Here is a 144,179-nt window from a genome sequence, read left to right as displayed (position 1 = left end):
AGCTGGGTAGGACATTTGAGGCTGGCAAAAAATATTTATAAAGTTTCTTTTTAGGGTGGGATGGGGTTGATGACCACTAGGGGAGTAAGGAGAGGTCACCCCCAATTCCCTCTGGTGGTCATCTGGTCAGTTCGGGCACCTGGCTTTGTCGTAACAAAAAATGGACCAAGTAAAGTTGCCCAAGTGCTTGTCAGGGACGCCCTTCTTTTTTCCATTATCGGACGAGGATGCCCATGTGTTAGGCAAGCCCCAGTCCCGCCTTCGCTATGTTTCCGACATGCCCCGTGAACTTTGGTCGTCCCCCGACGGAAAGCAGATAAGGAAGCCCAAAATCGGCTTTTGATTATGCCAATTTGGGCGACCCTGGGAGAAGGACGCCCATCTCCCGATTTGTGTCGAAAGATGGGCACCCTTCTCTTTCAAAAATAAGCCTGTTAGTGGTTCAAGCCTGCTATAAATATGGCAACTGATCTTTATACAAGGAAATTAAACAAAAATGAGAGAAACAGGAAGCCTATATGGTTCCCAAAAGAAGTGGCTGAAAGAAAAAGGGCAAAAGAGGCAGCATTCAAGAAATACAGAAGAAAACAACGAGAAGATTACCGGATTAAACTCAAAGAAGGAAAGAGGAAAATGCAGCTAGCAAAAGCACAGGCATAAGAAAAAATGGTTAAAGATGTCAAAAGAGGTGACAATGTTTTTCAGATATAATGGGGAAAGGAGAAAGGCTAGGAATGGAATTGTAAGACTGAAAGATTCTGAGAATGGCTATGTGGAGAGTGATGAGGATAAAACAAATGTGCTACAGAAATACTTCTCTTTGCTGTTCATGGAAGAAAATTCTGAAGAAGGACTGCGGTCGGTCAGCTGCTGAGGGTATATCTGGGAATGGAGTGGATACTGCCTCGTTCATGGAAGAAAATCTGAAAGTGGACAAATCTTATTCCAGGACACTAAGCTTAGAGAAGTCCTGACAAGACCTTTAGAGATGGGAAAGTTTTGTGGGATTGGAGACAAGCTGCTGTGGTCCCTCTTCACAAAAGCGGGGATGGGGAAGAAGTGGGAAATTACAGGAAGATAAGCCTCATGTTTGCACAAAAATAATGGAGTCGATGCTGAAGAAAAATATAGTTAACTTTCTAGAAGCCAATGGGTTATACAATCCGAGGCAACATGGCTTTACGAAAGGAAAATCCTGCAAATGAATCTGATTGACTTATTTGACTGGGTGATCAAAAAACAAGATAAAGGACATGCACTATATGTAATCTACTTGGACTTCAACAAAGCCTTTGATACTGCCCCTCACAGAAGACTTATGAATAAGCTGGGAGAGCTGAACATAGGACCCAAAGTGGTGTACTGGTTTGGAAACTGGTTGACTGACATGGTGACAGAGAATGGTGAAAATGGATTCCGCTAGGAGTAAAGGAAGAAGAACAGTGGAGTGCCTCAAGTGTCGGTGCTGGGGCAGATTCTGTTTGATATATTTGTGAGAGACATCGCTGATAAGTTAGAAGGAAAAAGTTTGCCTTTTTGCAGATGACACGAAGGTAGCCAATAGAGTGTATATCCCTGAGGGAGTAGAAACCATGAGAAGAGATCTCCTAAAATTAGAATAATGGCCAAGGGTCTGGCAGTAAAAAATTAATGCAAAAAACTGTAGAGTAATGTACATGGGGTGCAGAAATCCAAAGGATATGTACCAGATAGGACAAGAGAGATTGATAAGCTCAGCTCAGAAAAGGGACCTTGGAGTGATGGTGTCTGAGGATCTCAAAATGATAAAACAATATGACAAGGTGATGGCCATGGATTGAAGGATGATAGGCTGCATAGTGAGGGGTATAACCAGCAGAAGAAAGGAGGTGTTGATGCCCTTGTACAAGTCATTGGTGAGGCCCCAATTGGAGTAGTGGAATTAGAAAGGATACAGAGAAAGACAACAAAAATGATAAAGGGGGATGAGACAACTTCTCTTTGAGGAAAGGCTAAAGCGCTAGGGCTTTTCAGCTTGGAGAAAAGACAGCTGACGGGAGATATGATAGAGATCTATAAAATAATGAGTGGAGATGAAAAAGCTAATGAAATTTAAAAATGCATGGGATAAACACAAAGGAATGCTGTTTAGAAGGAATGGATCCAAAGAAGCTTAATAGTGATTAGGTGGCAACACCAGTAATTGGAAAGCAGAGCCTGTGCTGGGCAAACTTCTATGGTCTGTGCCGTGATCAGTGGTGTGCTGGAGCCGGCTCGCACCGGCTCACAAGAGCCGGTTGTTAACTTTTCTCGGCTCTTGCGAGCCGGTTGTTGAAACGTGCAAGCCGGCTCTCCACCCTCCCTCCCTCCGGATCCGGTCCCTCACGTCACCGACCTGACTCTTCGAATTCTTCAGAGCAGGCAGTCTTGCCTGCCCGCTGCCAGCTGACTCTCCCCCGCTGCCGATTCGCGCTTTAAAAATGGCCGCCGAGACTTCTGCTGAAGTCTCGGCGGCCATTTTGAAGCGCGAACTGGCAGCGCCAGCGGGAGAGAGTCAGTGCTGGCAGCGAGCAGGCAAGACTGCCTGCCCCGAAGAATTCGAAAAGTCAGGTCAGTTCAGTGATATGAGGGACCGGATCCGGAGGGAGGGAGAGAGGGAGGAGAATTCGCTGAACACGGGAGGGGGTGGCAGAGGTGAGATGGGAGTCGCTCGGCAATTGTGGATGGAGGGGAGAGAAGGGTCGCTGGGTATGGGTGCATGCAGGGCAGGGGAGAGGAGGGTCACTGCTGGACATGGGTGGATGGAGGGCAGGGGAAAGGAGGGTCACTGGGTATGGGTGCATGGAGGGCAGGGGAGAGAGAAGAAATGCTGGATATGGATGGAGGGGAGGAAAGAGTGAGGAAGGAGATGAGATGAGGGAAAAGAAAGAGAGGAGAAAAACTGCACATGGATGAAGAAAATAGGCAGAAGCTGAGGACCAGAAATGAAGAAGAAAGGAGAAAAGGAAAGAAATAAATTGAAAGGAAGCCCCGGAAACCGAGTTAAGAGGACAGATAGCAGCAGAATCGGATACTGGGCCAGCATGATCAGAAAAACAGTCACCAGACAACAAAGGTAGAAAAATAATCATTTTATTTTCATTATAGTGTTTGGAATATGTTCACTTTGAGAATCATGTGCTCAACATTAAAAGTTTATATTTATTTACTTATTTATGGCAATTTTATCGCACATTAAACATGAATTAGATTGGAACCTGGGATCATTTAATTTTTTTTCCTGCAGTAATGCATTGCCACCCCCCCCCCCCCCCAGGCTCTCTCCCCGGCTATAGCCAGCTCTGCAGTTTGGGGGGGGGGGCAGAGGGGGGCCGGGGAGAGAGCCTGTTGTTAAACATTTACCAGCACACCACTGGCCGTGATTATGGCTGAACAGATTCAGCAGGGCCGTGCCAAGGGTCTCTGGTGCCCCCCTGCAGACTATCAGTTGCCCCCCCCCCCCCTGTGTGGCACAAGATGCAAAGGAAATAGGAGCTGAAAGATGGAGTGCATCTTTGTGGGATTGCTGAACAAATAAAGGGTTTACAACCACTTGGCTTTTCATGCTTTCATGTTCATGAAATTGGTAATTAAATCTTTGATATCTAACTGGGCACATAAATCATTCTCAATAGCAATCATGGCAAGGCTTACAAGCCTTTCTTGCAAAATACTTGATCGCAAATAATTTTTTATGATTTTTAACCGTGAAAATGATCACTAGCACTGACTCTAAAGTTTAGCAATTTCATTAAAGCAAAATGTATTTTCACATATCACAAACTCTTTACTCTTCCTATCCAAGGAGAATGTTTTATATAAAAACAAACACAAAAAAAGCAATCAGATTTTCACTTACCAGCTCTTCAAACACTAAACAGTCAGCTAAACTTCTTTGAAACTACTGTTGGAACCGCTTTTAGCTCTAGCTATCTCAGGTTACCTGGTAATTATGCACACATCATTGTAGTCATCATGCCCTCCTCTCGGTGTACATGCTCAGAAAAACTTTGAACCACTTACAGATTTTAACAATTACACTATTTATTTTTTATTTCTCCCCAGTCTCACTTGCACAACTCCCTCCAAACCTGTTCTCTTTAATTTGAATGTTGTTCAAGCTCACCCTGACTAAGGAGTTCTTCCCACACCAAAAACATATATAGCACTAGTTGTATTTTTTCAAACAACTTCAGCAGAGCCTGCCTGCCTCAGTGAGCACTGCTGCATGAAGAGGGGTTGGGCAGGGGAGAGAGGAGAATATCTTGTTGAGCAGACTGGATAGATCGTAGAGGTCTTTATCTGCTGTCATCTACTATGTTACTATTTTAATATGTTACTATCCAGCTCATTTTCGAAAGAGAAGGGCGCCCATCTTCTGACACAAATCAGGAGATGGGTGCTCTTCTCTCAGGTGCGGCCAAATCGGTATATTCAAAAGCCGATTTTGGGTGCCCTCAACTGCAGTCCATCACAAGAGTGGCCAAAGTGTAAGGGGGCTTGTCGGAGGTGTAGCGAAGGCGGGACTGTGGCATGGGGAAGAGATGGGCGCCCTAGGCCGATAATGGAAAAAAGAAGGGCAGCCCTGACGAGCATTTCACCGATTTTACTTGGTCCATTTATTTTTAGGACCAAGCCTCAAAAAAGTGCCCAAACTGACCAGATGACCACTGAAGAGAATCGGGGATCACCTCCCCTGACTCCCCCAGTGGTCACTAACCCCCTCCCACCCTAAAAAAACAAACTTTAAAAACTTGTTTTGCCAACCTCTTATGCCAGTCTCAAATGTCATACTCAGGTCCATCGCAGCAGTATGCAGGTCCCTGGAGCAGTTTCAGTGGGTGCAGTGCACCTCAGGCAGGCGGACCCAGGCCCATCCCCCCTACCTCTTACACTTGTGGTGGTAAATGTTGAGCCCTCCAAACCCCCCCCAAAACCCATTGTACCCACATGTAGGTGCCCCCCTTCATCCCTAAGGGCTATGGTAGTGGTGTACAATTGTGGGGAGTGGGTTTTGGGGGGGATTTAGGGGGCTCATCACCCAAGATAAGGAAGCTATGTACCTGGGAGCAATTAATGAAGTCCATTGCAGTGCCCCCTAGGGTGCCCGGTTGGTGTCCTAGCATGTGAGGGGGGCCAGTGCACTACGAATGCTGGCCACTCCCACGACCAAATGCCTTGGATTTGGGATTTTTTGAGATGGGCGCTCTTGGTTTCCATTATTGCCAAAAACAAAGGGCGCCCATCTCTAATGTTGACCTAAATGGGGGTGCCCATGTTCAATTATGCCCTTCTATATGTAAAAGCCCATAAACCATTAATAAGGTAGTCATTGGAAAAGTCACTGGTTATCTCTGGAAATAACGGGCATGGAGTTTATTTACTTTTTGGGATTCTGCTATGTACTTGTGACTTGGATTACAACCGTTAGAAAGAGGATACCAAGTTAAATGGATCTTTAGTCTAACTCAGAATGACAAATCTTATGTTATTATGTTTGCAAATTTGGATAAAAATCTTTGTTTACTCATCAGAACATTTGGGGGCTTTCCATATGGCTATTTAGCATCACTACCAGGATATCATGTGTCAATTATTTTTCCCCAAACGACCACCAGTTGCATATGTGCTGTGATATTCAATGTCAGCCCCCACCCCCTCCAGATACTGGCCCTGAATATCCAGTTATGGGCTGCTGAAAACACTGGTAGAATTCAGTCAACACTATTTAATCTTATAGGAACCCCTTGTACCCAGTTAATTAGTGCTGAATATTGGGCCGACAGTTTATATAATACTATCCAGCTCATTTTTGAAAGAGAAAGACGCCCATATTTCGAACCAAATCAGGAGATAGGCGTCTTTCTCCCGTGGGTGCCCAAATCGGTATAATCGAAAGCTGATTTTGGGCGGCTTCAACTACAATCTGTCGCGGAAATGACCAAAGTTGACGGGGGCGTGTTGGAGGCGTGGTGAATGCGGGACTGGGGCGTGGTTATTGGCCGAGGAGAGATGGGCGTCCTCGGCTGATAATCGAAAAAAGAAAGGCGTTTTTAGCGTGAATTTGGGTCACTTTTTTTGGACCCTGTTTTTTCACAAACAAGTCCCGAAAAAGTGGCCCAACTGCCCAGATGACCACCGGAGGGAATCGGGGATGACCTCCCCGGACTCCCCCAGTGGTCACTAACCCCCTCCCACCAAAAAGAACCCACTTGAAAACCTTTTTTGCCAGCCTCTATGCCAGCCTCAAATGCCGTACCCACCTCCATGATAGCAGAATATGTTGTATCTTGTGACAGCCTTTCCCTGGTTCTGATGTGGCTCTCAGGTGAGTGTGACACCTTTTCTGTTATGTGCACTGCAGAGTCACATCAGCAATGCATTGTGGTGGGTGTAGGGTATTGGGCTCCGTGATTCCACTAGCTTGTGTTAAATGCTCACGATGTTGGTAGATGGTAGGCTCTACTCCCATGGTGCATTTCCCTCTGCCTACTGGGTCATAGTGTGCCCTGTTTTGTTTCCGGTATCCATGAGGTAGTGGCCATTTTTGTAAGCCAGTTTTATGTGTTAGCCACGTTACAGAACCTAGTTCTTACCTTGAATGTTGCTGAAAGAGGGCATTGTACAGCATTCTGCCAGCTCTGACCTACAGCTAATTTCAGTACCAGGGAGACTCGTTGCCAGTGGGGCACAACCTCTGATCTGCAGTTAACTGTGAGTAAACGTGCTTATTCAAATAAAGGACATTTTCAGCGAGATTAGTCTTCAGGTGTGAACTGCTGTGCCAAGGTTATACACCAGCAACAAGTCCTGTCCCTGGAGCAGTTTTAGTGGGTACTGCAGTGCACTTCAGGCAGGCGGACCCAGGCCCATCCCCCTCCCACCTGTAACACTTGTGCTGGCAAATGGGAGCCCTCCAAAACCCACTGTACCCACATGTAGGTGCCCCCTTCACCTCTAAGAGCTATGGTAGTGTTGTACATTTGTGGGTAGTGTGTTTTGGGGGAGGGGGTTGGGGGCTCTGCACCCGTGGTAAGGGAGCTATGCATGTGGGAGCAGTTTCTGAAGTCCACCGCACTGACCTCTAGGGTGCCCAGTTGGTGTCCTGGCATGTCAGGGGGGCCAGTGTACTACGAATCCTGGCCCCTCCCACAACCAAATGGCTTGGATTAGGACGTTTGTGAGCTGGGTGTTTTTAGTTTTGATTATCGCTAAAAAAAAACAAACACCCAGCTCACAAAAGACTAAATCCATGGCACATTTGGTCCGTACAAACCGTATTTTCGAACCGAAAGATGGACACCCATTTTTTTCGAAAATACGGTCTGGTCCGCCCCTTCACGTACCCATTTTTAGAAATAGTCGCCCATGGAGATGGGCGTTCACATTTGATTATGCCCCTCCATGTGAGTGCTAAATTTGCCTGGATATTGGTCATCAATACCTTGATTTTGTTTTATAGCTATGGCCATCAGTATAATTAAACAATGGTGAATGTTTCATTATAATGTTATCACTCACCAGTTTGGTTAGAGATCTCGCCTTCTGAGCAGCGAATACAGTCATAACAGCAGATGGACTTTCCTTCCATGGTTAATTTCCTGAACCCAGGAAGGCAACTCGGGCTGCATCCAGACTTTAGAGGTGCCTGAGGATTGAGAAAATAATCTAAGAAAGTTGAAACAACACTGGATTATGACTTTTCAGATGCAGTTTTACTTTTCTTTGTAAACATGAGCTAGTTCTAAATTTTTAAGTTTTTTTGTCTCATTACTAAACTATTCAGTAGAATATAGGGGAGAGATATGAGCACTATTTTGATTGGAAATATAGTTAATGATAAATTATGAAACAAGTTTGACCTGGAATCAGTCATTCAGATTCATTAGGGAATATGTTGAGGAATGTTCTTGTGCTGGTCATAGTTCTGCAGTCTTGCTTGAGTTTCAGCAAAGTCTTCCCTACTAGAAGTATGGGAGGATATGCATACAGAAGGCCTGTTCCCCAATGTAGGAGAAAGGCATCTGATGCTAGTCTGTCATGGGCCTGAAGCCTGGAACAGAACTGAGGGGCCTTGTGATTGGTTTGAGTGGCAAAATGATCCACCACTTGGAAGATCTTGTGGGCGATGCCCATTTTGAGAGACCACTCGTGCGGTTGCATTACCATGCTCAGCCTATCAGCCAGACTGTTGTTTATGCCTGCCAGATAAGTAGTTTGAAGAAACAAGCCATGACGTTGTGCCCAAAGCCACATCTGGACTGCTTCCTGACACAGGGGGGCGAGATCCAGTGCCCCCCTGCTTGTTGGTGTAGTACGTCGCAACCTGATTGTCTGTTTGAATCAATATAATTTGGTTGGGCAGCCGATCTCTGAAAGCCCTTAGAGCGTTCCAGATCGCTCATAATTCCAGGAGGTTGATCTGTAGATTCGTTTCCCGGAAGGACCAGGCTCCTTGAGTGTGAAGCCCATCTACATGTGCTCCCCACCCCAGGAGGGATGCATCCGTGGTCAGAACGTTTTGTGGCTGAAGAATTTGGAATGGTCTTCCCAAAGTCCAATTGGACTGAATTGTCCACCAATTAAGAGAACCAATGGAGTGGAGGAGTGGCCTAGTGATTAGGGTGGTGGACTTTGGTCCTGGGGAACTGAGGAACTGAGTTCGATTCCCACTTCAGGCACAGGCAGCTCCTTGTGACTCTGGGCAAGTCACTTAACACTCCATTGCCCCATGTAAGCCAAATTGAGCCTGCCATGAGTGGGAAAGCGCGGGGTACAAATGTAACAAAATGAAAAAAAAGAACTTTGAAAATCAGTGGAGTCACTCGGCATTTGTGAATGGAGGGGAGAGAAGGGTCGCTGGGTATGGGTGCATGCAGGGCAGGGGAGAGGAGGGTCACTGCTGGACATGGGTGGATGGAGGGCAGGGGAAAGGAGGGTCACTGGGTATGGGTGCATGAGAAGAAGGGTGCCCAGGGAAAGTATCCTGAACTTTTCTCAGACTAGGAATTTGTTCAGGGCCCTTAGGTCTAGGATGGATGCATCCCTCCTGTTTTCTTTTGCACAAGGAAGTACCTGGAATAGAATCCCAGCCCATCTTCCCCTGGTGGAATGGCTTGAGGACATGCACACAGATAAGTGTCTGATATCTCCACTACAGTAAATGAGAAAACTCCTACTGAGAGTACATTGGTCACATTATTGAATAAGGTGAAATTTAAAGATTGATACAAAAGAAGTAAAAAAGACACTATAAGCAATTAAAAATATACAAAAATAGGTATGAACAGCAGGGGGCCGTCTATGATTATAATTGTCACGTTGATCAGGCATATCAGATTGGTGATAACCTACTTGCCTTGGTGACTGTATGAGATTCCCCCTTATCACATTAATTTGGTGACCAGTTGACTTTATTTCTACCATTTGGTTAGTTGTATATGTACATATTTGTGGTACAGTACCGTCACTAGTATTTTGGCAGTATTTCTGGGATAAGCATCATAAAATGTATTGAGCTTTTCTGGGATCTTGCCAGGTATTTGTGACCTGGATTGGCCACTGTTGGAAACAGGATACTGGGCTTGATGGACCTTTGCTCAGTCCCAGTGTGGCAATACTTATGTGCTTATGAGCCCCCCCCCCCCAAACCCACCCAAAACCCACTACCCTCAACTGTGCACCACTACCATAGCCCTTACAGGTGAAGGGGGCACCTATATGTGGGTACAGTGGGTTTCTGGTGAGTTTTGGAGGGCTTACAGTTTCCTCCACAAGTGTAACAGGTAGGGGGAGGTAGGAGCCTGGGTCCACCTGTCTGCAGTGCACTGCACCCAATACTAGACTACTCCAGGGACCTGCATACTGTTTTAATGGACCTGAGTATAACATCTGAGGCTGGCATAGAGACTGGCAGTAATGTTTTTCATCACATTTTTAAGGGGTGGGAGGGGGTTAGTGACCACTGGGGGAATTAGGGGAGTTCATCCCTGATTCCCTCCAGTGGTCATCTGGGTATTTAGGGCAACTGTTTGTGACTTATTCATTATAAAACAGGTCTAGCTCAAAACTAGATTTTAGTCCTGGACGTTTTTGTTTTGTTCCATTATAGATGAAAAACGCCTAAGTCTTAGGAATGCCCAAGTGCCGGCCTGAGCACACCCCTGGCATGCCCCCTTGAGATTTGGATACTCTTGTGACGGACTTCATAGAAAAACGTCTAAAAATATGTTTCAAAATGCTGATTTGGACGTTTTTGTGAGAAAAACATCCAAATGCCTCTTTATGCCACTTTTTAGACGTTTTTCTGTTTTGAAAATGAGCCCAATAGTCTTTTAACCTTTCTATTTAGCTTTTATGGTTGTGTAATGGCCAAAAGATTTTTAGTTGCATATATATATATCTTTTTGTATAATTAAATAAAATTTGTATCATTGTTCTTTTAAATTTTACTAATTTTTGAATAAAGTTTTGTCGACATAAAGGGTTTCCTATATGGATGCAGTACGAAGATATTCAGCTAAAATATCATTTATGCAGTCATTAAGAACATAAGAATTGCCCAAACCCAATAGTTGTTTTTAACAGTGGACAATCCGGGCCAAAAGTACATGGCAAGATCCCAAAACTTAGCAAGATTCCAATTCACAGGATAAACAATGGACACCCTATTTGTAGGATTGTGAGAACCAAAATAGTTTGACCCTGAGGTCTGAGGCTTTTCCTCCAACTCTTTGGAATTTGTTAATAATGGACAAAACCTTTTTGAAAAGCCACCAACCCTAAACTTCTTTTACAGCATTCTCCAGCATTGAGTTCCAGAACTTAAGTTACACAAAGGGGCCCCTTTACTAAGGCACATAAAAAGAGCAGTACCACAAGATTTTTTTTTTTTTTTTGGTGCGGGAGGCATGTCTGGGGGCGGAAAGTAAGCATGTCCATGCTAATCTGTTAGCATTGGCACATTACTGCATGCTACCCAATTAGCATATGACCAGTGTGAGATCCCCTATTGCCTCCTAAATAGGTAATGTTAAGGGATCTCGGCAGAAATGGCCATGCGGGCCACTTTTTAGCGTGCCTTAGAAAAATGACTACTACCCTGTTTCCACGAAAATAAGACATCCCCTGAAAATAAGACCTAGAAGAGGTTTTGCTGAATTGATAAATATAAGGCTTCCCCTGAAAGTAAGACCTAGCAAAGTTTTTGTTTGGCCCCGATGGGACATGGACACAGAAACCTTAATTTTTTTCGCTGCAACCCAAAGACGAAATAACATAAAAGAAATGCAAGAAACACGACTGAGGTGGAAAATCTATCGTCCAGCGGACTCCTACCATCCTCCTTCACGCTTTTGTGAAGATCAACTACCGGTAAGTGAGCCCGGAAAGAAAAGAAACATCCCCCTTGCAGAAATAATAAAAGAAAAGAAAATGAGTAACCGAGCCCTTTCGGCGCTGCTCCATCACCCAAGGGCTAAGTCAGACTAGAAGGATGGAAAGTGTTGCAAATGTACAGGAGGAGCACATAAAGCGCCATCAATGGGGAACGGAGCTACCATAGAATTTTTTTTTAACGTTTGTAATACGGTGGGGATGATCCTGCACCCTAAGCCCTCTCACAACCTCCCAAGACCCCCAGCCAGAGCAGCCCGGCCCCACATTCCATTACCTTCCCTAGTTCATACCCCTCCTCCATTCCCAGCCCAGCCAGGGCGGCTCTGCTCCGCTCGAGTCCTGCGGTCACTGTGGGCAGATAGGCGAGCCATGGCCTACTCCTGCAGATTACCGCCCCCCACTTCAATACTGTTCCCGACCACCACAGTCCCCCTACTACTCCCGAATAAGACATCCCCTGAAAATAAGACCTAGCGCATCTTTGGGAGCAAAAATTAATATAAGACACTGTCTTATTTTCGGGGAAACACGGTAGGTGAAAATATATTTCCCCTATTTATTTTAAATATAATGCTTAGTAATTTTATGGCATATCCTCTAGTCTTTGTACTTCCTGAAAAAAATAAGCAGTCAATTTGGATTTACTGTTCCACTCCACTCTGGGTTTTAGAAACCTATATCATATATTTCATCAGCTGTTTATTTCCAAGCTGAAGAGCCCCAACCTCCTTAGCCTTTCCTCTACTAAGAGTCATTCAATCCCCTTAATCATTTTAGTTGCCTTGTTCTGAACCTCTTCTACTGTATCTTTGTTGAGAATTGCACACGTTGGACTACTGAATAACAGCTCCATGGGTAGAAATTGAAAGGCTAAGCTCCAGAGGGTTTAGGGACTATATTTCTAGAATCAGGATCCTAAACTGACCCATTGATAAACTGACAATTCTATTTATTTATTTAGTCATTTGATAAACTGGCCTTCAGGGGTTATATAAGACATGTGGACAAATTAGACTGCACGAAGTATCCAACTTGAGGGCAAAAATCAAGGCAAATTAATAGAGGTCAACGTTTAGGATCCTATGAGATAACACGAAATGGACATAACACAAAACCTTCCGTTGCACGACCCACTAGTGTGAGTGAACCACGCTAGCTCCATTTAACCATACTATCACCTTGTATTTGTTAACACCGGAGGTTGTAATCACCACTCCGGAACCATGTAAGCCACACTGAGCCTACAAATAGGTGGGAAAATGTGGGATATAAATGTAACAAATAAATAAATATTAAGATAATGTATTCAGCTGATTTTGGTTTCTTGCCCTGGCCAGTACATTTCACTGAACTCAAAACATCAACAAAAGATCTGAAATGTTATTTTTCCTGTCTCATCTGTAGAGGGGACTATTAGTACTTTGGGATCACTTTAGACTACTCTCACAAAAATACTTCTCAAAGTTGACAATGAAACTAAAGTCATGTATCAACCTGATCTCAAAATAGGCAGCAATAAACTGAGGTGCATCGGTGAAGACCTTGAGACCTCTGTCTGGTGGGCCACTAATGATCCGCATAGTAGAATTCAGCCAAATCTGCACATGTGCATTTGGAAGATATGATGCTGAATTCTACCATGACCCACTGAAACTCACCATTATTTAGGCCACGTTTTCCTTGGTGTAAATGGATACATGTAATTCTAGGCACTGGGATATCAAATAAGCGTATTATATATGCTGCGCCTAAATCTAGGTGTCACTTATAGAATACACAAAGGCAGAAATTTGTTCTGCGTGGATTTTTCAAGCGCCATATTTAGAATCTGGCCCTATATGTCACAGCTGACAAAAATGAACATAAAATTTGTGTTCATATACACCGTGCTTTTGCAAGTTCATTGTACAGGGACCAATGACAATTGCACCTCTGAGCGAAAAGCATAGGAAATATTATCATGTAGGCAGTCGGTTGGACATAGACTGACGATTGTAGAGAAAGATGCAGGGACAAATGGAGAATGAGCAAGTCTGTAGTCTGGCCACAGATTGGAGAAGTCATAATATACTCCTGCCAAAATTCTGCACCAAAAAAAAATCTAAATTCTGTGCAAAACAATTCAAAATTCTGTGCATAAAGCTAACATACTTTGCAAGTTTATTTATCAAAATTTAACCAATATTACAGCCCCCTCACTGTACACAGATAACATCCATATTTTTCCAACCCTATAGCATCCACCATTTTTTACAGCCCCATTCCCGTTCCCTCCCCCCCCCCATTCCCTTCCTCCAACCCTCCACACACCCAAAAGCATCTACCTCTTTTTACAGCCCCATCCCTCCCTCCATCCACAGCATCCACCTTTTTCTGACGGCTTTACAGCTCCCTCCATTCCTCTACTCACATCATCTGTTTTTTTTTTTTTTTTTTTTTTTTTTTTAAATTTATTTATTAATATATTTGCAATACATCACAAGAATTTCTTGCTATAGAAACATGAGAGTAACATCCGTAATATAAAGAAAATACTTTTACAACAAATTAGTCTTCTCTTCTTAGACCACTAAAAAGAAAAATGAGGGGGGATTCTAAAAGTTAAGAAGAACATTAAAGTAATATGTTTCGTAGGCAAAACAGGCCTGAACGCTAAATCCACGGTTAATTACATTTCTCAAAACTTTCTCTAGGGGTCACTTGACAATTTTCTTTAATTCAACAAAACTTTTCAGCTGGTCCGGGTCATAAAATATGTATTTGTTACCTTTATATTTTACCAAACATTTACAAGGATATGATAATAAGAAACTGGCTCCTAGCAATTTAGTCTCTTCTCTCAGTGCAAGAAACTTTTTGCGTTTTTCTTGAGCTGTTCTTGTCACATCCGGGTATATCCATACTCGAGCTCCAAGAAATTCTTTAGGGGCATTTTTGAAATATAGTTTCATAACTGAATTAACATCTTGCTCAAAGACAAAAGATACTAAAACAGTAGTACGAGATTGAACTTCATTCATAGACTGTTCCAAAAAAGCTGTCAAATCTTGTAGTCCAAGAGATTGTATAGGTTGATTTTCTGATTTTCTCTTCTGCTCCTCTTTTTGCGGAATTGGGAGATAATATATTTTATTAATCGGAGGTATCATATCAGAGGAGTAATTGAGATTCTCAGAAAGGTATTTTTTAAATAATTCAAGTACACTTATCTCTGGCATTCTTGGAAAATTAATTATTCTCAAATTAAGACGCCTGTTAAAGTTTTCAAGTTGGTCTAGTTTATTGTGTAATATAATTTTATCTTTAATCAGGCTATCTGTAGAGATCTTTAAAGAGTCAATTTCTTGTTGAAAAACAGTTCTCTGAGAGCTAACTTCCTGCCGTATCTTTTCTACTGAATCATTCAAGAAGTCAACTTTAGTTACTAAAGATGTTGTTTCCGAAGCAGCTTTCATAGTAATAGCTGTTAAATGTTTTAACATTGTCGAGATACTTCCCAGAGTTACCTCTGCTGGGGCAAAAAGCTCCCGTTGTAGATCTTCTGCAGTTTTCCCGGGCAAGGCTCCATCCGCTGAGTCTTCCTCGGCGCCATCTTCAGACGCCGCCGAAAACTCCACCTTATCCCTAAGATCTGCAGGGCACAGAGGAGGATTGAGATCCGGGGAGGAAAGTGTGGTATCGTGCTCGAGAGGAATCGTCGCTTCTCCAAACGTTCCCTCAGCCAAGCTCCCTTTCACCCTCTGCCGTGGAGTACTCGTAGCAAAATCGTCGAGGGTTGTCTGGATTAATTGGGCAGTCGTGGTCGCGGATGGTAGGCTTTTGACTACCCCTTTTCGTTTTGTATGCGGCATTTCTCAATAGAATTTTCAAGCAAAAGGTAAGTCCAGAGAGCCTCCACGATCGCTATCGAGTTGCGTCCGCCATCTTGGAACGCCCCCCTCTCAATCTCATCACATCATCTGTTTTTGACAGCACCCTCCCTCCCTCCCATAGCATCCACCTTTTCAGTACAGCCCTCTTCCTCCATTTTTAGCATCTACTTTTCATAGCTCCTCCCTCTACAGCATCCACCATTTTTACAAAGATGTGTAATATTAAACCACCAGCCATTTGTCATTGAAGCACCACAGCTAATTTACATACTCATCTATATAAATAATTCTCACCTCCAACGTTCTGAAGCTCACTGTGTGGCAGGGAAACACTAAAGCCCTGTAGTATTCTAGGTTGTCAGCACCACTCTCTCTCACTCTCACTCATAGACCCGCCCTCAGCCACGCCCCATCCACACATAATTCACAACCCCAACATTCTAAATGTAAATTTGTAGTTGCAAGATCCCATGAGTGTATGTCCCGCCCTCGCGTCACAACGTGATAATGTTGAGGGCAGGGCTATGACACTCAGCGAATCGGCAGTTCCGACGCCCTCTGACGCTCCCCCCCCCCCCACACACACAGAGACAAACAGTGACTTACGCAGGGCCTCCACCCCCCCCCAACGCACAGCGAGAAACACCGACCTATGCAGGGGGAGGAGTGCCGTCTGAACACCTGATCCGCCGGGACCCTGAAGCTGCCGCCCTCCAAAAAGAACCTACTCACCTGCACCCTCACGACACTGCGTCCTGCACCCTCCCGACCCTGCCGTCCAAACACCTCACGACACTGCCGCGATTCCGAAGCTGCCACCCTCCAAAAAACTACCAACTGCCTGGAGGAAAAGATGCGTGTGTAGCAGGCAGGGGGAGGAGTTATGCGGGTCGATGATCCACACACAGGAAGGGCCGGAGGAGGAGAAGCTGGGTGTGTAGCAGGCAGGGGAAGCAATAACGATGATCGCACATCAAGAGGCACGGAAGGCCGGAGGACCAGGAGGTAAAACCTGTCACTGCTAGCAGGCAGGGGGAGCAGTTCCGAATAACGCCAATCAAGTGGCAGGCAGGGGTGCAGGAGGAGTATGAGGTGGCAAGAGAGGCAGAGGGCGGGGAGGCCCCTTCACAGGCAGGCAAGCAGGAAAACATGTCACTGCTAGCAGACAGGGGGAGGACTACCGAATAATGCCGAGGAACTGCCAGGGAAGGCTGCAGGAAAACTACGAGATAGGGAGAGAGGCAGAGGGATGGAAGCCCCTTGGCAGGCAGCCAGGCAGGCACGCAGGCACTGGCACACACTCTCATTCTCACACACACACACTCTCTCTCTCACACAAACAAACACACTGTCTCTCACGAACACACTCGCAGACACTAACTCTCTCTGTCTGTCACAAATACACACTTGCATCTGGCAGCCAGGGAAGAGGCAGGGAAGGGGGCCACCTTGGGGGAGGGGGGCACCCTGGCACACACTCTTTCCCACACACACACTCTCTCTCTGTCACAAACACACACCTTTTAAGCTTCCCCTACTCCTTCTAGCCCCCAACCCCAGCCACTACTACTCCTTCCTCTATATCCCCCATCCCCTCCCCATCCTTTTCCATTCACTGTCCCCAAGCTCACATTTCATTCATTACATCCCCTTACCTGTTTGTTGTCTGTGTTTTTCTTTGTCTTGTGTGCTGCTGCTGCTGCTGCTGCTGTGTGTGTGTTTGTGAAGACTGTCGATGCTGCTTGGAGAGTGAGTGACTAGAGGGTGTGGCAGGAGAGTGTGCAGTGGATGAGAGAGTGATTGCAGTTTGGCTGTGCAGTGTGTGACTGCATTGTTTGTTGGTGGTGGGAGAGTGAGTGTCAGCTTGTGTTTTTTTGGTGATGGGTTTCACCAGGTTGGTAGGGAGAGGTGAGCACTGGTGTCATTGTGTTGCACCTGTAGTGTGGGGAAATGGATGCACTGAATGCACAGGTGACTCACATGTTGGAGGCGCCACAGGAGATGCTCACATCCCAGAGTTTTCAGACCCCGTAGCAATTTCCTAGACTTTAATGACCCGCAGTGTCTCAATAGGTACCGCTTTGACAGGGCTGCCATTCAGCACCTTTGTGACCAGCTCCAACCCCTCCTGCAGGCCAGGACCTGTAGGAACAATCCCATCCCTGTGTACCTCACTGCTTCTCTCTCTTTTTTGGCCACTGAGAGCTTCCAGTCTGTGCTAGCTCTCAACACGGGCATCACCCAGCCTGCCATTTCTAACTGCCTCACCCAGTTCCTTGATGGATTTCTTACCCACGCCTCAGAGTACATCACCTTGCCCACCCCCCCACCCCCCCAGGCCCTGCAGAACAACATGGCTTACTTCTATGTCGTAGTTTGCTTCTCTCGGTCATAGGCATCATTGACTGCACACATGTCGCACTCAGACCTCGCCCCCCCCCCCCCCCCCCCCCGGGCACAAGAGGCCATCTATAGGAACAGGAAAGCATTCCACTCTATGAATATGCAAGTTGTGTGTGACACCCAGGTGGAGATTGTAGACGTGTGTGCCTGATACCCAGGTTCAGCCCATGACGCCTACATATTACAGCACTCAGGAATCTTCTGCAGGTTTGACCGAGGGGAGATCACCAGTGGATGGCTCCTAGGTAAGTGCAACATGGATCAGCCAAAACTATACCTCCTCCACTGGGCAACCCTCAGCACTGTCTTCCTCCAGGTCACTCCACAACCCACTATTCCCAGCCCACCTCCACAAGGTACCCACTCCAAACAATACACACTCATGCTTCTCATCCTGTTTCTCCCCAAAGGTGACAGAGGCTACCCACAGCGGAGTTGACTCATGACCCCCATAGTGCACCCACAAACAGGGCCGGAGAAGAACTACAACAGCAGACATTGGACCACACGTGGCATCACAGAGCATATCTTTGGACAACTGAAAAACAGATTCCGCTGTCTAGATCATTCTGGAGGGGAGCTCCTGTACAGCCCCAAAAAAGGTCGCTAAGATCTTTATGGCCTGCTGCATGCTACATAATTTGGACCTGCACAGAGGACAGGCCCTCCCAGAGGATCCACAGCAACCAAAGCAACAGGCCCCAGATCAAGATGATGAGGAACCCCTCCACCTCCCGGCCACAGAGCAGAGCAGAGTGCCCACCAGCTGGGGGTCCAAGTCAGGCAAAGACTCATCGAGACAAATTTTTTGTGACAGTAAGTGAACATTTATTGCAATCACATACCAGTTACACACAACCACCCCCCTCTCTGTCCATATTCCCCTCCCTCCAACCCTCACAGTCCTTCTCTCACCTCCCAGCACACCCCCACCCCTACCACATCCACACTCCCCCACCCCCCCAGCATGTCCCATCAAATACACTCTTGCCTCCTACCCCTCTCACCATGTTCCTGAGCATTTGGTGGAAGTACAGCTGTTGGTGCTTCTGGGGAACTCTGTTGAGAGTCCTCTCCTGAAGAGCTCCCCCTATCCTCAGTGTCAGCAAGGCAGCCTGCTACCTCAGCTGCCCTCCGGAAGTCCGGCCACCTTGTGGTCTGTGTTTTGCCCTGCAGCCTGGGTACAGGACCCAGGATGGAAGCTGGTGTGGTGGCTGCTGGTCTCTTGTGTGCTGATGGACCAGTGACTGAGGAGGCTGAGGATCTCAACCTCCTCTGCTTTGCAGGTAGTTACTGTGCACTGGTCGGAGACGGCACATGTTGCTGCATCAGGGCTCTACTGTGCACTTGTAGGTCATGATGTAGGCCCTCGATGCTCTGCTCCAGCCATTGGAGCTGCTGGACTGCTTCTCATTGGGCCTGTACCCCTTCCCTTTGCAGCTGCAATTTCTGGCACCGGTAATCCTCAAGCTGCATATTGTGGCCTAGAAATTGGGTTGCAAGGTGCAGCAGCTGCCTCCTCTGGCTGGATGATCTCTGCTCATGCTGTGTTTCCCCTTCTGCTTCTTCTTCCTCTGTGGCAATATCAGCAAAGGCTGTGGGTGGGGGAGGGAGATGCTCTATTGCTGCGTCCTGTGGTTCCACCCCATGTGACTGTCCCTGCATGCTTTCCTGTGCAGTCACACCTCCAGGCCCACTGGTTTGCTGCTCAATCTTCCCTTCAGTGTGCTGGGGCTGGTGGCCACTAGGGTCAGCTTCTGCGTTGGAATCACTGTCATCACCTGCATAGCAAAAGGGGAGGAAGTGTCTTTGTAAAAATAACCTACCTTTGTTTTGCAGCATTCATATACATAGCCCCACATGTAAAGATCCAGCAAACAGATGGTGAGGAAAGGCATTGGCAGGCAAGCCACAGATGTCATTGTACATGGTACAGAGCTGGAGACGAGGAGCACTGTGTACTTCAGAGAATGATGTGCAAGAGAACCACACAGGCAAGTGGGTAGACATAGAACTGTGGAAGGAGTGCAGAGGACACAGTGGCTACAGCATGGAGGTGTGGAAAGCAGATATGCAGTGTTTGGTGATGGTAAAAGAGGAGATAGTGGGGAAGGCACCCAAAGCTGTCAAACAGTGGTAACCTATACACACATAGTGGGAAACCCTCCCCCCTTCCACCTGCCTACTCCCTGTGTCATGGTCTCTAATAAATAGTCTATTTGTATTACATGCGGTGTTCTCACTCCCTTCCCTACGTACGAGCACCACACTGTCCCCCAATTGTGGAAAACAGAGTGCAGCACAACAGATACAACAGCTTCCTAATCCTAAACATACCTGAGCCTTCAAGGCTGTGCTGAGGTGTCCTGTGTCCCAATGCTGTGGATCCTGGGGCAGGAGCCCATGAACAATGTGCTCTAGGGGGGTCAGGTTAGCAGTGTCGTCTGCTGGGGGGTTGGCACCAGACTTATGCCTCACATCGCGTTTCAGTGTCCGTCACTTGCGCTTGCAGTCTTCAACATCCCTGCCACAGTGGAAGACTGCGTTGACATGGTCCCTCACTGCCTCCCATTCTCTCCCCTTTGTAGAAGCAGCCAGCCTCTGCTCCCTGGGAGTAAACAGATTATTGTTGCGTTTTGCTATTTCTTGCACCATAAGTTCGATTTCAGCCTCACTGAAATTGCCCTTGTGGGTAGGTGCTTGCTTTGGTGCCATTATGACAATGGTATCCAAAAATTCAAAAAATACAAAGAATGTTTAAATACTGCCCGAAAGACATCCAAGGGAGGGTGCACTAGGCGTCTCCCAGATGGTCATATTTAATTTCAGGTGGCGTTGAGACATCCAGGCAGCAATGTCAGACAAGCACGCTGAAACTTTGGTTTGGATGCAAGGTGAGATATCAGGGGTAGAAAGGTAGATTTGGGAGTCATCAGCATAGAGATGGTAGGAAAAGCCATGGGATGAGATTAATGAACCAAGGGAAGAAGTGTAGATAGAAAAGAGGAGGGGACCAAGAACAGAACCCTGAGGTATGCCGACAGGCAGAGGGATAGAAGTAGAAGAGGATCCACCAGAGTGAACACTAAAGGTGCGAAGGGAGAGGTAGGAAGAGAACCAGGAAAGGACAGAGCCCTGGAATCCAAGTGAGGACAGGGTATTGAGAAGTATGCTGTGATCGACAGTGTCAAAAGCAGCGGAAAGATCAAGAAGAATGAGGATGGAATATTGACCTCTGGATTTAGCCAGTAATAGGTCATTGGAGACTTTAGTAAGCGTAGTTTCGGTTGAGTGGAGAGGGCGAAAACCAGATTGTAGTGGGTCAAGAATAGCATGTGAGGAGAGAAAATCAAGGCAGCGGCGGTGAACAGCACACTCAAGTAATTTGGAGAGAAAAGGAAGGAGGGAGATGGGTCGGTAATTAGAGGGACAAGTAGGGTCGAGTGAAGGCTTCTTAAGGAGAGGTGTGACCATAGCATGTTTAAAGGCAGCAGAGACCGTCGCAGTGGAAAGTGAGAGGTTGAGAATGTGACAGATAAAAGGAATAAGAGCAGTAGAGATGGCATTAAGAAGATGGGTAGGAATGGGATCAGAGGAACAGGTGGTACATTTTGAGGAAGAAAGGAGAAGTGTAGTTTCCTCAATAGTAACTTCAGGAAGCGAGGAAAGGGAATGAGGGGAAGGAGAGAGAGGGGAACGGACTAGTGGAGGGAGAGGTGGCGAGGTAGAGAATGTATGGTTTATCTTTTGAACCTTGTCATAAAAGAATTCAGTAAGGGTCTGAGGAGATAATGAAGGGGGAGTTGGGGGAGGGGGCACCTTGAGGAGAAAGTTCAATGTGGTGAAGAGAAGTCGAGGGTTAGAGCATAAATGTAGTGTTTTGGGATCTTACCAGGCATAGGTGCCGACTCCGTAGGTGCTGTGGGTGCTCTAGCACCACTAATATTTCACCCGCTAGAAATGGAAGTTCCATTCGCCAGCATGACCTGCCCGCCCTCTTCTCCCTCAACAGTCCTCCGCCGGTCCGCCCTCGCCTTCCTGCATGCCGCCCAGAATTTTAAAAGTCATCTTATCTCAGGATCTCGGGGGCGGCAGTGAAAGACGAGCAGGCTCGTGGCTTCAGCCTTCCCTTTTCTCTCTCTCAGCTCTGGTCCCGCCCATGGACGTAGACTGGGGGGGGCGAGGGGGGCAATGCCCCCCCCCAAACGACGACGACGTGAGACTTGCGCCGCCGCGCCAGTAGTTTAAAAAAAAAACAAGCAGGCACGCACTCGTCTCTGTCCGCTTCGCTTCCCTGCCCTCTCTGTCTGCGTCCCGCCTTCATCTGATGTCATTTCCTTTCGGGCGAGACGCAGACAGAGAGGGCAGGGAAGCGAAGCGGACGGAGACGAGCATGTCCGTCTACCACCTCTCTTCCTCCCTCCCTCCGGCGCAGGCAGCAAGCATGCTTCTTCATTTTTTCTGTGTTCCTGGCAGCGGTAGCGACCTACACGCTGCCTTTGGCTCTGCCCCAAAGCCTCCTCTTCAAGTTCCTGTTCCCGCATAGGTGGGAACAGGAACTTGAAGAGAAGGCTTCCGGGGCAGCCCGAAGGCAGCGTGTACGTCGCTACCGCTGCCAGGAGCACAGAAAGGTTGAAGAAGACTGCTGCCTGCGCCAGAGGGAGGGAGGAAGAGAGGGGGTAAACGGAGGCCACGATCCTGGACCTCACGGGGTGAGGGGCAGCAGAGGGAAGATGGATGGGACTGGGAGGGGTGGGGAGCAGAGGGAAGGAGCAGGAGATGGATGGGACTGGGAGGGGTGGGGAGCAGAGGGAAGGAGCAGGAGATGGATGGGACTGGGAGGGGTGGGGAGCAGAGGGAAGGAGCAGGAGATGGATGGGACTGGGAGGGGTGGGGAGCAGAGGGAAGGAGCAAGAGATGGATGGGACTGGGAGGGGTGGGGAGCAGAGGGAAGTTGGATGGGACTGGAAGGGGTGGGGAGCAGAGGGATGGACCAGGAGATGGATGGGATTAGGAGAGGTCAGGCACAGCAGAGGGAAGGAACAGAAGATGGATGGGACTGGGAGGGGTGGGGAGCAGAGGGAAGGAGCAAGAGATGGATGGGACTGGGAGGGTGAGGAGCAGAGGGAAGGAGCAGGAGATGGATGGGACTGGGAGAGGAGGTGAGCAGAGGGAAGGAGCAGGAGATGGATGGGACTGGGAGGGTTGGGGAGCAGAGGGAAGGAGCAGGAGATGGATGGGACTGGGAGGGGTGGGGAGCAGAGGGAAGGAGCAGGAGATGGATGGGATTGGGAGAGGTCAGGCACAGCAGAGGGAAGGAGCAGAAGATGGCTGGGATGGAGGGGTGGGGAGCAGAGGGAAGGAGCAGGAGATGGATGGGACTGGGAGGGGTGGGGAGCAGAGGGATGGACCAGGAGATGGATGGGATTGGGAGAGGTCAGGCACAGCAGAGGGAAGGAGCAGAAGATGGATGGGATGGAGGGGTGGGGAGCAGAGGGAAGGAGCAAGAGATGGATGGGACTGGGAGGGTGGGGAGCAGAGGGAAGGAGCAGGAGATGGATGGGACTGGGAGAGGAGGTGAGCAGAGGGAAGGAGCAGGAGATGGATGGGACTGGGAGAGGAGGTGAGCAAAGGGAAGGAGCAGGAGATGGATGGGACTGGGAGGGGTGGGGAGCAGAGGGAAGGAGCAGGAGATGGATGGGACTGGGAGGGGTGGGGAGCAGAGGGAAGTTGGATGGGACTGGGAGGGGTGGGGAGCAGAGGGATGGACCAGGAGATGGATGGGATTGGGAGAGGTCAGGCACAGCAGAGGGAAGGAACAGAAGATGGATGGGACTGGGAGGGGTGGGGAGCAGAAGGAAGGAGCAAGAGATGGATGGGACTGGGAGGGTGGGGAGCAGAGGATTTAGTGAAGGGAAGTCTTGCCTCACCAATCTAATGCATTTTTTTGAGGGGGTAAGCAAACATGTGGACAATGGGGAGCCGGTTGATATTGTATATCTGGATTTTCAGAAGGCGTTTGACAAAGTGCCGCACGAAAGACTCCTGAAGAAATTGCAGAGTCATGGAATCGGAGGTAGGGTATTATTATGGATTAAGAACTGGTTGAAAGATAGGAAGCAGAGAGTAGGATTGCGTGGCCAGTATTCTCAGTGGAGGAGGGTAGTTAGTGGGGTCCCGCAGGGGTCTGTGCTGGGTCCGTTGCTTTTTAATGTATTTATAAATGACCTAGAGATGGGAATAACTAGTGAGGTAATTAAATTCGCCGATGACACAAAATTATTCAGGGTCGTCAAGTCGCAGGAGGAATGTGAACGATTACAGGAGGACCTTGCGAGACTGGGAGAATGGGCGTGCAAGTGGCAGATGAAGTTCAATGTTGACAAGTGCAAAGTGATGCATGTGGGTAAGAGGAACCCGAATTATAGCTACGTCTTGCAAGGTTCCGCGTTAGGAGTTACGGATCAAGAAAGGGATCTGGGTGTCGTCGTCGATGATACGCTGAAACCTTCTGCTCAGTGTGCTGCTGCGGCTAGGAAAGCGAATAGAATGTTGGGTGTTATTAGGAAGGGTATGGAGTCCAGGTGTGCGGATGTTATAATGCCGTTGTATCGCTCCATGGTGCGACCGCACCTGGAGTATTGTGTTCAGTACTGGTCTCCGTATCTCAAAAAAGATATAGTAGAATTGGAAAAGGTACAGCGAAGGGCGACGAAAATGATAGTGGGGATGGGACGACTTTCCTATGAAGAGAGGCTGAGAAGGCTAGGGCTTTTCAGCTTGGAGAAGAGACGGCTGAGGGGAGATATGATAGAAGTGTATAAAATAATGAGTGGAATGGATCGGGTGGATGTGAAGCGACTGTTCACGCTATCCAAAAATACTAGGACTAGAGGGCATGAGTTGAAGCTACAGTGTGGTAAATTTAAAACGAATCGGAGAAAATTTTTCTTCACCCAACGTGTAATTAGACTCTGGAATTCGTTGCCGGAGAACGTGGTACGGGCGGTTAGCTTGACGGAGTTTAAAAAGGGGTTAGATAGATTCCTAAAGGACAAGTCCATAGACCGCTATTAAATGGACTTGGAAAAATTCCGCATTTTTAGGTATAACTTGTCTGGAATGTTTTTACGTTTGGGGAGCGTGCCAGGTGCCCTTGACCTGGATTGGCCACTGTCGGTGACAGGATGCTGGGCTAGATGGACCTTTGGTCTTTCCCAGTATGGCACTACTTATGTACTTATGTACTTATGTACTAGAAAGAAGACACTGCATAAAACAGAAGACACTGGGACCAAAGCGAATAGAAAAACTAAATGATCAGACAACAAAGGTAGATAAAAGTATTTTATTCAGAATTTATTAATTGAAATATGTCAGCTTTTTGAAATGTGCATCTGTGATATTTTGCCTGTAAATTTCAATTCCTTCCTCCAAATTAGCATATTCATTTGCATATGTATATATGCAAATGAATATGCTAATATGCTCTGCCCATCCTTTGCCCCCCCCCCCCCAAATGAAACAGTCAAACTACGCCTATGGTCCCGCCCTCATTTCCTGTTTCTGCAAGGGCGGGACCAGAGCTGAGAGAGAGAAGGGAAGGCTGAAGCGCCGAGCCTGCACACCTTTTACTGCTGCCGCCAGGACCCCGAGGTAAGATGACTTTTAAAATTCGGATCTCAGAGGAAGAGAGGGAGGGGGGCAGCCTGGAACTCGGAGGGAGAGAGGGAGGGCCTGGAACTCGGAGGGAGGGAGGGAGGAAGGGAGGGAGCCTGGAACTCGGAGGTGAGGGGGGGCCTGGAACTCGGAGGAGGGGGAGGGGGAGGGAGAGGGAAGGGGACGGGGGAGAGGGGGGAGGAGGAGGAGAGGGGAAAATGCACCAACTGTAAAAAAAAAAAATTTCAGCACCCCCCCCCCCCCCCAATCATTTTGAAAAGTTGGCTTCTATGTTGCCAGGTAGGTACTTGTGACCTGAATTGACTATTGTTGGAAACAGGATACTGGGCTTGATTGATCTTTGGTCTGCCCCAGTATGGCACCGTTTATGTTGGGGGGGGGGGAGATCGCTTTACTGAAGCTCTGTGAACATTTATATGTTCTGATCTCCCCAGGTACTACTTAGTAAACAAATGTGTAGTTAGTGTTATAATTGATCCATATTTCAGTAACTTGTTACTGTTTGCTGATTGCACCTTCTAATGATCATTGTTCTAATTTTTCAGACAATAAACATTCTTTTTAGTTTATTGCCTCTGCCTGTCTGGACAGACTAAGAATCATGGTGGCCTGTTTGTTGGGTCTGTGAGTGCTCTCTATGGGACCACTGGGAGTGTGGCCTCCACTAACCTAGAAATCGCTGGGGATAATTTGAGAATGGGAGACTCGACCAGTGGTGGTAGTTACCCAGTAGATGGGAGTAGGGTGCTAGTATAGAGCACAAGCGGCAGGTGCAAGCAGACCTGAGATGTGGTGAAAGTAGACATGGGGTAGACGCAGGCAGGTGACTAGATGTTTTGTGACAAAAAGTATTTGAAAATGTCATCTTACGGTCTCATCACCTGACTCCTGTCCTTTACTGAATTTTTATACCTTACATAAGTAATCACAATTCAGAGCGAACTCTATACTATTTACATAAAATGGGCCATTTTTAATATGTAGTGAGGTAATCCACTTACTATAGAGTATTATGAAAATTGATGTACACAGTAGCTGTTAAAGTACCTCATTAAGGTATCCTTTTACTAAGGCGTGCTACTTTTTGTGTGTTTATCACTAATTTCTACAATAGCGAGTGGCTATTACTGCTAGGAGTCCTTACCATATGCTAGCTAATCAATTTGTATGAGTACACCTATTCTTCTCCCCAGACATACCTCCCATGCCAAAAAATATTTATTATTTGGCATGGGATTAGCATGTGCAATTTAATAATTACCATGGGATGTAAAATTGAGATATAATAGGCACACTGGGCATTTTCTACAACTACATGAATAAATTTCAGAATGCCCATGAAATGCCCATTTCCCCTCCCATAACCATGTCCCTTTTTGCCTGTATGCATTAAAAGTTAGGCACACTGTGTTAAAGAATACGGTTAGTGGCTTCTGTGCGTAAATAGTAATTATTGCCAATTAGTGCTCATTACTGGTTTTTAAGAGCTGTTATCAGCACTGATTAGCTTTGTTAATGAAACCGGTTGGTTAAAAATATATTTATTTAAAAGGTACCATGATGCTCCTGTAGCTCTGGGCATGCCCTGGAGGAATTCTGGTGGAAGTGCTACATTGGTGGCGATACACATTTAGCATGTGTCTTGGCTGTTCCAGGCTTTTTTTTTTAGTTCAACCAGCCTGAGAAAGTGAGGCAGGAGAGGTCCTGGCTTGGGTGGAGGCCTTGTCGGATGCAGATGTCATATGAGAGTATGTGCAATGATGCGGAGCAAGTGAAATCAGCGGCTGCATCATTCACACATGCGCAGGAGATATGGAAGGCCTGAAAGCTCAAAGATGTTCCTGGAGCTCTGTAAAACCCTGAACAACCAATTTTTATGTTAAAATTATAAAAGTAAAGTGCCTGGAGGATTCTTTGATTGAGGGGATAATTTTTGATGCGATCCGCATTTTAGGTGTGACTGTGCATTGTGGGAAAGCCAGTGTTTTAGAGCACCGATAGTTGAGAATTAAGGGGGGAGGGGGGTTAAGTGCAATAAACCCGAAAATCCGATTTGGTGCTATTTTTTACGCATACATTTTTAATGCAGAGATACCGGCACGGAAACCTGTACTTTTAATGAAATACAAAAAAATATAATTTGATAATTTTAAAAGATATAAGGTGGCCAGAGAAGGTGCTGAGAGGTCTCTTATATGTACTGTGTGGTTGGTAGGTAAGAGCAAGACAGCAGATGCTTGCATTTAATAGAATTAGTATAGATCTAAAAAGTAAATTCCCAAATGTGCCAAAGTTGAAATTTTTTGATAAAAGCAAAGTTTAATAGTTGCTAACCTGAATTAGTGAGGTTTAATACAAAAACGAAGCTTATAAATATAGCGCCTCATTTAACAAGCTGTGGAACAAGGGGGCCCGTGCTGGCATTGGCACGTGTTTTTCATGTACGCCGAGGCCCCCTTTTACCACAGCGGGTAAAAAGTAAGACTTCCTTTCCTGCAGTAAAGCACTTGCTGCACAGCAATTTTGGGGGGAGCCCTTATTGCCACCCACTGAGGTGGCGGTAAGGGCTCCCACGCAAACCCGGTGGTAACCGGGTTTCGCATGGCACTGCCCGATTACCACAGGTATACCCCGGCTCTACAAAAATAAATATATTACGGCACACTAGAGGTGGGAAGTACTGCCAGGTAGTCCAGCGGTACTTCCTGTATAGCAAGTGGTAAGCCCGCCACTTAGTAAAAGGGGCCCATAATTTTTACATAAAATATAAAATTGGCATCTATCATTCTGTTTACAAGCAATGTAAGCTGACTCAGAATTGTTTTTAACAAATTGTAACCTCACTGTTGAAAAAGAAGCTGAGAGTAACTGAAAGAGGCAGGAGGCTCTGAGAGTTCTAACTAGCTAAGTACATAAGTATTGCCATACTGGGTAAGACCAAAGGTCCATCAAGCCCAGCATCCTGTTTCCAACAGTGGCCAATCCAGGTCACAAATACCTGGCAAGATCCCAAAAAAGTACAAAACATTCTATACTGCTTATCCCAGAAATAGTGGATTTTCCCCAAGTCCATTTAATAATGGTCTATGGACTTTTCCTTTAGAAAGCCGTCCAAACCATTTTAAAACTCTGCTAAGCTAACCGCCTTTACTACATTCTCTGGCAACGAATTACAGAGTTTAATTACACGTTGAGTGAAGAAATATTTTCTCTGATTCATTTTAAATTTACTACATTGTAGCTTCATCGCATGCCCCCTAGTCCTAGTATTTTTGGAAAGCGTAAACAGACGTTTCACATCTACCCATTCAACTCCACTCATTATTTTATACACCTCTATCATATCTCCCCTCAGCCGCCTTTTCTCCAAGCTGAAGAGCCCTAGCTGCTTTAGCTTTTCCTCATAGGGAAGTCGTCCCATCCCCTTTATCATTTTTGTCGCCCTTCTCTGTACTTTTTCTAATTCCACTATATCATTTTTTGAAATGCAGCGACCAGAATTGAACACAATATTCAAGGTGCGGTCACACCATAGAGCGATATAAAGGCATTATAACATCTTCATTTTTCTTTTCCATACCTTTCCTAATAATAACTAACTTCTATTTGCTTTCTTAGCCGCAGCAGCACACTGAGCAGAAGGTTTCAACGTATCATCGACAACACCTAGATCCCTTTCTTGGTCTGTGACTCCTAATGTGCAACCTTGCATGACGTAGCTATAATTCGGGTTCCTCTTTCCCACATGCATCACTTTGCACTTGCTCATATTAAACGTCATCTGCCATTTAGACGCCCAGTCTCCCAGTCTCGTAAGGTCCTCTTGTAATTTTTCACATTCCTCCTGCAATTTAATGACTTTGAATAACAGCTAAGGAGTAGAGTATATACAGGTTTTGTTTTAAAAAGTAATTTTGGTGAAGGACCTGTATTTTCATATGTTGAGAGGAAAAGAAAGAAAGTGAGGTAATTGTTTGTATGATAATCTGAAATAGATCTAATCAAATGATAGATCCTTGAATATCTGTGAAGTTATAGAAATTTAATTAAACTGCATAGGCGCCTATGCATTTCCAATGTACTCCAAATAGGAGTTACCGCCCGGCTACCACAAGGCTCTTGTGGTAATTTCAATTTTGGCTTGCAAGCGCTACACGTGTCTGAATTTTTTTTCTGGCGCACATAGCGGACATGTGTCAACTGACATCTGACATGCGTAGGTCATTACCGCAGAAATTCTTTACCGCTAGATCTATGGCTTGCGGTAAGGTCTCAGGCCCAAAATGGACATGTGGCAATTTTGATTTTGCTTCACATCTATTTTCAGGAAAAAAAAGACCTTTTATACAGGTGCGCTGAAAATTGATTCTGCGTGCACCCAAAACCCGCAGGCCATTTTTCAGCACACCTTTGTAAAATGTCCCCATTTTTCTTAGAAAATTATTTATGGTTAGCCATATTTTCTGAGTTAGAAAATTTTGAAGCAAAGTATAGCTATATAGTGAGAGATTTATCAAATTTACCTAAAATTACTTCAGATTGGAGTTAGCCCATCTGAACGAGGTCCGTTTATTCTTTTTTTAATTTAAAGAAGTATTTATTAAGTATTCAGAGAGAACACAAAAACAGATGACCAAAGAAATACATCCTCATGCACTCGCATTACAGAACATCAGTAAAAAAAAAAAATCTCTGATTAGCATCCAAGAACACCTTAAAAACAACTTCTACACTTTGTAATTTAATTTTATTAAAACACTACCTAACCCATCCCCCCCCCCCCCCCCCCCCCCCCACCGGTGGAAAGGAAAAAAAACACTCCTCTCCCTCTCATCCCATTCAACGTTCAAGAAACTCAAAACGAACAGTGTGTTATAAATGGCATCCAAGTAGCCTCCCACTTTATCAAAGTGTGATGTCTTATCAGGGCCGTGCTTAGGGTCTCTGGTGCCCCCCTGCAGACTATCAGTTGGCGCCCCCACCCCCTCCGTCTAGCAGAGCAGGAACAGAAGGGAGCAGGCAAGTAAGCTGGACCTCAGGAAAAAAATAGCACTGTATGTATCCCTCATTGATAAATCTCTGACTCTAAAGTTTAGCAATTTCATTAAAGCAAAATGTATTTTCATAACACTTCAAAGATTTCCAACTCAAAATAGGAATGCTAATTCAAAATGTGAGCAAAGTCCTCTTAGTTTCCAAAGATTCTTTTTCTAATCTCCTTTGCACCAAAGGATATAATTCAGATCAAACATTTGTCTCTGATCAACTATCTCAGATCAAATATTTATTTCAGATTAAATATTAAGGTTTCCTTGCTTACAGTCACTTAAATCTACCTAGCCTTTATATAGCTTATAGGATTTAAACACTCTTAAACTGAAATTCACCCTTTTCTATTCTTCATAAACTTCAAGTAATCCTGAAATATTCAGATCCTTTTTCACTAGAGAAATCTCAAACTTCAATCTCCACCAACCTCTTTTCATTCATATTTTCTCATTTACCACATAATCTGGCAGTCTTTTATAATTTCAGTCAACACACACAGGAACTCACAGCTGCATGTCTCTCTTGGCCAAACCGACAGTCAGTTGCTGTCTCACTCTGTTCCCTTCCAGGCAGATTTCTAACAAAAGCTGATCATCCAATCAGAGAGCTCTATTTGAATGCATATTAACATACAGACACTGTAATCGGAATTTTTAGTGAAAAACACTAGATAAACCCTTCGTTTTTGGACCAAACTTCACACTTTTGATCAGAGCCATGCCCTAACATTAAGGCTGTAAACACTTCCATCATTTTTTATTCATAAATATGCAAATGAGAACCTCCCAAAAACGGACTAATTTGCATACGATTTAAACAAATCTGAGCATATGACAACCAAGTACAGACTCCCAGCACCTGAATTCTGCAATTAGATTTAATACAAATACTTTAAAAACTTATTTTTAACACTTTTAAAATTTCAGGTTGTCTTTAATTTGAATGCGGTTCAAGCTCTGAAGCTCACCCTGAGTGAGGAATTAGCCCCAAACCACAGCATATATAGCAATTTGGTTGCATTCTTTAAAATAACTTGAAGAGCCTGCCTGCCTCAGTGAATACTGCTGTTGCTTTCACTTCCGGTTTGCCATGAAAAGGAGAGCAGGGGCGATCGCTAGTGAGTGGAAGGCAGGGACCGCAGCGCCCCTCGAAGGCAGGCGCCCCCCTGCATTGCTTACCTGGCTTACCGCATTGGCATGGCCCTGTGTCTTATAGCCCACAACCTCTCCATTTCACAAATATACCACAGCTTATTCAACCAGGAAATCAAGGAAGGAACCTGTCCGAGGTCCGTCTATTTAATGTATTCCCCTCACTCCTGAGAAACATGATTTGGTGTGAGGTATATCAGTCTTTGTATTAATTGAATTTTAGGTAACAGTAAAGACAAACTTGATTCCAGAAAGGCAGAGTAACATTATGCCAATTAAGTTATGCTCGTTCTGGAATATGCTTGATTTTGGCATGGATCTCTAGGCATACGTTCATTTTTGTGTTAATAGCTAGTGAAGCTTCATAAATAGCCCCCAAACATTACTAATCCCATTAATTTGATGGATCATTGAAGACCCTGAAAAGCTACTCAGATGTAAGGTTTAATCCAGTAATAAGGTATCACAGACAAACATGTTATTGACCATTATATTCAATTTTATGTTCAAATTGTGCATAACATCATATTTTAGCAATAATAAAAAGAAAAATAGGTGAAATGTTGATGGCCTCGATCAATATTGCAGTTTCTAGCAAAAACACAGATCAGTTTGGACTTGCCCAACAAATGTTAACGACAATAAATTAACCCATCATTTGCATAAATTTTAATCATGCAAATTCATAGTTAGGTATTTTCTTCTGTTTCTTTCAGGCCTCAGCAGAATAATATAGCACTTAGGGAGAAAGATACAGCCCAGAAGTCCAGCACTAGAGGCCAGTATAGCAAATATCTCCACTGCCACCATGTACTTGCCCTTGGTGCTTAGATATGTTGGGATGAAGGAGATCCAGACACTGCAGAACACCAGCATGCTGAAGGTGATGTACTTGGCCTCATTGAAACTGTCAGGTAGATTTCTTGCTAGGAAAGCTATGATGAAGCTGATACCAGCCAAAAATCCTAGGTATCCCAGAACAAAGTAAAATGCAACTAATGACCCTTCCTTACATTCAATTAGTATTGTTCCAGTTTCTGATCTCATATTAAGATATGGGAAGGGGGGAGCAGTACACAACCAGATGAGACAGAGAAGAGCCTGAAGAAGGGAACAAGAAAGGACGATAGAGTTTGAGATCCTGGAACCTATCCATTTCCGGAGCTTGTTGCCAGGTTTGATGGCATGGAAGGCCATGACCACAGTGATGGTTTTTCCCAATACAGAGGAGAGTGAAATGGAAAACGTGATCCCGAAGACAATCTGTCTGAGAATACAAGTCACATTTTCAGGATGGCCAATAAAAATCAAAGAACAGAGGAAGCAGAGCATGAGTGAGATGAGGAGAATATAACTAAGGTCTCGGTTGTTGGCTTTCACTATGGGGGTTTCTCGGTAGTAAATAAAGATTCCCAGTATAACAGCAGTGATGAGAAAGAAGAAAATTATGATAAAAGTCAAAGTTATTCCCAAAGGCTCTTCATAGGAAAGGAAGGTTATTACTTTTGGGATTCAAGCATCTTTCTTCTGATTAGGCCATTGGTCCTCTGGGCATGTTGTACAGGAATTCATGTCTGAAAATGAAAAATATTGTCTTATTATCTCGCAAATAATATCTGTTGCAGGACATATATGAATATCTATGTTCTTTTATAGAAAAGTCCCCCATATAGCCCAAACCCTTTTCAACCGCACTTCAAGCATTGTATAGTATTCTTTTTGCTGCGTAGCATTATTAGAAAAGGTACAGAGAAGGGTGACTAATATGATTTAGAGGACAGGTTGAATCCCATATGAGGAAGGGCTACAAAGGTTAGGGCTCTTCAGCATAGAGAAGTAAATGCAGAGAGGAGATCTGACAGAGGTCTGTAAAATCATGAGTGGAGAGGAACAGGTAAATATAAAATGGTCTTTTACTCTTTCAAAATTTACAAAGAGTAGGGGAAATGTCATAAAATTAGTAAGTAGTTCATTTGAATCAAATTAGAAAAATTATATTTTTTCACTCCATATATGTTTAGGTTCTGAAACTTGTTGTTTATTGTCTTATTATCTCACAAATAACATCTATTGCAGGACATACATGAATGCTTACTACTACTACAAATCATTTCTACAGCGCTACCAGTCGTACGAAGTGCTTCACAATTGAACATGAAGAAAGACAGTCTCTGCCCAAAGAGCTTACAATCTAAATCAGGACAGACAGACAGGACAAATAAGGGATAAGGGTAGGACAGTCAGAAGGACACATAGGGAAAGGGGATTATTGAAGAGAGGAAGGGTAGGACAGTCAGATATGACATGTGGAGGGACATAATCGAACGCGAACGCCCATCTCCATGGGCGTCTGTCTCCGAGGACGGGTACGTGAAGGGGCGGGCCAGACCGTATTTTGGAAAAAAATGGGCGTCCATCTTTTTTTTATATAATACAGTTTGTGCCAGGCAAATGCATCGGATTTGGGCGGATTTGAGATGGGCGGTTTCGTTTTTCAGCGATAATGGAAACCGAAGGCACCCAGCTCAAAAACGAACAAATTCAAGGCAGTGCACTGGTCCCCCTCACATGCCAGGACACCAACCGGGTACCCTAGGGGGCACTTGTAACAATTACCAAAAAAAATTAAAATACCTCCCAAGTCTATAGCTCCCTTCCCTTGGGTGTTGAGCCCCCCAAAACCCACTGCCCACAACTCTACACCATTACCATAGCACTTATGGCTGAAGAGGGGCACCTAGATGTGGGTGCAGTGGGTTTTGGGGGCGGTTTGGAGCACTCCCATTTACCAGCACAAGTGTAACAGGTAGAGGGGGATGGGCCTGGGTCCACCTGCCTGAAGTCCACTGCACCAACTAACAACTGCTCCAGGGACCTGCATACTGCTGTGATGACATTGAGGCTGGCATTCAGGCTGGAAAAAAAGTTTTTAAAGTTCTTTTTTTGGATGGGAGGGGGTTTGTGACCACTGGGGGAGTCAGGGGAGGTCATCCCCGATTCCCTCCGGTGGTCATCTGGGCAGTTGGGGCACTTTTTGAGGACTTGTTATGAGAAAAAAGGGTCCAAAAAAGTGACCCAAATTCTCGCTTGTGGCGCCCTTCTTTTTTCGATTATCGGCCGAGGGCGCCCTTCTCTCCTCGGCCGATAAACACGCCCCAGTCCCGCCTTCACCACACCCCCAACACACCCCCATCAACTTTGTCCGTTCCCGCGACAGATTGCAGTTGGAGACGCCCAAAATCGGCTTTCAATTATACCGATTTGGGCGCCCACGGGAGAAAGATGCCCATCTCCCGATTTGGGTCGAAATATGGGCATCTTTCTCTTTCGAAAATAAGCTAGATAGGGAAAGGGGATTATTGAAGAGAGGAAGACAAGATACAGGTACGAGCAAGTGACAAGTTAGGAATCAAAAGCATCATCAAACAGGTAGGCCTTTAGCCCGGATTTGAAGGCGGCCAGGGATGGAGCTTGACGTAATGGCTCAGGAAGTCTATTCCAGGCATAAGGTGCGGCGAGATAAAAGGAACGGAGTCTGGAGTATGCCTATGTTATTTTATTGAAAATCACCCCCTATGAGCCACCACACTTCAAGAGTTGTATAGCATTCTTATGACTGCATAACGTTATTAGAATAAGGGTGACTAAATGATTGTATCTCATTTGAGGAAAGGCTAAAGAGTTTAGGGTTTTCAGCTTGGAGAAGAAACTGACAGAGGTCTGTAAAACCATGAGTGAACTGTTGTTCAGGCCTCTAAGACTTGTAGCTTCTAAGTCTTATATCCTGACTTATAACCTTGGTACACCAGTTCACACCTGAAGACTCTATCTCTCTGAAAGTCCATTATTTGAATAACACAATGTTTACTCAGTCAGCTGTAGATCAGAGGTTCTGCCGCAATGGCAAAGAGTCTCCGTGGTACTGAGAACAACATTAACTCAGAACTGGTTGAATGGTGTACAATATCTTTTTCAGCAAGATATATTCAAGGTAAAAACTAAGTAGTTTAACAGAGGGTAACGCAGAAAAGGGTTCTGTACTGTCTCACAAAATGGAGCCTACCTCAGACTAGAGGGAACAAAAAAGGGCACACTCTGACCCAGTAATGAGCAGTGGGGAAACCCACCAATGGGAACAGAGCCTGCCAACTAGCAACAGCATAACCAATCATATAACAGTTCTATACAGACAGGCTAGTGAAGTCACATTGCCTGATAACTACACCCCCCACAATGCAACGCTCATGTGACCCTGCAATGAGAATGACAGAAAAAGTGTCGCACTCACCCCAGAGCCACATTACAATCAGGGAAAGGCTGTCAGAGGACAGAACAATTGTTTATCATTTATTGATTTGATATACCACCTCTATCAAGCATCAGTCAGGGCAGTTTATATACAATGGTACAGGTTTTTGAGCTGTCCCTAATGGGCTCACAATTTAACTGGTATATTGTACCTGGGGCAATGGCGGGCTAAGTGACTTTCACAAAGTACAAAGACTAGGGGATATGGCATAAAATTATTAATAGGATCAAAGTCGCTATGCTCACATTAGCCCTCTCCTTACATCACTTGACTGGCTCCCTATCCATTTCCACATTCAACTCAAACTTCTCTTATTGACCTATATGTGCATTCATCTCCCCCCTTTCTCTATTTCTGTGGATGGCACTCTCATTCTCCCTGTCTCATCTGCTCGTAACCTTGGGGTCATCTTTGACTCCTCTCTCTCCATCTCTGCTCACATTCAGCAGATTGCCAAAACCTGTTGTTTCTTTCTCTATAACATCAGCAAAATCCGTCCCTTCATCTCTGAGCACTCTACCAGAACCCTTATCCACACTCTTATCACCTCTCGTCTTGATTATTGTAACCTGCTACTCACCGGCCTCCCTCTTAGCCATCTCTCTCCTCTTCAATCAGTCCAAAACTCTGCTGCGTGACTCATTTTCCGCCAAAGTCGCTATGCTCACATTAGCCCTCTCCTTAAGTCACTTCACTGGCTCCCTATCCGTTTCCGCATTCAAGTCAAACTTCTCTTATTGACCTATAAGTGCATTCACTCTGCTGCTCCCCAGTACCTCTCCACTCTTGTCTCTTCCTACGCCCCACCTCGGGTACTCCGTTCTGTTGATAAATCTCTTTTATCTGTCCCCTTCTCCTCTACTGTTAATTCCAGACTCCGTTCCTTTTATCTTGCTGCACCTCACGCCGGGAATAAACTTCCTGAGCCTGTAAGTCTAGCCCCCTCTTTGGCCGTTTTCAAGTCCAGACTTAAAGCCCACCTCTTTACCACTGCTTTTGACTCCTAACCACTGCTCACTTGCCCTGTCCTTTTATCCTCACCTCTTTATTCCCTTACCCTTAATTGTTCTGTCTGCCTGTCTTATCTAGATTGTAAGCTCTTTGAGCAGGGACTGTCTTTTTTGTGTATGGTGTACAGCGCTGCATATGCCTTGTAGCGCTATAGAAATGATAAGTAGAAGTAGTAGTAGTAGTAGTAAATAGGAAACACTGTTTTTTCCACTCAATGCATGTTTAGGTTCTGAAACTTGTTGCTGGAGGATGTCACAAAAGTAGTTAGCTGGGTTTTTAAAAGGTTTAGACAAATGGTGACGGAAATAACAGGGAAAGGGCAGCCTCTGAATCTAGTGCTCACAAATGGACGTAGCGTTTCCAATGTCCGGGTAAGTGCCCACCTCCCCAGTAGTGATCATCTCACAATATATTTCGATATAAGAGTGAAAGTAGAGTGAAGACACACAATAATCAAAGTACTGGATTTCAGACTTACTGATTTTGTTAAAATGGGAGAATATCTGAAGAATGAGCTGATGGCCTGGGTAGCCATAGGGGATGTGAAAATGTAGTGGTTCAAGCTGAAAGCTGCTATAAATAAGACAGCTGATCTTTATTCAGGAAAAGTTAAAAAAAAAAAAAAAGGAGGAAAAACTGGAAACCTATATGGTTCTCCAAACAAGTGGATGAAAAATAAGGGCAAAAGAGGCTGCATTTAAGAAATATAGAAGAATGCACCAAGAGTATCACAGAAAAGATTGCTTGATTAAGCTCAAAGAAGCAAAGAGGGAAATACAGGTAGTGAAAGCACAGGCAGAAGACAAAATGTCTAAAGATGTAAAGAGAGGTGACAAGATCTTTTTCAGGTACATTGGGGAAAGGGGAAAGGAGAAAGGCTAGGAATGAAATTATAAGAACAAAATATGCCAAGAATGGCTATGTGTAAAGTGATGAGGCTAAAGTAAACGTGCTAAACAAATACTTCTCTTCGGTGTTCATGGAAAAAAATTCTGAAGGACCATGGTTGGCTGCTAAGGGTATATCTGGGAATGGAGTGGATACTGCGCCGTTCACGGAAAAAAGCATTTATAAAAATCTTGAAATTCTGAAAGTGGTCACAGTTAGGAGAACAGATGGGATACATTCCAGGATATGGAGGGAGTTCAGAGAAGTCCTGGTGGGACAAATTAAGGATTTATTTAATAGATATTTAGAGACAGGAGAGTTTCCGTGGGATTGGAGACAAGCTGATGTGGTCCCTCTTCAGAAAATTGGGACAGGGAAGAAGTGGGAATTTGAAGGCCAACGAGCTTCATATCTTTTAACTTTCTAGAAGCCAATGGGTTGCAGAATCCGAGGCAACATTGCTTTACCAAATGAAAGCCCTTCCAAATGAATCTGATTGACCTCTTTGACTGGGTGACCAAAGAACTGGAAAAAGGACATGTGCTAGAAGTAATCTACTTGGATTTCAGCAAAGTCTTTGATGCGGTTCTTCACAGAAGACTCGTGAAATAAGCTGAGAGGGCTGAACATTGGACACAAAGTGGTGAACTGGATTGGAAACTGGTTGACAGGGTGACAGAGGGTAGTGATAAATTGAATCTACTCAGAGGAAAGGAAAGTGAGCATTGGAGTGCCTCATGTGACCGATTCTGTTTAATATATTTGTGAGAGGCATTGCTGAAGTGTTAGAGGGAAAAGTTTGGTTTTTTGTGGATGACTTGAAGATAGATAATAGAGTGGATATCCCGTTAGGAGTAGAAACCATGATAAGAGAGTATAGAGTGATGCACTTGGGAAGCAGAAGTTCAATGGAGATGTACCAGATAGAAAGAGAGCAGGGGCAAACTAAGAGTACCCTGGGCCCCCGAGCACTGAGATTAATCTGCCCCCCCCCTCCCACCGTGGCTGTTCCCCTGCACCACCACCTCTGTTTCCCCTGCTCCCCCCCCCCCACATGCTACCGCCGCCCCCAACACGCTACCGCCATCCCTGCAGTCCTTACCTTCCTCCATGTCCAGCATAATTTCCCATTTCCCACCTTTTTCCATCCCTGCTGCTGCTGAACGCACAGCGGCAGCTCCACAGTTTAAAATGGCATATGTGACCTCTCGTGGTACTCCGAGAGAGTTTGCAGCCACCATTTTAAACTGCGAAGCCAGTAACGGACACAGGCAGTGGCGGTGTGTGGAGGCAGTGGCAGTGGCGGGCAAGGGCAACCAGGCAGAGCCTATGGGCCCCCTGGAGCCTCTCGGCCCTCAAGCATTGCCCAGTTGCTCGAATTGTCAGTCCACCCCTGGAAGAGAGAGATTGATAAGCTTAGCTCAAGAGAAGGACCTCGGGTGATGGTGTCTGAGGATCTCAAGGTGAGGTTATGAAGAAATGTGACAAGGTGGTGGTCATGGACAGAAGGATGCTAGACTGCATCGATAGGGTTATTACCAGCAGAAGAAAGGAAGTGCCGATGCCCCTATACAAATTGTTGGTGAGATCCCCACTTGGAGTATTGTGTTCAGTTTTAGAGGACATGTCTTGCTAAGGATGTAAAATGGCTTGAAGCGGTTGAGAAAAGTGGCAAAAATGGTATGGGATTTATGAAGAAAAATGTATGAGGAGAGACTTGATGACTTGAACATATATATCCTGGAGAAAAGAAGCTGCTAAATATGAATCCACTAGATCCAGTGCTATTTATTTTCTTTCACCCACATTATAGAATTCATTACCACAACATCTTCTGCTTGAAACATCATATTTGTCCTTTCAGGCTTCATTAAAATCTCATCCTTTTCAGAAGGCTTTTACTGTATAGGCCCAGGTAGATTCTGCAATGGTAGTTGGGTGTATTAGATGATAACTATTTTTTTGTTTTATATGTATACTTTTTATCTTTTGTATTGTCACCCGTCTGTGGTAAGACTTCACACAGCATCAAAATACCTCTAATATGTAGTCGCGCCAGCCGAGGGAACTAACTGTGCTCAGGTCACCAGAGACAGAGTGAACATAGAATAAAACATCATCCTTAAAAGATAATACCGGATGAATGCATAAAGATGAACATAAATTCTTGTGAATTGAATCAATTTGATTTACAATAAATTCAGATACTACTCCCTTATATATATATATATAACAAAAAATTATTTATTAAAGTGGAATAAAATTATTTAACTGTGCTGGTAAACAGGAAGAAATACTCTTCAGTTAGATTGTACAGGATTAGATCAGTAAAACGGCTGATTCCCTACTGGATCCAGTATACACTCTACTTTCTTTACTAATCAAACATACTGTCTCCTAACCAAATTACAAGTCAGTATAACACTTCAAAGATTTCCAACTCAAAATAGGAATGTTCCTTAGGTGTATTTCATGTAAAATCTCAGTTCACTTGTATGGTAAACAGGAGTTTCAGGAAAAGTGTGAATTGTCTTTCTCTGTACTTAGCTGAAGGAAACTTCCAGTTGAATCTTCAAGAGATCTCTCCTTTAACAGTCATCTTCCAGATTCTTCTCCCTAAACTTACTCTAAAAATAAAAGGAGAAATACTACCTCCCTGCAGTGTGTGTGTCTTTTAGATCAGCCTGCCTGAAACTAGAACCTGGACGGAGTGCTAAACTATGAAAAAATAAAATAAATTGAATTTCCTCAGTTCTAATTTCCTAAGTAGCTTTATTATACTTTACCCTGACTATATAAAGAGCAACCCTTTTTTGTTTCTTCCAAGCAGCTGAGATCTTGAAGCCCACTGCTGGATCTCATCCACACACACATTCATAGATCCACTCCCCTCTCAGCAGAGAAACCTCAAACTTGTAAATCTCAACCAATCTCTTTCAGAAATAAATCTTTTTCCTTAAATGTTTAATGATTTCTGATCCTTACTATTAGGACCAAATCAACTTGGAAACTCACAATCCTTTCCTCAGGAAAGAGAACTAAAACTTTCAAATCTAATACAAATCTCTCCTCAATTTCCTGTTTTACTTCAACCAAATCAGTCACTTTTTTAATATATCAGTCAAATGTTATCAATTCTGTCTTTCAATTCTTACACACAGAGCTGACAGAATGCAGGTCCTAGCTCAGTCAAATCTTCAGTTGCTCTCCTCACCAGGGTTGCCAGGTGGAAAATTTTTTTCCCACCCAAACAAGCCCAAATCCAGCCCAAAACCCGCCCAAAGTCAAACCCCGCCCCTAACACCCCCACCCCCGCATCATCACCCCGCCCCCGCCGTCATCGGCCCCGCCCCATCATCGGCCCCGCCTAGAATGTCACTAACCCCGCCCAAAACATCACTAACCCCGCCCCCGCGGCCGAAAAAACCGCTTAAAAAACCGCCCAAAAGACCCAAAACAAGCCCAAAAAACCGCAATCCGCCGTGGGCAAAAATTTCTCATTGTGTTGCTCCCAGTCTCTAGATTCTGCTTTCCTTCGTTTTCGCTTAACTCTTCTGCCAGAGTTTCCTGGCCATTTGTCATTTTTCTCTCCTTTTTCTTTGCTTTCTTCAATATTTTTCTGCCTCTCTCTGTGTCCAGATTTAATTCATTCTTACTATCCATTCTTTAATTTCCTTCATCTACTTATGGCTTTTCATCTTTTTCTCACCCTTGTTCTCCCCATGCCCTTTCCTCTTATTCTCCAATCTTTCACTACTCCCCCTTTCCATGCAGCAGCTCTCCTCTTTCTCTCCCCATCCTTCCAGTGTCTCCCCTCTCTCTCCCCATCCTTCCAATAGTCTCCCCTCTTTCTTTCTGCATCCTTCTATCGTGTCACCTCTTTCTCCCTACCCTTCCATCCAGCGTCTTCCCTCTTTCTCTCCCCATCCTTCTACCCATCTACCCTCGCTCCTGATCCTTCCATCTAATGTCTCTCTCTCCCTCCTTCTAACCAGTGTCTATCTCTCTACCCTTTTCTGTTCAGTGTCCCTTCTTTCTCCACATCCTTCCAATCTCTCCTCTTTTTCTCTGCATCCTTTCATCCATCTCCCCTCTTTCTCTCCCCATCCTTCCATCCAGTGTCTCTCTCCCCATCCATCTGTTTTCCCTCTTTCTCTGCCATCCTTCCATCTGTTTTCCCTCTTTCTCTCCCCATCCTTCCGTTTCCCTCTTTCTCTGCCATCCTCCCATCTGTTTTCCCTCTTTCTCTCCCCATCCTTCCGTTTTCCCTCTTTTTCTGCCATCCTCCCATCTGTTTTCCCTCTTTTTCTCCCCATCCTTCCGTTTCCCTCTTTCTCTCCCCATCCTTCCGTTTTCCCTCTTTTTCTGCCATCCTCCCATCTGTTTTCCCTCTTTCTCTCCCCATCCTTCCGTTTTCCCTCTTTTTCTGTCATCCTCCCATGTTTTCCCTCTTTCTCTCCCCATCCTTCCGTTTTCCCTCTTTTTCTGTCATCCTCCCATGTTTTCCCTCTTTCTCTCCCCATCCTTCCATTTTCCCTCTTTTCTGCCATCCTCCCATCTGTTTTCCCTCTTTCTCTCCCCATCCTTCCGTTTTCCCTCTTTTTCTGCCATCCTCCCATCTGTTTTCCCTCTTTCTCTCCCCATCCTTCTGTTTTCCCTCTTTTTCTGCCATCCTCCCATCTGTTTTCCCTCTTTCTCTCCCCATCCTTCCGTTTTCCCTCTTTCTCTGCCATCCTCCCATCTGTTTTCCCTCTTTCTCCCCATCCTGCCATCCATTTTCCCTCTCCCGATTCAGGCCCACCAGCCCCAGCTCCAGCTCCCATTGCCGGCCACTGCTGCTTTTCCTGATGAGCAGCAGGGCCGGCGCTACAAAAAGAAGAAGCGCTCAGCTGACTGAGCTGAGCGCCAACGCTAACCCGACGAGAAAAAATGTTTAAAAAAAAACGCAGCACCGCAGGCAGCCTCGAAGCATTGGCTGCTGGCTCTGCAGGCTCCTCCCGTCTCTTACGTCACTGCAGGGAATAGAGAAGGAGATTCTCATTCTCATAGTAAGATCAATCACTTCCTCTTCTGCAGCGTAGTTCACTCACCCTCCTACATGGTAGCAATGTTTCTTTCAAACGCTGTCGTACATTTAATTTGAAGTTGACAAATACCAAATAGTGCAATTCGATTCTTACAAAAGTACCCCTAAACTGATGTGCAGGATAAAAGAAGATGGGGCACAGCAAAGAATTTTCCTGTTTTCAAACTTCAGTTGCCCTTTCCCCTGGCCTCTGCCTTCCCCTGAAAGCTGGAGTTTGTGCCTTAGCACTGCAGATGAATACAAACCAGATCTCCTGAGCCTAGGCTGGGCTGTCTATGCAAATTTCCTTTCACATTCAGCTCACAGCAAGGAAGGGAGCATTTGGTCTTGTAGCTCAGAAGGCGTCTGTAGCTAAAGTGCTGTTATATATTTTAATAATTTTATTTAGTTTTAGGTAATCAATAGAATTAAACAAAATAAAACATGGAAAAGAAAATAAGATGATACCTTTTTTATTGGACATAACTTAATACATTTCTTGATTAGCTTTCGAAGGTTGCCCTTAAGGGCTAATCAAGAAATGTATTAAGTTATGACCAATAAAAAAGGTATCATCTTATTTTCTTTTCCATGTGTTATTTGTTTTATTTCTATTGATTACCTTTAAAAGTGGACAAATATGGCTACCACACCTATCTATTTAGTTTTAGAAAAGAAGGGAAGCTGAGGACGTGAAATTTTCCATCCAGTCCTACAATGTATTCCTAATTTTTAACCAGGGTAGAATTAACCTTTCACCTCCTCTTCAGGTGCCTTCATTCTGCCCTGAAGTTCCCTAGGGCTGATAATGTCCTGATTCAAGGTTAACGCTTCCATATTCTTAGCTAAAGAAGAAACATTACTAAAACATTTATTTATTGGGATTTATGTTATCATCTTTTCGAAGAACTTCATCCAAGGCACCCAAGATGTCTCAAGTTCTGCTAGTATTTGAGAACAGGATCTGCTGATCTAAAGGCTGTTGTGAAATAAATAACAAAATGGACATTTATGTGCTGGTTACATTTGGTATGAACATCCACTTTAGAAAAATAAATGCAGAGCCGCTAAGTTACCCATTGCAGGAGGGAGACTTTTTAGCCAGTTCTTAAATCCCAGAACAGTGTGGGATTTGTAGTCCATGATTCCATTGAAATCAGTGCTGCAGGTCCTATAAAACACCAGGATGAGGTTGGCAGAAATTCAGGACTTGCCAAAAAGTCTTCCTCCTGGAATGGGTAACTTGGTAGCTCTGTAAATGCCTGATCTATCAACAGGTCAAAACTGGCACATAAATGTCTGTGTGTCTAAATAAATATTTATCTTAGCCACTTTACAAACATAAATGTTTATGGAGCTCGGTATCCCTTAGACCAGTGTTCTTCAATGCAAGGCCTGGGGGGTGTCCCCTAGGCTTGGGGCGCATTAGCAGTGCCTTGACTTTTCTAGAAATGTCTAGTTGCACCTTCTCTGCTGTGGGATGCTATGGCCGGCCTACCCTTCTGGCGCCTATTTTACAAAAGTCTGCTCCCCCAGACATCAAAACCTAGCTACGCCTCTGACTGTTACACTTGTGGTGGAAAGTGTGAGCCCCTCAAAATCCCCCCCAAAACAAATAGGTGACGCCTGCAGCCAGAAGGACTATTGTAGTGGTGTACACTTGGGTACAGTAAGTATTTAGTGGGTTTTAGAGGGTTCAGTATAGAATATAAAGGAGCAATGGTGAGATGTCTTCCTGGGACCTTTTATGTGATGTCCTCTGCAGTATCCCCTAGGGTGCCCCTCTGTTCTGCTGAATTTCTGTATAGCGACTCTGTTAAGAATGTTGGCTCCAACTTGGACCTTTTTTAAAAAATCTACTAAAAAGTTAAATGCACAGAGTACAAAAAAATATCTAGCAAACAGTCATAAAAAAAGAGATATTTTGAGCAAAACATCCAAAGCTGGGCTTAGACGTCATATTGAAAATGCCACTCCACATGTAAAAGTCAATAAACCATTAATAAGGTAATCGTGGGGAAAGCCACTGCTTATCCCTGGAAATAAGGGGCATGGAGTTTATCTAGTATTTGGGAATCTGCTAAGTACTTGTGACTTGAATTGACAACTGTTGGAAAGAGGATATCAGGTTAGATGGACCTATGGTCTCAGAATGACAACTCTTGTCACTTAGGTTTGCAAACTTGGTCAAAAATCCTTGATTACTGACACAACAGAACATTTTGGGACCCATTCACAAAAGCACAGCAAGGCTACCACAGGCTTCCCATGTAGGTATTTGGTACTACCACCAGGATACTGCAGGAACCTGCCTCTCCTGTGTAACAATTTTTTTTCCCTGAGTGACCACCAGTTACATATGTGCTGTGATATTTAATGTTAGCCCTTCTCCAGATATTGGCCCTGATTATCCAGTTATGGGCTGCTAATTTCAGTCAGCGTTACTTAATCCTATTGGAACTCCTTCTAACCAGTTAATTAGAGATGAATATTGGAACGATAGTTTATGTAATACATATCTATATGAGTACTACATTTATCTGGATATTGGTGATCAGTATTTTTACCACAACAATAGTCCTATCTCACGTTGGATTGGCTGAAAATGTAGCTAAATGCTTTACACATACTTTAGTAGGCTCACAAGCCCATAGGAGCCAATTTTTCAAAATGATTGGGGGTGCTGAAATTTTTTTTTTTTACAGGTGGTGCATTCCCCCCTCCCCTCCTCAACCCCCTCCTCCCCCTCCCCTCCCTCTCTCGCCCCCCTCCGTCCAAGTTCCAGGCCCCCCTCCCTCCCTCCCTCCAAGTTCCAGTCTCGCCCTCCCTCCTCCCTCCCAGTTCCAGGCCCCCTCCCCACTCTCTCTCCTTTCTCTCCCTCCCTTTAAGTTCCAAGGCCCCCATCCCTCCCTCTCTGTCTCTCCCTTCGAGTTCCAAGGCCCCTTTTCCTCTCTCCCTCTCTCCCTCCCAGTTCCAGGCCCTCTCTCCCTCCCAGTTCCAGGACTCCCTTCCTCCCTCCCCTCTCTCTCTCCTTTCCCTCCCTCCCTTTGAGTTCCAAGACCCCCTCCCTCCCTCCCTCTCTCCCTCCGAGTTCCAGGGTCTCCCTCCCTCCCAGTTCCAGGGTCTCCCTCCCTCCCCTCTCTCTCTCTCCTTTCCCTCCCTCCCTTTGAGTTCCAAGGCCCCCTCCCTCCTCTCTCTCCCTTCGAGTTCCAAGGCCCCTCTCCCTCCTTCCCTCTCTCCCTCCCAGTTCCAGGCCCTCTGTCCCCTCTCTCCTTTCCCTCCCTTTGAGTTCCAGGGCCCCCCTCCCTTTCTCCCTCCAAGTTCCAGGGTCTTCCTCCGAGTTCCAGGGTCTCCCTCCCTCCCCTCTCTCTCTCTCCTTTCCCTCCCTCCCTTCGTGTTCCAAGGCCCCCCTCCCTCTCTCCCTCCAAGTACCAGGGTCTCCTCCGAGTTCCAGGGTCGGTCTCCCTCCGAGTTCCAGGGTCTCCCTCCCTCCGAGTTCCAGGGTCCCTCTCTCCAAATTTTAAAAGCCATCTTCTTACGCTTTTCACTGCGTGCTGCTGCCGCCGTAACCCTGACGAGGTAAGAAGATGGCTTTTAAAATTCAGATGGACAGAGGGCGGGCCCTGGAACTCGGAGGGAGGGAGGGACGGATGGCCCTGGAACTCGGAGGGAGGGACTTTTAAAATTCCGGGCTGGACGGGAACTTCCAGTGGGTGAAATATTGGGGGTGCTCCAGCACCCACGGAGTTGGCGCCTATGCACAAGCCCATCAATTCATGGACAGCTTGCTGTCATCAATGGCATAAAAAACATCCACTGGTGAATGAAATATTAATTTTTAATTTTTTAAAGGTGCATAAGGCAAAGACTTATCTTTTGTCGGTGCACAGTATCTTCACGCTCTCCACAGCCGACATCCATTTCATCAGGGTCCATGGTCTGTGCAACTCACTTCACTTCTGGATACAGGATCAATGATAAATAACCAGTGCCCAAGGGTATGACTCATTATAATATTATCACTCACCACTTTGGTTGGAGACCTCGCCTTCTGAACAGGGAATACAGTCATAACAGCAGATGGGCTCTCCTTCCCTGGTTAATTTCCTGAACCCAGGAAGGCAACTCGGGCTGCATCCAGACTTTGGAGGTGCCTGAGGATTGAGAAAATAATCTAAGAAAGTTGAAATAACACTGGATTATGACTTTTCAGACGCAGTTTTACTTTTCTTTGTAAATGTGAACTAGTTCTATCCTTTTAAGTATCTTTGTCTCATTACCAAGCTATTCAGTATAAAACAAGTTTGACCTGGAATCATTCATTGAGTTTCACTGGGGAATATGTTGAGGAATGTTCTTGTGCTGGTCACCCTTAAAATTAATATCTTGATTAAACAGTGTGATGAAATACCTCTGTTTCCTCAATTAACTTTGAAATTTCCCTCTGCTCCTAAGACTCAGACAGATAAGCTTTTTGGTTAAACTTGTTGCCTCAACAAATGGATATATTTAGTCCATATAAGGAAACATATAGCCAAAATTGATCTGCACATCTGAAGAAGGAAACAAGGCTGTTTGAGGGGCAGGTGTAAAATTTTCTAGATAGCAGCAGTACTCATCTAGGACCCATATTCAAACAGCATACCTGTATGGGTATTAGCACTGAATATAGCATGAAGATATTCAGATAAGTTTATGTTCTGTCCTTTGACAGCCTTGCCTGGTTGGGATAGATTCCTGTAATGTGTTTAGTGTTTAATGTTTAATGTAATCACTGTAATGTAATGTTAAATAAGCAAGGCATTATGTGAAATGAAGTTCACAGGTCGTGCAGACACACTTATTTAGAAAACTGTTATTAGTGGTTTGCTGTTGCCTCAGCCTAACTTGGCTCTGTCCTCATTGGTCCTTTTGGCCTCTTGTTCTGTGGGCTTCAGGGAGCCCCCCCCCCCTCCTGTCCAATGCTCTCTTTGACTGACTTGGTGGCTGTTAGGGTTACCTAATGGGCGATTTTGCCGCCCAATTGGGCAACTTTCCGTGACCCGCTGCGGGAAATTTTTGACCGCTACGGGTTGCAATTTTTTGGGCGGCTTTTATTTTGGCCGGGCGTTTTTTTTTTCTTGGCCAGATGGGGTTTTTTGCCCCGCGGTGGGCGTGGTTAATGACATCGGGGGTGGGGTTGATGACGGTGGAGGCGGGGTTGATGACGGTGGGGTGGAGCTGATGACGGCGGGGGTGGGGGTATGAAATTTTGGGCGGGTTTGGAACTGGTTAATCTGGCAACCCTGGTGGCTGTCTCCATTTTATTTCTGTCAGCAATTGTCCTCATAGGCTCTGTGGAGAGAACTTGTTTTTTTTACCTCATAAATATCCTCATATACAGTATATCTTGCCAATGAGATATTGCATTTTCAATCTCCCATCTGTGAGTTGCTCTGCCTGTGAACTGCTTTTCTACTTAAGTAGTAGAAATGCCTTTTTTTCTCAGGTCTGATTCCATCTACTGAGGCAACTTTCAGAACACGAAGGCTCTGTGCTAAGAAGCACCTCTTCTGATTTGTGAACAAACTGTTTATTATTCATTAAAGGACATTTCAGAAATATAAAGAGACTTCAGGGTGTGTTGATGTGCTGAGGTTATACATCAAGATACTGAGATCTTACAGTATTGGGATTTATTAACCATTTTTATGAAGAGATTCACCCAAGGCAGTGTACAGTAGGTATAGTTTAACATTAAACACAATGAAAGAGGAAAACTTGAAAACAGCAAATTGAAACCTAATAATAGGACCACAAATAAACAGGATTGAAAATATATATATTTAACAGCATTGAAATTCAAATTTCAGAGATATAATGTGATGTAAGCACAATAGTAATAGAATATCTAAGCACACATTTAGAACATTCAAATAGCATTATTATGATACTTATGCTTTTCTACAATACAGCTTTTCCATATAGCTGAGGGGCCAAGTACAGATATAAAGATGGGACAAGATGCCTGGTGGAGTCAGTTGAGATAAGTAAATGGGTGGCTAAATTAAAGGCAAGTTCTTTGTATAGTTAATCAAGATATATGCAACAGGTCTAAGATATAGTGTGTGTAGCAAGCTAGTCCAGGTGCAGAATGGGTGTATAGTCAAGTCACCCGATTTAGTAAAGTCTTGGGAGAAGAGCCAGGCTTTTACCTGCTTCCTGAAGTAGAGATAGTCTCAATTTATATGTAGTCCCTCTGGGAGTAAATTCCAGAGAATGGGGGCTTCACCTGAGAAGGCTCACTGGTGGGAATGCTATTATTAAGAATATAAGAATTATCCAAGCCCATTATCTGTTTCTAATAGTGGACAATCCAAGCCAAACATAGCTGGCAAGATCCCAAATCTCAGCAAGATTCCAAGCTACCTACTCACAGGGATAAGCAATGGTTGCCCTATTTGTAGGTATGTGAGAACCAAAATAGTTTCAGCCTGGGGTCTGATGTTTTTCCTCCCACTGTTTGGAACATTTTAATAAAGACCTGACCTCCAGGAATTTGAATTTGTTGAAACCTTTTTCAAAACCCACCTATCCTAACCTTCTTTTACCACATCCTCCAGCATTGAGCTCTGCAGTTTAAGTTGCACTAAGGGGTCCTTTTACTAAGGCACGCTAAAAGGGCAGTACCATGTTATTTTCTATTTTTTTTAGTGCCGGAGTTGTGTCTTTGAGCAGAGAGCAGGCATGCCCATGCTAATCTGGTAGGCCACTTTTTATTGCATCTTAGTACAATGACCCCTAAGATAAAATAAGATGGCCCATGGACAGGAGTCCTAACGCAGAGCTCCCGCACCAAAGTGCCACCGGACCGGCCCGACCACCAAAACCACAAATCAGGAAACAATTTGCACGTCCAGAGGCAGGGAGATTGATAAGGGTAAGCCGTAGCTGCATCTTACTGCTTCGGGCGGCTACCCATTGACGGCACAGACTCCCGAACGCAGCACCATCAGCGACCAGGCCGGGACACGCGACCAGCGGCAGACCCGACCACGCGATGGCCGCTGTCAGAATGGTCATGGAGTATTGACCTTCCTGAACGGGAACATCAGCAGAACCCACCATAAAAGACCACATTAAAGACAACTGCGATCGACGGTGGGAACAAGCGTGAGCAGCTTCAATTCAAGTAAGACCCAGCCTTCGGCGGTCTTGCCCGGCGACCTGTACTGCACGCTAGAGCTCCACCAAACTGAACCTGCATGCTGGAGCTCCGCCGAGACGAGCCTAATCCATAGCGGAGTCGTGATCCTGGGTAAACCTGGTGCCCCGGACGGTGACGGTCGGATACGGGACGCCACCCAAAGGAGAGCGACGGAACTAAGAAGCAGCGCCATCGACAAAGGCCCGAACCACGCGGCCGACCACGTGTTTGGAGAGAGCTCACCGGCGAGAGGCCCAGACATCGCGGCGCAGGCGGGGAGCAACAGGGAACAACCGACGGCTGCTCAGCCAGAGTGGAGACCAGTGGCGAACGGGGACTGAGAGCGGGCGATTATCTGGAGACGAGCTCGGCTGGAGAGTACTGCTACATGTGAGCGCTGGCACCGAACCATCGCCACGGTTGCAGGTAACCCTAGATCGCCCAGATAAGCGAACTGACGCGGTCACATACACCGACAAGAGGGACACGTGGTGCGCAGCACTGAATGAGACAAGCTGCTGCAGGTATATACCAGCAGGCATAAACTCTCTTTAAAAAACTTACTCATATATAGCACAATGTTTTCACACACATCTGAACTGCTTGATACTACACATGCTTAGAGCTTGACTGTCCATATTGCTCAAAAACATCTGATAATACTTGATAACACCTTCACCCAGCGCTTAACTGCTCAAGCTGCCCGATGCTGACTCTACTTAATGTTGATACTGCTTAATGTTCACACAAAATAGCCTAATATACGCTTAATGCTGATACTGCTGAGGCTCACACAAAATTGCTTATTATATGCTTATATATGCCTAGACATGCTTAATATTGATACTGCCTGATGTTCATACAAAGCTGATTAACATATGCTTATATATGTTTATGTATGCTCATACACACTTAATATTGATACTGCTTGATGTTTACGCAAAACTGTTTAATTTATGCTTATGTGTGCCTATATATGCCTATATATGCTTACTGCTGATAATGCTTGATGCTCACACAAAATTTCATTCACCAATGCCAACTACCAACCACTACCAAACACAAACAAACATGAATATCAACAAACTACTCATGATAATCTACTTCCTCCCCCTAATCTACTACGCATGGACCACTCCCAATATTAACAACAATTTACCAACAACACATAAACCCTTCATGCAACCTAATCACAGCCCACCTGTCCAAAAGAATAATAATCAACTAAAAGGAAAAACAAATACATTCAGAAATAACTAACAGAAAGGGAAGAAAGGAAACAACAGAACCAGGTACCAAGAAAACAGGCAAATAATAAAAATTAACACAACCAAGTCCCATACAGAACCTTACCAACCAATTCAAATAGGATACGCAAATGCCAGATCAGCAGTAAATAAAACAGAGATTATAACGGATTGGATCACCACAGACAATCTAGATCTCCTATTCATTACTGAAACCTGGATTCATGACCTTAAAGACCCCATAATCTTAGATCTATGTCCACCGGGATACAAAATCACCCACTGGACAAGAAACAGAAAAAGAGGAGGAGGAATAGCCATAATATACAAATCTGAGTTCAACATCACAACCACAGCCGAATCCATTCTACCACAACTTGAAATCGCCTTCGTAAGAATCAGTCACCCTAACTTGCAGGAACACCTTAGCGTAGTCCTGCTCTATAGACCACCAGGCAATTGGCAAGAATCCCAAACATACTTCATGGACTTCATCTCGAACACCTTTGTCTCCACCTCAAATCTTATCATTATAGGAGATATCAACCTGCACCTCGAAGATCCGAATTCAACAAACACCCAAGAATGCGAAGAATTCCTTCAACTATGGGACCTCCACAAGACAATCACACAACCAACTCAGATCAAAGGACATACACTAGACATTGCCACACACAAATTCGATCCCGACTCAAACCTTATACTAACAGACACAAAATGGACATCCGTACCGTGGTCCGACCACTACAAAGCAAACATCTCCCTCCTATGGCGAAAGAAAGACTCATCGAATAAACAAGAACGTAAAACCTATACCATGAGAGGGAAAATAGACACGGTAATATTCTGGCAACAGATTTACTACAACGAATGGACAACAAAAGCAGACACAATTCAATTCCTCTTAGAATGGGATGACAGATGCAGATCTATATTAGATAACATTGCCCCAATCCAAACTAGATCTTCACATAGGAAGAATTCAATACCATGGTTCAACAAAGAGCTGAAAAAACTCAAAACCCAAGTCAGAAGACTAGAACGTGCATGGAATAAAAAAAAAAGACGAACCCACACTTAATGCCTGGAAACAACTCCAAAGAAAATACAAATATACCATTAGACAAACTAAAAGATTATATTACAAAACTGTAATCGGACCAAATTACAAAGACACACACAAACTTTTCCAACTGGTGAATAATCTACTAAATACTACACCAGTCACAACCAACAGCAAAGACGCACCAGGAGTAGACAATCTCGTGAGATACTTCAATGAAAAAATCATACAACTGCGACTCAAGATACCTGTCAGTACCATCGACTATGCTGAACTCCTCGAATGTCTGGACCCAGAACCTGGCATTCACCCAGCAGATAGAACTTGGACGAAATTTGAATCACTATCAGAGGACATCATTTCCCAAACTCTCAAAAGATTTGCCAAATCTCATTGCAAACTAGACAAATGCCCAAATAACCTTATGACATATGCTCCTCAACAATTTATAACAGATATGACGAAACACTTGAATTACATGCTACAAAATGGACTTTTCCCGAAGGAGAAGGGAAACATTTTGCTCACCCCAATACCCAAAGACGCACGGAAAAGCGCTAGTGAACTAACCAACTACAGGCCAGTAGCATCCATTCCCCTATTAACCAAACTAACGGAAGGGTTATTGACCAAACAACTCACAGACTATCTAAACAAGTTCTCAATACTCCACGATTCCCAGTTGGGATTCCGGTCTAACCACAGCACTGAAACAGTACTAGTTACTCTCATGACAAAATTTAAACAAACAATTGCAACTGGAGAGAATATACTACTTCTACAATTTGACATGTCAAGCGTTTTCGACATGGTTGATCACGGAATACTTCTACATATCCTGGAATACTTCAGAATAGGAGGTAACGTTCTCAATTGGTTCAAGGGATTCCTAACCACACGATCAAACCAAGTGACATCCAACTCGTCTACTTCAGCCGCATGGATACCTGAATGTGGAGTCCCACAAGGATCCCCCCTCTCGCCGACTCTATTCAACTTAATGATGATACCCTTAGCCAAATTATTATCAAACCAAAACCTCAACCCATACATATACGCAGACGATGTAATGATCTACATCCCATTCAAACACGATCTAAAGGAAATCTCCAACAATATCAACTAAAGTCTCCAAATCATGCATTCATGGGCAGATGCATTTCGGCTGAAACTTAACGCAGATAAATCCCAATGCCTAATACTCACCTCTCAACACAACAAGAACAAATTTACCGCCATCAACACACCAAATTTGAAATTTCCAATTTCAGATACCCTAAAAATTCTTGAAGTTACCATCGATCGACACCTAACACTCGAGAACCACGCGAAAAACACAACCAAGAAGATGTTCCACTCTATGTGGAAATTAAAAAGAGTAAGACCTTTCTTCCCAAGGTCAGTTTTTTGCAACCTGATACAATCTATGGTGCTCAGTCATCTAGACTACTGCAACGCACTCTACGCCGGCTGCAAAGAACAAATAATCAAGAAACTTCAGACAGCCCAGAACACTGTAGCCAGACTCATATTCGGTAAAACAAAATATGAAAGTACCAAATCCTTATGAGAGAAACTACACTGGCTCCCACTTAAAGAGCGAATCACGTTCAAAATATGCTCCTTGGTCCACAAAATCATTAACGGAGATGATCCAGCCTTGTCAGACCTGATAGACCTGTCACCTAGGAATGCCAAAAGATCATCCCGCACATTCCTTAACCTGCACTTCCCTAACTGCAAAGGTCTAAAATACAAACTAATGCACGCGTCAAACATTACCTACTTGAGCGCACAGGTATGGAATGCATTGCCGTGCAACTTAAAAACGATCTACGAAATAACAGACTTCCGCAAACTACTGAAGACCCATCTCTTTAACATGGCATATCACAAAAATCAACCAATGTGAATATACAAAACTCCCCCACATAAATTCTGAACTGTTTGTCAATATCTGTTTGTTATACTACTACCATATCTTATCACTATCATGTTACCAAAAATCCCGCTGTAACACTAACTATCTATTTTCCTAATATACTTCCATTACTCACGATGTATTATAAGCCACATTGAGCCTGCAAAGAGGTGGGAAAATGTGGGATACAAATGCAATAAATAAATAAATAAAATATATTTTTCCTATTTGTTTTAAATATGCTGCTTAGTAATTTCAAGACATTTACTCTAGTCTTTGTACTTAATGAATAACTAAGCAATTGATCTGGATTTACTTTTTATTTATTTATTATGACATTTGCATCCCTCATTATCCCGAACAGAGTTCAGGTTCAATGTGGCTTACAATCCAGTTGTAAGCAGGTACTATCCCTGTTCCTAGAGTGCTCACAATCTTGGTTATTTTTTGTACCTGAAGTAATAAAGGGTTAAGTGACTTGCCCAACGCCACAAGATGCTACAGTGGGAATAAAATTTGATTGCTCTAAGCATTAGGCCACTTTTCCTCTCCGCTCTGAATTTTAGTGTCCTCTATCAGATCTTTCCTCAGCTGTTTATTTCCAAGCTAAAAAGCCCATCAACCTTAGTCTTTCCTTAAATAAGAGTCATTCAATTCCATGAATCATTTTAGTTGCCTTGTCCTGAACGTCTTCAACTATATCTTTTTTGAGATGCAGGTGACTAGAATTGCACACATTGGACTACTGAATAACAGCTCCCATGTGTAGAAAATATAAAGCTATGCTTCAGAGTGTTTAGAGACTATTTTTAGATTCAGGATCCTAAATTGACCCCTTTGAAAAAAAGACAATTTATTTATTTATTTAGTTCTTTTGATAAACTGGTCTTCAGGGGTTGATATAAAACATGTAGATATATAAGAATGTATGAATAAAAATTATCTTAGATAACAGGTAAATGAAGACACATAAAGAAATCAAATAGATACTAGCTGCCAGCTACCCCAGATTCCTAATCCTGTTAATAGAAACAAGTGGACTATAACTTGAGAAGGCCTATTTAAAGTAGGAGCTGAAATTATGGGTGGCCGTTGGGTTGAATTTAAGGTGGAGAAAAAGTTTAGGAGCGTAGCATTGAATTTCACCACAAAATATCCAACTTGAAGGCAAAAATCTAGGCAAATGAATAATGGTCAAAATTTAGATCGTAAGGGATCGATATTAAGATAATGCATCCAGCAGATGTTGGTTTCTTACCCTGGCCAGTACATTTTACTGTGTCTTCAGTAGAGGAGACAATAAAACTAAATTCGTGTAACAACTTGATGTCAAAATTGCCAGCAATAAACTGAGGTGCATCAGTGAAGACCCTGAGACCTTTGGTAGGCCACTAATGATCCGAATAGTAGAATTCAGCCCAATCTGCACATACACATTTGGAAGACATAATGCTGAATTCTACTATATGGATCATTATAGGCCCTTAGTAACCCACTGATACTCATTTCCTACCAATGATGTGTAATATTGCACCACATTTGTCATTGGAGCACCACAGCTAGTTTGCTTACTCAGATCCAAAAAATCCCAGAATTTCTTCACTATGATCATAGGCGCCCCGTATAAGAGGCTTGGGGAGGCTAAGCCTCCCCAGCCAAGCTTTGACCTTCCCCGCCTGCCTCCTCCTCCACATGTAGATCCGATACGCCAAAACAAAATTGTATTTTCCGCCGTCGCCCACCCCCCACTGAGCCCGCCCTCAGCTCCCCGACAGCCCTCCGTCCTTTCTGTTCCTGCCGTGGCCACCCGGCCAGCGTTTAACCCTTTTCATTTTATGTTGCAGCAACGGCTCACCTCCAGCCTTTCCCTTCCCACTCAATTTATTTATTTATTGCATTTGTATCCCACATTATCCCACCTATTTGCAGGCTCAATGTGGCTTACATGGGCTCAATGTCCCGCCTTCCTCTGATGAGGTATTTCCTGTTTCTGCGAGGGCGGGACACTGAGCGAGAAGGGAAAGGCTGGAGGTGAGCCGTTGCTGCGACTTAAAATAAAAAGGTTTAAATGCTGGGCGGCCATGGCAGGAACGGAGAGGAGGGCTGTTGGGAAGCTGAGGGAGGGCAGGTGGGACTGGGTAGCACAAACTCAGGGGCTGGGGCAAGTCACTGGTCATGGATGGAAGGAGAGGAAAATAGGAGGCAATGGAGAATCAGACATGGATGGGAGGGGAGGGCAGGGAAGAGAGGAGAAATCACTGGACGTGGAAGGGAGGACATGGGCAGAGGAGAAATCACTGGACATGGAGGGGAGGATGGGGAGAGAAGAGAAATCACTGGACATAGAGGGGAGGGCAGGGGAGAGGAGAATTGCTGGATTTGGATGGCTGGAGGGGGCAGGGGAGAGAAGATTTGCTAGATATGGATAGCGGAGAGGGAAGGGGAGAGAGGAGAATTGCTGGACATGGATGGATGGAGGAGAGGGCAGGGGAGAGAGGAGAGTTGCTGGACATGGATGGATACTGAAGACTCATCTCTTTAACAAGGCATACAACAATGATCAACAAATATGAACTCCTGTACAGATATCCAGAACTGCCTCCACAACATCTACTTGCCAAAATATCAACGTTTTTCATTATCATGCTACCCAAGATCCTTTCGCTATTACTAAATTATTTCTTATATATTTCTTATTATGTTTGCTTGTTAAAATATTATCATGCTCCATCATTATCATGTTACCCAAAATCCTTCTGTTAACACTAAATGTATACTCTCTCATGTATTTCCACTACTCGTGATGTATTGTAAGCCACATTGAGCCTGCAAAGAGAAAATGTGGGATACAAATGCAATAAATAAATAAATGAAGGAGAGGGCAGGGGAGAGAGGGGAGTTGCTGGACATGGATGGATGGATGGAGGGGAGGGCAGGGGAGAGAGGAAAGTTGCTGGATATAGATGGATGGAGGGGAGGGAAGACTGGAAGGAGATGCACATGAATGGAGGGGAGGGAAGAGAGGAGAAATCTAGACATAGAGTGGAGGGCAGGGAAGAGGAGAAATCACTGGACATAGAGGGGAGGGCAGAGAATTGCTGGATTTGGATGGCTGGAGGGGGCAGGGGAGAGGAGATTTGCTAGATATGTATGGAGGAGAGGGCAGGGGAGAGAGGAGAGTTGCTGGACATGGATGGATGGATAGAGGAGAGGTCAAGGGAGAGAGGAGAGTTGCTGGACATGGATGGATGGAGGGGAGGGAAGACTGGAAGGAGATGCACATGGATGGAGAGGAGGGAAGAGAGGAGAAATCTGGACATAGATGGAGTGGAGGGCAGGGAAGAGAGGAGAAATGTTGGGCAGGAATGGAGGGAAGGAAAGACAAAGGAAGGAGATGCACATGGATGGAGGGGAAGGGAGAGAGGAGAGGAGAAATGCTGGACATGGATGGAGGGGAGGGAAGTAGTTGCACATGGATGGAGGGGAGTGAGGATAAATGCTGTATATGGATGGAGGGGAAATTACTAAATTTAAGGGCTGGATCGGAACACTTTGAGGGCAGATGCTGAAACTGGAGAAAGGATAGAGACAGGGCTACAGATGGCAGACAGGACGCATAAGGACACAGGAGGATGGTGGACATGGTGAAAGAAAAAATATCAAATGGAAAGAAGACACTGTATAAAACAGAAGACACTGAGACCAAAGCGAATAGAAAAACTAAATGATAAGACAACAAAGGTAGAAAAAAGTATTTTATTCAGAATTTATTAATTGGAATATGTGAGCTTTTGGAAATCTGCATCTGTGATATTTTGCATGTAAGTTTCTAGTCTGACTTCTTGAGGTAACTTTCCAATTCAGTATTTTGCCTTCATATCTGTTGTGTCATGTGCTTTTCATGTGTGATCAAGCTGCAGTATTCTGCTAGCGTGTAGTATTTGCAGCCCTTTTTGTTTTGTTTTTCACTAGGTTGTGTACTGGTGTTTTAGAGCCCGGTGTAATTACAGTGCTGCCTTTCCGCGTCCTGTCCTTGGAATTAGTGCTGTTATGGTTTGGTAAGGTTATGAGTGTGTTTTTGCACAAGTTTGTGTATAGCGTTTTGCAGAGGACAGATTGTGTGTTGGCCTTACTGAGGTGGCACCAAAACATCAGAAAGGGTGTAGATCCTAAATCACGACACACTACCTCTTGAAGGATCTACATATGGTCATTAATAAAAGGATCTCATTGTGAACACTATCCACCCTAAAAGGGTGTTTTGTGGCTCTACATGAGAATTGTGATATTATGATCCTTTGCTTCATATTGTTGACGGTCTGCATTTTCCGTATGTGTGGTATATTGGTGTATTAGGGTCTGCTCAGTGTAATATGTATGGAACAGTAAAGTTCTGAGTGTGTTTTTGCACAAATTTGTGCATAGTGTTTTGCAGTTGAGCAATTGTGGTTAGTATATGCTTTGAGCAACCACTTTATTCTTTGTCATATGATACATATCTAATAACTAAATTTAATAAAAGGTATTAATTGTGACTATTTTATTTTTACTTATTTTTTCTGTGTGTTGTCAGACAATTATGGATGTAAGCTCCACCCCTGGTCCCACCCCGCCCCCTTTAGCCTCCCCAAATAGTTGGGCCACCGACCGCCTATGACCATGATACCCTTGCAAGACACCTGCTGTTGAGAAATCCAACCTGGGTTTAACTTACACCCCCACACCTGACAGTAGGCAGTCTGTAGTGTAAGAGACGAATGACCACAACACCTAAAACTGTAGACTTGTACAAGATCCAGCAGGTTGGCAACTTTAAATGTCAGGCTGCGGTCAGTAAATATTCAAAGAATGGCTTCAGAGGTGATCCCTATGCACCACAATGCCCCTATGGCATCTACCAGGTAATGGACCACATCATCAATGTGTGCCCACTGACATGTCTGCCTGGTGGTCTTGAAGGTCCCCCCCAATAGCAGCAGTGCAGTTGGAGGACTCCTGCTCAGCTTGGAGGGAACAGTGATCACCTTTGTTATTCTTATATGTTTTATAAGAACATGCATGATATGTGCAGGTCTCAGTGGTTTTCATCTTACATCTGACCTGGCTGAGCAAGTTCTCCCATACAATCGCTTTCTCGTTGATGGTAAAGCCCTTCTCTGGTGGAGTGTAAGGGTTATAACTTCCAACAATTTCAATAATCTCTGTTCCATCAGGTAGATAGGCTCTGCTTATAATATCATATCCAACGACAAGATCACCATTCTCATCCAAAAACATTTCCTCACCCAGAACATTCTTAAAATGAAGGTTCTTTAGATAATGATGAAGCTAATAGGAAGCAAAACATTTTTTATTAGTGAGCTCACTGCAGGGATACACTCTTAATGCCAAATACTTGCAAGCTGCTCCTTGATGTTTTTAACAAGCGTTAACAATGTACGCGCATTAACCGTATACGTGCTTACAATATCCCTATAGGCATCTACACGGTTAGGGTGCAGGTTAATTGTAGGCACATTAAAAACACTAACACGCCTTTGTAAACAGGGCCCTTATTGAGCTAGCGTTGCAGAACTTAGGTAATATTTTACATGCTTACAAGATCAGGTCTCCCTGGGACATTCGTTCTGGTCCTGTGGAGAGACTCATAAATTGAAGGCTGCTGGCCCATTACTCAGGGCCACTTGTAGGTGTTAAGATATGAAAAGGCCCATTAGTACAATTATTAAATGGGTTGGAGATGGTGCCCAGTTTGTGTAAGTAGGAGAGATTACTCCTTAGAAAGTTGTTACACTTTGGCAGAAAGTGCATGTTGGTAAATTGGCTTGCACATTAATTCCTCTCAGTTACTCAAAGGAAATATTAGTAGAATAGTAACATAGTAAATGACAGCAAAAAAAGAACTGAATGGTCCATCAAGTCTGGCCAGCAGTCACACTCATTATCAATTCATGATTAAACCAACAATGAATGTGATACAAAATACTTGATGCTTTTCCAGTTGTTCCAGATGCTGCAATTTGAAGGGATCAGGGTGAAGAACAAGAACAAGTCTACTCCCCCGCCCCCCCATTATTGGAGAGTGTTTCAACAAACATAAGCTTCAGTTTGGGGGAAGGGGGTTGCTATCACAACAGGTGTTGTGTTTCCTGTTAAATCAATAAAGTAGTGTTAAAAATGAAGTAGGCAATGTGAATATTGGAAGCTGAGTTTCTTGCAGATAAAATTTAATTAAATTTCCTGGACTTCCTACATCGAAATACACCAAGGGACACTACAGACCCAAATTTACCGAAAGCCCACGGATACCATCACCATCCTACATTATAATAGTTTCCACGCCAGGACACAGAAGGATGACATTCCAGTGGGCCAGTTTCTCAGACTTAAGAGTGTCAGGCTCATTTTCGAAAGAGAAGGACATCCATCTTTCGACATAAATCGGAAGATGGACGTCCTTCTCACAGAGACGTCCAAATCGACATAATCGAAACCCGATTTTGGACGGCTCCAGCTGCAATCCATCGCAAGGACGTCCAAATTTCAAGGGGGCGTGTTGGAGGCGTAGCGAATGCGGGACGTGGGCGTGTCTAACATGTGGACGTCTTTAACCCATAATCGAAAAAAGCAAGAAAGTCCCTGACGAACACTTGGATGTTTTCATCCGGATTTTTTTTTTTTTTTTTTGTGAAATAAGGCACAAAAAGGTGCCCGAAATGACCAGATGATCACTGGAGGGAATCGGGGATGACCTCCTGTTACTCCCCCAGTGGTCACTAACCCCCCTCCCACCTTCAAAAAACATCTTTAAAAATATTTCGTGCCAGCCTCTATGCGAGCCTCAGATGTCAGGTCCATGACAGCGCATGCAGGTCCCAGGAGCAGTTTTAGTCAGTACTGAAGTGCACTTCAGACAGGCGGACCCAGGCCCATACCCCTCTACCTGTTTCATTTGTGGAGGAAACAGTGAGCTCACTAAAATCCACCACAAATCCACTGTACCCATATATAGGTGCTCCCTTCACCCGTAAGGGCTATGGTAGTGGTGTACAGTTGTGGGTAGTGGGTTGGGGGGGGGGGGTTGGGGTCTCAGCACACAAGGTAAGGGAGCTATATTCCTGGGAGCATTTTATGAAGTCCCCTGCAATGCCCCCTAGGGTGTCCGGTTGGTGTCCTGGCATGTCAGGGGGACCAGTGCACTAGAAATGCTGGCTCCTCCCACTTTCAAATGGCTTGCATTTGGACATTTTTGAGATGGACGTCTTTGGTTTCGAAAATTGTCAAAAGTCAGAGACGTCCATGTCTAGGGACGTCCAAATCCAGGGACGTCCAAATTTTAGGATGTCTTTGGATTTGGACGTCTCTGACAGCATTTTTGAAACAAAAGATGGACGTCCATCTTTTTTTCGAAAATACGCTTTTCTCCGCCCCTGGATTTCGATGTTTCGCAAAGATGTCCAAATCGCAACTTGGACGTTTCTTTCGAAAATGGCCCTCCGTGCCACTCAACAGACAGTTTTGACAGACATGTGTTCTACCCTTTTCTACCTAGGCCAACCAAATTAAGAATATCATTCGGAAACATTGGCTGCTACTACAACTACACAAAATGCCACCCGATTTGTGTTTTGCTTACACCAGGGTGTGCAACTTGGGAGAATTACTCAAGAATAGGAGCAAGTATATACACCCTGGCATAACTGGTGGCCATGACAGATGCCACCGGTGTGTTTACTGTCAGTATGCATGGACCATCACTAGGATTAAGCATCCAGTTACAGGAAAGGATTACATATTGAGGAGTAACACAAACTGTGAATCTTCCCAAGTTGTGTATTGGATTCGTGTATGGGATTCGTTGCCCTTGAGCCAAGTGGTACATTGGCTAAACAAAACGCAAGAAGAAAAACAACCTTGACCAGGACAAACTTGAAAATTACAGGCCAGTTTCCAACATCCCGTTTCTTGGGAAACTCATATAACTGTCTGTGTTCAACTTAATGACTGGTTAGAAAAGAGAAACTGACTAGATCCATGTCAATCTGGATTCAGACCTGGTTATGGTACAGAAACGGTCCTTGTATCCCTACTAGATGATCTTCACAGAAACTGAGACAAGGGATTCGCCTCAATGTTAGTTTTGCTTGATTTCTTTGCAGTTTTTGACACTGTGGATCATGATATCATGCTAGCACATAAGTACATAAGTAATGCCACACTGGGAAAAGACCAAGGGTCCATCGAGCCCAGCATCCTGTCCATGACAGTGACCAATCCAGGCCAAGGGCACCTGGCAAGCTTCCCAAATGTACAAACATTCTATATATGTTATTCCTGGAATTGTGGATTTTTCCCAAGTCCATTTAGTAGTGGTTTATGGACTTGTCCTTTAGAAAACCGTCTAGCCCCTTTTTAAACTCTGCTAAGCTAACTGCCTTCACCACGTTCTCCGGCAATGAATTCCAGAGTTTAATTATGCGTTGGGTGAAGAAAATTGACTGGGAAAAGTACATGTGAGAATGGAGTGGATATAGCACCGTTTACGGAAGAGAACGTGTTTGAACAACTTAAAAATCTAAAGGTGGACAAAGCCATGGGACCGGATGGGATCCACCCCAGGATATTGAGGGAGCTGAGAGAGGTTCTGGTGGGTCCTCTTAAAGATTTGTTTAATAAATCCTTGGAGATGGGAGAGGTTCTGTGGGATTGGAGAACGGCGGAGGTGGTCCCTCTTCACAAAAGTGGTGATAGGGAAGAAGCTGGAAACTACAGGCCGGTAAGCTTCACTTCAATTATTGGAAAAGTAATGGAAGTCATGCTGAAGGAAAGGATAGTGAATTTCCTGGAAGCCAAAAACTTGCATCAGGCGTGGATGCTGTTTAAAAACACCATCCTGGAGGTTCAGGACAAATATATTCCACGTATTAGAAAAAAGGGAAAAAAGACTAAACGTCAGCCGGCGTGGCTAAACAGTAAGATAAAGGAAATCATTAGAGCCAAAAAACAATCCTTCAGAAAGTGGAGAAGAGAACCAACTGAAAGTAACAGGATAGATCATAAGGAATGCCAAGCCAAATGCAAAGCGGAGATAAGGAGGGCAAAAAAGGACTTTGAGAAGAAATTAGCGTTGGAAGCAAAAATACATAGTAAAAACTTTTTTAGATACATTAAAAGCAGGAAACCGGCCAAAGAGTCGGTTGGGCCGCTGGACGAAAATGGTGTTAAATGGGCGATCAAGGAGGACAAAGCCGTAGCGGAGAAATTAAATGAATTCTTTGCTTCGGTCTTCACCGAGGAGGATTTGGGGGGGACACCGGTGCCGGAAAGAATATTTGAAGCGGGGGAGTCGGAGAAACTAAACAAATTCTCTGTAACCTTGGAGGATGTAATGGGTCAGTTCAGCAAGCTGAAGAGTAGTAAATCACCGGGACCTGATGGTATTCATCCCAGAGTATTAATAGAACTAAAAAATGAACTTGCGGAGCTACTGTTAGAAATATGCAATCTGTCCCTAAAATCGAGTGTAATACCGGAAGACTGGAGGGTAGCCAATGTTACTCCGATTTTTAAGAAAGGTTCCAGAGGAGATCCGGGAAATTATAGACCGGTGAGTCTGACGTCGGTGCCGGGCAAGATGGTGGAGGCTATTATTAAGAATAAAATTGCAGAGCATATACAAAAACATGGACTGATGAGACAAAGTCAGCACGGATTTAGTGAAGGGAAGTCTTGCCTCACCAATCTAATGCATTTTTTTGAGGGGGTAAGCAAACATGTGGACAATGGGGAGCCGGTTGATATTGTATATCTGGATTTTCAGAAGGCGTTTGACAAAGTGCCGCACGAAAGACTCCTGAAGAAATTGCAGAGTCATGGAATCGGAGGTAGGGTATTATTATGGATTAAGAACTGGTTGAAAGATAGGAAGCAGAGAGTAGGATTGCGTGGCCAGTATTCTCAGTGGAGGAGGGTAGTTAGTGGGGTCCCGCAGGGGTCTGTGCTGGGTCCGTTGCTTTTTAATGTATTTATAAATGACCTAGAGATGGGAATAACTAGTGAGGTAATTAAATTCGCCGATGACACAAAATTATTCAGGGTCGTCAAGTCGCAGGAGGAATGTGAACGATTACAGGAGGACCTTGCGAGACTGGGAGAATGGGCGTGCAAGTGGCAGATGAAGTTCAATGTTGACAAGTGCAAAGTGATGCATGTGGGTAAGAGGAACCCGAATTATAGCTACGTCTTGCAAGGTTCCGCGTTAGGAGTTACGGATCAAGAAAGGGATCTGGGTGTCGTCGTCGATGATACGCTGAAACCTTCTGCTCAGTGTGCTGCTGCGGCTAGGAAAGCGAATAGAATGTTGGGTGTTATTAAGAAGGGTATGGAGTCCAGGTGTGCGGATGTTATAATGCCGTTGTATCGCTCCATGGTGCGACCGCACCTGGAGTATTGTGTTCAGTACTGGTCTCCGTATCTCAAAAAAGATATAGTAGAATTGGAAAAGGTACAGCGAAGGGCGACGAAAATGATAGTGGGGATGGGACGACTTTCCTATGAAGAGAGGCTGAGAAGGCTAGGGCTTTTCAGCTTGGAGAAGAGACGGCTGAGGGGAGATATGATAGAAGTGTATAAAATAATGAGTGGAATGGATCGGGTGGATGTGAAGCGACTGTTCACGCTATCCAAAAATACTAGGACTAGAGGGCATGAGTTGAAGCTACAGTGTGGTAAATTTAAAACGAATCGGAGAAAATTTTTCTTCACCCAACGTGTAATTAGACTCTGGAATTCATTGCCGGAGAACGTGGTACGGGCGGTTAGCTTGACGGAGTTTAAAAAGGGGTTAGATAGATTCCTAAAGGACAAGTCCATAGACCGCTATTAAATGGACTGGAAAAATTCCTCATTTTTAGGTATAACTTGTCTGGAATGTTTTTACGTTTGGGGAGCGTGCCAGGTGCCCTTGACCTGGATTGGCCACTGTCGGTGACAGGATGCTGGGCTAGATGGACCTTTGGTCTTTCCCAGTATGGCACTACTTATGTACTTATGTACTTATGTACTTATGACAACATGGTTTTACCAAAGGGAAACCGTGCCAAACGAATCTCATTGAATTCTTTGACTGGGTGACCGGAGAATTAAATCAAGGACGTGCTATGGACATAATCTACTTAGATTTCAGCAAAGCTTTTGACACGGTTTCCCACAGGAGGCTCTTGAATAAACTAGACGGGCTGAAGATAGGACCTGAAGTGGTGAACTGGATTAGGAACTTGTTGACGGGCAGACGCCAGAGGGTGGTGGTAAATGGAGTTCGCTCGGAGGAGGGAAAGGTGAGTAGTGGAGTGCCTCAGGGATCGGTGCTGGGGCCAATTCTATTCAATATATTTGTGAGTGACATTGCCGAAGGCTTACATGGTAAAGTTTGTCTTTTTGCGGATGACACCAAGATTTGCACAGAGTGGACACCCCGGAGGGAGTGGAAAGCATGAAAAAAGATCTGCAGAAGCTAGAAGAATGGTCTAAGGTTTGGCAATTCAAATTCAATGCGAAGAAATGCAAAGTGATGCACTTAGGGAGTAGAAATCCACGGGAGATGTATGTGTTAGGCGTTGAGAGTCTGATGGGTACAGATGGGGAGAGGGATCTTGGGGTGATAGTATCTGAGGACCTGAAGGCGACAAAACAGTGTGACAAGGTGGTGGCCGTAGCTAGAAGATTGCTAGGCTGTATAAAGAGAGGTGTGACTAGCAAAAGATAAGAGGCTTAAATACCCCTGTATAAGACGTTGGTGAGGCTCCTCACCTGGAGTATTGTGTTCAATTTTGGAGGCCGTATCTTGCGAAGGATGTTAAAAAAATGGAAGTGGTGCAAAGAAAAACTATGAGAATGGTATGGGATTTGAGTTGCAAGACGTATGAGGAGAGACTTGTTGACCTGAACATGTACTGTATACCCTGGAGGAAAGGAGAAACAGGGGTGATATGATACAGACGTTCAAATATTTGAAAGTTATTAATCCGCAAACGAACCTTTTCCGGAGATGAGAATGCGGTAGAACTAGAGGACATGAAATGAGATTGAAGGGGGGCAGACTCAAGAAAAATGTCAGGAAGTATTTTTTCACGGAGAGAGTGGTGGATGCTTGGAATGCCCTCTCGCAGGAGGTGGTGGATAGGAAAACGGTAATTGAATTCAAACATGCGTGGGATAAACATAAAGAAATCCTGCTCGGAAGGAAGGGATCCCCAGAAGCTTAGCCGGTGGTGGGAGGCAGGGCTGGTGGTTGGGAGGTGGGGATAGTGCTGGGCAGACTTGTACGGTCTGTGCCAGAGCCGGTGGTGGGAGGCAGGGCTGGTGGTTGGGAGGCGGGCATAGTGCTGGGCAGACTTATACGGTCTGTGCCAGAGCCTGTGGTGGGAGGTGGGGCGGGTGGTTGGGGGGCGGGGATATTGCTGTGCAGACTTATACGGTCTGTGCCCTGAAAAAGACAGGTACAAATCAAGGTAAGGTATACACAAAAAATGGCACATGTGAGTTTATCTTGTTGGGCAGACTGGATGGACCGTGCAGGTCTTTTTCTGCCGTCATCTACTATGTTACTATGTTACTATATTTGGATAATTGAAGTCACCAATTTTTATCACATTGCCCATTTTGTTTGCGTCTCTGATTTCTTTTATCATTTCTGCGTCTACCTGCTCATCCTGGCGAGGTGGATGGTAGTACACTCCTATCACCGTCCTTTTCCCTTTTATACATGGAATTTCAACCCACAATGATTCAAGGGTGTGATTTGTGTCCTGCTGAATTTGTAATCTATCTGAGTCAAGGTTCTCGTTAATATACAATGCTACCCCTCCACCAGTCCGGTCCACCCTATCACTACGATATACTTTGTACCCCGGTATGACAGTGTCCCACTGGTTATCCTCCTTCCACCAGGTCTCAGTAATGCCTATTATATCCAATTTTTCATTTAGTGCAATATATTCCAACTCTCCCATCTTATTTCTTAGACTCCTAGCATTTGCATATAGACATTTCAGAGTATGTTTGTTGTTCCTATTTGCATGATGCTTAGTACTTGACACTATTGATTTGCCATCTTTTGTCTGATCTTTAGTTGTATTTAAGGGCACCTGGCCTACCACGGTCTGTTGTGCAACCTCACTATCCAGAAACCCTATCTTTCCTGTTTGTGAGGTATCCTTGCAAGATACCTTATCCCGAACCATGCGCTTTTGAGCGACTGTCAGCCTTTCCCCCATTTCTAGTTTAAAAGCTGCTCTCTCCTTTTTAAATGCCGATGCCAGCAGCCTGGTCCCACCCTGGTTAAGGTGACAGAAACAGGTATCAATGGTACAGTACTTGCTTGGATCAGATCTTACCTATCAGACAGGCAACAATCCATAATGTTTGGCAGCAACTCATCACCACCATGGACACTGACCTTCGGGGTACCACAAGGATTGATACTGTCACCTATACTATTCAATATCTACCTCAAACCACTAGCTGAGCTGATTCAGTCAATGGGCACTCAGTTCTACATCTATAAGATGATGTGCAGCTACTCATACCCATTGAACCTGACTTACCTACAGCCTTGAATAAACTGGTTACCTAACATCAATTCAAGAATGGGCTAAACACAAAACACTTTGCCTGAACCCAAGTAAAACCGAGCTTACAATTCAAGGATACAGGATTTTAAGAACAACAATAACACATAATATGAAATTAGCATCAAACTATAAGATACAGAGATGTACATAAATACATAAGCATAAGTACATAAGCACTGCCACGCTGGGAAAAGACTAAAGGTCCATCAAGCCCAGCACTCCGTCTCCGACAGTGGCCAATCCAGGCCCCAAGAACCTGGCAAAAACCCAGAATTTAATAATGATCAATGGACTTTTCCTTCTGGAATCTGTCCAGACCCCCTTTAAAGGCCAAGAAGTCCATGATACATACCTGACATCAAAATCCCTTTTGGGAAGTATGAACTCCCCCTCAAATCACAAGTCAGAAACCTTGGAATACAGTTAGATTCAACACTTACACTGATTCCCCAAATCCAAGCAACCTTCAAGAGCAGCTTCTACTATTTGTGACAGCTACGCTGCCTCTCTCCTTACATCGAGAAGGTAAATCTTATCCCAGTTGTACATGCCATGATAACATCAAAAGTGGATTACTGCAATGCACTATACAATGGTCTGACTACAAAGGGCCTGCACCAGCTCCAGTTGATTCAGAATGCAGCAGCAAGACTCATAGAAGGTTGCAAGCGACGTGACAATATCACACCATTTTTGCAAAAACTTCATTGGATACCAATACAATACAGGGCTAAATTTAAAACTATTGTTGTTCCACCCCTCTTGTGTCTCAGCATAAACTGTGAGTTACCCAAAACCTGATGCTAGTAGTCATGCCTGGTATTTGGGATTGCACTGCTGGACACAAAGGACTATACAGATCACTAACCTCGTCTCTTGTCCTCTGAGGGCGAAAGGAAAAGGAAACTAGATTCAGGATTTTTCCTAAATTATATGTTGGAGAATAATACGAATCAGATTTTCTTAAGCAATTAAACAAGTTTATTTTGAAACATTACTTCAATAGGTGGAACGTAAACTTTCTTTTTTTTTTCCAAGCAGAAGACTCAATTGTTAAACATGTATCACTTTAAAGTTATGCTTCAAAAGTAACCTTAGTTTTAACTTCTTTGTTTCCAACAGGAACCTCTTCCATCAACCTGGAACTATCATTACATAAGTAATTTACAGGAACACCAATTTAAAAGTACCCTAAATTTAACCTTGCATGCTCTTTACTGGATTCATTATGGATCTGATTCTTTGTGTATATTTTTTTATCCTTTCACAGACACTTCTGCAACCTCATCAACCTTCACTGTGGATTTGGGTAAGTATGTCTTTGATTTTCTTTAGCTTTCTCTTAGTAGATTCTAGTCTTTCTCAAATCGTTTTCTTTTTAACAACAAAGTCACTTAGCTGTGGTAGATTTTTCTTAGAAGTGTAGACTTGCTTGCGTGGGGGCCCGTGATCCCGCTTCCTCCATCCTTGTGATTCCTGTGCTTCTTCCTAAACCTCACTCTTAAGTAAATAAAATGGAGGCAAAACCCTATCTCCCTATTTTTGTAGGAAAAGTTCAAATCTTTTGGTGACTTTAACAGTAAACTGGGGGCCATATACCTGAAGCCAAATACAATTAATTAAAATCAACTTCCTTCCCAGGCCTGTGCTATTTTTTTAATCTCCCTCAGCTACAGAAGAGTGACTGATCATACTCTGACTCACTGAACTTCACTCAACATTCCACTGTCAGCTCCCTTACCAACATTCCATCTCACTGCTCACCATGTATACTCACAGACCTCAAGGATTCTTTTCCTTTTCCTTTTCCTGTGATTTTATTCACTAAGAATCTTCCCTATCACAATCACAATCCTTTCATACAACTTGTCTTTTATCACCCAGACTTATTTTCCCCCAAACTCACTCACCACATACCAAAACTTTCAAACTCAAGGGAAATGAAAACAAAACTCTCCCCCAACTGAGCATCAACTCCCACACTAGTGCTACATTAACACTTACTGTCACTGAAATCTCTGTAAATATATTTTTAACCTAAAATCATACTTCAGCTGCTCCCATTCAGCACAGCACCTCCTCTCACTTCAGTAGTCACACTCACTCTCTAAACTGTCAGCTCACTCCGTTGCCTAGCCAACCAAGGTTCCGCTTGGACATCTGACCACTTTTATCCAATCATACTTGTTCTTCAGAACCCTTTTTTTCCCTCCTAACCCATAGAACCTTGACGAACCCAACTGTAACTCCATTTTGATTAATAATTTCCCATAAGAATTAATGGGAAAATACAATCCATTAAAAATTGAGAACACAAATTACACTAAACTTCCAAAAATTTGCTAAACCAAACATATATCACTATGCCCACTATACCATGGTTTCATTTTAAAAATACAATTATTTTAAATTCCTGCCCCACAATTTTCCTACCTAAACCCCATTTTAAAAATCTGAATTAAATTAAACTGAATATCAAAAATTAAATTAACCCTTCTTGAACCTATCCCGTCGAATTTAAAATTTTAATCCCCAATTTAGACCCCTATTTAGCCCCCCCTTCTAAAACTCCCACTTAAAATATTCTAACTTCAAATTTAACCCACTAGAAAAATTTCATAAAATCCCCTGAACACAAATTCCCAAACCAAATTCAAATTACATTAACCCCTTAATTTTTAAAAATCAAAATCCCAATTTTCACAAATTATAAAAAAAACAATTAAAAGTTTGGGCCAAAAAACACCTTACCTTAATCCGGATTTTCCTCTCACCAAACGAACACCATTGGATCCGGTCCCGCTGTTCTCATTACAAAAACGGAGCAAAAAGAAAAACCGCCCCGAAAACCAGAGCTTTCCTGGAACTCCGGCACCAAACTTTAGTCCCAGGCCTCAATAAGGCCTACCGGCACTCCGAAAATGATGGGAATACGCGTGCCCCACAAGGCATGTGCACCCGCTCCACCTCCCAATCAACCAGACCGCAAACCTCTCTGTCTCCCTTTCAACCCCTGCGTCCCCGCACGATCGCGGTGAACGCGAACCGGTGGCGCTTCCCTCACCAGGACGCCGCAGCCACCACCAGCCCAAAATGAGCCCCAAAAACAAACAGAATGTCCAGGCTTCCCTGGACCCTATCACTGCCCCACAAATGGCCCGGAAACAGGGCGGACCGAAGCCCTCACTGCTGTCGTCCACCGCGCCTCTCCAACTTGCGATAGACCCGGGCAGCAGCCACCGGAATCACAACTTCCCCACACGCAGCCAACGCGGCCCCAAAAACAGACCCCGAAGGCACCGGGAATGGCCGGAACCCCCGCCATGCCCGGGGACAGGCCCAACCGTCCTCGGGCCTCGGGAATGCCTCGCCGCACTCCCCTCCGGCGCTCCTCCTTCCCCGGACCAGCGATCTCGCTTGGGTCAGCCCTCATCGCCCACAAGCCTCCCAACACAAACTGGAGCTCCCGAGAGCCTCCCTTCAGGTAATAAAATAATCTACTTAAATAAAATTTTTAAAAAATAGAACTACTTATTTTTTTTTCCTACAGGTTACACTATGTCTGATCTTCAAGGCCCTGAAAGGAAATGGCCATGAGTACATGAAAAATAGGATGATCCTCCACACACTACCAAGGACACTAAGGTCCTCCCAAGGACTTTCACTAACAACACCCTCTTCAAAAGACATTGCACGATGTGATACCCGCAAACAAGCCTTCTCCGGAGTAGCCCCCACACTCTGGAATGCACTGCCTGAAAGGCTACGCTTAACACAAGACTAACTCTACTTCAGGAAGCAGGTGAAAGCTTGGCTGTTCAACCAGGTCTTTACTGGAAGAAGTAACTAACTCATGAATCCCACTCACACACATAAGGAGTGACTCAGGATGCATATACTGCAACAGGACATGTTTATCCATGCCTACCCTAGCTGACCATTTCTATGACCTCATGTGCAACTTTCTTTAAATCTATCACCTTACTTTCTAACTCTTCCTACTTTCTTACCCTTCTATATGTTACATCTCTGCTTTACCCTTCGCTATCACCTATAATGTTCTATTACATATTGTGTTGACATTGTAAATAGTATACCATGCCATACTTTGTATTATTTTTGAATATTTTTACTGCTGTAATTGTCTATTGCTCATGTTTGATCTATTCTTACTGTACACCGCCTTGAGTGAATTCCTTCAAAAAGGCAGTAAATAAATCCTAATAAATAAATAAATAATAATTGTATATTTGATCTGTGATTGAGATGATTGTTAAATTTCAATTTCAGAATAGTGTTCCCCTGAAGACGTGCCTTAGCAAAACATGTCAGCATGTAGGGAACCGACATTGATGAAAAGGAACATCACTTAAGGTACCATTCACTGCACTACACATCATGAATAAACTGGGTATCCACCAAACAACACAGAACCAATAGCCATCTTATCACAATACTAAGATAATTAGCGGACTTAATACTGATAATTCTTAGGTACACTCTGATGCACGGGATTTTCCAACATCTCATACTTATCTGAATATTACTGGTAGGGAGAAGGTACTGGTGTGATGATGGCTGGTTGGGTATGATACAACATAGAACTGCCAGTCAATCCGGTATGGCATACCCAGTTACTGAGCACTATATACATATTTAAAAACTATAAAAATAAGAGTAATCTTTTGAGTGGTTTCTGGACTGTATTATTAATTAATATTATTGAAACCGAACAGTTATAAATACCCCAGAGGAGATTACTATTTAAATTCAATGCCAAGAAGTGCAGAGTGATGCATTTGGGGTGCAGAAACCTAAAAGAGAGATACCAAGTAGGAGGGGAGAGATTAGTAAGCTCGACTCAAGAGAGAAACCTTGGGGTGTTGGTGTCCGAGGATCTGAAGGTGAAGAAACAATGTGACAAGGCGATGGCCATGGCCAGAAGGATGCTGGGCTGCATAGAGAGGAATATAACCAGCAGAAGAAAGGAGGTGTTGGTCCCTCTACAATTTGTTGGTGAGGCCCCACTTGGAGTATTGTGTTCAGTTTTGGAGGCTGTATCTTGCTAAAGATGTAAAAAGACTGGAAGCAGTGCAAAGAAAAGCTACAAAAATGGTATGAAATTTGCGTTGCAAACCGTACGTGGAGGGACTTGCCGACCTGAACTTGTATACCTTGGAGGAAAGAAGGTACAGGGGTGACATGATACATACGTTCAAATATTTGAAAGGTATTCCTCCGCAAACGAACCTTTTCCGAAGACGGAAATGTGGTAGTACTAGAGGATACGAATTAAGGTTGAAGGGGGGCAGACTCAGGAGTAATGTCAGGAATTTGTTTTTCACGGAAAGTGTGGTAGATACATGAAATGCCCTCCCGTGGGAGGTGGTGGAGATGAAAATGGTAATGGTTTCAAACATGCTTGGGATAAACACAAAGGAATCCTGTTTAGAAGGAATGGATCCACGGAATCTTAGAGATTGGGTGGCGATGCTGGTAATTGTAGAGTAAAACCAATGCTGAGTGGACTTCTACGGTCTATGCCCTGATCGTGGCAAAAAAGATATGGATGGGCTGGAGTGTAAATTTTAAGGGGCTTCGACGTTAGTTTCAGAACCTTTAGTACAGGAACAGTGCTGGGCAGACTTTTACAGTCTGTGCCCTGAGAAAGGCAGGGACAAATCAAACTCAGGTACTTATAAAGTATCACATATCATGTAAAATGAGTTTATCATGTTGGGCAGACTGGATGGACTGTTCAGGTCTTTATCTGCCATCATTTACTATGTTACTATGATGCAAGGTAAAAGAATAGCTATCTGATGGATTTGATTGGGGCTTTCCTGTAAAATAAACCTACCACCAATAAAAACCCATAGAGTAGAAAATACAAAGTCAAAAATCAATAAACTTAGAAACATGTTTTTGTTTTGTGCTCATTCATTTTCATAAGACTCACATAAAACATAAAAAGTCTAAACATCAACCTGTCATATCACCATTGATGTTCACATTTCTAATGGTCTATTTGAGTCCTATGAAAATGCATAACATAGTAACGTGGAGGGGAATAATCGAACGGCGCAGGTGAAATACATGGCCAGCGATGTATTTTGGTGGCGCCGCAAACAGTTGGCCAGACCTGTATTTTCGAAAAAGATAGCCAGCCATCTTTTGTTTCAATAATACGGTTCCAGCCAGCCAAATGCATTGGATTTGGCTGGGGTTTGAGATGGCCGGCTTTGTTTTTTAGCAATAATGGAAAGTTATGTCGGCCATCTCAAACCCCGGCCAAATTCAAGGCATTTGGCCGTGGGAGGAGCCAGCATTTTTAGTGCACTGGCCCCCCTGACATGCCAGGACACCAACCGGGCTCCCTAGGGGTTACTGCGGTGTACTTCAGAAAAGCTCCCACGTGCATAGCTCCCTTACTTTGGGAGCTGAGCCCCCCAAAACCCACTACCCACAAATGTACTGCACCCACTAAACCTACTCTAGGGACCTGCATACAGCCTCTAGGACTTATTGCTGCTGTATAACTTTGGCACACCAGTTCACACCTGAAGACTAATCTCTCTGAAAAAGTCCTTTCTTGAAATAACCACGTTTACTCACAGTTAACTGCAGATCAGAGGTTGTGCCCCACTGGCAAAGAGTCCCCTGGTACTAAGATTAGCAGTAGGTCAGAGCTGGCACAATGGTGTACAATGCCCTCTTTCAGCACCATTCAAGGTAAGAACTACGTTCTCTGACGTGAGTAACACAGGAAAGGGATCTAAAGCGAATGCTACATACCTGTAGAAGGTATTCTCCGAGGACAGCAGGCTGATTGTTCTCACTGATGAGTGACGTCCACGGCAGCCCCTCCAATCGGAAACTTCACTAGCAAAGGCCTTTGCTAGCTCTCGCGCGCCCATGCGCACCGCGCATGCACGGCCGTCTTCCCGCCCGAACCGGCTCATGTTCGTCAGTCCCATATGTAGCAAGACAAAGACAAGGGAAGACACAACTCCAAAGGGGAGGCGGGCGAGTTTGTGAGAACAATCAGCATGCTGTCCTCGGAGAATACCTTCTACAGGTATGTAGCATTCGCTTTCTCCGAGGACAAGCAGGCTGCTTGTTCTCACTGATGGGGTATCCCTAGCCCCCAGGCTCACTCAAAACAACAAACATGGTCAATTGGGCCTCGCAAAGGCGAGGACATAACTGAGATTGACCTAACAACTTATCCAACTAACTGAGAGTATAGCCTGGAACAGAATAAAAATTGGGCCTAGGGAGGTGGAGTTGGATTCTAAACCCCGAACAGATTCTGAAGCACTGACTGCCCGAACCGACTGTCGCGTCGGGTATCCTGCTGCAGGCAGTAATGAGATGTGAATGTGTGGACAGATGACCACGTCGCAGCTTTGCAAATCTCTTCAATAGTGGCTGACTTCAAGTGGGCCACTGACGCTGCCATGGCTCTAACATTATGAGCCGTGACATGACCCTCAAGAGCCAGCCCAGCCTGGGAGTAAGTGAAGGAAATGCAATCTGCTAGCCAATTGGATATGGTGCGTTTCCCCACAGCCACTCCCCTCCTGTTGGGATCAAAAGAAACAAACAATTGGGCGGACTTTCTGTTGGGCTGTGTCCGCTCCAGATAGAAGGCCAATGCTCTTTTGCAGTCCAATGTGTGCAGCTGACGTTCAGCAGGGCAGGAATGAGGACAGGGAAAAATGTTGGCAAGACAATTGACTGGTTCAGATGCAACTCCGACACTACCTTCGGCAAGAACTTAGGGTGAGTGCGGAGGACTACTCTGTTATGATGAAATTTGGTGTAAGGGGCCTGGGCTACCAGGGTCTGAAGCTCACTGACTCTACGAGCTGAAGTAACTGCCACCAAGAAAATGACCTTCCAGGTCAAGTACTTCAGATGGCAGGAGTTCAGTGGCTCAAAAGGAGGTTTCATCAGCTGGGTGAGAACGACATTGAGATCCCATGACACTGTAGGAGGTTTGACGGGGGGCTTTGACAAAAGCAAACCTCTCATGAAGCGAACAACTAAAGGCTGTCCTGAGTTCGGCTTACCTTCCACACGGTAATGGTATGCACTGATTGCGCTAAGGTGAACCCTTACAGAGTTGGTCTTGAGACCAGACTCAGACAAGTGCAGAAGGTATTCAAGCAGGGTCTGTGTAGGACAGGAGCGAGGATCTAAGGCCTTGCTGTCACACCAGACGGCAAACCTCCTCCATAAAAAGAAGTAACTCCTCTTAGTGGAATCTTTTCTGGAAGCAAGCAAGACACGGGAGACACCCTCCGACAGACCCAAAGAGGCAAAGTCTACGCTCTCAACATCCAGGCCGTGAGAGCCGGAGACTGGAGGTTGGGATGCAGAAGCGCCCCTTCGTCCTGTGTGATGAGGGTCGGGAAACACTCCAATCTCCACGGTTCTTCGGAGGACAACTCCAGAAGGAGAGGGAACCAGATCTGACGCGGCCAAAAAGGAGCAATCAGAATCATGGTGCCTCGGTCTTGCTTGAGTTTCAACAAAGTCTTCCCCACCAGAGGTATGGGAGGATAAGCATACAGCAGGCCATCCCCCCAATCCAGGAGGAAGGCATCCGATGCCAGTCTGCCGTGGGCCTGAAGTCTGGAACAGAACTGAGGGACTTTGTGGTTGGCTCGAGATGCAAAGAGATCTACCAGGGGGGTGCACCACACCTGAAAGATCTGGCGCACCACTCTGGAGTTCAGCGACCACTCGTGAGGTTGCATAATCCTGCTCAACCTGTCGGCCAGACTGTTGTTTACGCCTGCCAGGTATGTGGCTTGGAGCACCATGCCGTGACGGCGAGCCCAGAGCCACATGCTGACGGCCTCCTGACACAGGGGGCGAGATCCGGTGCCCCCCTGCTTGTTGATGTAATACATGGCAACCTGGTTGTCTGTCTGAATTTGGATAATTTGGTGGGACAGCCGATCTCTGAAAGCCTTCAGAGCGTTCCAGACCGCTCGTAACTCCAGGAGATTGATCTGCAGATCGCGTTCCTGGAGGGACCAGCTTCCTTGGGTGTGAAGTCCATCGACATGAGCTCCCCACCCCAGGAGAGACGCATCCGTAGTCAGCACCTTTTGTGGCTGAGGAATTTGGAAGGGGCGTCCCACAGTCAAATTGGTCCAAATCGTCCACCAATACAGGGATTTGAGAAAACTTGTGGACAGGTGGATCACGTCCTCTAGATCCCCAGCAGCCTGAAACCACTGGGAGGCTAGGGTCCATTGAGCAGATCACATGTGAAGGCGTGCCATGGGAGTCACATGGACTGTGGAAGCCATGTGGCCAAGCAATCTCAACATCTGCCGAGCTGTGATCTGCTGGAATGCTCATACCCGGGAGACGAGGGACAGCAGATTGTTGGCCCTTGTCTCCGGAAGATAGGCACGAGCCGTCCGAGAATCCAGCAGAGCTCCTATGAATTCGAGTCTCTGTGCTAGGAGAAGATGGGACTTTGGATAATTTATCACAAACCCCAGTAGCTCCAGGAGTCGAATAGTCATCTGCATGGACTGTAGAGCTCCTGCCTCGGATGTGTTCTTCACCAGCCAATCGTCGAGATAAGGGAACACATGCACTCCCAGCCTGCGAAGCGCTGCTGCTACTACAGCCAGGCACTTCGTGAACACCCTGGGCGCAGAGGCGAGCCCAAAGGGTAGCACACAGTACTGGAAGTGACGTGTGCCCAGCTGAAATCGCAGATACTGCCTGTGAGCTGGCAATATCAGGATGTGTGTGTAGGCGTCCTTCAAGTCCAGAGAGCATAGCCAATCGTTTTCCTGAATCATGGGAAGAAGGGTGCCCAGGGAAAGCATCCTGAACTTTTCCTTGACCAGATATTTGTTCAGGGCCCTTAGGTCTAGGATGGGACGCATCCCCCCTGTTTTCTTTTCCACAAGGAAGTACCTGGAATAGAATCCCAGCCCTTCTTGCCCGGATGGCACGGGCTCGACCGCATTGGCGCTGAGAAGGGCGGGAGAGTTCCTCTGCAAGTACCTGCTTGTGCTGGAAGCTGTAGGACTGAGCTCCCGGTGGGCAATTTGGAGGCTTTGAGGCCAAATTGAGGGTGTATCCCTGCCGGACTATTTGAAGAACCCACCGGTCAGAGGTTATAAGAGGCCACCTTTGGTGAAAAACTTTCAACCTCCCCCCAACCGGCAGATCGCCTGGCACGGACACATTGATGTCAGCTATGCTCTGCTGGAGCCAGTCAAAAGCTCGTCCCCTGCTTTTGCTGAGGAGCTGTGGGGCCTTGCTGAGGCGCACGCTGCTGACGAGAGCGAGCGCGCTGGGGCTTAGCCTGGGCCGCAGGCTGTCGAGAAGGAGGATTGTACCTACGCTTACCAGAAGAGTAGGGAACAGCCCTCCTTCCCCCATAAAAACGTCTACCTGAGGAGGTAGATGCTGAAGGCTGCCGGCGGGAGAACTTGTCGAAAGCGGTATCCCGCTGGTGGAGCTGTTCTACCACCTGTTCGACTTTCTCTCCAAAAATGTTGTCCGCTCGGCAAGTGAAGTCTGCAATCCGCTGCTGGATCCTATTCTCCAGGTCGGAGGCACGCAGCCATGAGAGTCTGCGCATCACCACACCTTGAGCAGCAGCCCTGGACGCAACATCAAAGGTATCATATACCCCTCTGGCCAGGAATTTTCTGCACGCCTTCAGCTGCCTGACCACCTCCTGAAAGGGTTGGCTTGCTCAGGAGGGAGCTGGTCCACCAAGCCCGCCAACTGCCGCACATTGTTCTGCATATGGATGCTCGTGTAGAGCTGGTAGGACTGAATCTTGGCCACGAGCATGGAGGAATAATAGGCCTTCCTCCCAAAGGAGTCTAAGGTTCTAGAGTCCGTGCCCGGGGGCGCCGAAGCATGCTCCCTAGAACTCTTAGCCTTCTTTAGGGCCAGATCCACCACACCAGAGTCGTGAGGCAACTGAGTGCACATCAGCTCTGGGTCCCCATGGATCCGATACTGGGATTCGATCTTCTTGGGAATGTGGGGATTAGTTAGAGGCTTGGTCCAGTTCACCAGCAATGTCTTTTTTAGGACATGATGCATGGGTACTGTGGACGCTTCCTTAGGTGGAGAAGGATAGTCCAAGAGCTCAAACATTTCAGCCCTGGGCTCATCCTCCACAACCACCGGGAAGGGGATGGCTGTAGACATCTCCCGGACAAAGGCCGCAAAAGACAGACTCTCGGGAGGAGAAAGCTGCCTTTCAGGGGAGGGAATGGGATCAGAAGGAAGGCCATCAGACTCCTCGTCAGAGAAATATCTGATGTCCTCCTCCTCCTCCTCCCACGAGGCCTCACCATCGGTATCAGACACAAGTTCATGAACCTGTGTCTGAAGCCGTGCCCGACTCGACTCCGTGGAAACACGGCCACGGTGGGAGCGTCGAGAGGTAGACTCCCTCGCCAGCACCGGCAAAGCTCCCTCCACCGACGTCATCGGGGAGTCTTCCTGGGAGGCGGCCGCAGCCAGTACCGCAAGCGGTACCGACGTCGGAGACCTCACCCCGGGCAAAGGGCCAGCCGGCGCCTCACTCGACGATACCGGTGGCGCAGGCACCCCTGGTACCGGAGGGGAAGGGCGCAACAGCTCTCCCAGGATCTCTGGGAGAACGGCCCGGAGACTCTTGTGCACAGCGGCTGTGGAGAAAGACATGGAAGCCGATGCAGGCGTCGAGGTCAGAGTCTGTTCCGGGCGTGGAGGCGGTTCCGGGCTGTCCAAGGTGGAGCGCATCGACACCTCCTGAACAGAGGGTTAGCAGTCCTCCCGGTGCCGATGCCTACTGGGTGCCGACTCCCTCGGCGACCCAGAGCTTTGCGGGAAGGAGACCGGTGTCGATGCCTCTTTGATTTCTTCAAACGAAGCATGTCACCGGAGCTTCCCGGTACCGATGAGGAGGACGTAGAATCCAACCGTCTCTTCCTCGGGACCGAGGCCGAAGAAGGTCGGTCTCGGGGGGGCTGTACCGCAGGAGCCCTCAGGGCGGGAGGAGACCCACCTGAAGGCTCACCGCCACCAGCAGGGGAATGGACAGCCCTCACCTGCACTCCAGTCGAAGCACCACCGTCCGACGACATCAGCAACAGCGGAGGTCCCGGTACCACCGATGCAGCCTTTCGATGTCTCGGTACTGACGATGCAGAGGGTCGAAACCTCGATGCCGTCGATGCAGTCGATCCCGAGGTCAAAGACTTTGATGCTGTCGACGTCAATGCACTCGATGCCTCCGGTGCTGTTGTCGACGAAGAGCCCTAGAACAACACGTTCCACTGGGCCAATCTCGCTACCTGAGTCCTCTTCTGTAAAAGAGCACAAAGACTGCAGGCCTGCGGGCGGTGCCCAGCCCCCAGACACTGAAGACACGAAGCGTGCCTATCAGTGAGCGAGATTACCCAGGCACACTGGGTGCACTTCTTGAAGCCGCTGGGAGACTTCGATGACATGGGCGGAAAAATCACGCCGACGAAATCAAAATTCACGATGGTGACGAAGGGCACCAAAAATAAGGGAGAGAGAAAAAACCCATACCGAGGCCACAAAAAAAGGCCTACCCCGAAAGCGAAAGGAAATTTACGCCGGGGAAACAAACTGGACACACGGGAAGGGACAAGACCAAGGTCTCTTTTTTTTTTTTTTTTTTTAGCGAAATCGCGAAGACGCGCGAGGGTCAACTTGAGGGGCATGAAACGGCGGCAAAACACGACCGTCCCGAGCGCGGACAAAAGAAGACTGACGAACACTAGCCAGTTCGGGCGGGAAGACGGCCGCGCATGGGCGCGCGAGAGCTAGCAAAGGCCTTTGCTAGTGAAGTTTCCGATTGGAGGGGCTGCCGTGGACATCACCCATCAGTGAGAACAAGCAGTCTGCTTGTCCTCGGAGAAAACTGTCTTACAAAAATGGCCACTACCGCATGGACTACAACAGGAAACAAAACAAGGCACACTCTGACCCAGTAAGCAGGGGGAAAAAGCACAGCCTACCAACTACCGCATGGACTACAACAGGAAACAAAACAAGGCACACTCTGACCCAGTAAGCAGGGGGAAAAGCACAGCCTACCAACTACCAATAGCTATAACCACCACAATGCATTCCTGATGTGACTCTGCAGTGCAAATAACAGAAAAGGTGCCACACTCACCCCAGAGCCACATCACAAGCAGGCAAAGGCTGTCGGAGGACAGAACACATTCTGCTGTCATGGAGGTGGGTACGGCATTGAGGCTGGCAAAAAAGTATTTGTAACCTGTTTTTTATGCTGGGAGGGGGTTGGTGACCACTGGGGGAGTACAGGGAGGTCATCCCCGATTCCTTCCAGTGGTCATGTGGTCAGTTCGGGTACCTTTTTGAAGCTTGGACCTGAAAAAAAAGGGACCAAGTAAAAGCGGCCAAATGCTCTTCATCGCTGTTTTTTTTTTCCATTATGGGCTAAAGCCGGTCATTTCGTAACCCCGCCCATGTCCCGCCTTCGCGTCGCTGCCAACACGCCCCCTTGAACTTTTGCCGGCTCTGCGACGGGAAAGCAGCGATGGTGTCAAAATAGCGGCTTTCGATTATACCGATTTGGCCGCCTTTGCGAGATCGCCGGCCATCTCCCGATTTGTGTTGGAAGATGGCCGGCGATCACTTTCGAAAATGAGCTGGATAGTAACATAGTAGATGACGGCAGAAAAAGACCTGCACGGTCCATCTAGTCTGCCCAACAAGATAAACTCATATGTGCTACTTCTTGTGTATACCTTACCTTGCTTTGTATCTGTCATTTTCAGGACACAGACCGTAGAAGTCTTGCCCAGAATTTATTTTTCTAAGCAAGTTTATTGATTTTTTAAAAATTTTGATTGCATTTTATACTGTATGGGTTCTATCGATAATTGGATCTATTTATTTACTCCCCAGTGAATTTTAATGAATTATTCCTCTTAAAGTTTGATTTGTGACATAAACCTGTAAATGAGAAGAACAAGGGGTTTTTCATTGTGGAGAATATCAGTTGATGGGGAAGGATAGACAACAAGGGATATAAAATGGAAAAATTTGGTTATTCATTTGTTAATACTAGTGGGCAAATTCATACTGTTCTGCAATGTTTTAACTGGAAGATTTCTTTTATATGATGCAGATGTTTTGACAAATAGGAAAAAGTTGTACCTGACATGGAAGTAATTTATAACTAAAGCAGTAAAAATGACAGCTAAGCAATTAATACTACCCTTATAATTTTTATATATGCTTTATATTCCACTTTTATCTTTCAAATTGGTGCACATCTCTGATGCTGGGCAGGAAGCATCCGTGTGAGTATAGAGACTTCACTACATCCTGAAATTCTAGACCATCACTTCTTTCTGAAACTAACATTCCTCCATCAAACATTATTACCTTCCATGGTAAAAGGTGCAAAACGTTCTCATTTTCTGAGCTCCACGTGGTGGTATTTTCAGAACTAGAAGTGATCATGTTATGCAATGCATGTGCCAGGGCATAAACAATATTGTATATATTATAACTGCTCCCAAGGATTGCGATGTCACAGTGTGAGAGGTAGTTAGATGTTTCATCACTGCTGCAGGATCTTTGGATGCTCTTGGGGCATCGGTTGTTACAAAGGTCCTTCCACCATTCCTCTGTCAATGAATCACTTGGAAATAGAGCAGGATTCACCTCACGAACAAATTTATGAAAGCTTGGAGTATTCTTCTTTCCTGCAGTGAAAGCTAAGATGTTTTTCCTATCTACAGTGTATGAGGGTGTGGTAGCTATCCATGCAGCTTTGATGATCCAGACCTTTCCAGGTGCTTCCCAAATGGGTGTATTTCTTACAAACTCTGTGTAGGCTCTCTTACAATACAAAATAATCACTCTAGATGAAGATTTAATGATGGTGTTGTAAACATCATCTATATTTTCAACACTGAGTGAAGTGGACTGATGGAAAGTTTCTATGAATTCAGTGCAACCTCCAATCTGCTCAATCCCTTCTCTCAGGATTTGCACAGCCCTCATACTGTTTTCATCACTGCATGCAATGATACCGACCCAGGTCCAGTCAAAATGCTTTAATAATTTGACTATCCCAGCACAGAGGTGCACCTCACTGGGGACAGTCCGGTAAAGGAAAGGAAACTTTACTGTGTCGCTGATGTCAAGATTCCCTGAGGTATAACTGATCTGTGGAAATTAAAAAATTGGATTCATTACCATCTTGGTCGTAAGATTACATTTTGTTCACATATCATATACTTAGAAGATAATTGTACTGTAAAGAGTGGAGAAGAAAAAGTATTGAGTGAAAAGCTGTACTAATCTGCAGGCAAGAAAGACAAGGCTCCAAGCACACCAAAGGAATCAAAACAGAACAAAAAGCTCAAGTTGACCTCCAGTAACAGGATAAGGGGAACTTCTTTACTGAAAGGACATGACAGGAGCCGAGTTTCAATGACCAAGTGCCTGAATCAAGGGTCACTAAATTGAAGAATTACTTTATAAAAAGCAGATTTCTTTTACAAAAAATGGAATCTTACATATACTCCACTAGGTAAGGTACAAGAAATGAATTCCCTCTTCTAGTGTCACGAACCTGGAACACCAAGCGCAGAGCCGGGCACACATGCCTGCAATGCCCTTAATTCATCTCTTCTGAGTACAAATTTAGGCACACAGATTTTAGCATTTATATTCACACACTTTGGAGCAGATTCTATATATGGCACCTAGATTTCAGCATGGAATTGGTGCATAACTAAATTGGCATAACAAGCCAATCAGCATTATTAACAGCACTTAAAAAGCAACAATGAGCACTAATTAGCAGTTATCAGAATTTATGTGTGGAAAATTGCTAGGCGTATTCTATAAAGAACTGTGTCTACATTGTAAAGCACACAGTTCAAAATAAACATGCATATTTTAAAAGGCATGTGTTTATAGGCATTCCAAAATTTCCTCATGTAATTATAGAAGAGGGGTCAGTGCGCCTAAATCCACATACACAGATTTCCACCAGGTTTTCATTGGCATAAATGGATGAATGTAGATTTAGGCACTACGGTATCGACTAAGCATATTCTATAAAGCACACTTAAATCTTATAGAATATGCTTAGTTCTACATGGATGTTTTAGGCTCTATTTATAGAATCTGACTCTATATGAACTATGAAATCATGGCAGGTACTATTCTGCTAGTTGACATTCTGTAAGAGTTCAATTTATTTACATACGTGACTAGGATAATAATATTTGCACATGTTCTTTCTGTCTTCAGCAAGTTATTCATTATATAATTACCCCCAAAGGGCCAGATTCTATGTATGGTGTCTAAAAAATCCGTGCGGAACTGTACCCTGTACTGGTACCAGTGCTGTTTAATCTCTATATATAAAAGGCACCACCAACGTTCTAAATGAAGCCTCCAGCCGGAAGTGTGAAGGGGGAGAGATATCCGGTTTCCCCATGAGTGTCTGCCCCGCCCTCGCTCTCTCTGTAACACAAACAGTGAAGGAAAACACAGCAACGCACGAAATCAAATCGCTCTCTCTGTAACAGTGAAGGACTCAGAGGGGGGAGGGGAGAGAGGGCAGAAGCCCTCACTATCTCTGTAACACAAACACAGCACAGCAGGAAACTTAACACTGAAGGACTCGACTCTGAGGGGGCAGGGGACAGAGAGCACAGGGGAAGGGGCAGAGGGCAGGGACACACACACTCCCACATGCACACAGAACAAAACCTTGCTAGCCCCCGTTTCATTTGCATCAGAAATGGGGCTTTTTTACTAGTATATTTATAAATGATCTGGAAATTTGAATGACGAATGAGTTGATTAAATTTGCTGATGACACAAAAGTATTCAAAGTTGTCAAAACGTATGCTATGAAAAATTGTTGGAAGATCATAGGAACCGGAAGATTGCATACCCAAATGGCAGATGAAATTTAATATGGACAAATGCAAAGTGGTGGTCATTGGAAAGAATAATCTGACTCATAGCTATCTGATGCTAGGGTCTACTTTAGGAGTCGCACTCAAGAAAAAGACCTAGGTGTCATTGAAGACAATACGCTGAAATCAGCCGAGTTTGCAACGGCAGCCTGAAAAGCAAACAGGATGCTAGGAATTATTAGGAGAGGGATGCAAAATAAGAACAAAAATGTTATAATCCCTTTGTATTTCTCCATGATGCAACCTCTCCTTGAGTATCGTGTTCAGTTCTGGTTGCTGTGTCTCAAAAAAGATATAAAGGAATTAGAAAAGTTTCAAAGAAGAGCGACCAAAATTATAGAGAGGATGGAGCTGCTGCCATATGACTAAAGGCTAAAGAGAATAGGACTCTTCAACTTGGAAAAGAGATGGCTGAGGGGGAATATGATTAAGGTCAACAGAATCCTGAGTGGTCTGGAGTGGGTGGAGGTGAATCGATTTTTTCACTCATTTAAAACGTACAAAGACCAGGGGACACTCAACGAAATTGCATAGAAATATTTTTAAACAAATAGGAGGACGTATTTTCCACTCAAAGAATAATTAAGCTCTGGAATTCATTTCTGGAGGATGTGGTAACAGCAGTTAGCATATCTGGGTTTCAAAAAGGTTTGGACAAGTTCCTAGACGAAATGTCCTTAGCATGTTATTGAGATGGATATGGGGGAAGCCACTGCTTGCCCTGGGATTAGTAGCACAGAGTGGTGTTACTAATTGGTTATCTATCAGGCATTTGTGACCTGGATTGGCCACTGCTTGAAGCAGGATATTGAGCTAGATGGGCCATTGGTTTGACCCAGTATGACTATGGTTATCTCTTTATGTCGTGTTGTTAAGTTCAGGGAGGAACTGATGCAAATGTTTCTGCTGCACACTGCATAGGCATCAAGGATGATTATATCAGCTGCATCTCTGCCTCACCTCCCTCTTGTGGCCTCTATTCTTCATCTGGAGAGGTCTTCGATGCCATCACCTCAAGTATCAATATTGACCCATGTGGTGCCATTCTCTACATATGGGGAGGAAACTTCCATGGAGTCTGAGAGTAGGGCTGTACCTCAACTTCATCCTTATGGTCTGATCCATGTTCCATTTGTTTGTCATAACTGAAAATGTACTGTTTTAAAAAGTTGTTTTTTTTTCCAATTTTATTATTTATGCCTCTATTGTTCTCATGATTTATTATTACTTTACTGTGACTATTGTATTTTAAATATGATTATTCTGCTATACAACCTCTCTATTTCCCTCATGGATTTTGATATGTCCTTAACAGAGGATGAGCTGAGGTATTGCATAGACCTGGCATAAGTGGCTGCATCAAAGGGGGCAGAACAGGTCAGAGGGAAAGCTCTGGAGCAGAATGCAGTCCGTGCTAGGACCGCTGCTTTTTAATATATTTATAAATGATTTAGAGATGGGAGTAACTAGCGAGGTAATTAAATTTGCTGATGACACAAAGTTATTCAAAGTCGTTAAATCACGACAGGATTGTGAAAAATTACAAGAGGACCTTACGAGACTGGGAGACTGGGCGGCTAAATGGCAGATGATGTTTAATGTGAGCAAGTGCAAGGTGATGCATGTGGGAAAAAAGAACCCGAATTATAGCTACGTCATGCAAGGTTCCACGTTAGGAGTTACGGACCAAGAAAGGGATCTGGGTGTCGTCGTCGATAACACACTGAAACCTTCTGCTCAGTGTGCTGCTGCGGCTAAGAAAGCGAATAGAATGCTGGGTATTATTAGGAAAGGTATGGAAAACAGGTGTGAGGATGTTATAATGCCGTTGTATCACTCTATGGTGCGACCGCACCTTGAGTATTGTGTTCAATTCTGGTCGCCGCATCTCAAGAAAGATATAGTAGAATTGGAAAAGGTGCAGCGAAGGGCGACTAAAATGATAGCGGGGATGGGACGACTTCCCTATGAAGAAAGACTAAGGAGGCTAGGGCTATACAGCTTGGAGAAGAGACGGCTGAGGGGAGACATGATAGAGGTATATAAAATAATGAGTGGAGTGGAACAGGTGGATGTGAAGCTTCTGTTCACGCTTTCCAAAAATACTAGGACTAGGGGGCATGCGATGAAACTACAGTGTAGTAAATTTAAAACAAATCGGAGAAAATTTTTCTTCACCCAACGTGTAATTAAACTCTGGAATTCGTTGCCGGAGAAAGTGGTGAAGGCGGTTAGCTTAGCAGAGTTTAAAAAGGGGTTGGACGGTTTCCTAAAGGACAAGTCCATAAACCGCTACTAAACGGACTTGGAAAACTCCAAAATTCCAGGAATAACATGTATAGAATGTTTGTACGTTTGGGAAGCTTGCCAGGTGCCCTTGGCCTGGATTGGCCGCTGTCGTGGACAGGATGCTGGGCTCGATGGACCCTTGGTCTTTTCCCAGTATGGCATTACTTATGTACTTATGAGTATATCAATTGCTGCAGCGACCACTGCTAGCAACATCTAAAGATGGCAAGAAACATATTGTAAGGTAGATGAGAGATTGAAAGAGAGGGAGAGATGCAGAACTATGCAGGTGGGTTGAGGAAGAGTGCGCAGAAGGAGAAATGCTTCATAGCAGCAGCGGCTAAGAAATTCAGTTAGGTTCCCATACTTGCCTCATCCTCCTCCCTAGACTGGCCCTATGTAACATTTAGGTGCCCCAAGTTACACCCACACTAGAGATCATGTAAGTTGGGATGCCGACATGTGATAGAGAGGTGTTCAACTTACAATATTCTGTCAGCTAAGTGCAGAAATAGGAGTACCATTATGTCCCACCCATGCTCCTCGCCTATGTACATGTGTCCTGCAAATATGCACTATGTAAATTAAGCAGGTTTTCCCACAATAGAGTTTAGGTACCATGCTAGTACTTACATATATTCTAAGTATTTTGGCATGCAGTGTTTTTTTTTTTTTTGTTACATTTGTACCCCGCACATTCCCACTCATGGCAGGCTCAATGCGGAAGGCAATGGAGGGTTAAGTGACTTGCTCAGAGTCACAAGGAGCTGCCTGTGCCGGGAATCGAACTCAGTTCCTCAGTTCCCCAGGACCAAAGTCCACCACCCTAACCACTAGGCCACTCCTCCACCAGTGTTCAGTTTACAGAATTGATCTTCTAAGGTTGTTGGACATGGGAAAAAAAAGCTGTTATGCATTTATCAGGGCACAAGCCCCTAGATTCTAGAAATGGCGACTAATGTTCTTTATACAAATCAGCACACTGTCACGTCTGTGGCTGTGACCACCCTCAGACTTACCTTGTTCCTGGGGGTCAGCTTCCTAGCTGGCTCCTGTTTCTTCTGTCTGTCCTTTCTGAGCTAGCTCTGGCTCTCTGTGCTGGCTGCATCCAGCAGCATGACACTAATTGCCTCACTATACTGCACCTGTGGGTGTTGCCTGGGTTAGCTCTCTCTCTCTCTCTGTGTGCTGGCTGCTTCCAGCATGACTCTAATTGCTTCACTACACTACACCTGGGTGTGGGAAGCCGCTCTGTGTTTCTCTGTGCTTTCTGCCTGAACAGCCTCCGTAGTTACTTAGAGATTGCTGCAGCTGTGTCTCTGGTGTTGAAGGGCTTTATTAATCACTCAGAGACTGCAGCCTTTGCCTTTGCATCGTATAAGGTCCCTGGTATGCTAGAGTGCTCTGTGCACTGCTCATTGTCCAGTTCTGTGTGATTGTCTAGTGTTTGACTAGTTAGCTTGGGCATAGCCTTGCTTGGTAGCCTGTGTACAGCTTACTAGTTCGTCTGTGGTTGCTCTGTGTGAGTTCCTAGTGTTTGCCTAGTTAGCTTGGGCACTGCTCTGTTTGTTAGCTTGTGTACAGCTTCTAGGTCTCCTGAGTTTAGCCTCTGGTTTTCCCCGGTGGGGTTTCCTTGGGTTCTGGAGCTTCAGCCCTAGTCTTATCCTTTGCCAGTTCTCCTTGTTACTGGAGCTCCAGCCCTAGTCTTGCTGTTGGTTCTGACCCTTGCCTGTACCTATCTACTGCTCTGCTAGCCACCTGTCCAGAGACTCCTGCTTTGAACCTGACCACGCCTGTCTCTGCCTATTGCCTGTACTCAGATCTTCTCTGCCAGCCACCTGTCTCGGACTATTGCCTGAACCCAGACATTCCCTGCCTGCCTGTCTCACATTAGCCTAGGTTCCTGGGAGCACGGCTGGATCCTGACTCCGGTTGTTCCTGTTGCTGGTTCCAGTTCTGGTTTTCCTGTAAGCCCTACCGGCTGCTCGAACCTGAGGGCTCAACCCTCGGGGAAAGGCAGCTAAGCATAGGTGAAGCCTACTCCAGTGTGTTCCAGTCTGGTGCGTTCCAGTCCCAAGTGTTCCAGTGCAGGACTCCAGTCCGGGGTTCCAGTCCAGCCTTGTCTCTTCTCTGCTCCGAAGGTGATCTTGCCTGCCACTGCCGCTCCTTGGCCGTGGTCCAAGGACTCATGTACCCAGGGTTCCCGGGGAAGAAGCCTGACAGAATGCCAAGGTCCTCAAGAACACGACAGAATGCAAAGGCCCAGAATGCCAGCACAGCACTTCCTTATGAAGGCTCTCACTGATGAGGTCACCAGCAGCAGGACAGAAGCAGGAAGTACCTTGACCCCAAAGAGAGGCTTGACACACATAGGAAGTGAGCCCACAGGAAAGACAAGCAGGAGCCATCTTGGAAGCTGGCATAGAGCCGGTGGCAACCATCTTAGATGCTGGCTCCCTAGAGAGGCATAGCCCACACAGGTGAGGTCTAGTGAAGTAATCAGCACACACAGCCAGAGACAAGACTAACACAAAGACAGACAGAAGCCAGCAGAGCTGCTGACCCCCAGAAAGAAGGTAAGGCTGAGGGTGGTCACGGCCACAGACGTGACACACACGTTGCCAATTTGCACATGGAACGGGTTAGCAAGCCTATCAGCACCAATAACTGGATATTAAAATGCAATTTTCAGTTTAATTAGCACTAATTAGGATTTATGCATATAGCTCGCTAAGCGTATTCTATAATGTGATGCACGTAAATTGGACTACACAGATCTCAAAAGGGGGTTTCGTCATGGGAGGGGCATTCCTAAAAATTATGCACAGTGTTACAGAATATGTCCAATTCTTGCCTAAATAAGGCATGGGTATTTGCACCAGGTTTTAGTTGCTTTAAAGGGCTGCGCTTAAGTTTTAGTCATGGGACGACCGCTACCCATATTATATAAACCATGCATAATTTTAGTCGAGGTTTATAGAATAGTACTGATTTTTGTGACTGATTGTTTGGTACCATATATAGAACCTGGTCCAAAATGTATAATTTCAGTTTAAATTTTGACTCTGTGTAATCTATTTACTATGAGACCCTTATCACCTTCAACTCCGTGGATATATTATCACAGCATACACTGTTTCTTATAAATTACATGGTAGATATGAAGGAGTTTTTCTTGTTCTCACATCCAATTTTTCAAGATTTATATAGAGGCTGTCTGCTACTCCAAAGTTGTACAGCAGCACGAACATTTAAAAAACTGTGCATAGTTTGTATCATACGTATTTCATGCTGTCACAGTACTTTCCAATGGGATAAGAGATAAGGGAAAGGGACAAAGAGAAAGGCAGACGAAGAAATCCATTCAGAGGTCCATCTATCAAGCAGTTTGGGCTTTATTTGTCACAACTTCTCAACAAACATTACATGAAGAGCTGTCACAGGCCTTTTAGGCACCTTATTTTAGGTACTGAAATGGAAGTTGGGCACCCAATGGAGGTACAACAAAACAGCTTTTAAAAAAAATACCAATCCTTACATAAGCACCATCCTAGCAACTGGGAATGTAAATGATGGAAGACCCACAGCAGTTACCACCTGAGTCTTTTTAAGGATTACTGCCTACTTAACATGTTAAAATTTTAACCTGAATTTAAAAATTATAATGGAATTGATGGCCCCAGCCCTGACCTTCCGCTCTCTGCTGATGACCCACTTACACGACTGGTCACTTATTGACTAGACCAATTGCCTTGCTGGGTCTGCATCACCCTTCAGTATTTATCTCCCATCCCCCAACCATCCAGCATTGTCCCATCTCTACCCCTTATCCCAATAATCACTACAATGCCTGTCTCCCTTTTCTTTCCCCCTCCTACTTACTCAGTTATTGGTCAACTGGCCCACTGCTTCCTGAGGTCAGCATGACAACAACAGTATCAGAAATCAGAAGGCAAGCATAGGGACATTGCACTGTAAATGCCACTGATGGTCCCAGAAATGGGAAGTTACCTCAGAGCTGATGTGACTTCCTGCAGCTGTGGTGCACACAGCAATACTCTGGTTACAAATTCTTACAGCAACTCACTAATTTTCCTGAATGAAACAAACCAAAATATCAGATAGTTTGACTTAAATTTCCTAGAAATAAAGATGAATTGTTTTTAACTAAACCCAAGTCAAAAGGAGAATAAAAGAAACAGCCATACAACCTTTTCTATCAGATAAGACACCAATTGAGGATCCTCTTCCAGGGAACAGCAGCTGCCAAGGTACAACATACTATTACTGGAACTGACAGAGCCAGCTGTGGAATGCACAGAGCAGTGCCCCATGCTTTCCTTCACTTTGCTGATGCTGCTGCCACCATGTAGACCAGGGGAAGAAATGGACCTGTTAGTGGAGACGGCAACCAAGTGAGTGATTAAGTGGGAGAGGAAAGGGAGAAAAATGGAGGACTGCAGGATGGTGGTAATGGTGTCAAGGAGAGGAAAAGATGGGAGTTAGAAAGGCAGAAAAATAGGCAATATTGGATGGATGTGGTAGGCTGAGGACAGATGAGACAATTCTGGATGTGGGGGGAAAGATGGAGAGGTGGTGCTGGATGATGAAGGTGTGAAGTAAAATTAAGATATCATCTGACCTGTGGGTAGTGGAATATCCTGGACAGGCTGGAAAACTCACTCGACAGCTCAGCCGAAAGATCTTCAATGATAGCACCCAGTGATCCAGATGTTTTACACATGTAATTTGGGATCCCAGTGTCCAGTCCTGACAATATATTCATGGCCGCTGTATACATTAAGAATAAATTGTCGGAAGGATTATAAAAGTGTAACCCCAGCGTGAGGTTGGGTAAGAGCTCTGAGCTGTTGTTAATCTCCTCCACCGCAGACACAAAGGCCAGGAAGTTGTAATAATATAATGATACATGACTTTAAGGATAATAAATGACAGATAATATGAAATTAGCATCAAACTAAAATACAGAAACAGAGACATTAATTGTAGGCATGAGTGAAATAGGGTAATGATTAGGGTTAGAAAAGGAGGTTGTTATATATTTGCTTGCTAACATGATGAAGAAGTGCACACAAGGTTTAGCACAGTATAAGCACATTTCATTCTTCTCTCTCTCTCTCTCTCTCTCTCTCTCTCTCTCTCTCTCTCTCTCTCTCTCTCCCTTCTCCCATGTTTTTCCTATGCTCAAGGGCCAAAGCAGGTACATCTACATCCTACCCACATGCACAAAGCCTTAATCACTAGACTCTAGCACCTCTGTTTCTCTGTCAATCCATATGCATCTGACTCAATAAATAAACTCACCACAAGATTATGCAGGGGCCAGAAGAAACTGATTAAGGAAGCGGCATTGGGGGAGACGGCATGGCTGGAAGTACCAGTGGAGGATCCTTACCCACACCAATAAAAATGATGCTTTATCTATGATGGATCAACTGGAAGTGTTAGTGGAAGTCCAAAAGCAATGCAGCTGAAGTTGTGTAGATGTGTACCAGACTATGAAGAGTTAGGAAATATAGAAATGGGGAGAGAAGAATGAAACCCCTCCTTAAAAGTCCCCCTAAATGCTGACTCTTCTTGCATTCACAATATCCTAAACCAGTTAAATATTGGTCCTAGACGGTCCTAGTTTGGCTCATATTACTCTGGATCAGATATCTTCCAGGGATGAGATGCCTGCCTTAGCTGGCATAAAGATTCTGGACCAAAGGAGAAGTTAAAAAAAAGAATGCAAAAATGAATCAATTTTTTTTTTTGCACTGGGAGAGCTATGGAGATAAAATTCCTAGATGTAATAAATGACTACTTCTTGGAGCAACTGGTCATGGATTACTAGCCTGTTAACTTTGCTTCAAGCAAAGCCCTGTTCTGTTTTTCTGTGTGTGTGTGTGGTTCTGGTTTGAACGTGAATAGATTCCTTCCTTGTTATCTAGGCTCTCCAGCATAAGCCTGTTCTATTTCCTTGTATGGTTTCCCTTGTTACTGTTCACTGTTCAGAGAGCCGGTTGTTGCCAGCCCAGCTGCTTTCCTTGATTACTTTGCTTCCCCAGCCTAATTTCCTTGATTACCTTGCTTCCATGCAGCTGTGTGTGCTCTGTCTGCTCTGCCTCTGCCTGCCTTTCCTTTCCCTTCCTGGCTGTAGGTGCTGGCTAAGTTCTGGTAATAACATTGTTTGTTTTTCCCTTTGTTTACTTTAAACTTTTGACTGCAGTGTAAGCCCTGCTTTTTTCTGATGTGTTTTAGAAGCGGCCCTTCCCTTTAGCCTGCTTTAACTCTTTGTCTGCTGTGTCTGTCTCCTGATTCTTGTGAGCATTGCTCATCTGATTTGTGTATGTAATGGCAGTGTTCCCTGTTTGCTTGCTTTTCCCTTTGTCTCTAATGTCTGTTATTTGACTCTGTGGCACCGCCTTGTGTATTCCTATAAGCGGCTTCCCTTTATCCTTGGAGTGCTGTGTGGCACAGCCTTGTGTATTCTTGTGAGTGGATTCCCTTGACCCTTGAGTGCTGTGTGGCACAGCCTTGTTTATTCCTATAGGTGGCTTCTCTTTACCCTTGAGTGCTGTATGGTACAGCCTAGAGCAGTGATGGCGAACCTTTTAGAGACCGAGTGCCCAAACAACAACCCAAAACCGAATTATTTATCGCAAAGTGCCGGTACTCATTATGGGTGGGGTCACCACATATGACTCCACCCCTATGATAGCCACACCCCTTATACCAGCCATGGCACATATAAACAGACATCATTGAAAATATTATACTAGTGTAGGAGAAAAAAATAACATGACTTTCTTCCATTATAAATCATTTCTGTAAGCTGTTACAGCTCCAGTATGCCCAGTGCAAAATAAGACAGCAGATGTAAATTCTCCAATTCGACATATTCCAAACACTAAAATGAAAATAAAATGATTTTTCCTACCTTTGTTGTCTGCTGATTTTGTTTTTCTATCCATATTGGTTCTAGTCGCTGATTCTGCTGCTCTCTATCTGTTCTCTTAACTCCGTTTCCAGGGCTTCCTTTCCATTGATTTCTTTACTTTCCTCCTTTCTTCTTCATTTCTTGCCCTCCATCCATGTCCAGCAACCATCCTCTCCCCTCCAGCCACAAATGTCCAGCAGCCCTCCTCTCCCCCCTGCCCTACCTCCCAGCACCCGGCAGCACCTAGCACCAGGCCTCCCTCCCACCCAACACCCACCATCAGGCTTCCCTCCCACCCAGCACCCACCATCAGGCTTCCCTCCCACCCAGCACCCACCATCAGGTCTCCCTCCCACCCAGCACACAGCAGCAGGCCTCCCACCCACCCAGCACCCACTATCAGGCTTCCCTCCCACCCAGCATGCAGCAGCAGCAGGCCTCCCTCCCACCCAGCACCCACCATCAGGCTTCCCTCCCACCCAGCACACAGCAGCAGCAGCAGCAGGCCTCCCTCCCACCCAGCACCCACCATCAGGCTTCCCTCCCACCCAGCACGCAGCAGCAGGCCTCCCTCCCACCCAGCACCCACCATCAGGTCTCCCTCCCACCCAGCACTCACCATCAGGTCTCCCTCCCACCAAGCACGCAGCAGCAGGCCTCCCTCCCACCCACCCAGCTCCCACCATCAGGTCTTCCTCCCACCCAGCACGCACCATCAGGTCTCCCTCCCACCCAGCACGCAGCAGCAGCAGCAGCAGCAGCAGGCCTCCCTTCCACCCAGCTCCCACCATCAGGTCTCCCTCCCACCCAGCAGCACACAGACAGCACCAGGCCGGCCTCCCGCCCTCCCTCCAACCCAACGAGCATCAGGCCGCCCGCCCGTCCATCCTCCCTCCCTCCCAGCACCAGGACCCCCCCTCCTTCTAAAATTTAAAAAGCGTACCTCCAACATCCTCAGTCGGGGTTAAGGCGGCGTGCGTCGGCAGCGAAGCGCCTGTGCTTCGCTCGACGCGCCTTCGGCCTTCCCTGTCTCTCAAGATCTGGTCCCGCCCATAGCCGGGACCAGAGCTTGAAAGACAGGGAAGGCCGAAGGCGCTTCGAGCGAAGCACAGGCGCTTTGCTGCTGCTGCCGACGCACGCCGCCTTAACCCCGACTGAGGAGGTACGCTTTTTAAATTTTAGGAGGAGGGAGGTTCCTGGTGCTGGGAGGGAGGGAGGACGGGTGGGCGGGCTGTTGCTCGTTGCGTTGGAGGGAGGGCGGGAGGAAGGCCGAACTGGGAGGGAGAGTGGGCGGACCAGCGATGGCGATGGCGCGCATGCCAAGGGAGAGGGCTCTGCGTGCCCTCTTTGGCACGCGTGCCATAGGTTCGCCATCACTGGCCTAGAGTGTTCAAATGAGTGGCTTCCCTTTTCCCTTGAGTGCTGTGTAGCACAGCCTAGTATATTCCTATGAGTGGCTTCCCTTTTTCCTTGAGTGCCTGGTGGCACACCCTTGAGTAATCCTTTGAGTGGCTTCCCTCTTCCCTGAGTGCTGTATGGTACAGCTTACAGTGTTCCTTCATGAGTGGCTTCCTTATCCTTGAGTGCTATGTGGCATAGCCATGAGTGTTCCTTTGTGTGGCCTTGTCTTGAGTTTTTCCTGTTTGAGTTCTCTCTGTGAGGTTTCTGGTTGTGTTTGAGTGGATTGCTTTTTCATTTATCTGTGACTACTAGTGCAGCCTTGAGCGGTCTCTCTGTGTGGCACGAGTGGGCCGTTCTACTCTTTAGCTGTGTCTACTAGCACAGTCCTGTGCATCCTCTCTGTTTGCTTCTGTTTGAGTGGGTGGTTCTTCTGTTTGCTGTGACTACTAGCTCAGCCTTGACCTGCCTCTCTGTGTGGCACGAGTGGACAGCTCTTCTGTTTAGCTGGGACTACTAGCTCAGCCTTGAGCTACCTCTCTGTGTGATTTTTGTTTGACTTGGTTAGGACTTTTCATTTATAGCTGTGGTTCTAAGCCCAGTCCTGTGCTGCCTTCCTGTGTGGTTTTCTTATCTTTTACTTGTGGTTTCTACCATATGAGTCTAAGTGGAGTTGTCTTTTCCTCTTCAGTTTCTTTGTGCCTGTGTGTAGGGTCTTTTGACACCTTGTTTGTGGCTCTGTTTAGTGCAGTGTGTGTGCACTGCTTGAGTAGTACTTGCTCAAGAGATTTCGTTCTGTTTCTTTTAAGTTCCATCTGGTATGATTCGGTTCCACTTCGACCATGAGGCCCGTACGCTTGGACTCTGGGTTCTGGATCGGCCTTGCGGTCCACCTGAGTGGTCTATCTCCCTTTTCTGGTGGTGCTTGTTGCTTGTCTTGAGTGTGCTTTGTCTATTTGCCATGTGTGGTATCCTGTTTGTATTCAGTGCCTGGTTCGCCTCTGCTCTGCGCCTCACCAGAGGACTTGTCTGCTGCAGCCTGGCTGTAGCCCAAGGGCTCACCATCCCAGTTTCCTTGACACATAGATATTCTGAACAATATTAAATATGGATCTAATTTAATTAATTGACCTACAATTTTGATAATATGATTCAGAACCATAGACCAAAAATGTTGAACAAAGGGGCTTTATCAAAGATACAGAAAAAGAACATTTAAAATTATAATTCCATATGTCGGGTCAAAAGTTATCTAACGACTGTTCACCTAACAGTTGTTGCCATTTAATCTCCCTTCAATCTATTTAGTTATCGGTCCAGAAGACAGTTCAGCAAACCACTGCTTGTATGAAATGTCAAGCAGACAAGCATAGATGACTAGGGTCTCAGTTTCAACCTGGTGATTTAGTGTGGCTTTCCACTCAGCATCTTCGGCTGAAGACTCCTTCCACTCGATTTGCTGCACGATTTGTGGGTCCATATCCCATTATAAGACAAGTCAACCCAGTCAGCTATCAGCTCAAATTGCCACCTAGTCTGTAAGTGCACAATATATTTCATGTATCTCTGCTTAAACCAGTGGTTTTACGAAAAGGCTCTTTATCTTCATTGTCTTCTCGACCAGCAGAATCGGCCTCCCAAGTTGAATATAAAGTTTGAGATATCCTTGATGCCCAATGTCTCAGGGGGCAACTTCAATATCTCATCTCTTGGAAAGGGTATGAACCAGCAGAGAATTCTTGGGAAGCTGCAAACCAAGTTCACGCTCATGTATTGGTCCAACATTTCCATAACTCTTTCCTCATAAACCTAAACACCGGACCCAATTTAGAGGGGGCCCTTGGGAGTTGCTGTTATGATCCTACTGGGACAAGCATGGTAGCGACAGGGTCTCGGTCCTGATTGGGTATGTCAGGGATTGGGCTGACATCTGAGGCAGATGACGTCAGAGGCCAGACCCTATTTAAACCTCCCTCTGCTTGCACAGGACGCTCTAGCGTTATTTCCCTCTGCTGTGAGCTTACCTTGTGATTCTCTGTTGTCTGTGTGTAGAGCCCTAGCCGCTTTAGCCTTTCCTCATAGGGAAGTCTTCCCATCCCCTTTATCATTTTCATCGCCCTTCTCTGCACCTTTTCTAATTCCACTATATCTTTTTTGAGATGCTGTGACCAGAATTGAACACAATATTTGAGGTGCGGTCGCACCATGGAGCGATACAAAGGCATTATAACATCCTCATTTTTGTTTTCCATTCCTTTCCTAATAATACCTAACATTGTATTTGCTTTCTTAGCCGCAGCAGCACACTGAACAGAAGGTTTCAACATATCATCAACGACGACACCTAGATCCCTTTCTTGGTCAGTGACTCCTAAAGTGGAACCTTGCATGATGTAGCTATAATTCGGGTTCCTTTTTCCCACATGCATCATTTTGCACTTGCTCACATTAAACATCATCTGCCATTTAGACGCCCAGTCTCCCAGTCTCGTAAGGTCCTCTAGTAATTTTTCACAATCCTCCTGCGATTTAACAACTTTGAATAACTTTGTGTCATCAGCAAATTTAATTACCTCACTAGTTACTCCCATCTCTAGGTCATTTATAAATATGTTAAAAAGCAACAGTCCCAGCATAGACCCCTGGGGAACCCCACTAACTACCCTTCTCCATTGAGAATACTGACCATTTAACCCTACTCTCTGTTTTCTATCTTTTAACCAGTTTTTAATACACAATAGAACACTACCTCCTATCCCATAAGTCTCCAATTTCCTCTGGAGTCTTTCATGAGGTGCTTTGTCAAACGCCTTCTGAAAATCCAGATACACAATCAGGGGCATAATCGAAAGAGAAGGACGCCCATCTTCCGACAGAAATCGGGAGATGGGCGTCCTTCTCTCAGGGTTGCCCAAATCGGCATAATCGAAAGCCGATTTGGGCATCCTCAACTGCTTTCCGTCGCAGGGATGACCAAAGTTCACAGGGGCATGTCTGAACCATACCGAAGGTGGGACAGGGGCATGCTTAAGAGATGGGCATCCTCAGCCAATAATGGAAAAAAGAAGGGCGTCCCTGACAAGCATTTGGCCGACTTTACTTGGACCAAGTTTTTTCACGACCAAGCCTCGAAAAGGTGCCCGAACTGACCAGATGACCACCAGAGGGAAGCAGGGTGACCTCCCCTTACTCCCCCAGTGGTCACCAACCCCCTCCCACCCAAAAACAAATTTTTAAACATTTTTTCCAGCCTCTCTGCCAGCCTCAAATGTCATACCCAGCTCCATCACAGCAGTATGCAGGTCCCTGGAGCAGTTTTAGTGGGTGCAGTGCACTTCAGGCAGGCGGACCCAGGCCCATTCCCCCCACCTGTTACACTTGTGGTGGTAAATGTGAGCCCTTCAAAACCCACCCGAAACCCACTGTACCCACATGTAGGTACCCCCCTTCACCCCTTAGGGCTATGGTAGTGGTGTACAGGTGTGGGGAGTGGGTTTGGGAGGGGGGGTTGGGGGGCTAAGCACCCAAGGTAAGGGAGCTATGCACCTGGGAGCAATTTCTGAAGTCCACTGCAGTGCCCCCTAGGGTGCCCGGTTGGTATCCTGGCATGTGAGGGGTACCAGTGCACTACAAATGCTGGCTCCTCCCACGACCAAAGGACTTGGATTTGGTCATTTTTGAGATGGGTGTCCTCGGTTTCCATTATCGGCGAAAACCGAGGTTGCCCATCTCTAAGGTTGATCATCTCAACATTTAGGTCGACCATCTCTAAGGTCGACCTAAATGTTGAGATTTGGGCATCCCCGACCTTATTATTGAAACAAAAGATGGACACCCATCTTGTTTCGATAATATGGGATGCCCCGCCCCTTCGCAGGGACGTCCTCAGAGATGGGTGCCCTTACAAATGGGCGTCCCCGTTCGAAAATGCCCCTCCACATCAACCGGCTCACCTTTATCGACATGTTTGTTCACCCCTTCAAAGAAATGTAGTAGATTGGTGAGGCAAGATTTCCCCTCACTAAATCCATGTTGACTATCAGGCTTATTTTCGAAAGAGAAGGGTGCCCATCTTTCGACATAAATCAGGAGATGGGCATCCTCCCAGGGTCGCCCAAATCGGAATAATCGAAAGTCGATTTTGGCCGTCCTCAGCTGCTTTCCGTCCCGGGGACGACCAAAGTTCAGGGGGCATGTTGGAAGCGTAGCTAAGGTGGAACTGAGGCGTGCCTAACACATGGGTGTCCTCGACCGATAATGGAAAAAAGAAAGGCATCCCTGACGAGCACTTGGGCGACTTTACTTGGTCCATTTTTTTTTTTTTTACAACCAAGCCTCAAAAGGTGCCTGAACTGACCAGATGACCACCGGCGTAGCAAGATGGCTGAATATAACTAGGACTTTAAATAAAACCATGGATTTTGCTTCTTAAGAAGCTAAAGTGAGACAGAAGTGTTCTGTAGAGCATTCCCAGCCACAGTTAAGGATACAGCCTAGATGAATGTCGCCAGTATATAGCAAGCGAGAGAACATAAAAAGATAAGTTTCTCACCTTTTAACAAAAGGTTATTAAGCCTATTAACATATTGGTTGGAGGTTTTTTTTACTTATGAGGAGCTCATGCATTATCCACATTGGGATGAACTTCCAGTGTTAGTGGATACAAAGCATTCAATCATTCACTGTGTGCCCACACAGAATGATGAGTGTCTGAAGTCTTTTTTCCTCCTTAAAGGATTACAACATTATAAGTAAGAGGGTTACTTGCATGGAGAGATATAAAGCCTATCCAAATTAATAAAATTTGTGTCAAAACCAAAAGATTCCAAAACACAAAATAAGTAAGGCTACTCAACTTTATCAAAGGTCTTTTTCCATCAAAAGCGATTACAGATGAGTCATCTTTCTTGATAGTAGCAGGATACAATATAGTGAGAAGTTGTCTAATGTTATCAGCATCATGTCTCCCAAGAATAAAGCTAGACTGGTCTGAGTATATACATTCTGAAACCACTTGCTCTATCCTTTTACTCAGAATTTTAGTAAATATTTTATAATAAATGTTAATAAGGATATGGGTCTATAATTTTATCAGGCAGCAAGAGGTTTTTGTTCTTAAGGTAACACCATTATTACTGCTGAATAAAAAATCCCAGGTAAACAATGAGATGCTCTAATCTCATTAAAGACTTTGTTCAAATAAGGTAAACACTGTTCTTACATAGCTTTATACAACTCAACAGGAACATTATTTGGACCTGAAGCATTATGAGCTTTAAGTATTTTTATAGTTAAAGAGATTTCAGAGACATTGAAAGGTCTATCAATAATTGTTTTAAGGATAGAGTTTAATTTTGGAATGGGCAATTTCCCAAGCCAATCCTGAATGGACTGGGCAGGCATGGTAAGATTTGAATAATAGATTTCCTGAAAATAATTGGGAAAAGATTGTAAAATTTTATTACAGCACTGAATAAAACCTTGGAATTAATATTAAGCATCTGTCAAAAAAAATGTTTGTGTGTTTGGTTTTCTCATAAAGAGATTCTAGATTTGCAAAAGACGTGTGTAATTCTTCCAATCATTTATTGGTTTGTTTTTTTGATCTCCACAGGATATTTAGCTATATGACCCCTTAAGACTTCTTTTTCAGCATCCCAAAATGTAAAGAGATGTTTGTCTTTATTGTAGTTAAAGTGAACATAGTTGTTCCAAGCTTTTGGAGGAAAGTAGGATGGTGAAGTAGTTGTCTAATAAAAGACGAATGTTTATTTGGACTAGTGGTGGCCATGTCTTTTAGACATAGATTATAGGAGCATGATCTAAGTATCTAGTGCCAATGTCATTTCTTAACACTGATGATTTTAAGTATCAATTCTGCAAAGGAGTTGTGTAGTGCTGCAAAGAAAGTATAACTTATTTCTGAACTGTGAGTGTCTCGCCAAATGTCTAGATTTTAAGAAACCACTGTGCTCAGAAGTTTAATGATATAGCAGAAAAAAGTTTTCTCATTATCCAGTACATATAGGGATAGAGATCAGAGTACTGATGGAAGACAAAATGGAGCAAAATATATAAGAAATTCAGGGACAAGTAGAATTTGGAATCAGGAAATGACCTCTGTGGGGGTTAAATTGAAGACAGTGTGTATAGGTCTATGAAGACACCCCCTTGGGTACTGGAGATATAATACACAAATAGACATCAATAAGGTACAAGTAATTCAAATGAGAACAGACCAAAATTGGTGTTAAATCTGCAGAATAGGGGGCTGAAGGAGATAAAGATGTAATCCACAGAAGAAGAAAAGTGAAATGAAGATATAGTACAATTTTCAAATACTTATCTGCTTTCAATAAGGTACAATTAATCAGTATTTTCAAAAGAATAAAAATCTCAATGTTAAGGGGATGTCAAAGGAATTGAAAAAGAGTTAACTTCAAAAACAAGATATGAATATATTTATTTATTTAACAAATTCATATCCAACTCCACCCACAGCTCTAGGTGTGTTAAGGAAAGAACACTTCTAATGACTGAAAACTATAACCACTACCCAATGAAGGCCACTTCTTGGACATACTCGTGGTTTTAGACAAATTCAGAAGAAAGCATATAAACACATAAACATAGGTTTTTTCAGCCGATGAAGAATGAGTTCTATGAGTCATATAAATGTTTACATTTTGAACATAGACGTGCAGAGGCTTTTTCCTCTGTAACCAAGAAAGATTAGTCATCACCACAGTGTGTTACTGAATGAACATACACAATTCTTTACAAATATATCACATATAATTTTGTCAAACAACAATGAAAGCAAAATTAAAAACAATCTCATGTTAACAGCAATAATAATTGATACATTTAATCACCATAAGCCTCTCAAAATAATGTATTCACTTCCTTCTTAAACTGAAAAAAAAAGGAATTGATACTATGAAAAGATACAGGGAGTTCATTCCAGAGTTTAGGACCCAAAACTATGAACATAGACTTCCTGCTACCTTCAAGTCTAATGAGATGAAAAGAAGAAGGAACCTCCAATAAACCCTGGGAATGAGAACCAAGAGACTTTGGATGGTAGACAGAGTCATAAACAAGAAGCAAGAATAGAGGACAGCATTTGATGCAGTGTTTTAAAACTAACTAGTAAAAAAGGCCCGTTTCTGACACAAATGAAACGGGCGCTAGCAAGGTTTTCCTCGGAGTGTGTATGTTTGGGAGAGTGTATGTGAGAGTGACTGTTTGAGAGTCAGAGTGAAAGTGTGATTGTGTGAGAGAGAGCGTGAGTCTGGGTGTGAGTGTGTTTGTGAGAGAGTGTGTGTGTGAGAATGAGAGTGTGTGCAAGTGTGTATGTGAGACACAGTGTGAGTGAGAGTGTGTGTGTGTGGGCGAGAGAGAGAGTGTGTGTGAGACACAGATTCTCTGTTTGAGTGAGTGTATGAGACCAAGCGAGTGTGTGAGTGACTGTGTGGCACATAGAGAGTGAATGTGATACAGTGTGAGACAGAGTGTGTGAGAGTGAGAGTCAGAAAGACATTGTATATGAGAGAGAGAGTGTGAGCCGTGCCCTCCCAATCCATGGCCATCTGTCCCCTGCCCCCTCCATTCATCCTTTTCCAGCAATTCCCCTCTGTCCCTGAGCCCTGCCCTCCCAATCCATGGCCATCCATGTTTGTCTGTCACCTGCCCCCTCCATTCATCCCTATCCAGCATTTCCCCTCTCTGCCTGAGGCCTGCCCTGCAATCCATATCCATCCATGCCCATCTGTCCCCTCCATTCATCCCTATGCAGCAATTCCCCTCTCCCTGAGTCCTGCCCTTCCAATCCATGCCCATCCATGCTCCTCTGTCACCTGGCCCCTCCATTTTTCCCTATCCAGCATTTCCCCTCTCTGCCTGAGGCCTGCTCTGCAATCCATATCCATCCATGCCCATCTGTCCCCTCCATTCATCCCTATCCAGCAATTCTCCTCTCCCTGAGTCCTGCCCTTCCAATCCATGCCCATCCATGCTCATCTGTCACCTGGCCCCTCCATTTTTCCCTATCCAGCATTTCCCCTCTCTGCCTGAGGCCTGCTCTGCAATCCATATCCATCCATGCCCATCTGTCCCCTCCATTCATCCCTATCCAGCAATTCCCCTCTCCCTGAGTCCTGCCCTTCCAATCCATGCCCATCCATGCTCCTCTGTCACCTGGCCCCTCCATTTTTCCCTATCCAGCATTTCCCCTCTCTGCCTGAGGCCTGCTCTGCAATCCATATCCATCCATGCCCATCTGTCCCCTCCATTCATCCCTATCCAGCAATTCCCCTCTCCCTGAGTCCTGCCCTTCCAATCCATGCCCATCCATGCTCATCTGTCACCTGGCCCCTCCATTTTTCCCTATCCAGCAATTTCCCTCTCTCCCTGAGTCCTGCCCTTCCAATCCATGCCCATCCATGCTCCTCTGTCCCCTGCCCCCTCCATTCATCCATTTCCAGTAATTCCCCTCTCTCCCTGTGCCCTGCCCTCCTAATCCATACCCATCCATGCTCCTCTGTCCCCTGCCGCGTCCATTCATCCTTTTCCAGCAAGTCCCCTCTCGCCCTTCCATGACCCCCCCCCCTCGCATCCATGCTTCTCTCTCTCCCATGTCCCAGCCTGGCCCGCCCTCTTCTTTCCCCCCCCCTTCGCATCCATGCCCCCCCCCTTCGCATCCATGCCTCGCATCCATGCCCCCCCTCGCATCCATGCCCCCCCCTTCGCATCCATGCATCCCTTTTTTTTTTTTTTTATTCTTTTTAACTTTACCTCCATGGCGGTTCGTGCAGCGAAGCGTCAGGGAAGGAGGCGGCGCTCCCGACGTCTAGCTTTCCCTTCGCTGTGTTCCGCCTTGTTTTGAAGGCGGAACACAGCGAAGGGAAGGCTAGACGTCGGGAGCGCCGCCTCCTTCCCTGACGTTTCGCTTCCGGATTTGTTTGTTTTGTCGCGAGGGCGGGGCAGAGACGGCTGGCTGAACCCTTCAGCCTCAGCCTGGGAGTGACGTCAGATGGCTTCAAGGCTTCAGGCTTCAGGCTTCAAGGCTTCAAGGCTTCAGGCTTCAGGCTTCAAGGCTTCACAGAACGTTGGCTTCAGAACGTTGAGGGTGCGTTTTATTATATTAGATGTTACCACCCCTCTTGGCTGGACTGTAGTGATGTGCTCCCAGATACCTGATGGTTGTAGTCGTGGCGAATATCCAGGGAACACACACTCACAGCCGAGGGAGTGGAACAAATAAACTAACCTCGTCCTTTGCTCTCAAAGAATAAAGGAGGAAAAGAATCTAAGTTTAGGATTTGTTCCTGAAATGGAAGGACCAAACTTTCAGATTTGCAAATTATCTCTTTCTTTATTGAATACAAATGCAAGCAAATTTTCATTCAAATAAACTCAAATTCACAATTAGTGTGAAGCTTAATAGAGCTGCAATAACATATTCTTCAAATGTAGAACTACATGTATACCCTTAACTTTGTCTGTTTCACCTAAAAAGGCGGAAAAGAACCTTTTCAGATAAGTATTTAAATTGTCTTTTATCAAAATCAGATATTTGTGGTTATTCTCTTTCCTGATGTAGAAATTGGTCTCTTTGTGTGCACTATTGGTGTTTTTGCAGGGATCTCATGGATTTTTAATATCTGATGGTCTGTTCCTTTGTTTTCCCTTAAAATGTTGTGAAAAAATAATATATTTCTTTCAACACCCTTGGCAATGTCACTTAGCTGTGGTTGAATTTATTTAGGTGATGTCTTTCTTGTGTTGGAGCTCATCTGGAACCCTTCAGAGGATGACTCCCCCAGATTTCTTCTCCCTAAACCTCACTTATAAAGAAAATAAATGGAGGCAAGACCCTTGAACGCCCTCTATTCTTGTTCAGGCTCTGGTGACTATTAACCAATTCTCAATACTGTGGCCAAACTCTCTAATTGAAATAAAATAAGTTAAAGGTTTTCTCACTACAAAACCTATTTCTCACTGTTGTTTCCCTAGTCTAAAATGATCCAGCAGGCTTCAACATTCCATCTCACAGACTTCACATAAAAGCATAACTTTTCCCTTCACAGCTATCAGATCAATCTGGAGAATACAGCACACTCAGACAACAGCAGTGCTGGATTTTCTTTATTCTGAAGTCAGATTCCAAACCTTGCTTGCACTGAACTCAGAACTCTCACAAACAACACACCTTCCCCCCAGACACAGCTTAATGGCTTCTTTCTTCAAATCACAGATTCACCTCTCAGTCCTTCCCCTGTGTCAGAGTTAAAATCCTTACACACTTTTTCCTGACACCCTTATAGTTTCTTTCACTTAGTATAACTACCAGCAGAAATCACTGTCTCTCAGAACCTGAGTCTCAACTGTTTCCCCCTATGCTAAAAAGAGTAGGCAGCCATGTGTCCACTTAATACTTGAGCCTACAGACTCTCATTCCACCTTCCATGACCTTAAATTCCCTTAGAACTTAACCATTCCATTCACTGCATGCTGGGACATACATACCTCTGTTTCACTCCAAACCAAACTAAATTTGGTTTAAAACTTCTCACAGCTTTCTATTAGTACAGCTCTCTCCTACCCAAAATAGATCAGTTTTTCCCCACATGTATTCAGCAACACAATCATGAAAAAGGCAGTCTGTTTAATTAGTACTCACTTTTAAGCTCAAATCATCTCATTCTCAGCACCAAAGCTCACCTTCACTCACTTTCAATATTAAAGTACCCTTTTTCAATATCACATTTCACTTTAAACTCACAAAATCCATACTTTTATTCTTACTTTTACATAGACACACACTATACGTTTTTTCTTTCTCAATCCATGTTCACAGCCCTCGTCTCTCTGCTCACCAGGGTTGCCAGGTGGAAACATTTTTCCCCACCCAAACGAGCCCAAATCCAGCCCAAAACCCGCCCAAAGTCAAACCCCGCCCCTGACACCCCCCACCCCCGCGTCATTACCCCCACCCCCGCCGTCATCACCCCACCCCTGCCGTCATCAACCCCGCACCCGCCGTCATCGGCCCCGCCTCCCCCGTCATCGCCCCCGCCCAGAATGTCACTAACCCCGCCCCAAACGTCACTAACCCCACCCCCGCGGCTGAAAAAATCGCTTTAAAAACCGCCCAAAAGACCCAAAACAAGCCCAAAAAACTGCAACCCACCGCGGGCAAAAATTTCCCACGGTGGGTCGCGGAAAACCACCCAATTGGGCGGTAAAACCGCCCACCTGGCAACACTGCTGCTCACTCCAGTCTCCCTGGCAACTCACCCCCCCTAGAGGATCTGACATCACTCAACCAATCAGCTTGTCAGAGAAAGACAGTTTTTTTTTCTTCTGATCTGTTTAGAATGTCCTTCCCCCATAGAAGTAAATGCAAAACTTCCTATACAGAGAATTTCAAAGTCAATTTTAACCTGACTTGTACCCAAAACAGAAAGGAACATTTTAAAGTACAATCCCCACTTAATCATGATTTATTTCTTGAAAAATAAAACCACATTTAAGAAACATCTCACACTTTCTTCAGCTAATTCCATTAACAATTCCCAAACTAAACTTTAAACCTTTTCCAGCCAGCAGCATCCACCAAAACCCTGGCACAAGCCCCCCCAGAGCCCCAGGAAAAAATATTTAATATATGTTACCATATATTACACTAAAGTGTTTTAAATTTTATTTGTTGCTGTATCAGCAACCAATGTAAACCCTTGAGAACAGTCTAGATACACCTGCTAGAATTCTAGCTTTTAAAACTTTGTGCTGATTGCCTTCAAAAAAGATTTTGGAAGTCCTAATAGCAGACCATTATAACAGTCAAAATAAGGGAATATCAAAGATTGCAATACTAGCCTGAAATTAAATGAACTCAGTAAATCTCTTAAGGGTCTCTCAAGTCTTAATTTTGAGAAAATCAAACCAATCAATTTAGATACTTGATGTTACAATGTTAGTCCAGTATCCAGAATCACCCCAGATCATGTATCTTATCAACTAATTCAATCTTCATCTCACTGATCACAAAAAAAGGAAGGGATGCCTGTATTAACAAAGTTGGAGAGTAATAAGATCTGACTTTTTTTGTATATAAAGTTTCAAATGATTGCCTCTTAAACATTGGTAAATCATAGTCAAACATAAATGCAGATTTTCAATTGTCCTACTCAAAGGATTCTCTAATCTTAACAAGAATTGAATGTCATCCGCATAAATTTAGATATTCAATAACTCATAGTTTGATAAATATCTGAAGTACTTCAATACAAATCAGCATCAGAATGAAAACATGCTTTGGAGTGATGTGGGGAGGGCACTTTTCAAAATCTGTTTACACAAGATTTAAGGCTGTATGAAAACGTCCCACTCTCTACATTGGAAAAGTGTACATAGAGAAAACAGTATTTTCACCTGACAGAAACATATGAAGTTTTGATAGAGACAACACATCTAGTTGTGTATTTCTATGATGATTTCAAAGGGAGAAATTCAGACAGAAAAAGATGTGTTACAAAGTGTTACAAAGTAACAAAGTAAATGACGGCAGATAAAGACCTGTACGGTCCATCCAGTCAGCCCAACAAGATAAACTCATTGTACATGGTGTGTGATACTTTATATGTATACCCGAGTTTGATTTGCCCTTGCCTTTCTCAGGGCACAGACCGTAGAAGTCTACCCAGCACTGTTCCTATACTAAGTTCTGGAGCTAACGTCGAAGCCTCTTAAAATTTACACTCCAGCCCATCCTTATCCATTCAGTCACAATCAGGGCATAGACCGTAGAAGTCTGCCCATCTCCCATCACGTTTCCCAATTACCAGCGTCACCATCCAATCTCCGCTAAGATTCCGTGGAACCATTCCTTCTAAAGAGGATTCCTTTGATGTTTATCCCACACATGTTTGAATTCCATTACCGTTTTCATCTCCAACACCTCCACCACCTTTTTAAAAATTTACATGTTAGCATGTAAATTTTCCCCAGAGTAACTTTTGAGAAGAAAAGGAAAGCACTCATACTTTATCTATGAGAACTTGTAAAAGTCCACAGGTTATACCTACAGTTCATGCAGTGAAATGCAAAATAAAACTACAAGACAGTCTCGAACTAAACCATGATGCTACTTACACGAAATGTTCTTTAAATGAGGAAGCACTTGTAAAGGATGGAGGATAATATGCATGAAATAAATTTAAAGTTATGAGTCCTCCAATCATGACATCCCCATCTCTATGGTACCCTGGATCTAGTTTTGTTAAGAAGTAATTTGTAAGTGCACACTGGCACTCAGCCGTCTTCCACAGGATGTCACAGAACATCAGTGCAATCAGAATTAGATGAGCTTCTGTCTTTAACATTGTTGAAACACCTTATCCTAGGATAATGCTCGTTCTTTCCACTCCAGTTATTACACTTGCGTATTGTGGCGATGATTTACAGTTCTTGACTGTGCTATCAATTTGAGTATTGGGCAGAAAATATTAATTATTAATTAGACTTGTGCATTTATACACAAGGAGAATGAGCAAAGAAAGTAAAATTATAATGCTTAAGCTGAGGTGATAGCTCTATTTCTAGCTGAGCTCTAAGACCTGTGAGGAATTTGTGTGGTCTCTGTTGGGTCCTGCTGCTCAGAGGTTCAGCCTTAAGAGATATCTGCTCCTGACATCTGCATTTACCATGAAATATAGGTTGTTTCTTTTAAATATAATCTTATAAAAACTGTCTTCATTAACATAAACACAAATATTAATTTGATTGAAATGCTTGTGAAAGACACACTGTAATAACATAATAGTAGCATAGTTGATAATGAAAAAAAACAGATAAAATGCCCATCCACACTACAGTTATTTTGTCCATACTGCCTTGAATACACCTGAGATTCCAGTCAGAGATTGTGACTGATAGGGGGGAAATTATCAAGGTGCAGCAAAAGTTGAGTCTTACTGTACCTTGATTTAGTATGGGAGTCACCAATCTACAGTACCTCTTTACCGTAGGTTGTAGATTCCATTTGTAATGAACTAATGCTTCTGGGTCACAATGATCAGAGTCAGTACGAGCCAAAAGTATCTGTGACATAACACCCTCCCCAAACCAAATTCCCCTCTAAGGTGCCCTCTTCCCACAAGACCTCCCCCTAAAGTGAATTTACAATCTATCTAGTCCCCCCTAGTGGTGGAGGTCAAGTGATTATGGTTAGGGGTATGGGCAAGAGAAGCAAGTCCCTATATTGAATCATGACTCCTATTGAAAGTTCCGCCTCCTGACGTAGCTCCGCGAAACAAGGAGGCTCTTGTTGAGGTTTAGGATATGAGCAGATGGCAGTCTGCACTTTGCAACATTTCAATCTAGGATTTTCTAAAGTAAATGCGACATAGACACTGTGAAAGAAAGATAAGTGGTACCAATTTTTGACATGCCACACTATATCCCTTGGAACTGTTTTCTAAAATAACTAATGAAAGTTGAGTAAAGGTAACACTGAGTTTATATTTTTTGTTTGCTATTGAGAATGACTGTTTTTTTCTCAGTGGCTTTTTCTCTGTTATTTCAATTTTTGGAATTGTTTTCCATTGCAGTTTTTGCAGTCCTCTTTTAAGCTGACGAGAAAGAGCCCCATTGGGTTGGATATTGTAAAAGTCTATGACTTTTCCTGGTGCATTTGAGGATTAATTGTTTAAGTATAATCATTAACAGACAGGGTCTCCTTTCTCAATCTTTCAGAGCAAAATATTGTTTACATTCCTAGTGGTAATGCCATAGGAATGCCTCTAGAGGTCACCAGAACAATTTAGTTTTTGGCATCTACAAGCGCATGTGCAATTGGGCACTGCTCCTTCCCACACCACTAACTGCCACCAATTCCATCAAAGTAGGCCCAGAGGTCCTTCAGTTGGGTGGGGAAAGGGGAAGGGGGTTGTTGCTTGGGCAGCTTACCCAGGAGGACAATTTTATCTGAGCTCCACCACTAGCAGGTGAAAATTGGGTTGGGATCACCTGGTGGGGGGAGTGCCCTGGAGAGCTATTTTGTTTTAAGCAATGCCTCAATAGTCATATGTTACAATAATTTTCGATAACCTTATAGTATCAAATATAACCCACAACTTATTCAGCTCAGGGGTTCTATGTATGTTTTTTCTTGTATCCCCCTGCCTTGCATAAAAGTAGTGTATAAATAATTATTCTAATTCAATTAATCTAAATATAATAGTATTTTGATTAATTTTTGTATTGATGCACAAATGGTATAAATATTACATTCACAATTTTGCATTCTTCCAATATTAGTTGTCATAAAAATTAATTAACTTTAATGCTGCATACCGAGTAAGTTCTCTCTTCAAGCTCACAGTCATCAAAAGACATCTCAATGTCATAGCAATCTCAGGGCCCTGTTTACTAAGCTGCACTATAGGCAGGCTAGCATTTTTAGCAAGCACTAAACACACTAATGCACCTTAGTAAAGAGGGCCCTCAGTTTTTTAAAGTAAACATCACTACTATGTTGGCCCAATTTCTCCCTCGACAATATGCAAATGTCGATCACTCCCCAAGCTCATCATGAATCTATAGAACATGTTGAATTATATTATGGATTACACTTGAATATGCTAAAGTGAATGCCACAAAGGAAAAATAAAACTTTCCAGGTCAAGAACTAAAGGTGCCAAATATGAAGTGGCTCAAAAGATTTTTCATTAGCTGGGTGAGGAAGACATTGAGGTCTCGGGTCCCATGACACTTTCAGATGTTTAAGTGGGGGCCTTGTCATAAGCAAACCTCTTATATATCAAGCATCTAGAGGCTGTACTGAGATAGGCTTACTTTCTACATAGTAACATAGTAAATGACGGCAGAAAAAGACCTGCATGGTCCATCCAGTCTGCCCAACAAGATAAACTCATATGTGCTACTTTTTGTGTATACCCTACTTTGATTTGTACCTGCCCTCTTCAGGGCACAGACTGTATAAGTCTGCCCAGCACTATCCCCGCCTTCCAACCACCAGCCCCGCCTCCCACCACCGGCTCTGCCACCCAATCTCGGCTAAGCTCCTTAGGATCCATTCCTTCTGAACAGGATTCCCTTATGTTTATCCCATGCGTGTTTAAATTCTGTTACCGTTTTCATTTCCACCACCTCCAGTTGAACTGAATTGTACTCTTACAGAGCTGGTTTTCAACCAAGACTCAGAAAGGTGTAGAAGGTATTCAAGCAATTTGTGTAAAGGGAAAGAAAAAAGGATCTAGGGATCTGCCCTCACACCAGTTGCCACATCACTTCCATTTAAAATGATATGACCTCTTAACAGATTTTTCCTGGAACTGATCAGGACCCTGAAGACACCCTGAAGGGATTCAAGCTCTAAGCTCTCAATGTCCAAGCCATGAGGGCTAGGGATTGGAGATTGAGATGTAAAAGGGACCCCCCGGACATAAAGCAGTCCAGTCTCCATGAATCTTCAGATGTTAATTCCAGAAGTAGAGGGAACCCTATTTGCCATGGTCAGCAAGGTGCAAAGAGGATCATGGACCTCCAGTCCTACTTGAGTTTTAGCAAAGTCATCCCCATGAGAGGTTTAGGAGGATACACATAAGAAGGCTCTTCCCCCAATCTAGGAGAAAGGTATTTGATACTATTCTGCCATGTGACCTGGAACAGAACTACTACTACTACTACTATTTAGCATTTCTATAGCGCTACAAGGCTTATGTACCGCTGCACCAACATAGAAGAAAGACAGTCCCTGCTCAAAGAGCTTACAATCTAATAGACAAAAAAATAAAGTAAGCAAATCAAATCAATTAATATGTACAGGAAGGAGGAGAGGAGGGTAGGTGGAGGCGAGTGGTTACAAGTGGTTATGAGTCAAAAGCAATGTTAAAATGGTGGGCTTTCAGTCTAGATTTAAAGGTGGCCAAGGATGGGGCAAGACGTAGGGGCTCAGGAAGTTTATTCCAGGCGTAGGGTGCAGCGAGACAGAAGGCGCGAAGTCTGGAGTTGGCAGTAGTGCAGAAGGAAACAGATAAGAAGGATTTATCCATGGAGCAGAGTGCACGGGAAGGGGTGTAGGGAAGGACGAGTGTGGAGAGATACTGGGGAGCAGCAGAGTGAGTACATTTATAGGTTAGTAGAAGAAGTTTGAACAGGATACGAAAACGGATAGGGAGCCAGTGAAGCGACTTGAGGAGAGGGGTAGTATGAGTAAAGCGACCCTGGTGGAAGACGAGACGGGCAGCAGAGTTTTGAACCGATTGGAGAGGGGAGAGGTGACTAAGTGGGAGGCCAGCAAGAAGCAGATTGCAGTAGTCTAAACAAGAGGTGACAAGGGTGTGGATGAGGGTTTTGGTAGAGTGCTCGGAAAGAAAGGGGCGGATTTTACGGATGTTGTAAAGAAAGAAACGACAAGTCTTGGCGATCTGCTGGATATGAGCAGAGAAGGAGAGAGAAGAGTCAATGATGACCCCAAGGTTTCGAGCTGAGGGACATTGTTGTTGAGGTGACTGGCAAAGAGATCAACAAAGGGAGTTTCCATACTCAGAAAATATCCCAGGCAACACCCATGTTGAGAAAGCACTCATGTGGCTGCATCACCCTATTGCAAGCTGTTTATTTATTTTATTTGGATTTTGCTCACACCTTTTTCAATAGTAGCTCAAGTTGTTACATTCAGGTTCACTGAGTATTTCTCTGTCCCTGGAGGGCTCACAACCTAATTTTGTACCTGAGGCAATGGAGCAACAGTGGGAATTGAATGGGGCACCTCTGGATGGCAAGACTAGTGCTCTAACCATTAGGCCTCTCCTCCACTGCTGTATTTCCTCGCCTGTTATGTGGCCATGCATACCATGTCATGACTGGAGACCTAAAGCTACATTCTGACTGCTTTCTGACACAAGAATTATGATTCCATGCTTTCATGCTTTCTGATATAGTACATTTGCAATCTGATTGTCCACTTGAATGTGTTCAAGTTGATTCATCCGTCAACTACTGAAAGCCCTTATTGTGCTATTTATTGTCATCATTATAGCTAAGCTAATTAGTAAGAATTTGGTTTTACAGTTTGTTCTACTAATAAAGTTTGATATATTATTCTTGTATTATTTGAATAATATGTATATGATTTATTTCTTATGATTGATACTCAAAATTTGAGATATATCCTATGACTGTGACATATCTATATGTGGATATAAGCCTCTTTTAAGTCCAGAGAGCATAGGCAATAGTGTTTCTGAATTGTGGGTGTCCAGGGAAACTACATCAAAATTACTTTTGCCCAGATATTTCTTCAGGGCTCTTGTCCTAAGAACACAACATATGAGAACATAAGAATAGCCATACTGGGTCACACCAATGGTTCATATAGCCCAGTATCTTGTTTCCAACAGAGGTTGTTAGGTCACAAGTACCTGGCAGAAACCCAAATATTGACAACATTCCATGCTACCAATCCCAGGTAAGCAGTAGATTCCCCATGCATGTCTCAATAGAAGACTATGGACTTTTCCTCAAAGAACTTATCCAAACCTTTTATAAACCCATATATGCTAACCGCTCTTAACACATCCTCAGGCAAAGAGTTCCAGAGCACTATTTATTGAGTGAAAAAATATTTCCTGCTACTTGTTTTAAAAGTATTTCTATGTAACTTCATTGACTGTCTCCTGATATATATACTTTTGGAATGAGTAAAAAAGTGACTCACTTCTACTTGTTCTACACCAATCATGACATTATATACCTCAATCATATCTCCCTTCATCTGTCTCTTTTCCAAGCTAAAGAGCCATAACCTCTTTAGCCTTTCCTCATACGAGTGGAGTTCCATCCACTTTATCATTTTGGTTGCTCTGCTCTGAACCTTTTCTAACTCCGCTATATCTTTTTTTAAGATACATCAACTAGAACTGAACGCAGTACTCAAGGTGAGGTCACATCATGGAGTCCTGCCTCAAGGACCTGACAGAATGCCAAGGCCCTCGAGAACGCGACAGGTGTAGAGTTAACCTTAAGTTTTGTGTTACAAACAGGCTCATGAACCTCAACATCTATATGCTAGAACTGAGGCGGGAGAGAGGGGATATGATAAAGATGTTTAAATACCTCAGTGGTGTTAATGTACAGGAGGTGAGCATTTTTCATTTTTCAAATGAAGGAAACCTCAAAGCAAAACAAGTAACACCTACCAAAGTAGAAGCCGAAGCATTGAGGCAGGGAAGGATTCCAGAGAAACAGTGCTGACATCAATCATTCCCTGGAAATAGCTGAGAAGGAGAGTAAGGGAAGCAACCCAGCATCCAGTAGGGAAAGAGCAGAGGAGGCAAGGAAGAGACCATAGGTTAAGGGCTGAGAGATGGACAACCAGGACACCAGTCACGGGGATCCAATCCCCATGGAGCAAGGAGGTGGGGCAGAGATGTTGTTGAAGGGAACCCCAGCCCTACACCGACGGAGGGAGTGCCGTTACCGGCAAGGTGAGGGGAGTGACATGTATTTATTTACAAATATCAGGTCTAGCCATGGGTGCCACTTCCCACCATCTATTACAAATTTATTCATGAACTAGTAAAAAAGGCCCGTTTCTTAAAGCAATGAAACGGGCGCTAGCAATGTAATGCGTTCCTGCCATTAATGTTTCCACGGTTGTATTCTGAATATAATTGTTGTTTACATGTGTAAGATTTCTTTATATACAATATTTTTTGTGTAAACTGTGTTACAATGTGTTAAACGTTTTCCTTGTTCAGGCCCTTCAATCAGTTTAACAATCACATCAGAAGAGCTCCTTATTCGTGAGAATGCAACATACAGCTGCCCATGTGAGAGACTGAGAGTGACAGTGTGTTTTACAGACAGTGTAAGAGAGAGATACACAGAGTGATTGAGTGTGTGTGTGATGTCTGTCTGTATGCGTGTGTGTGTGTGATGTATTTGTGAGTGACAAAGTGATTAAATGTTTGTCTTTCCTTCCGTTCTGTGCACTTGCCTCCACTGATGTTCGTACCTCCCTGTATATGATTGTTAGAGATTCAATCCACTCCACTTCCCTCCTCCAAGTTCCGTTCTGTCTGATTGGTTCTTTCGTTCCTGTGATGTTGCGTTTGTTTGCTTGGCAACTGTGCAGCGTTCCGTTTCTTCGACGTGAGGGCGGGGACAGTGAGAGCCAATGAAACGCTGAACTACAGACTTATGAACCCTACACTGCCACAGTGCCACAGAGTCAGCTTCAGAATGTTGGAGGTGCTTTTTATTATACAGGATATTTGAAACAGAATTCATCATGAATTCACCTTCTATTGAGATTTCCAGATGGTTCAGATATATAAATGATATATTTTAAATGTGAACTGGAGATGTACATACATTATAAGGGCTTGGCAACTGGCTTGATTCCTGATCAGCAAGTATACCCTCAAAGACATTTGAGGCAGACAAAGTGAAGATACTTACCTGTAGCAGGTATTCCCCGAGGACAGCAGGCTGATTGTTCTCACACTTGGGTCGATGTCCACGTCGGCCCAGGATTGGAAGTTTTGCTTACAAAAATCAAAAATCTTCCAGAGCTGACGCGCGGACCGGTTTCCCGCCCGTCGCGTGAGTAAGGACCTCAGTGTAGTCCAAAAGCAAGAGAAGAACAATGAACAACTGCAAAGGGGAGGAGGGCGGGTTTGTGAGAACAACCAGCCTGCTGTCCTCGGAGAATACCTGCTACAGGTAAGTATCTTCGCTTTCTCCGAGGACAAGCAGGCTGCTTGTTCTCACACTTGGGGTATCCCTAGCTGCCAGGCTCACTCCAAACAATGAACATTGGTCAATTGGGCCTCGCAACGGCGAGGACATAACAGAGATTGACCTGAAAAGAAACACAACTAAGTGAGAGTGCAGCCTGGAACAGAACAGAAATGGGCCTAGGAGGGAGGAGTTGGATTCTAAACCCCGAACAGATTCTGAAGGACTGAGCTAACGGAGGACAATTTGGAGGCATGGATTCCAGATTGAGAGTGTATCCTAACCGGACTATTTGAAGAACCCACCTGTCGGAGGTTATAAGAGGCCACCTTTGGTGAAAAAATATTAACCTCCCTCCAACCGGTAAGTCGTCTGGAATGGACTCTTGCACTGTGGCTATGCTGCACTGGATCCAGTCAAAAGCCCGTCCCTTGCTTTTGCAGGGGAGCAGCATGGGCCTTAGGCGCACGCTGTTGACGAGAATGAGCGCGCTGGGACTGAGCCTGGGTAGGCTTCCAAGAAGCAGGAGTGTACCTACTCCTATTATAGGAATAGGGAGCACTCCTCTTCCCTCCAAAAAACCTCCTAGATGAGGAGGTGGTAGTAGAAAACGCCCGGCGGGAGAGAGAATCCATAGCATCATGGTGCTTTTTGATCTGAACGACCACATCCTCTACTTTTTCGCCAAAAAGGTTATCCCCCCGGCAAGAAACGTCCGCCATTCACTGCTGGATCTTATGATCCAGGTCAGAGACACGCAGCCATGAGAGTCTGCGCATCACTATACCTTGAGCAGCTATTCTGGGTGTCACATCAAAAGTGTCATAAGTACCCCTGGCCAGGAATTTTCGGCACGCCTTCTGCTGCCTGACCACCTGGTGAAAAGGTTCGGCGAGCTCCGGAGGAAGTGCTTCGACCAAACTAAACAGTTGACTCACCGAGTTCTGCAAGTGGATACTCGTGTAGAGCTGGTATGTCTGAATCATGGCTGCGAGCATAGCGGCCTGATACGTCTTCCTCCAAAAGAATCCAAGGTCCTAGACTCTCTGCCTGGGGGCGCCGAGGCATAGTCCCTAGTACTCTTGGTTCTCTTGAGAGCAGAATCCAGAACCATGGAATCGTGAGGTAGTTGAGACTTCACCATTACCGGCTCTCCATGGACTCTGTACTGGGACTCAGTTTTTTGGGGGACCACTGGATTAGAGAGAGGGAACAACCAGATTCACATAAGAACTTCCCTCATTCTGTTATGCAAAGGAGCCACTGCAACCTCTGTAGGTGGAGAAGGATAATCCAAGACCTCGAGCATCTCGGCCCTGGGCTCATCCACAACCTCCATAGGGAAGGGAATATCCTTAGACATTTCCTGAGCAAAGAAAGAAAAAGAAAGACTCTCAGGCGGAGACATCCTTCTCTCAATGGGCGGAGTAGGATCAGAGGGGACCCCATAGGACTCTTCTTCAGAAAAGTACCTGGGATCTTCCTCCCACGAACGCTCATCCTTGGTATCGGACAAAAGCTCTCTAAGAGCAGCCCGAACCCGAGCCTGTCTCGATGTCGAGGAATGACGACCTCAATGGAGATGTCGAGAAGTCGACCCCTGCCTGGTCTATGGCGAAGCTTTCTCCGTTGATGTTGAAGGAGAGTCGACCTGGGTGGCAGCCGACGCCAATGCCACAAGTGGCAACAAGGTCGGGGACCTCACCACAGGCGAAGGACCAGATGCCACTTCAACAGACAGTGCAGAAGGCTCAAGCACCCCTGGCACCGAAGTACACTGGCGCAGCAATCCCTCCAGAAGCTGTGGAAGAAGGATCCTGATGCGCTCGTCAAGAGCCGCCATTGGAAAAGGCTGCGGGGCCAGTGTAGGGGCCAGTGGCAGAATCTGTGGGGGCTCAAGAGCCAGTACCAGGCTGCCAGAAGACCGACGCATAGGCACCTCCTGTATTGAGGGTGAGCGGTCCTCCTGGCGCCGACGCTTCTCGGGTGCCAAATCCCTCGGCTCCCCAGAGCTCTCGGTACCGCGCATGGAAGGAGATCAATGATGGTGCTTCTTAGCCTTCGCTCGACAATCGTCGAGACTCGGTACCGAGAGGAGGACGTGGAATCCTCATGCCTCCTCGGGGCCGGGTCCGACGAAGGTTGGTCTTGGGGGCCCTGCATAGCATAAGGCCTCGAGACAGGTGGAGACCCAATCGATGCCTCACTACTCCCAGCATGATGTGGTCGTTCGGCAGCCATTACCTGTGCTCTCAAAGTCGATGCTTCCCTCAATGTCGGCATCGATGCTGCTGACCTCGGTACCAATGCCGATGCTGACGTCGAAGGACTGGCCCAATCAGCAAAACGTTTCTGTCTTTGAGCCTCCCTAGACACTTGGGTCCGTTTTTTCATCAAAGGACACAACTTACAAGCAGCTGGTAGATGATTGGGCCCAAGGTACTGGAGACACCACACATGGGAGTAGGTACCCAAGATGGTCCGGTTACACTGAGTACAACGCTTGAAGTCGCTGGGTGTCCTCAATGACATGGACGGAAAAATGGTGGCTGTGAAATTAAAGGACGCGATTGTGCCAATTAAAAAGGCACAAAAAGGGAAAACAAAACCCAGCCGCGCGACCTAAAAGACGGCCGCGGTGAAAAGAAAGAAAACTTAAACTTAGTGAGAAAACTAAGGAAAATAAAGGTAGAGAATTTTTTTTTTTGAAACAAGAAACAAAAGGAGAAAAAGAATCGGTAATGCGCACACTCTTTCCTGGGCCGAGAGGAACACAGCGAAAAAACCTTGTCACCTCAGACGCGGAGAAAAAGAAACTGAAGTCCTCACTCACGCGACGGGTGGGAAACCGGTCCATGCATGCGCAGTGCACACCACTCGCACGCCAGAAGACTCTGGAAGATTTTTGATTTTTGCTAGCAAAACGTCTGATCCTGGGCCCACGTGGACGTCGACCCAAGTGTGAGAACAAGCAGCCTGCTTGTCCTCGGAGAACAAAAGAGGATATATCAGTAGTTCAAGTGGGGCATAACATAAATCTGCATCACAGAATGAAAATGGTCTGCAGAGCTTAAACTTCTAAGTCCTGTGACTAATTGTATTTTAAAGAATACACTCTTGATAACATCAGCAATTTGCTACTTAAATAATAGTAAAGAGTAGAAAATGACTCAGCTTCTCAATTAATTCAAGGAAGGAAGAGAAGCATGTTCAAACTGAAAAGATCAAAGTAGACATTCCTCTCCCGAATGAGACAACTACTGAATTTTGGTTTTCTCTATGTTCAGGGATTGACCATTGGCATTCATCCAAGCTCATATTATTCTCAGATAAATTTCAATCAGTTTAAATCCTTCTTCAGCTTTTAATGGTATGGAAAAATAAAACTAAAGATTGTTCGCATAAAAACAATTGCTGATACCTAAATTAGCTAACAATGTTCAAACTGGAAATATAAAAAAATTAAACAGAAGGGAAGATAGGAACAAACCCCATGTGCATTTGAGTTCAATCTGATCCAATATGATTTGGGAGAATTTTGAATCACTTGAAAATGACAATCTACTAAACAAAATTTAAGCCATAATAGGAATCGCAAACAATTTTAAATATCCAGGGCTTTTATCTTAAATAGGACACAGTAATCTTTTTAGCGCATGCTAATGATTAGCATGCACTAAACACTAGAGATGCTTATAGGAATATGTGGTCATCTTAGCATTTAGTACATGCTAATCATTAGCGCATGCTAAAAAACGCTACTGCAGCTTAGTAAAAGGTCCTATCAATTAATACAGCATGATTCACAGTATTCAATGCAGCTGCTACATCTATTGATGCCAGAAAAAAACCTCTCACCTTTTATTGAAATGTATAGATGTTGAAGATATATTAATGATATATTATTTTTTTACTGAGTACTGAAAATGTCCATCAATTTAAAGGGTTCTGAAACTAGTTCAGTTCCAGTTCAGCATGTATACAATCTACTTATCAATATTCTTGGGGCAATATTGCCGTCATTGCCATACGCTCAAAACAAAGCAAGCAAACCTATGAGCTGCTGCTTCCACATTGTCGTTCTTTATTGTTGGTCCACATCTGTAACATGTCTAACGCTGTTTCAGTTGGATAGGTAATGCCTTAAAAGGGTGGAGGAGAAAATAAATAACAACTGAATATCACTAAAACAGCTTCACAAATTATTGTATCTGGTAGAAACAGCAATTATAAACTCCGTAGTTTGTGCCCATTTTTCTGCATGCTCTTCTATAGAATACAGATGGCCAGATTTCAGTCAGGATATCCTGTTTCCTGATGGGTTCATCTTATAAGTACATAAGTACTTAAGTATTGCCATACTGGGACAGATCCAAAGGTCCATCAAGCCCAGCATCCTGTTTCCAACTGTGGCCAATCCAGGTCACAAATATCTGGCAAGATCCCCAAAAAAGTACAAAACATTTTATACTGCTTATCCCAGAAACAGTGGATTTTCCCTGAGTCCAATTTAATAATGGTCTATGGACTTTTACTTCAGGAAGCCGTCCAAATATTTTTAAAACTCTGCTAAGACAACCGCCTTTACCACATTCTCTGGCAACAAATTCCAGAGTTTAATTACACATTGATTGAAGAAACATTTTCCCCTATTTGTTTTAAATTTACTACTTTGCAGCTTCATTGCATGACCCCTAGTCCTAGTATTTTTGGAGAGCATAAACAGACGCTTAATGTCTACCCATTCAACTCCACTTATTATTTTATATTTTGTAATCTGCCTTGGGAAGCCTGGTGTTATAAACTATTCTTTAAATTAACAGGATGACAGTTCAGACATTGAAAAACAGTTTTACAATCAGTTAGGTTAATGTACACTTTAGTGCAAAAATGATCCATCTAACAAATTTTAACATCCAGGAAATTAGTCTTGCCCCAAGAATATTGAAATATCAAAACAAAGCAAACAAATCTATGAGCTGCTGCTTCCACGTTGTCGTTCTTTATTGTTGGTCCACATCTGTAACACATCTAAAGCTGTTTCAGTTGGATAGGCAATTTATTTTAGAAATAAAAGCAAGACTTGCTATAGATTGACGTACTAAACCATATGACCACTGTCTCATCTTAGCAAACAGAGGGCATCTTTTACTAAGGCGCACTCATGTTTTTAGAATGCGCTAAAATTTGGGGAGCGTTAAACGTTAGAGATGCCCATAGGAATGCATTGGCGTTTTTTAACGTTTAGCGCACCTACAATTTTAGCGCATGCCAAAAACATGAGCACACTTTAGTAAAAGACCCTCAGATTAAAGTCCACCATCCCAGATGTTGGAATAAGGAACTTAAGGTGTAAGTCTTGCTTATTAATAAGCATCTAAAATCTATTACAACCACATTTAGAAGAGTTCCATCTATTAGCTGCCAATGAATTAGCAAAACTCTGAAAACGCTAGGAAATTCTTCCACAACTCTTCTGGCATAACTGTCGCTGCACCATCTGCTACTGGAGCTAATGTTCTGAAATGTATCCACTGGAACTGAGAAAGAGAGTCTGCTATATCATTGTGCACACCAGGAACATAGGTAGAGCGAAGATACTTACCTGTAGCAGGTATTCTCCGAGGGCAGCAGGCCCAGGAATGGAGAATTTTCCAAGTAAAATTAAACAGCTACGTGGGAGCTTCCAGCGCACGGGGCACATCCACCACGCATGCGCGGCCGTCTTCCCGCCCGCGCATCAACGTTCCCGCTCAGTTATATTTTTAAAAAAACTTATTTCTTTAGTTTGTCCCTTTTAAGTTTCCTTTCACTTTCATCGCAGCCCTCTTTAGGCTGCGCATACGCAGTTCTCATTCTTCTGCCCCTCTTTTTGGCACAATCGAGCCTTTTGATTTCGCTGCCACGATTCATGTTCAAGAGGTGCCATGTTCAAGAGGTGTCGGCGCATCGGTCTTCGGACAGCCCGGTACCGCCTCCTCAGCCTCAACCAGTTCTGGCACCGGCTCCCATACCGACCCCGCAGCCTTGCTCGACGGCGACTCTAGACAAGCGCATCCGAGCCCTGCTTTCAGGTCTCCTGGAGGGCTTGCTGCAGTCTGCTTTGGTACCAGGTGTGCTTGCGCCCCCCGTGCCACCTGTGGAAGTGGTGGCTGGCTCTATCCCCATGCGGAGGTCGTCGACGCTGGTACCGCTTGCAGCATCTGCGTTGGTTGCCACCCAGGTGGTTTCCCTGTCGACGTCGATGGAGGAAGCTTCATCGCCGCAGGCATGGGAATCTACCTCTCGACATTGTCCTCGAGAACCTGGTGCTTCAGCATCGAGACAGGCCTGGTTTTGGACGCCTGTCAAAAAAGAACTCCTGTCCGATACCGATGAGGATGCCTCGTGGGATGAGGGGGAGGACCCCAGGTATTTCTCCTCCGAGGAGTCTTGTGGTCTTCCCTCTGATCCTACTTCCTCTCCAGAAAAAAAGCTTTCTCCCCCAGAGAGTTTTTCTTTCTCATCATTTTTCCGGGAAATGTCTGTGGCCATTCCCTTCCCTGTGGTTTCTGAGGATGAGCCCAGGACTGAGATGCTCAAGGTCCTTGACTATCCTTCACCACCTAAGGAGTCATCCACAGTTCTTTTGCATAATGTCCTAAAGGAGACACTTATGCGGAACTGGATGAAACCACTAAGTAATCCCACCATCCCCAAGAAAGCTGAGTCCCAATATTGGATTCACGGAGAACCTGAGTTGATGAAGTCGCAGTTACCTCACAACTCTATGGTTGTGGATTCTGCTCTCAAGAGAGCCAAGAGTTCTAAAAATTTTACCTCGGCGCCCCCAGGGCGAGAACTTAGAACTCTGAACTCGTTTGGGAGAAAGGTGTATCAGGCCTCTATGCTCGCGGTCAAGATCCAGTCTTACCAGCTTTACACGAGCATTCTCTTGCGGAACACGGTGGAGCAACTGGCAGGCTTGGTTGATAAGCTTCCCCCGGAGCTCTCCAGGCCTTTTCAGGAGGTGGTCAGGCAGCAGAAGGCGTGTCGTAAATTCCTGTCCAGGGGTGCTTACGATTCTTTTGATGTCGCATCCAGAATCACTGCTGAGGGTATAGTGATGCGCAGACTCTCATGCCTGCGTGCCTCTGACCTGGACAATCGAGTCCAGCAGCGGATTGCAGTTGTCCCTTGCCGGGGGGGCTAACATTTTTGGTGAGAAGGTTGAGCAGTTGGTTGATCAGATCACCGAGCGGGAAACCGCTGTGGCCAATCTCTCCTGCCGGTCGCCTTCTGCTTCTACCTCAACTGGTAGACATTTTTTCCAGGGAAGGAAGAATATTCCTTACGCTTATAATAAGTGTAGGTACAATCCTCCTTCTCGGCAGCCTGCTCAGGCTCGTCCCCAGCGCGTTCGTTCTCATCAACAGCGTGCGCCACGACAGGCCCCTGAGCCTCCCCAGCAAAAGCAAGGGACGGGCTTTTGACTGGCTCCAGCAGAGCATAGCCACTGTAAAAGTGTCCAACCGCCAATCGGTGGGTTCTTCAAATAGTCCGGTTAGGATATCCCTCAATTTGATATCCAAGCCTCCAAATTGTCCACCGGGAGCTCAGTCTTTCAGCTTCCAGCACAAGCAGGTACTTGCTGAGGAACTCTTCGCCCTTCTCAAGGCCAATGCGGTTGAGCCTGTTCCACCAGGGCAAGAAGGGCTGGGATTCTATTCCACGTACTTCCTTGTGCAAAAGAAAACAGGGGGGATGCGTCCCATCCTAGACCTAAGGGCCCTGAACAAATTCCTAGTCAAGAAAAGTTCAGGATGATTTCCCTGGGCACCCCCTTCTTCCCATGATTCAGGCAAAGGATTGGCTATGCTTTCTGGACTTGAAGGACGCTTAAACACACATCCCGATACTTCCAGCTCACAGGAAGTATCTTCAATTTCATCTGGAGACCCAGCATTTCCAGTATTGTGTGCTGCCTTTTGGTCTGGCGTCTGCGACAGGGGTCTTTACAAAATGCCTGGCAGTAGTTGCAGCGTCGCTACGCAGACTGGGAGTGCATGTGTTCCCTTATCTTGATGATTGGCTGGTGAAGAACATCTCAGAGGCAGGGGCTCTACAGTCCATGCAGGTGACTACTCAACTACTGGAGCTCCTCGGGTTTGTCATAAATCACCCCAAGTTCCATCTCTCCCCTGTCCAGAATCTGGAATTTATAGGAGCTCTGTTGGACTCACAGACAGCTCATGTCTATCTTCCCAGGGCCAGAGCAGACAATCTTCTGTCTCTAGTTTCCATGGCCAGAGCGCCTCGACAGATCATAGCTTGGCAGATGTTGAGGCTCCTGGGCCACATGGCCTCCATGGTTCATGTGACTCCCATGACGCGCCTTCACATGAGATCAGCTCAATGGACCCTAGCTTCCCAGTGGTATCAGGCTGCAGGGAACCTAGAGGATGCAATCCAGCTGTCCACCGATTTTCACAATTCCCTTCAGTGGTGGACAATTCGATCCAATTCGGTTTGGGACGTCCCTTCCAAATTCCTCAGCCACAAAAAGTGCTGACAACGGATGCATCCCTCCTGGGGAGGGGAGCTCATGTCAATGGGCTCCACACTCAGGGTGTTTGGTCCCTTCAGGAAACAGGTTTTCAGATCAACCTCCTGGAGTTGCGAGCGGTCTGGAATGCTCTAAAGGCTTTCAGAGATCGACTGTCCAACCGAATCATTCTAATTCAGACAGATAATCAGGTTGCGATGTACTACATCAACAAGCAGGGGGCATCGGATCTCGCCCTCTGTGTCGGGAAGCCGTCCAGATGTGGCTTTGGGCTCGCTGTCACAGCATGTTTCTTCAAGCCACGTATCTGTCAGGCGTAAACAACAGTCTGGCCGACAGGTTGAGCAGGATTATGCAACCTCATAAGTGGTCTCTGAACATGGGCGTAGCCCGCAAGATCTTCCAAGCGTGGAGCATCCCCTCGGTGGATCTTTTTGCCACTCAGATCAATCACAATGTCCCTCAATTCTGTTCCAGAATTCAGGCCCACGACAAGCTAGTGTCGGATGCCTTTCTCCTTCATTGGGAGGAGGGCCTTCTGTATGCATATCCTCCCATACCTCTGGTGGGGAAGACTTTGCTGAAACTCAAGCAAGACTGCGGAACCATGATTCTGATTGCTCCCTTCTGGCCTCATCAGATCTGGTTCCCTCTTCTTCTGGAGTTATCCTCCGAGGAACCGTGGAGATTGGATTGTTTTCCAACCCTCATCACTAAGAACAAGGGGGCGCTTCTGCATCCCAACCTCCAGTCTCTGGCTCTCACGGCCTGAATGTTGAGAGCTTAGAATTCACCTCCTTGGATCTTTCAGAGGGTGTCTCCCGAGTCTTGCTTGCTTCCAGAAAATATTCCATGAAGAGGTGTTACTTTTTCAAATGGAGGAGGTTTGCCATCTGGTGTGATAGCAAGGCCCTAGATCCTCACTCTTGTCCTACACACACCCTGCTTGAATACTTTCTACACTTGTCAGAGTCTGGTCTCAAGAGCAACTCTGTAAGAGTTCACCTTAGTGCAATTAGTGCTTTTCATCAGCATGTAGAAGGTAAGCCTATCTCTGGACAGCCTTTAGTTGTTCGCTTCATGAGAGGCTTACTTTTGTCAAAGTCCCCTGTCAAACCTCCACCAGTGTCATGGGATCTCAACGTCATTCTCACCCAGCTGATGAAACCTCCTTTCGAGCCACTGGATTCCTGCCATTTGAAGTATTTGACCTGTAAGGTCATTTTCTTGGTGGCTGTTACTTCAGCTCGTAGGGTCAGTGAGCTTCAAGCCCTGGTAGTGCATGCTCCTTATCTCAAGTTTCATCACTCTAGAGTAGTCCTCCGCACTCACCCTAAGTTTTTGCCAAAGGTGGTGTCGGAGTTCCATCTGAACCAGTAAATTGTCTTGCCAACATTTTTCCCCATCCTCATACCCGCCTTGCTGAACATCAGTTGCACACCTTGGACTGCAAGAGAGCCAGTGGCGTTCCTGGACTTGATGACACCCGGGGCGGAGCGCCGATGCGCCCCCCCCCCAGGTGCAGCACGCCCCCCCTCCGCTAGATGACACCTCCCCCCCTCCGGCGAAATGACACCCCACCCGGGTGCACGCCACTGTGGGGGGGTGCCACGGTGCGCGCCTGCTCCTCCGAGTTCACTAAACTTCGTTCGTTCGCTGCAGCTCCCTCTGCCCCGGAACAGGAAGTAACCTGTTCCGGGGCAGAGGGAGCTGCAGCGAACGAACGAAGTTTAGCGAACTCGGAGGAGCAGGCGTGCGCCGCGGCACCCCCCACAGCATGCACCTGGGGCGGACCGCCCCCAATGCCCCCCCCCCCCCTTGGTACGCCACTGAAGAGAGCATTGACCTTTTACCTGGAGCGGACAAGCCCCTTCAGACAGTCCACCCAAATGTTTGTTTCTTTTGATCCCAACAGGAGGGGAGTCGCCATCGGGAAATGCACCATTTCCAATTGGCTAGCAGCTTGCATATCCTTTACTTATGCCCAAGCTGGGCTAACTCTTGAGGGTCATGTCACGGCTCATAGTGTTAGAGCCATGGCAGCATCGGTGGCTCACTTGAAGTCAGCCACTATTGAAGAGATTTGCAAGGCTGCGACGTGGTCATCAGTTCACACATTCACATCTCACTACTGCCTTCAGCAGGATAGCTGACGTGACAGTCGGTTTGGGCAGTCAGTGCTGCAGAATCTGTTTGGGGTTTAGAATCCAACTCTACCCTCCTAGGCCCATTTTTATTCTGTTCCAGGCTGCACTCTCAGTTAGATATTCTAGTTCGTAGGTCAATCCTTGTTATGTCCTCGCCATTGCGAGGACCAATTGACCTTTCTTTGTTGTTTTGAGTGAGCCTGGGTGCTAGGGATACCCCATCAGTGAGAACAAGCAGCCTGCTTGTCCTCGGAGAAAGCGAAGATACTTACCTGTAGCAGGTATTCTCCAAGGACAGCAGAATTCTTAATTCATGCAGAAGCTGGTTCCAAATCTTGGAACCTACAAAACTGACTGCTTTATCTTGCATGTTTATCTCTCGCTCAGATCCCTCCACAGTCCAAATGCAGCCAAAGCTGCCTACCAGGTTTCAGGAAAATAATCCGGAAAGGATTGCCAGTCTACTGCTTTGACTGTATCCCCTGTCCCAATGGAGAAATCTCCACACAAACTGGTAAATAAAAGGAAGCTGTAGAATGAGAGGTATAGGATGAAGGTGAAAGGAGATAGACTCAGGAGTAACCTAAGGAAATACATCTTTTCAGAAAGGGTGGTGAATTCATGGAATGACCTCCTGGTGGAGGTGGTGGTGATGACGACTGTATCTGAATTCAAAAAAGCTTGGGACAAGTATATAATGGAAAGGACGAGATAGTACTACAACTAGTAATATCCTTTTCATGACTTTGTAATTGTATTTACTATGTAAGCCGCATTGAGCCTGCAACATGTGTGACTCTGTTGCAGGTGTTGCCTGCCTCCAGCTTTCGTCAGCCTCTGGTGATCATTGCCTCTCTCCTGGCCGCATGCTGCTGATGTTTCCTCAGTGCTTCGTCTGTGCTATCTGGGCACTGCTGCAGTTCCCGTTTGAGGATCGCCTTGCCTGGACCTGTTCGAGCCACTCTGTTTTGCCTGGATCTCCATCATCACCTGGATTTCTGCCGTTCATCTTAGTCTCTCTTTCCTTTCCCTTCTTACCCTGTTCTTTCGCCCCTAACTAATATAATGTAATTGTAACTGATTTCACTGTGCATTGTAAGCCACTTTGAGTCTGCTTCAGGTGGAAAAAGGTGGGGTATAAATGTCCATGAATAAATAAATAAATAGTAGATGGCATGGGTAGGCAGACTGGATAGGCCATAGGGTCTTTATCTGCCTTTATTTTTCTCTCATGTTTTTTCTGTGTTTCTATATGGAATATGTAGCGTGTCCTTGATTGTAGGTTAACTACTAAGGGGGAATTTTATAATTTTATGATTAATAGTAGTCTGACTCTTGGAAGGTTACCTGTGTTTTGGAAATATTTTGTATTTGTTTTGAAATCTGTGCAGGCTGATCAAGCAGATGTAAATAATTTTAGAGTGATTTCAAATTTGACTTTGTTAGCTAAGGTGGTTGAGCAGTCAGTTTTGCAGCAGTTGGACTATTTCGTGGAGACGACCATTATTTTGCATTTGCATCAGGCAGGGTTTAAGGCAGGATATAGTACAGAGTCAATCTTAAGTTTTCTTAATACTTATGAGATTATTGACTCTGGACATATTGCCCTAGTTATTTATTTAGATTTGGTCTTGGCTTTTGATCTTGTGGCTCATGATTTGATGATATAATGGTTAGAAAGTATTGGAGTCCAGGGTATGGCTTTGGCTTGGTTTAAATCTTTTCTTAGGCAACACAACAGCAGAGGTGATTCAGGGAATGAATAGCAGTCGAGAGCTCAAAAAAATAATATTTATTGGAAAAAGAACCCAACTTGGCCAAAGCCGAAACTTGGCCAAGTTGGGTTCTTTTTCCAATAAATATAATTTTGGTGAACTCTCAACTGCTATTCATTCCATTGAGTACCTCCGCTGTTGTGTTGCCTGTTTCTGTGGAGGGTTGTCTCCTGCTTTTTTCTGCTTAAATCTTTTCTTAGTCAAAGAACATTTCATGTAGTAGCTGGCTCGGAGGCTTTCTCTAATTTTCAGTTAAGGTGTAGGGTGTCTCAGGGTTCCATGCTTTCCCTATTATTATTTAATATTTTTCTTAGCCCTCTTATTTTGTTCATTCATGGGCTAGGACTTAATGTGTGTTGTTATGAGGATGACATACTTATTGTGGGGAGAGTGGATCCCTTGCAACCAGATTTGACTAGTATCCAATGTGGTTTAGCACAGGTGGTGTCTTGGTTGGAGAGTAACTGGTTGGTTTTGAATGTGACAAAGACTGTGACATGCTTGTTGACTGAACAGTTACCAGATATGACAATTAAACCATTATAGTGACAGTTAAGGTTTTTAAATACCATGGGGTTTTAATTGATTCTCATCATACTTTTAATGAGCAGGTTTCATCTGTGGTTAAAGTGGTGTGGTAGCCATGTTGGTGCACTCTTTTTTTAATGAAATTTCGAAATATCAACCAAGTAAATATTTGTACAGCAAAGTGATATACACAAGATACTAATAAACAAAAAGATCACATTTCAATAATCTAAATATAAATATAAAGAAATATCACTGAAGTCCACAAAATAATGATCCAAGACTACAGAAAAGAGAGAATCCTAATGAAAAGAAACTATCAAGAAAGAGAAGAAGAAAGAAATTTACCTGAAGTGCCAGAGTATACAGCTATATTCATGAAGCGTTAACTAGCTATTGGGGTAACATCCTGGTTACCTACTACACGGTTAACCACTAAAAAGGCAGAGAGATGAGAAGGGTCAAAGAAGACATATTTCACAGAATGGTATCTAATAATGCACTTACAGGGGTAAGAAAGAAAGTGGTTCTGAGCTGAAGTACACCTGCCTGGTCTCATCAATAGAAACTGTTTATGTGTTTTTTGATTATCTCTGGCTACATCTGGGAAAATCTGAATATTTAAGACCCAGAAAGGACTTATTTCTATTCTTAAAAAACAATTTCATGAGCCAGATTTTACCTAGGGCTAAATGCCACAGAAGCAACCATAGATGCCGCTGTGTGTGGCCATCTCTGTATCTGAAAGTTCCAGAATAACTGAAACATTTAAAGGAACTTTGTTTTGTTCCAAATGATTCTCTCTCTCCGAGTTAACTAGTAAACCTAAGTAAAAGGTGATAAATTCTCTTCAGTGACCCCCAAACTTTTTTAAGGTATCTTTTCAGTTTGTCTCCAGGTAAGACTGTTAATACCTGTGGAAAATTCAATTTTGCTCCTCATATTCCCAAAATCTTTAACCAGGTGCTGGAACTGAACCAAACTCCTGCAAAGGAAAGGTTTAATTCTGACCTCTAAATCCCAAACTTCTCCACTGTCTGGCTTTAGGTGAGATACCTGATAATCTCTTTAATTTTAATGCTTATTGCTTAATAAATTTAATTAGCACTGTGAAACCTCTCTTTCTTTCTTTCTTTCTTTCTTTCTTTCTTTCTTTCTTTCTTTCTTTCTTTCTTTCTTTCTTTCTTTCTTTCTTTCTTTCTTTCTTTTTCTTTCTTTCTTTCTGTTCCTGCCAAACTCTGATAGAGAGGAGAAGCATTTTACATTACTGAAACTGCTATAATTATTGGGAATATTTAGATTTATTTAAAAGGAAAGTTAGTAATATCTAGGGCAGTTTTAAAAGTTAAATCAATTGAAAATTCTTTGACCAGACTGTACCATTTGGGTCCATTCAGCTAGAGAATTCCCTTGATAATAGCACTTAGCTGACACTTTGGGACTTATAATCCCACCCACCCCAGGGTTTGCCACTCATTTATAGACAAACCAAACCTCATTAACTTTACTCATCAATCGTACACAGGCAGTCTTGCAGGCTGTTACTCCAATATAGTATACCTGTTCATACCCATTTCAACCAATCAGGATGACTTTTATTCTCTGCAGTATATGTGGTGCTTTAGTTTCAAGGCCAATCATCTGGAGACTTAAAGCTTGTCCTATCTGTCTCTGTCTTCAGCTATCTACTTTAAAACAAGAGCTCTGTAAAGTAATGCAAGAATTAGATGCAATTAAAGCAAATTATAGGACTGTGCAGAATCATAACTTCTCACCACTGCCTCAAAGAATAAAACCACACAAGAACAGATGGTTCACAGTAGGCTCAGGCAGACTTCATCATGTGACACAGAAGCATCCGCCCGCACAAGTGTTGCCACTACAAAATTCTTTTGCTCCACTACAGCACTGTGATGTTCCTGAAAATAAAACTGAAGCGGAAAAAAAAGAAAAAGCAAGGAAGGGGGAACAAAAAGATGAGAAGGTACCCAAAGAGAAAACACCCTCACAAATCACTAAAACCAAAACACATACTAGGAAATGTAGGTGGAAAGCAATGACCACAAATGCTCGCAGTCTAAGCAATAAAATTCATGACCTTCAAGCCCTGATTTTGGAGGCTGACTTGGACATAGTTGCAGTCACAGAGACATGGCTCAATGGTTCCCATGAATGGGATGTAAACATACCAGGCTATAATCTTTTTAGGAAGGATAGAGAGGGACGTAAAGGTGGAGGAGTAGCTCTGTATGTGAGAAATGATATCGCAGTGACTGAAATGACAGGGAACTGGGGAAAGGAAGAAGCGATATGGATCACCTTAAAAAGAAAGGGTAGAACCTTGGTCCACGTGGGTGTTGTCTATAGACCCCCGACACAATTGGAGGAACTAGATAAAGATCTGATCGCTGATATTCAAAAGTTGGGGAAGAAAAGAGAGGTGCTGTTGTTGGGAGATTTTAATCTGCCGGATGTAGATTGGAAGGTTCCATCTGCGAAATCGGAAAGAAGTAGAGAGATTGTGGATGCTTTCCAAAGTGCTCTGCTCAGACAAATTGTGACAGAACCCACAAGGGAGGGAGCCACGTTGGATCTGGTGCTCACGAATGGGGATAGTGTGTCAAATGTCCGAGTGGCTGCACACCTGGGAAGCAGTGACCATCAAACGGTTTGTTTTGATATAACAGCTCATGTGGATGGCGGCCACTCTAAACTCAAAGTCCTGGATTTCAAGCGAGCTGACTTTAACAAAATGGGAGAATACCTGAGGAAGGAGCTGATGGGTTGGGAGGACATACAGTACGAGAAGTGGAAGGACAGTGGTCCAGGCTGAAAGAAGTAATAAACAGGGCCACAGACCTTTATGTAAGGAGAGTAAATAAAAGCAAGAGAAAAAGGAAACCAATATGGTTCTCAAAGCAAGTGGCTGAGAAAATAAAGATTAAAGAGTTAGCGTTCCAGAAATATAGAAAATCTCAAGAGGAGGAACACGGGGAGGAATACTGGATGAAACTGAAAGAAGCCAAGAGAGAGGTACGTCTGGCGAAGGCGCAAGCGGAAGAACAAATGGTTAGAAATGTAAGGAGGGGAGACAAAAACTTCTTTAGGTATATTAGTAAAAGGAGAAAGACTAAAAAGGGAATTGTGAGACTAAAAGATACAGCGAAACGCTATGTAGAAAATGACGAAGAAAAAGCCAATTTGCTAAATAGATACTTTTGTTTTGTTTTCACTGAAGAAATTCCTGGGGAAGGACCGAGAGAGACTGGCAAAAGTACACCTGAGAATGAGGTGGATAGAGCACCGTTCACGGAAGAGAGTGTGTATCAACAACTTGGAAAGCTAAAGGTGGACAAAGCCATGGGACCGGACGGGATCCACCCCAGAATACTGAGGAAGCTCAGAGAGGTTCTGGCGGGTCCTCTTAAAGATTTGTTTAATAAATCCTTGGAGACGGGAGAGGTTCCGAGAGATTGGAAAACGGCGGAGGTGGTCCCTCTTCACAAAAGTGGTGATAGGGAAGAAGCTGGAAACTACAGGCCGGTAAGCTTCACTTCGGTTATTGGAAAAGTAATGGAAGCCATGCTGAAGGAAAGGATAGTGAATTTCCTGGAAGCCAATAAGTTGCAAGATCTGAGACAACATGGTTTCACCAAAGGGAAATCGTGCCAAACGAATCTCATTGAATTCTTTGACTGGGTGACAGGAGAATTAAATCAAGGACGTGCTATGGACGTAATCTACTTAGATTTCAGCAAGGCTTTTGACACGGTTCCCCACAGGAGGCTCTTAAATAAACTAGACGGGCTGAAGATAGGACCCGAAGTGGTGAACTGGATTAGGAACTGGTTGACGGGCAGACGCCAGAGGGTGGTGGTGAATGGAGTTCGCTCGGAAGAGGGAAAGGTGAGTAGTGGAGTGCCTCAGGGATCGGTGCTGGGGCCGATTCTGTTCAATATATTTGTGAGTGACATTGCCGAAGGGTTACAAGGTAAAGTTTGCCTTTTTGCGGATGACACCAAGATTTGCAACAGAGTGGACACCCCGGAGGGAGTGGAAAACATGAAAAAAGATCTGAAGAAGCTAGAAGAATGGTCTAACGTTTGGCAATTAAAATTCAATGCGAAGAAATGCAAAGTGATGCACTTAGGGAGTAGAAATCCACAGGAGACGTATGTGTTAGGCGGGGAGAGTCTGATAGGCACGGATGGGGAGAGGGATCTTGGGGTGATAGTATCTGAGGACCTGAAGGCGACGAAACAGTGCGATAAGGCGGTGGCCGTAGCTAGAAGATTGCTAGGCTGTATAGAGAGAGGAGTGACCAGCAGAAGAAAGGAGGTTTTAATACCCCTGTATAAGACGTTGGTGAGGCCCCACCTGGAGTATTGTGTTCAGTTTTTGTTCAGTTTTGGAGGCCGTACCTCGCGAAGGATGTTAAAAAAATGGAAGCGGTGCAAAGAAAAGCTACGAGGATGGTATGGGATTTGCGTTCCAAGACGTATGAAGAGAGTCTTGCTGACCTGAACATGTATACCCTGGAGGAAAGGAGGAACAGGGTTGATATGATACAGACGTTCAAATATTTGAAAGGTATTAATCCGCAAACGAATCTTTTCCGGAGATGGGAAGGCAGTAGAACGAGAGGACATGAAATGAGATTGAAGGGGGGCAGGCTCAGGAAAGATGTCAGGAAGTATTTTTTCACAGAGAGGGTGGTAGACGCTTGGAATGCCCTCCCGCGGGAGGTGGTGGAGATGAAAACGGTAACGGAATTCAAACATGCGTAGGATATGCATAAAGGAATCCTGTGCAGAAGGAATGGATCCTCAGAAGCTTAGCTGAAATTGGGTGGCGGAGCAGGTGGGAGGAAGAGGGGTTGGTGGTTGGGAGGCTAGGATAAGGGAGGGCAGACTTATACGGTCTGTACCAGAGCCGGTGATGGGAGGCGGGACTGGTGGTTGGGAGGCGGGAAATACTGCTTGGCAGACTTATACGGTCTGTGCCCTGAAAAAGACAGGTACAAATTCAAGGTAAGGTATACACATATACGTTTATCTTGGGCAGACTAGATGGACCATGCAGGTCTTTTTCTGCCATCATCTACTATGTAACTATGTTACTATGTTATCATAACAGTTTGTGATTTCTGAGTCTCAACTAAATCAGATTCAAGCTTAACAACTCACATGGACAAAGCTTGCAAATCTTCTACATTTTTCCCACTTTTAATTCAACTTCAGATACTTTTTTATGCAGGCTCAAAATTTGGAGACATAGAGCCTTCCCCAAATCAACAACTACGTTCCAAAAATTATCCAGAGTTACTTCAAACAGTCTGTCCAACAAAAAAGAAGGAATTGGTGTTGCAGATACCTGGAGTGATAGGAAATTACCATCTGAATCCTTCAATTGCCTCTCCACTGGAAGTTAAAACCGACATGGTGTCTTCCGAGGGGTTTGAGGAAGTCAAAAACCCCACCTCAGTTGCAGCGTCTGGCTGAATTAGAGCCTCACACAGCCCCGCACTGGTAACACTTCCTGGATCACAGGCAGGTAGTCTCAGAAGCGGCAAACTGCTACTGCATGGATATGAAGGAGGAACTCTTAGGTCAGGGCTAAAGGTGGTTTCCAGCCCAGGAGACACCTCAGGCTCCTCTCTAAGTCCAGGCGAAACAAGCAGGCTACCTCCTGACATTCCTGTAAGTCCTGAGGTCTGTGCAAAGACATCAATAGGACAGATGTGTGAGGCAGCAACCCGCTGGGAGGCTCTGGCAGCTGGTCTGCCTCGTCGCTTCGGCATAGCGGAAAAAAGGCTGAGGACACAAAATGGAGCTACTAATGGCACTTCAGGTTAGTGCAGCATCTTGGATCTCCATGTTAGTCCACTTTTAAAGATAATAAATTAAAATAAATCAAAACATAGAAAATAAAATAAGGTGACACCTTTTTTTATTGAACTGAGGGGCTATTTTACAATGGGCTGTAAGCCCAACACAGGATTACCCAGTGCTTTTTTTGCATACAGTTCAAGCTTCTACTACTAACCTACAAATGCACTCAATCTGCAGCCCCTCATTACCTCTCTACCCTTATCTCCCCTTACACTCCTACCCGAAACCTCCGCTCCCAGAACAAATCCCTCCTCTCTGTACCCTTCTCCACCACCGCCAACTTCAGGCTCCGCCCTTTCTGCCTCACCTCACCCCATGCTTGGAATAAACTCCCTGAGCCCATACGCCAGGCCCCCTCCCTGCCCATCTTCAAATCCTTGCTCAAAGCCCACCTCTTCAATGTCGCCTTCGGCACTTAACCACTATACCTCTACTCAGGAAACCTAGACTGCCCCAACTTGACATTTCGTCCTTTAGATTGCAAGCTCCTTCGAGCAGGGACTGTCCTTCTTTGTTAAACTGTACAGCGCTGCGTAACCATAGTAGCTCTCTAGAAATGTTAAGTAGTAGTAGTAGTAGAAAAAAAGGGGGTGCTGGACTGGTACTCATTATGGGTGGGGTCACCACATATGGCTCCACCCCTATTGTAGCCACACCCACATTGGCCACACCCCTTATACCAGCCATGGTGCATATAAACAGACATCATTGAAAATATTATACTAGTACAGGAGAAAAAAATAACATGATTTTTTTTCATTATAAATCATTTCTGTAAGCTGTTACAGCTCCAGTATACCCAGTGCAAAATAAGACAGCAGATGTAAATTCTCAAATTGGACATATTCCAAACACTAAAATGAAAATAAAATGATTTTTTTCTACCTTTGTTGTCTGGTGACTTTGTTTTTCTAGCCATATTGGTCCCAGTCTCTGATTCTGCTGCTCTCTATCTGTTCTCTTAACTCCGTTTCTAGGGCTTCCTTTCCATTTATTTCTTTACTTTCCTCCTTTCTTCTTCATTTCTTGCCCTACATCCATAAGTAAAAGCTGGGTCCTCCTCCGTGAAATTGACTGGAGGAGGTAAAACGTGGATCCAGCTTTTGCCTATTTTCTCCATCCATGTGCAGTTTTCTCCTCTCTTCCCTTTCCCTCATCTCCATCCATGTTCATCTTTTTCTTTTTTCTTTCCTCCCCTCCATCCATATCCAGCACTTCTCCTCTCTCCATCTCTCCATCCATGTCCAGCATTTCTCCTCTCTCTTCCCTCCCCTGTATCCCTATAAAGCAATACTTCTCTCTCCCCTCTCCTCCATCCAAGTCCAGCATTTCTCCTCTCTCCCGCCAACTCCTCCATCCATCCATGTCCAGCAATTCTCCTCTATCTCCTGCTCTCCTCTCCATCCATTTCCAGCATTTCTCCTCTCTCCCCTGCCCTCCCCTCCCATGTCCAGCGATTCTCCTCTATCCCCTGTCCTCCCCTGCCATCCATGACCAGTGATTCTCCTCTCTCCTCTTCCCTCCTCTCTCAACCATATCCAACAGTTCTCCTCTCTCCCCTGCCCACGCCTTCCATCCATGTCCAGCAAATCTCTCTTCGCTGACCTCCCCTCGCATCCATGTCCAGTATGTCTCCTCTCTCCCCTGCCCTCCCCTCTCATCCATGTGCAGTGATTCTCCTCTGCCCCCTGTCCTCCCCTGCCATCCATGTCCAGCGATTCTCCTCTCTCCCCTGTCCTCCCCTGCCATTCATGTCCAGCGATTCTCTTCTCCCCTGCCCTCCCCTCCTATCCATGTCCAGCGATTCTCCTCTCTCCACTGCCCTCACCTCCCATCCATGTCCAACAATTCTCTCTTCCCTGCCCTCCCCTCCCATCCATGTCCAGTATGTCTCCTCTCTTCCCTGCCCTCCCCTCTCATCCATGTCCAGCGATTCTCCTCTTCCCCCTGTCCTCCCCTGCCATCCATGTCCAGTGATTCTCTTCTCCCCTGCCCTTCCCTCACATCCATGTCCAGCATGTCTCCTCTCTCCTCTGCCCTCCCCTCTTCGCTTGCCTCCTTGTCACTTCCCTTTTCTCTCAGCGTATCCCGCCCTCTTAGAAAGGAAGTTACATCAGAGGAAGGCGGGACGCGCTGAGAGGGAAGGGAAGCGACGAGGAGGCAAGCCTGCCTGCCTGCTGCTTTTACTGCCGGTTCGCTGTGACTTCAGGTAAATTAAAGATTTCAAAGCAGGGAGCACGGGTGCATGAATGGAAGGGAGCGGGCAGGTGAGCCGGACCGCACAAAAAAGGTGCCGGTACGCACCGGCACAAAAAAAGCACTGGGCTTACCGCACGCTAAAATGGAACTATCGCCAGCCCAACAAGGCTACCAGTGGTAGTTCTAGCTGGAGCATGTGCCATTTCTGGTGCTCCAGAAAAATTTTTTTCCCTAGCATGAAGCTAACCCAGCAGTAATCAGACATCACCATGCGCTGCCCGTTTACCGCTGGATTACCGCGGGAGCCCTTACTTCCACCTCAATGAGTGGTGGTAATTGCTGCCCACTGTATGGCCACGTAGTAAGAGTTATCTTGCCGCATGGCCATTTTTGGGAGGGGGGATTTTTACCCGCTGCAGTAAAAACGGCCACTGCAGGGCCCTTTTTCCCGTAGCTTAGTAAAAAGACCCTTAATACATTTTTTGATTAGCTTTCAGTGGTAACCCTTCTTCTTCAGATCGGAAATGTGGATGAGTCACATGGTACACATCAAAAACACACGTGGGCACATGGAGGAGATAAGCAGGAAATCTACTAATTATAGCAGGCTGATAAGAAAAGTCTACAAACAAACTTTCCTCATTTAAAAGGAATGGAATGGAACAAAAAAAAAAAACGAACAAACACTGAACGCATGGAAACTACTTCGGAGAAAATACAAATACACCATAAAACAGACCAAAAGACTACACTACAAAACAATAATAGGACCAAGCTACAAAGACACACATAAACTCTTCAACCTTGTGAACAAACTGTTAGACACCACACCAGTTACAAACAATGGCAAAGATGTACCAGATGCGGACAACCTTGCGAAATACTTCAAGGAGAAAATTATACAACTACGACTCAAAATACCTGCCAGCCCTATTGAGTACGCCACAATTTTAGACTGTCTAGACCCAGAAGAAGGAACATACCCTGCAGACAGAACTTGGACCGAATTCGAAATACTATCTGAAGATCTCATCTCCGAAACTCTCAAAAGATATGCAAAATCCCACTGCAAACTAGACACGTGCCCAAACAACCTCATGAAATCTGCTCCTCAACAATTCATAACAGACCTAACGAGCCACGTAAACTTCATGCTACAAAATGGACTCTTCCCAAAAGAAAAAGGAAAAATATTACTCACCCCAATCTCTAAAGACACAAAGAAAAGCACAAGTGAAATAACCAACTACAGGCCAGTAGCATCCATACCTTTAATAACCAAAGTAACAGAAGGAATGGTAACCAAACAACTCACAAACTATCTAAACAAACACTCAATACTACATGACGCCCAATCAGGATTCCGATCGAATCATAGCACAGAAACAGTATTAGTCACCATTATGACCAAATTTAAACAGACAATCGCAACTGGCAACAACATACTCCTCCTTCAATTCGACATGTCAAGTGCCTTTGACATGGTTGACCACAGAATCCTGTTACATATACTCGAATACTTTGGCATTGGAGGTAATGCCTGAATTGGTTCGAAGGGTTCCTAACCCAACGTTCATATCAAGTCACATCAAATTCGACCACATCTAAGACATGGATACCTGAATGTGGAGTACCACAAGGATCACCTCTCTCACCAACCATTTTCAACTTAATGATGATCCCTTTGGCAAAACTCCTATCAAACCAGAACCTTAACCCATACATCTACACTGATGATGTGACAATATACATCCCCTTCAAACAGGACATTAACGAAATCGTCAACAAAATTGATCAAAGCCTACACATCATGAACACATGGGCGGATGCATTTCGACTGAAATTAAATGCAGAAAAAACTCAATGCCTGATTCTCACCTCTCAATACAATACAAAAGAATTCACAACCATTAACACTCCAAACCTGAACCTTCAAGTCTCAGAAATGCTAAAGATCCTTGGAATCACCATCGACCGCCACCTAACGCTTGAAACTCATGCTAACAACACAACAAAAAAGATGTTTTACAGCATGTGGAAACTAAAAAGGATAAGACCATACTTCCCAAGATCCGTCTTTCGTAGCCTAGTGCAATCCCTTGTGCTCAGCCATTTGGATTATTGCAACTCACTATATGCAGGTTGCAAAGAACAAACACTGAGGAAACTGCAAACAGCCCAGAATACGGCAGCCAGACTTATCTTTGGAAAGCCAAAATATGAAAGTGCAAAACCATTAAGAGAAAAACTGCACTGGCTTCCACTCAAGGAACGCATAACTTTTAAAGTATGCACATTAGTCCACAAAATCGTTCACGGTGAAGCCCCAGCCTACATGTCAGAGTTGATAGATGTACCACCCAGAAATGCCAAAAGATCATCTCGAACCTTCCTTAACCTCCACTTCCCCAATAGCAAAGGCGTGAAATACAAAACGTTACACGCGTCAACCTTTTCTCACACGAGCACGCAGTTTTGGAATACACTGCCGCACAACCTAAGAACAACCAACGAGCAAGCTTCCTTCCGCAGATTATTGAAGACCCAGCTTTTCGAACAAGTCTACGGAAAAAAACAAAACACATAAAGTCCATACTTACTGTTCACTAATGCATCGTACATTCATCTCAGAACTCCCACTCCCATATTATCACATCACTCATACCTTTACTCACAGAAAGTTATATACCATATGACTTCATGTCTTTTTATCGCCCCTAAGCTACCATTGTTTCCTTCCAAAGTTGCAATGCCTATGTCCCATTATTACATCCCTAACGACACCTCAAGTGCTTCGCTTAACCCTGCATAATATAATCTCTAACTATCTGTAACAAATTGTATTTCCAACATTCAAATCATATTGTAAGCCACACTGAACCCGCAAAAAGGTGGGAAAATGTGGGATACAAATGCAATAAATAAAAATGTGTGTCTCATGCACTGCTACATTCTAGGCAACAGTGAAAAATATCCTGACAATTTAAGAGAACTGTGTTTTATAGTGACCTTAATGATATTATTTGTGAAATACAGAGAGAATATTTGTTTTCTCAGATATGGATACCTGTATGAAGTGCCCAGAGGATGAGTGGCTCAATGAGAAAAGAGATGCCTGCATCCGAAAAGTGACAGTCTTTCTATCTTTTTTTTTTAATTAATGCTGTCATCCTGGGAATCTTTATTTATTGCCGTGATACTCCCATAGTGAGAGCCAACAACAGAGACCTCAGTTACATTCTCCTTATCTCCCTCATGCTCTGCTTCCTCTGCTCCTTGGTATTCATCGGCCATCCTGACAAAGTGACCTGTATTCTCAGACAGACTGCCTTTAGGATCACTTTCATCATCTCTCTCTCCTCCATTCTAGCAAAAACCATCACTGTGGTTACAGCCTTCCAAGCTACCAAACCAGGAAGCAAACTCCAGAAATGAATGGGTTCCAGGGTCTCAAATTGTATTATCCTTTTCTGCTCCCTTGTACAAACTCTCCTGTGTCTTGCTTGGTTGTTCACTGCTCCTCCATTCCCATATCTTAACACTCATTCAGAAATTGGAACAATATTAATTGAATGTAATGAAGGTGTCAGATTCTCAGGTTCAGAGCCAGCGGGGCCGGGCTCTGGAGCAAACGTGAGCCCTTGGGCTGCTGCTGAGGAGTGGCAGCAGCAGGCAAAACACCCCAACCAACACTGGGCAAGCACACCGGCACCGGCAAGGGCTGCAGGCACCACCCAGTGAGCCGGAACACAAGGACTGGAATTCCCCAGACTGGAGGACACAGGACTGGAACACTGGACTGGAACACACCAGACTGGAACACACACCGGACCAGAACACACTGGACTGGTCTGTACAGCTTCACCTGCACTTAGCCACTGCCCCCCAAGGGTTGAGCCCTTGGGTTCGAGTGGCCGGCAGGACTTACCAGATACAGGATGACACAGGAACCAGGATACTAGAATAGGCTTGCAACAGAAGTGCTCCTAAACCCTAAACTGATATAAGTACTCCTAACAGTAAACCAACAACGGTGTTCCTAACAGAAACCAACAAAAGTGTTCCTAACCACAGTACACCTATGCACTGAACTACAGCAGTGTCCCACTGCACTAAACTACCAAAGGTGCTTCCTAAGCACCAAACCAACAGAAGTGCTACAAAAGGGAAAGCAGGGGAGCCACAAGGGAAAAGCAGGAAAGCTAAACACATAAACTAGCAAAGGAGCTTCCTAAGCACCATGCTACAGCAGTGCACCACCACACTAACTAACACAGGTGCTCTAAGCACCAAACTACAGTAGTGTTCTACAGCACTAAACTAACCCAGGTGCTACTAAGCACCAAGCTACAGAAGTACTTCCAACAGCAAACCTGAAGTGCTTCTAACAGCACCAAAACCCAGAAGTACTTCTAACAGCAACCAAAAGGAAAGCAGGGGAGCCACAAGGAAAAACAGGGAAGCTAAACACATAAGCCAAAAGTGCTTCCAAAGCACCAAGCTCAACCAAGCTTCTAAAGCACCAAACACAGCAGAGCTTCCAAAGCCCTAAACACAGAAGTGCTTCTAAAGCATCAAGTGGGAAAAGCAGGGGAGCTACAAGGGAAAGGCAGGGAAGCTAAACACATACACACAGGTCAAAAGTGCACACTACACCAACACTAACCTGGACCTAAAGCAAACGCAAGCAGGGAAGCCAAACACATCAGAAGAAGTGCCCACTGCACTAACCCTACCTCAAGCACTTGTTGCAAAAGCCCTGAATGGAAGAACACCACTTCCTTATCAGGGCCAAGCCTGATGATGTCACCACTACCAGACACAGACAGACAGCACACTGAACCAGAGAGGCCTAACCCACACAGATGCAGTATATTGAAGCAATTGAAGCCACGCTGGAAACAGCCAGTACACCCAGAGAGAGGCAGAGCTAACTCAGGCAACACACACAGCTGCAGTATAGTGAAGCAATTAGAGTCATGCTGCTGGAAGCTGCCAGCATAGAGAGACAGAGCTAGCTCAGAAAGGACAGACAAAAGAAACAGAAGCCAGCTAAGAAGCTGACCCCCAGAAATAAGGTAAGTCTGGGGGGGTTCGCGGCCACAATCATGACAGAAGGGTTTATAGTTGTATTTTACTGTGTTCTGGGTTACCTGGGATTTCTGTCTGGTATCAGTTTCATTGTAGCTTTCCTAGCAAAAAATCTACTTGACAGTTTCATGAGGCCAAGTACATCACCTTCAGCATCTGGTGTTCTGCAGCGTCTGGGTCTTCTTCATCCAATGTACCTGAGCACTAAGGACAAGTACATGGTGGCAGTGGAGATTTTTGCTATCCTAGCTTCAAGTGTTGGTCTTCTGGGCTGTATCTTTTTCCCTAAATACTACATTATTCTGTTGAAACCTGACTGGAACAAAAGGAAATACTTAACAAAAAAAAATGAATGACTCAGAGGTCTATAAGTAACAGCAACAATGTTCAGGAATGGAAACAACAAATCCCATATCATCCCAAAGATCATCTATTGAGCTGCATCTACACTCAGTCTCATACATTTTACAAACGTGCTGTAGCTGCATATGTACATGCTTGAAAAGAGAATGTAATGCAGATTATACAATAGTGCATCCAGTGAGAAGAATTTGCTCTCCTACTGTTTATATTTATCCAGTTATGTTCTTAGATTCTCAGTTTGCGTGATCATGCAGTCTTCTTTTCTTAGAGAAATGAAGAGTAGAAGATGGATGGAAGGAGGGGGCAGGTTGAGAGGAAAGCAGAAGAGGGCGAAGAGAGGAGAAAAGAGAATGAGGAAAGGTGGGAGGGTATAAAGGGGAGAAATGTGGGAAAATCAGAGACTGATAAATGGACAGTGCACACACCCCATTCACTTGATTTACAAACATCAAACCCAAATGCTCACTCACCAAACCCCCATTCACTTACCTGCTCACTCACTTCCTGCAAGTTTGTTCACGCAATATCGTTCATAGTGTATGTTGTTTCAGGATAGAGTATATTCTTTGATCTGACTTAGTATGGGAATGGAACTTGATGTACTGCCTTTCTGTGTTTTGTTTTTTTTTGCAACTAATTTCAAAGCAGTTTACATAGTATATACAGGTACTTATTTGTACATGGGGCAATGGAGGGTTAAGTGACTTACCCAGAGTCTCAAGGAGCTGCAGTGGGAATTGAACCTAGTTCCCCAGGATCAAAGTTCACTGCACAAACCACTAGGCTACTCCTCTACTAGCAACATTCCATGTAGAATCTCAAATAGCAGAACATTCCAGGTTCCACTGCACTAACCACTAGGCTATACGTTTTTACCAGAAGTTAATTGTCGAAATGAATGTACAATAGCTGCTTATTAATGTTCATGTTAACAGCTAATGACACTTATCTCCTAATTCTATAAAAGTCACCAAAAATTGTGTACACAATTTAATTGCATAATGAGCTAATTGGTGCCAATAATTATCTTTTTAACAACCAATAATTGGTATTAAATAGATTTAATTAGCATTTATATATGATATGAAAAAGAGGGCTCGGAAATGGGATATTATGACTAGGGATGTGAGCCCTTGTGCCCCGACTGAGCAGGGTGAAGATGGAGTGCCACCGCACTCGGTCAGACAGCCAGACAACCCCTAGCTTCACCTGCACTTAGCCACTGTTCCCCAGGAGTTGAGCCCCTGGGTTCAAGCGGCCGGCAGGACTTCCGGAACCGGCAGGGTTGCACGACCACTGACCAGACAGGTAGCCAACAGACACAGTCCAAGAGCCAGGAAAACAGTAGAG

General features: G+C 44.8%; 1 pseudogene; it reads right to left on the bottom strand.

The window, feature by feature from the left end:
- Positions 1–32,239: 32,239 nt before the first annotated feature.
- On the bottom strand, positions 32,240–135,085 carry LOC115464438 (annotated as a pseudogene).
- Between the last annotated feature and the right edge of the window lie 9,094 nt (positions 135,086–144,179).

Source organism: Microcaecilia unicolor, chromosome 3 (assembly GCF_901765095.1).
Source record: "Microcaecilia unicolor chromosome 3, aMicUni1.1, whole genome shotgun sequence".
In the NCBI taxonomy this organism is placed as follows: Eukaryota; Metazoa; Chordata; class Amphibia; order Gymnophiona; family Siphonopidae; genus Microcaecilia; species Microcaecilia unicolor.
Note: the sequence above shows the minus strand (reverse complement) of the source record. Positions and strands in the feature narration are given on the sequence as shown.